The sequence below is a fragment of the Anas platyrhynchos genome, chromosome 3 (genome assembly GCF_047663525.1).
Source record: "Anas platyrhynchos isolate ZD024472 breed Pekin duck chromosome 3, IASCAAS_PekinDuck_T2T, whole genome shotgun sequence".
Classification (NCBI taxonomy): domain Eukaryota; kingdom Metazoa; phylum Chordata; class Aves; order Anseriformes; family Anatidae; genus Anas; species Anas platyrhynchos.
Window position 1 is genome coordinate 113,911,291 of NC_092589.1, and position 144,179 is coordinate 114,055,469.

At 38.3% G+C, this 144,179-nt stretch overlaps 2 long non-coding RNA genes across 2 annotated transcripts; both read left to right on the forward strand.

Moving 5' to 3' along the window:
- The first annotated feature begins 3,256 nt into the window (after nucleotides 1-3,256).
- Nucleotides 3,257-80,591, forward strand: LOC140002042 (uncharacterized). Its single transcript, XR_011807898.1, has 3 exons — nucleotides 3,257-3,424; nucleotides 76,305-76,433; nucleotides 79,645-80,591. It is a non-coding gene; the product is annotated as an uncharacterized lncRNA (long non-coding RNA).
- LOC106014990 (uncharacterized) lies at nucleotides 20,707-28,674 on the forward strand. The gene is made up of 3 exons (XR_001186726.5): nucleotides 20,707-20,781; nucleotides 25,927-26,100; nucleotides 26,200-28,674. It is a non-coding gene; the product is annotated as an uncharacterized lncRNA (long non-coding RNA).
- Nucleotides 80,592-144,179: the final 63,588 nt, after the last annotated feature.

A 144,179-nucleotide genomic window follows, 5' to 3' on the forward strand; every position in this document is an offset into this window, starting at 1 on the left:
TGGAATAAAATCCCTGTCTATCATGATAAGATCCACTGCAGGAGAATTTGTAACTAGCTTTAGACAAACTTAGAGTTTTGATCTTAGCTGAATTTCAATATCTGTTTAGAAATAAAGACAGAGCTTTGAAATGTCTGTTTTACTATTTCCTTTCAAATTCACTCAAAAAAAGAAAGACAAATTAATTGTTGATTCTTTATTTAAAAACCCCTAAATTTTCAGTTCCAATACTCAGAGTGTAATATTCTTAACTGACACTATTTGAACAAATATATGTTAAAGCTCCTATTAATGCCAATGTCTTCTGGTTTATTATTTTTTGAAACAAATTCTTCATTCTTTTTGCCTGCTGACTTTTAAGGGACCAGTGGGCACTATGATGACATTTTAAAAATGCTTTCCACACATTTCAGGACCTTAGATGTTTTTCTGAAGAAAAAGAAATGTGCAAGTGTTCCTTCAAATTCTTGCCTTTTTCTTTGAAAATGTATTTTTTTCCTTTTTTTTTTTTTTTTGTGTTTCTTTTCTGTTTTCTCTCTCTCTCTCTCTTTTTTTTTCTTTTTTTTTTTTTTTTTTTTTTCCTTTTTCTTTTTCTGATGTTGACTCTTTTCAGATAATAATTTTTAGAAGGTTGAATTAGATTGGATGGTCACTCATACTGGAGATCAGAAACAAAATAAAGCCAACTCATAAGCAGTCACCATTAACCAGGTTCAAAGGAGCTGGCAGTAACTCAGCTCCCAAACTTTAATTACCGTCCCTTTACTGAATCCCCCTTGGAGTCTGAAGCACAGCATTCCCCAGCCCTGTTCATAATCACCCTTCCACACCATGGCCTAGTGGGAATTCATTAAGTGATGTGCTTAATTATGTAAATAGTGTGTCTTCTGCCTGCCCTCTCTTTGCACTTGCAAGTGTGCTTGCTTATTGATGGCTAGCTGAATTCAGCTCAGTGCAGGCTGTCTTTGCAAATGCATTGGAAAACAAGCTGTGTGGTGCAAGCCCAGAAATAAGCAAACACTCACTGTTACAGGTCAGTAGGTAACAAAGCAAGCAGACATGTCCTAGTCAGAAATATTCCTTCAGGTGAAGGCAGGCCATGAAGAGAAACTACAGAGTGAGACATGGGGTTGGTGCAGGCACTTTATTTGGAATAGCAGCTGTCATGGACAGTTAAGTGCACAGTTTCAGGTCCACCGTCTCCTGTCATTTAGATGACACACAAACTGCCCAAGTAGGTAGGTAGAATCTGAGAACTTGGTGGGCAGGAGCTTGTGCACGTGCACAGGAGGATGGATGAACCACAACTACAACCACCAGCAGCTGCCCTGCTTCTGCTTATTCCTGGCCATGGTGTCAGATCTGTGCTAACCTCCCACCAGGCTCATTGCCAACACTGCAAACAAGAATTCTGTGGGGCATGAGTATACGTAATGCTTTCCAACCATGTTATTGCAGAGGTATGGATACAGAGGTCACCAGAGGGGTCTGCCTCCAGACTGTGCAGATAGAGACTAGGTGCACACCTAGGTACAGATAGGTGTAAGGGGAGTTGGCCTGGCTGGAGGTGGCCAAAAATATTTTAACCACTAGACATTCTAGCACAATGTAAGCTAGAAGGGGATTTGAAGAACACTGTTTAAGGAACTTTAATCATATTTATGGGGAAATTGTCTTCTACACTGATAGTAGCAGGGAAAAAAAAAAAAAACAACAACATATAAAATAACAAACTTGGGTGAAAGCTGTAGTGCATTAGAGAAAACCACTGGACAATTTACAGGTCTGAGCCTGGCGTACAACCCATCCGCACTGTGTTCTGGTCAGGGAATGGTGCCCGAGTAAAAGGTCTATAGACAAACTGCAACATATTACAGTGTGAGGAGTCCCCTTAAAAGAATAATTCAACATTAGAATTGGGTATCTGTCCTTTCACATATAGTATCCAGATATGACAACTGAAAACAGATCAGAGGTAGGTCCCCCCAGATGCTGCTTTGTCCTTGCAGTCTGGGTTTTGGGTGCTACAGACACGTTACTTATAGCTGGAGGAATGTGATCCTTCTTCCACTGGTGCCTGTATCCCATGCACGCTCATTCTCAGCTCCTGCTTCTCCATTGCCATTTTGCACATAGGACCTCTTCTCAGCCATTCAGAAGGACAATAATTTTTCAGAGTACCTTGATCCCAGCCCAGAATGCTGCAGGTTTACCAAGGATGACTGTGATAAACTCCTATTTTGCGAAGGGTTATGAATATCTGAAAGGCAGAAAGAGAATGAATTTGAGGACTATGGAATTTAAATTCATGGACATCCATTAGCTGAGTCACCATGACTAATTTCTGTCTCAGGTCACTTTTATAAATGGAGGATTAAAGATACGTGTACACAGATTTTAAAGATTTTCTTTTTCTCATAAGGCATTTATGCACATGTTTATCTGCTCCACTGGTCCTACAGGAAGAGAAGACACAAAGAATACCCCCATGGCTTGGAGTGAAAGCTTGTTTTAGACAGCTGGATGGCAAAAGACTTTGAGGTTCCGAATTTTAGCTTAATGACCCGTCCCTCCCTCCCCCCCCAAAAATAATAAAATAAATAATTAAAGGTGCTGCTCCATTTACTTTGGTTTGATAGGAAGGGAAAAGAATACACTGGTGCACTGTTTGGTGTTTTGTTCTACAAACCTGCAAGAATCCAGCCAAGTTTGCAGAGTTACATGGCTGTGTTTGTCAGTTAAATAACAGAATTTTGACTCACACTGGAAGCTAAGCAAAAACTATAAGTGCAGTTTTGGAATGTGTACATTCAAACCCTTTGCCTTGGCCTTATCCCTCAGGTGTGTAATCCTTCACGTTTTAGAAACACAACCAAAAAGGCACAGATGCATCTTCCTGCACCAGTTTCTACCAGAAGCACATGAATTTTATGATGAGTATAGAGCATCATTTATAATCATTTATGATATTTATAGAACAAATATTACAAATATTTGCATTCAAATTGCAATGAAAGGGAAGCAGAAAAAAAGCAAGGAGATGCCTCAAAGGAAAAATAGAAAAATAAAAATACACCCACTCTCTCTGTAGTTTCAAACTAGAGCAGGACAACAGAGATGAAAGGTTCTGCTTTTCTTTTAATCTCACAGCACAGCTGTCTTCTCTATTGTTTGCAATGTGTCGGTGTCACAGATGCAAGTTTCACCTTTCTCCAAAAGCTACATCCTTTTGACAGCAGTGATAAACAGTAGACAGACAGTCAGACTTGCAGGATCTTTGAAAATGCCAACTCCCTGGACCCAACACTCATTTTTTCAGGACAGCTCTAAATCACGCTCCAACTTTTCTGGCTCCCAGGAACCCCAGGGAAACAGAGGAAAGCAAAACAGCCTGCTCTTCCTGGTCCTTCCAGCTGGATCTTTTGTGAGTATCACAGTCTCTAGCTGTGATGGTTTTAGCTTGCTTATTTTGGTATAACAAATGCATTAACTGAAACAGTTTATCCAGGAGGGATGCAGATGTCCTCTCTTTGCTTATGCCTGCAAGGGGAATGCAGGTCCCTCTGGAGTATGACCAATGGCTCTCTTACCCCATTTTTTAAAATCATTATTATTATTATTATTATTTATTTATTTATTTTGAGAAAAATGCATCAGAAAAAAATTCTCCCTTATCATGTGCTGTGGCCACATTCCCAGTGTGATCTGATATATCAGTGGGTTAGGAACAACAATAGAAAGTTAGTGAAAAATCACTTCCTCATAGCCTGGATAAACTGCACCAAGTGCATATTTAAAGACCATAACAAAAGCTTAGTTGTGTCAGAGTAAAAATAAAAGGTTTCCTTTTCTTTGAGTTTATGATGGAAAAACAAAAAACAGTTTATTGAAACTTTTTTCTATTTATGACTAGGGCAAAATTAGTACCTGGAGGATACAGTAAATTTATTTAGCCCTGAGGGTGACATATTTGATGAAAAGTAAATGAAGCCCACAAATCTTTGGTGATAAACTGGTTAATAATGTATTGATCTCTGAATTGAGGGACACATTAAAAGCACCAATATATCTTTTTGGTGCACACAACTCCATTTTCAGGCATTTTGTTTATTTAGCCCAGACACATAAATCTGCATCACTGGGAAGAAAGTCAGCTACACGGTAATAGTGGCTGCTGATCCAAAATTTGTTAGAGAGTGACTTAATCATGTAACTGGCACCAGTACATGCAGGAAAAACAAACCACAATATTTTTATGAGTCATATAAAAAATAACAGTTAGGTACCAATAAGGTCTAAATCAGTCCTTGCTTGTGCAAACATTGATTTCCACATATATAAATATAGATGTAAAGATTAATTATAATTAGAAAGCTTAATTACCATAAGCAAGAATTAAGTTTTCCTTTCCAAAGCACTGCGTTGGTGAGCTAACTGGGATGTGAACCTCTTTCCAGTGAAATTATGGACAAAAATGTAATTGAAAGGCAAAAATCAGTCTCCTAAGTTTCACCTGAGTTACTTTATAGCTTAAGATGTATGATTGATTTTGTAGTTGCTCCTGGTTTGCCAACATTTTACTAACCTTTCCAGATCATGCAAAATCTGCACTGTCTACAATTGAGATATAGTTGCTCATGCTGCCTTTTTTTATCTCGTTAATTATGATGTTACACCACAACAAACTCTATCAGGCACCTTCAAAGATAGTGCCAGCTGTAATCACAGAAAGCAACACTCCAGAGGCTTACATGGACTCAGTGACAGCTGCACAGGTTGGTTTGCTTTGGATCTGTTGAGTCAGTGCTAGACATTAGATTTTGGACAGGCCGCAGATTAGGAAAATATGTAGTGTACTGGCAGAGCATTAACTATTCAGGATAAAACAGCAAAGGAAGGCCCTGCTGTTCAACTTCATTTTATTTAAATAATTTAGTAATATAGACTTTGGGAGTTAAAAAAAAAAGAAAAAAAAAAAGCTTGAAACAAGGGAAAGAGAGAATGGTCTGCACAGGGAAAACTTGAAAATAACTACAAGAAGATAGTTCCTGTGTTGCAAGAATAAATACTACCTGGAGTAGTAGCACTCCTAATCTTCACATCGATAAAGGATTCTTTACTTGACAGTTGTGCAATCCTCTCATGTAATCAATCACCTAGTACATGGAGAGGAAATAGCAATAATAAAATGTACTTTTCTGTTCCGATGCCAGCACCATGGCAGGAAGCATTGGGAGTGCAGGTCACACCAAGACCTTGGCTGCTGCTCCCAGGCTACATTGTCAAAAGACACTGGTAGACTGTTGTCTACTCTCAGGCCAGTCTGGCCACATCCACACTATTTAAATCTTTATCTTCTAAACTAGGAATGGGCTGTGTATGTAGAATAGTCGTTTTCCCAAATTAACCCTCAGGCTAGCCTTTGGAAATTTACTGAGTTACATTAAGTCTACATTAGCAACAAAACAGAGAAAAATTCTGACTGCAGGCTTTGGCGTGTGTTTGTCCATGCAACTTGTTGGCTTTAGCATTTTCACAATGTCTAGACGTGATTTGAAAGATATCATATTCCTTACAGATAATATGGATGAGGCCTTCCTTTATGGTAGAAGAAGAGAACCCAGCAGCATGCAGTTGTGCTGTTCTGTACTCCTCATACCTTGGGGCAAGGAAAGAAACCTGACCAGGGTAATTTCCTCGTAGAGATGTAGCATTTGTGTCTGGCTTTACCGAAAACACTGCAAAGGCTGAATAAATGCATTTCTGTGGTTAGCAACATATTTATAAAAAGCCCCACAAAAACAGCATGGACTTTAAGAGCTGCTTGTAAAAAATGGAAACAATTATTCTCTCCATGTTTGCAAAGTAGTTTCTATAAAGGGGAACATTTATATTATCAGAAGTGTGTGTGGACTCTTTTTCTGTTTCTTGTTACTACTGCAGAGATTTCTGTATTACAGAAGAAGAATTTTTCTAATTCCATGCCTGTTTACTTGATCACAATATGAAATAATAAACATAATTTGGACATCACTGCTTTTTGCCATAAATACGGCAGGGATGATGTCTACTATTATCACTTGCAGTATTCTATCTGTTCTTTAGTGCTAGGCATTTCTCTTTCCTACCTCTTCCTACATAGTCCAATTAATTTTAAGCCTTTACAGCAGAGGTTTTAACTCTACCTGGATACTTGTGCCACCTTGTAAAAACTGGTTTCATGTTTGGTTTCATTTTTGCTTCCTGGATAATTAAAATAAATGATTAATGAATCAATTCATTGTTAGGAGACGAGGTAGTGTTTTCCTATACCAAAAGGGCAATTCTGAGGTAGGTTGGTGGAATTGTCCCTCAAATTAAAAATGTATTGTGGTAGCAAATAAGCAAAATGTCCTGTGATCCTCAAACTCACCTGCTGCCAAAAACTCTCAAAACTGGTTGCAGAAAGCCATACTCTACTTCTCTCATATATACGTTAAGTAGCATAGAGAGCTTTATTTTGGTCTGGGATCTGATTAGTTAATTCTACTGTGAAAGGAAAACTTGCACTATGATTGAACAAGCTTTGGCTGAGATATAGAAAGCTCTTCCAGAAAAAAAAAAAAAAGAAAGAAAAAGAAAAAATAAATAAAATAAATAAATAAAAAAAAAAAAGGAGAGAGAGAGAGAGAAAATCGTCTTTAAAATCATGCTGAGCCTTTGATGTTACATTTGTCCATGAGTCTGCCACTCTCTGCTGGTATATTACTTTAGTCAGTCACCTGACACAAGAAGGCTATGAGTGTGTGGAGTATGTTTGGTTCAATGTGAAAGACAGCTGAATTTTTATAAAACTGGTACTCATATTCTGACTGCTGCACATTCATGGAGTAGCAATAAGGGTCACACTGACTTCAAAGGGAATTCTCTGACTGTTGACTCCTCTGGCTCTTAACCTAGAAGTCCCATACTTCTGCCTCTCTTGAACTTAGCACCAAAACTGTCATTTACATTCAAAGATCCCAATAGCTTTTTCCTGACTTGAAACATTTATCCACTTCCCCACATTTTTTTTTTCTGTTGACAGCACATTTTTCTAATGTTGTAAAAAAAAAAAACGATAGGGTGAAACTCATGCAAAAAAAATGTCATCAGTCTTCAGCAGGATGTTTTATTGATTTCAGATTAGCAAACATCGTTTTAGAAAGGCTAAACCTAGTCTGGCCTTAAGAAAACCGAACTGGGAAAAATGGGAGCAAGAATCATGCAAAACAATTTGCTCAAGCTGGTGAAACAGAGCAGCTAATTGAATACCTCAGGTGTCTCTCTTTTATGAACATTGCATAGGATTCCTCTGTTTATCTACATAATTTGTCAGCTTGAGGGATGTGCCGCACACAAAGGAGGCGCATTCTTAGGTTTAAATGTTCACTTAAATGGGAGGAGAACAGAGATTTCTCCTTCAGAGGATGTACTGAACAGATCTGGTTGCCCTCCAGAGAGATGATCCTCGTCCAGGGTGCTAGCTGGCAAAACATTTAGGTATGACATATTCAGTAGGTCTTAAGTCTGTGGGCAAGTAAAATACAGTTGTGATTTGAAAAGGGAGACACCACCTGGCCCACAGGTATATGGAGAGTGCAACAGAGAGTTCGTAGAGAACAGAGAAGTTCCCCAATAAAAAAGGACATGGTCATTTTGGTTACCAAAGGTTCCTATTTATTACAAATCACTACAAATCACCACTAGCAAGAATACTATGATTAATAAGACAAATATATATATATATATATATATATATATATATATATAAATAGATAAAAACTATTACAGGTACTACCAAGAAACAAGATATATGAGTATATATGTAAAAGATTATATGTTAAAGAGATATTAAATAACACCACTTAATAGCAGCAGCAATTAGAGATAGTAGAAAAGCAATTTGATGTAGGAAAATCAGTAATATAGCAGCAGATAGGGTTTGAGGATAATTACAGGTCAGAAAACTTACCAATAATACCATGACAGTGAATGGACTTACTACAACTAACAAACAATAATATAACATTAAATGTGCTTGCCACAGATACTCTTATTAAGACTACATTTATCACAACTCTATTTATGAAGGGCAAGAATATACTTATCACAACTATATGTATTAAGACTGTATTTATCTTTTTATCTACATATATATATTCATAAAATCAGTGGCACCAAACACATCAAACTGATCCCAGAAGAGAGGACCAATGTCATATGACCTCAGAGGGGTCTAATGAAGAAACCAGCCTCAGGCAAAGACCAACCTCAAAGGGTCTAAAACCAATCTCAGAAAGAGATTGACCAAAGTGATGGACAGTCTCACTTCAGAGTTGATCCTCATCATGGGGTGTGGAGTGTCACAGAAGTTAGGAGTCAGTGTTGCAGTGTCATGAAGACAATGTTCCAGTGAAGTTTCAACCTGTGTGAGGAAAAGAAAAATGAAAAAGAAAAGGAAAAGGACAACATGCAGCACAAGTAGTTTTTCAGAGAGGAGCTCTGTCTTGGGTAAAAACAGGCCCTTTTTCTTTCCTTGAGACATAAGAAGGTATATGTCCCATGCAGACACGACCACTTAGGGAAATCAATGGATGGTGTTCATTTTTGTCTTCTTCCTGAGACAGAGAAGACACAAACGCCCTGGATGTGTTCAAGGCCAGGATGAATGGGGCCTTGACCAACCTGATCTAATGGGTGGCATCCCTGTCAATGGCAGGGGGGTTGGAGTTAGATGATCTTTAAGGTCCCTTCAAACTCAAGACATTCTATAATTCCATAATGTTCCTTGCTTTCCTTTATTTTCTTTAAACAAGAATTGTATTTCTCGTGTCAATTCCCAGTTTCTCAGGTGATATGTTGTCCCTCAGTTTCTTGTTTCATTTCCATCAATGATACTTTCAGGATGCCTATGGTACGAGTTATCCACCCACACATCAAAGATATTTTTCCTCCTAGGCCAAAGGCCAAGGAGCCAGGCCTGGTTCCCAGGCTGAGTTTTCAGGCTGACAGACCTTTTCTCCTGTGTTTAGCAGTCTGTGTTTAGCAGTCATTTTATGTCAGAACTTGTCACATTACAGCCAGGTTACCTCTGTAACTGCTCCCATCAAGTACCTCGTTGATTTGCTGAAGAGTGGGAATTGCTGTGCCGGGCTCTTAACTGTGAGAGCATTACACTGTAAAGACAGCTCTTTTTTAATGTATACATTCTGTGCACATTTGGGATTATATTTTCATTCAGCATCCTCATGATGTTTAAAATAGCACCAGGTGAGGCTAGACAGAGTGGTGCATTTGAACAGGGGCACTCTGATGCCTTTATCTATAGATTTACTTAATCTCGTGTGTGTACTCCCACAGCTGATTCTGTGTATTCATCTATTTTTCACGACATATTCCCATTATATGACATCTTCCCAGTGTCACTGTGTGCCTCTCAGCACAGATTAATTTGTTCTGAGGAATAAAAGAGATATAAGAACAGTCACCATCACCTTTTATGACCTACCTCTTAATAACCATAAATAAAATTGATTAAGACTGTTTTGCATTACTAAGGCCCTGAGGTTTTCTCTGACTATTTTAAAAGATGGTTTTGAAACATTCAAGGGGAGAGCACTATTTTCTTACGAACTCATGATTTTGTGATGAGAACCTTAGGTTTCCTTCAGATAGAGAAACTGCTTTGGAGATCTTCCCAGGCCTTCTCTATTGCAGTAAGAGAAATTGTGGATTGTAATGCAGTGAGGAAGAAGAGACTGAACTGCAGTGCTGCCTGAAAGAGTGCAATACACAGATCAGCCCTGGGTCATCCCCATCAACAAAAGAGAATACTGAGGCACTTTATTGAAGTCACCTAAGAACAGACACAAGTGCTTGTGCATGCCACAACTCATCTCACCTGTCTCCTCTCAGCATTGCCATATAAATTTTGAATATCCTCAGCCACTCTGTTGAACAGAAAAAAAATTGGACAAAGACAAATAAAAAATGTGTCTGGAGCAACTCTTCTACCTCCTTCTCCCCTCCTTAATATTTGAAGAGAAGAAAGAAAATGAATGAGCAACTGTGTTACTTGTCATGAAATATGTATTCAGTCCAGGTGACAGGTTCACCTGCCCTGCAGTGGATGTGATCCTTTCAATGCACACCTATGTTACTCATGGGGAGGGTCTGGAGGTCTCCAGCTTTGTCCAGAGTTGAACTGACTAGTTGTGCAACTACTGTTTCTGATAAGCCTGTGATGATACTGAAATTTTAAACTATTGAATGTGTCAATGCCATTTATGCTTTCCTGCAAAGTGGACAGCATTTCACATCCCATCTGATCGCTACTATCTGTTCTACTATTTCCAGGCAGGATCACAAGAAAAAAATAAAATCCCATAGCACATGTCTGTAGCTAACATAGCCATAGCAAATCACACCATTCTGTTGTACCAAATGAGATGTCTAAGAATCTTCTTGTCTAACTGTGTGGATTCTCAGACACACTTAAACTAAGACTTCCTAGCAATCATGTTGCATTCAAGTGAATATGGTTGCACATTTATTCTAATGGGTGATCAATGATAACACCCTAATCAGTACAGCATTAGTGAAGCATCTAGAAAATGAAAATGACCAATTAAAACTCATTGCTTTTCTAGTATGTAGAAAATGAGCTAATAATAATAATAATAATAATAATCTAGCTTCCAAACACTGCACACTCACCTTGCAAACTCAAGCCTGGAAATAAAATGTGAACAGCTTGATGCACTTGCAATTAGTTGAAGAAATTTCAGCAAGTGATCAAGACTTCAAAAATGTCACAATTAAGAATGTCCATGACGTTTTAATTTGCCTCTTGTGTGTCCATGTGTGGAAATGGTCTATAATTCTATCGACACATTTTATTTGTTTACATGGGGCATGACTTGCTTGGTTTACAACCTAAGCATTACTTTCAAGAGATTTGGACTGTGAAGAAAGGTTAATATGATGCTTTCCTTTGCTTTCTTTACTTATTGCAGAAGACGAAAAAAAAAATGTAGTCATAGAGGCAGAGCAATATTCTGCTTCATTATTAGGTTAAAAGCAAATCAGCATAATTCCTTTGAAGTCAAAGTAGCTGAATGTGTTTTTACTTTATGACAACAGGATATGGTCCATAGGAAATATACATTTTCTAAATCATCTCATAAGGGGTTCTCGAATCTCCATTATTTCAGTGGCTGATGTTAGGCTTGGGAGTTTGAACTTCTGCCTGCCTTTCTCCAATACCCTCAACAACTTATTGTCCAGCTTATGTCTCTCTGCAACAATTCTTTCTCTTTTCCCATGTCAGCAGAAGGGTCAGGTAATACCCAGAAGATGTGTCTTGGTGCAAATCAACAAGTAGGGATCAGAGGGATTCAGAGGGATCTGGATAGGCTGGACTGATTGACCAAGGCCAACTCTACGAAATTCAGCTAGGCCAAGTGCTGGGTTCTGCACTTGGGACACAACAACCCCATGCAGATCTGAAGCCCTGTTCTACCATCCCTGTCCCCCTGCCTTCCTGCCCTCCACATGGACATGAGGAACATCTGCAATGTGAGGACAGAAAGAGGAGAAGACATTGCATGGACAACCTGTGTGGTAATAGGGGTCCACCTGCTCACCTTTCCCTCCTTCCATGCTTCCTAAGGAGGAAGATCCTTTTACTCTCCACCTCAAAAACTACTTGGAGATCCAGCCCATCACCTCCCTCTACCATATCCCTTCTCTCAGCATGGCCACAAAAGCCATTCTGGTACCACTACATGAAGTCAGTGGCTAGGAGGAGCTGAGGAGTGCAAGAAAAGACAAACTGCTTCAAAACGTTGCCTGGCAGGCTACTTCAGGAGGTGGAACCTTGTCTGGAGCAATGTGTCTGCAGGATGTTCTACCTGGAAGCATGTGGAAACAGGGAGGTGGGATGGAAAGTGGTGTAGGGAGATTCTGTTGCAGCACCTTTGATGTTTCTTTCACATCCCTTACATTTCACTGAGTCCATCAGTGCTGAACTAAAAAGTACCTTGTCCAGTCTGGTACAAATTACTATGTGGTATTGAATGTCATTTTTACCATGTGTGATTACACACCATGCCTTTCTGCCAACCCAAGTAGACTACTATCCATTTACCAATTTTCTGGAAACATTTCTGGGTTGTGTATGGGCCCTGAACTGGCATGTTATGTGTATATGGCATGCCTGGCCCTGAGAATGCTTCTGACAGACCATATCCTGAGTTTGCCAAGCTGCAGATCAGGCTTAACTTCTCTCTTCTGCCCTGGTTTCCATGGACTTCATTATGTAGATTACAGACAGCAGCTAAGCCACAGTATTTTTAAAGTTGTTCTCTGGATAATTTAAGGACTAGTATTGTATGTGGCATTGTGGAAAATGTCTTCTTGATGCTGTAGGTATTGCTCCTGTTAACATCTTCAGGCTCTCAAACATCACTGTCCTGCTGGCAGTAAGAACCTCAGAATCAAGGTTCTGTTACTCTGTGCTTCTCTGGTCATGCTCATGGCAGGTGAATTGGATAAACAATTTATGTGTTGGACTCTTAGGACTCTTATGTGCTCTTGTAAAGCACATGCAACCTCAAGAATTTGGATTTTTTAAATATTTAGTAAAACGGTGGGTACTTTTCAAAGGAATGGTTAAAATTGCATGTGTGACACTAAACTGATTTTTCTGATGAAGCAAAAGATGAATGAGCTTCCCTAACAAAGTTTTAGGTATACAGACACATGTATAAGTACACGTGCATGCACAAACAGAATGTGACAGATGACCCACACACCAACTTTACTTTAGGGGGAAAAACAAGAAAACATATTTTGTTTTTCTGAAATTTTTCATTAAAAGTATTTTTGAATAAATAAATAAATAAATAAATCCTTCCTTTGTGGGCACTAACTTTTTCCTTTTCGCATTCAGGCTGAAAAAAATGCAGAACATTTGTAATTTTTCAGTACAAGTTTCTTCAGAAGCATGATTTTCATTCAAAGCAGGAGTCTTAGAGGGCTGAATGACCAGGGATCACTGTTTAATTTTACACTCTGGATGGGTATTGCTATAAGCCATATCAAATATAGATGGCAATAAATTAGAATAGCTTCTCTTCTATTTCCACATTCCCTAAGGAAGGATATATATATATTTTTTAGCTTGTGAACCCAATTAGAAATAGACACTGTGAGTGTGTAAATGTGATGTCTTTTTCTGGATTCTATTCAAAATCTTATGAGTTTGGGGGTTTAAATTATGAATTTTCCTGATGTCCATAGTTATAATTTCTTTATGAAAAGGAAAAAGAATAAATCAGAAGAAGTGCCAGGAAGATGCATTGCATACTAGAAAATTAACAACATCTCAAAAATTTTTCTTATGAAGAAATGAATTATTCAAAAGTAATTTTCTTGAGTTCAGGCTATATTGGGCTGTACTCTCTCAATTCAGATTAGAAACCTCTGAGTTGTAATGCAATGATGTAAACCACTGCCTCATCCCCTGCACATATCTTGCATCCATTATGATGAGAGGATTGCCTAACAGCTTTATGAGCTATTATTGACATTTCATAGAGGGGTAGGGGAGTAAGGAACTGATATTTCCTAAGTGCAAATAAAGAAATGCCCAAATTAGGGGTATTTCTTCTGGGCATGATGACCATACAGTCATCATAGTCTTACTCTGTGTAGAATAATAGACATTCAAAGTGATAATCAGAACCTCTCTCTTCACAGATGGTAAAGGGAATTCAAAGTGGTTGGGGAAATGATGTCCTTAACTTGATGATCTAAAGTTATGTGGGTCTTACTGACCTTCCAAAAGTCATACAGTCTACCTCTGTGGTAGTACATGAAACAATACCAGGCCTTGGACAATTTATTACTAGAGTTGGACACTGTAAGAGGAGGAGTGGACCTCACATAGGAGTCTCTTTAGTTAGCAGAGAACTCATGTAGCAGAAACACACTTTATTCTGGTGTGAATTTTACCTGTAGTTCAACAATTAATTTCCTTACAGAGTGAGTTCATGGTTAGTAAGAGTGAAGTTCACTACCCTCAAAATGGATTTTTTCATATTGTAGTGAATAAATGCAATGATAGGCTTGTGTTTTCTTTCTGTCTGTGGATGCTTTTGTACTGCTGCTGATCACCCAACTTATGCAGCCTGTTGAACAGCACCAGATACACATTATTAATGCACAAGTGACATCATTATTAATGCTATCTTTTTCTTTGCTTGTTTGTTTTTGTTTTTGTTATCATGGGTCAGAATAATTCAAACTAGAAGGGAATGATAAATCCTATCATTTCAAAAGGATTTAGTTCCTCTATAGTCAGTCCTTTTCAAAAGATGGCTGCCATGAGGAAATTGTTGTTTGACTGGACAACATACAACTCAAAAATGCCAGGACACGCTTCTTAATGAAGAGTAAGACAAAGGGGAAGGCAAAGGGTTATCTAATAACAGTCTACAACTAACTGAATGTCATCTAACAATATGATGAAGCTAAACTCCTCTTCTTTTGATGGGTATCCATCTATCTTTTCTTGGGACAGGCAGATGTTTTCACATGACATGGAGGTTACAGTTAATGGCTTGAGGTGTTCAAATTGCCCATTAGGAAAAAAGACTTTCCCCCAAAAGATGGAGTAAGACAGGAACAGATTTCTCAGACAGGTATTGACATCCCCATCTTTGAATGTTTTCAGGACCTGCTCTGACAAAGCCATATCTGATCTAATTAGATAGCAGAATAAGGGGACTTTTCTGACACTGAGAACAAGACTTTAGTAGGTGACAAGTGCTAACATTTGAATTAAGAAATAATTTTAAATTAAAAAATTCCTGGCATGTTTCCTTGCATCTTAACTCTCAGATTTGTTTTCTAGCAAAGGGATTATAGCCAACTTTTAAGAGTAATGTGCATTTTTATAATTTTCCATATTTAAGAAGGAAATAGTCTTGTTTTCATCAAGAAAAGATGAAATAAATTATTTCCTGCAGTTTTACAGTATTTAATGTGTTATAAATCCAAAGAATGTATTCTTTTGTCACTTACATTGCTGCACTTTGCATATTTTGCCAATACAGTGTTGAGCATGATGATTTAGGAGGCTTCCCACTAATTTGCAATGGAAGAAATGTTTTTGAAATAATTCCCAACTTCTTGCCTTGACTTATATTTTGACTGGTGTTTCCCACTGTGTTACATATGCCTGAAACTTGTGTTGAAATACACTTTTGAGATGATTTCCCCTGCTTGTGTATTGGGATGGAGTTGGTTCTTTATATCACGGACATAGAAAATCAAATCCATCAGGATTTAAGCAGCCATGGGTGAAGTAACACCTTTTGCTCAGTATGGAGCTGTGCCACGGTGGAGGGAGTTTTGAGGAAGCTTTGACTGACCCAGAGGGATGCTTCTTCACTGATAAAAGAAAATGCAAAATCTGAGTACATCAGACTTTCTATCCATGCACAGCTACCTTCTGTAGCTGCTGAGGTTGACTGAAGCAAAGCTGGAAACATCTCTCTTGCTGTCCACTTATCACACAGGTGTGCAGGAGGCAGTGCAGCCAGGCACCCATTGTTCTTTTTCTCCCACATTATTAATGGCTACAGTCCTATAAGCCTAAGATGAGGTGTTTGATTCTTCTGAATGTATGTGTAGGAAGAAATCAGTCTTATATCTATTAAATATTATAATCAGTACTACCATAAAAAATATAATACAAAGAAAACTCTTGATACAAGCTTTTCAATTCTCTTAATAAAAATAATCATAATAGCTCAGATTTTTTTTTTGTTTGTTTGTTTTTTTCCTGTAAGAAAGCATTTTTTCTGTACTTTTCTGGTTCCTTAAATTCTGCCCAAGGCACCTAATAAGTGAAAGGTAAGTCTGGGTTTGCAAAGAGGATTATGAATTCTATATAATTCTATATTCTATATATATTCTATATATAATTTCACACAGCTTGTGTGAAAACTTTTTTTTTTTTTTTTTCTATCTTGTTTTAAACCAGATAACAAAGTTGATGCCCCTCATGGTAGAACATTTACTTCCAGTTAATGTTCTACTGCCTTCTGTTTCCAAAAACCACCCAGTCCTAGGACAGTGAAATCTGCTATTCACAGATTCCCAAGTTTGGACACAACAAATTGAGGGTGAGAGCCCCATCACATTTTTTGTCTTCTCCTCTAAGTGCTCATAGACCACTCTGTTTTCCCTAGAAGCCTAGACAAGTGTAAAAATTCCTTTTTTTTTGCAAATCCCACAGGCATAGGGATTGCCATGTTTGCCTCCAGGCAAACATGGAGGGCATGATCCTGAAAGGCGTTAGGAGGTTCAGCAGTCCTTGAAGTTAAAGCTTTACAAGTAAATGCAGGATGTTTCCATCTTCAGCTCTTTCATGACATCTGTACCTTTGCTGATTCCTTTTTCTAGAACGAAAACATCCATTTAGTTTATCAGGATGCCTCTGGCTTTGTCTTGCTGCTAGCTTCTTCAAAATCATCAGTAACTTTTAATTCCAATTAAAAGTGAAAATTCAAAAATTATCAGTTATTTTTGCCTATAGATTTGTGCTGTGCTTGAAATGCCCTATTTTTTATTTTATTTTTTAATTGTTGGTATATTTACATCAGCATCATCTTACTCCTACTTCACTCCTAGTTAAAAAACAGTGTGATTTCAGTAAAAAGAAAACTCTGGTTACGCTTATTTGATCCAGGATCATTGATGCTGTTAACTTCCAACTCCAGGATTTCATTCCTCTTGGAATTCTTTTATGCCCTCCTGCTGTAACCAACATTTTGTCTAAGGTTCCCATGTTCCCTGAGGGATATTGCTCTATCACGTCACTTTGTACTGCCCACGTTGCCTTCAGGCCTTCACTGATTTCCACATGTAGAAGGACATACTCAGAGCATAAGCAGTTACTCTGTCAGTGACTTGCTAGTATGGCATCTGTGCTGTGACAGATTTAGTACTTTTCTATGAACTTTGAGGACATTAGTGTAACAAATTCTGTAATTTCAGGTTGTCTTAGGAAAAAAAGCTCTGGAAGAATTACTTGCATTCTTTCTCAGTATATATTATTTCTTTGTATATACATAACTTTTTGGAGAGCCAAAACTCTAGAAATGATTACACTTGCGAAGTTATGAGAGGCTGGCTATGTTAGGGAGGGGTGAGATTTTTATCAACCCACTGATAACAAATCTCAGCAGTCTCTGCTGGGAAGGCAGTTGTGCTAGGAGAAAAGTAACCTGGAGAGGCATAGAGGAATTAATATTTCACTTTTAATGTCCAAGATTGCCAAGGTGACAAAGGTTTCTATTTTTCATAAGCTGGAATAAAGGTTGTGTCTCCCTCAGTCAGTGCTGGTCTGTTCTTGCTTCTTCTGAACTGGTTCCGTCTGCCACACACCACACTTCTCTGGTAGCTCCTGTTGTTTGTCTCCAGAATCAAGAGTTAATTCCAAGAAAGGCTGAATTAAATGACCCACTTGCTTTGGAACACACAACCATGTGCTCAGTTCTGGAGTGATATTTTTCATTTGTCTGTTTGTCTGTTTTGCTTTTTGAAAACATTTACCAAACTAAAAATATAATTTCCTTCTTCTGCAAGTTTTTGTTGCTTCACTATCCTTGCTGTATATGCAGCAAGACGTGTAAGCTGCTCTGCTGACTTCAGCGGTGTTAACGATATATTAATACCGGGCAAAAATATGTGTTTCAGAAAAAGTCTTCAAAAAATCTTAGCTGGTGTAAACAAAGGTAGCATATTGCTCTTTATGCCTCATGGCTCCTACTGCTTCAGTAGCTCATTGATGCAACAGCAGATTTATCAAATTACACCTGAGCCTGTAAGAAATCAATTTCCAAAACAACTATGAAAGAAAAAATGTTTCTTATTTGTTGGGAAGTGCCTGTGTGCTTCTTCACATTGTGAAACTCTTTGGCAGTTATAAAATAAAAGCTGCAGCTTTGTAATTAATTTCAAATTGGCAGAAACATACTTTTACTTGACAGTTTTGTTACACTCAATTTTTTAAAAGTCCAATCTTTTCTGTTTATAAATATTTCTGATCAATATTATCTCATTATTTTATTTTAGAGTCCTCAGTTTTGATAGTTTCCAATGTCTGACTTGCCTAATCAATCAGATCTAACCACTGAAAAGAAAAAAAATGCAACAGAAATGAGATCATCTCCTTCAAAAAGAATGATAGAAAATAGAAAACCTAGCAAGGAAATAAAAGTTCAGAAGATACTGTAAGAACAACGGAGTTCTAATAAGAAACAGTCCTTGTGAATATTTCAAAATATTCAGAATTAAGTCCAAGCCAAAATCAGGAATGTCTGTTACTGAAGTGGGAGAAAAGTTTTGCTGAATTGAAGGCAACATCTGACCTGGGAATCTTTATGCCTTGTTTAATCCGCAGAAGCTGCTGGCCAGTGTGGTAGCAAGAAATACTTGCTAGCAATAATTGTTGTAGCAATGTGAAGGGGGATATGGCACTCAAAAAAGGATACTTTAGATATTTGCAAGCCAGCAGAGCTGGTCAGAACAGATAGCAAGTGCCAGGTGATGATCCTGAGCTGGAAATGCTATGGATGGTGTTGGAATGTCAAACAAGTCTGCTTGCAAAACAGGGTAAGACAGATGAGGAAGATGCTTGCAGTGGTTCCATAAACTGATGGAGAAGGTGATGGTAAGAATGGAAGGGAGGTGGTGGGAGGTGTGAGATAACACAAAGATGTGTTAATACAATTTTTGCTTCTTCTTGAAGAAAGGGCCCAGATGTGGATATCCAGGGAAGACTTCCTAGCTGGTGACTTGATTTAGTCTTAAGAAATTGTGTTAACCATCATGCTTCTACCTGGGGCTTCACTCTTGACCCTTTCCTTTCCTCCAACATGCTGCAGTAGCACGGGAGCACAGTGTGGGGCTTTGTATGACCTACATGCTACCAACTTCTCTTTGAGCTCAGCCCAAAACCTGAACTGTGAACAAAGAAGGAGGCAGTACTTAAAAACATCTCTTAGCAGAAGCAGCAGAAAATAGCATAAAATGTGGGCAATCTTACTCATTCTGGAACTTCCAGATCCATTTTAGGAAAGTCACTGTGCAGTCATGTGGATCCAAAGCACACCACTCATCCTGCCTGGGGCTTTCTGACCGATCTGACATTGTCCAGATCGACACAGTTGTGCCAGCTGAAATTGGTTTATTACAGTATTACTTTCCATAGGTTATATCACACTTTCTTCTGGGTGAAACAAAATTAATTGGATTTTTTTATTATTATTATTATTTTAACTGAACTTTAAAAAAAAATTACACGAGTTAGTCAAAAGTCTGTAATTGCTTTTGTTCAAGTACTTATGGATCTGCTGTGCTTGCTGTGGGTGGGCATTCTTTCCCAGCAAAGCTCAACCAAGACCTATTACTGTGAGTTGATGTGCTATTCTAGGTTTTATTATTTATTTATTATCCAGTGTCTTTTACTGGATCACTTAACAGAAGATACTGTAGACAGCAAAAAGCCTGTGAGTTTAAAAATTGAGCAAACAAACAAAAGAAAACAATTGTTCTGAAAGACTTGAAATAAAACAAATAACCTTTGGTTTAGGAATGAGCAAAGGGGTAGGTGCTGGGCGAGCATACCAGGGATTAAAATACGCCAAATTGCTTGCACTGTCCTTGGGCAACCTGATTTGCATGGCTTGTAGTGTTTCTTAAGATTAATATGCTTATATTTCATTCCTTTAAAAAAGTGCCACAAGAGGGTTGCAGTTGTATCTGGACTTCGCTGCCCTTCATGGTACAGGAGTGATTGGTCTTAGGTTGAGCAAGCATGAAGAGCTCTTCATGTTGAAGCTGTGGGACACAAGCAGCATCCTCTGAGTTTTTCTGCTTCTTTATGACCTTGATTTAATGTTAAATGCACCTCTCTGATTCAGGGTTTTCATTAAGTTCTGGGTCATAGAAGAGAATAACAAATAAGTTCACAGAATAATTCAGGCTGGAAGGGACCTCTGCAGGTCTCCAGTTTGACCTCCTGCTCAGAACAGATCTGACTTCAAAGTTAGATCAGATTGCTCAAGGATTTTCTTGCTTTCAAGTTCTGAATATCTCCAAGGACTCAGATTTCACGAACTCTCTAGGCACTTGTCCTAGTATTTTAGCACTTGAGATTTATTTTCCTTGTATGAAATCAGAAATTTCATTGCTGTAACTTGTGTCTATTGCTTCTTGCCCTTATACTGTACACTTATAAGAACAGCCACGTTTCAACTTCTCTATTTGTACCCTTTCCATAGTGAAAGAAAACACCAAGAGCTCTTCTCTAGGCTTAAACACACCCAGTTCACTCCAGTCCATCCCAGCAGTGGTTTTGGCATCTCATTAAAAGACAAAGTGTCCCCAGATGGGGTGAGCCAGCTCAGTCCTGCTCACAGGCAACATTCAGCTTGATCACAGTGCCTGGAGGCAGAAGGTACAGCACAAGAGAAACATGCTGAAATATTAAACTGCAAAGGCAAACAGGGATGCTATGATCTAGCATCCTGTGATTCAATGTCTGTGATTGCATCTGGTGATATAATTCAGCTGTGAACTGAAAGGAAGGAAGGTAGATAAAGAGTGGAGGATGCCTTAGATGGTTTCTACAGATTGGGTGAGGCAGAAAGTGACTTCTCATTATTGAGCTGTATCAGCTGTATGGTGTGTATGAATATTTTCAGTACTGCTAAATGCTGTAGAAATGGAAATAGCATCATGTAACAATCTTGCAGGAAAATCAACCATTGGTTACAGCAAATAGAGCTTAATAGGATCTTTTTCTGTTTTTCCTCCCTTCTCCACCCCCCCCCCCCCAACACCAAGAGCTTAAGTATTGAAAAGATTCCATAAATTGAAACCTATAATGAAATTTAGTAAGTGATGTGCTGAAATGTATGCACCTTAACAAAACTTCCACCAGGAAAATTTTCTCCTAAATAGGATGCAGCTTTTGCTAGGAAGAGAGAAATCATATTTCGTAGTTTTCATGGGAGCTTAACATGTTGAGGGAAACCTCATCCGCAGTCCATGCTAAGGACCAGGTAGTGTTGCAATGAGTATGGGGTCTCTGAATTTGGGGTGCCTAGATTACTGAACTGGTAAATCTGAAAGATCAGATCTCTTTCTTTTTCTTCATGACATAAAGGGCTTTCATGCAAAAGGTCTCTCTTGTCTGTTGCAAGATGAATCCAAATAATGAAAGATAAATAGTTCATGCAAAACAGAATAATTCTTCATTGACTGGCTCTGATACTACGTAATCCCAGGCTTCCAGTATCTACAAGATCTGGTGTCAAAAAGTAAATAATTTCCAGACACATATCAACAGTGTCCCCTTATTATTTACCTTATTTATTTATTTATTTACAGTTATTTTTAATATATTTATATATTTTACAAACAATAGAAAAACACTTTACTTTTTTGTTGTTTATTATTGGCATCTGTCTTATTACTTGCATCTGCTTTATTGTTGGTGTCCGTTTTATTATTTATTATTAAAGTGTCTGTTTTATTCCCTCAGAATTGGATGAAGCTGTTTTTATAAGGATGATAGAGAAGCTATATGTCCTCTAGCAAATAGAACTTAGGAGATGATTTTTTATTACAGTAGCTATGTTAAATAAAGGTTTTATCAACAATGTATGAAAGTTTCATAGTCACATTTCGTTTTCCCAGATGTACATTACCTGCAGATCAGGAGAATACTCAAGTTTCCAGTGCTAAAGATATAGAATCTTTCCTAATTACTTAACTTCATTTGCTTCTGCAGAGAAATAGGAAACATCCAAACCATGCTGCTATATTTTTGGTCTGGTAGCAGCATTTAGCAAAATTTCAGATCCAAGAATGACAAGAAACACCAAATTACAGTGGGCTTATGTTTATCTATACCTCCTGCTACAGTATTTCTGATTGTTCTTAGCTTTGGAAAAATGTAAGAATTGATCTTCAGCTATAATTAAATGTGAATTTTATAGAGAAGAGTGATTTCAGTTGTAGGTCTTGCATTTCTGAAATCTGTTTTCCTTAGTGTGAGGGGGAAAAAACAAACAAACAAACAAAAAACACAGAAAGAGCAGTTTTAAGAATTGTTCAATAAAGCAGGATAGAAAACTATGTTTGAAATTGGCATGCCTTGATCTGATGATCTAGAGGTGACATCTTAATGAGCTAGGCTGTACTGGGAAGCAGGAAGAGACCCCAGTTAAATGAAATCTTGCATTATGGAAACCCTTTGTGGGTAACTTTCCAGTGCAGTTCCTGTTCTTATTTACCACATTGCTTTTAAAATATGACCTTTCCACCAGAAAATATATATTTTTTATTACTTATTAAATGTGGGACATTGGGGTGTATTCTGCAGTATTTTGAATCAAAACTGACAGACTACTGTGTGCATGCTACCATCCCCTATATCTGCTTTCTTATTTTTCAGAGAAGATTCAGAAATGTTGAGAAAGCTGAGGATGTTGAAAGCTGTTTAAAGAAAACATTTTTACTCCTATTTTTTTTCCTGAAACTGGGTCACATATAAGAATTCAGCTGCTACTAATTAATTTTTCTGTTAGTCTGCTGTCACGTCTAGCTTATCACAAGATGGACCTTCACTGTCAGCACACATAGCACTTCTTTCTCCATTGTGGAGCTCAGCAAATTTGTCCCCAAGGTCAGGCATCTTTATTAGCAGCTTTCCTTTACTGTATGTACAGTAAGCTGGCTCATCTGCTCTGATGTTATCAGATAAAACCTGATTGCAACGACTGCCTCAAAGGTGACCTGACATAAGATGTGATGCATCATTCAGCCATGCAGGAGGCAATTTTGCTTGAGCTGTTTAAAAAAAAAATCCAAAAGAAAATACTCCTAAACCAATAGGTCTGTGTGCTGCCTGAAAAACTTGTGTAGAATTTGCATTGTTTTTGCTGTTTGCTTAGAGTAAAGGGACATATAGACATATGCCTTTACTGGTAACACACTTCCTTTCATGTAGCTGCTATCTGCCTCACTGCGGGTCAAATCTGATGACAGGATGAGGGACCTAGCATAAAGAAGAATATTTATGGTCATTTTTAACTTTTACGTAGCACCTAATGTGATCACACATACATGTCTTTGTTGTTGTTAGAGAAGTCTTGTACTGTCTCCTGCCCCGACTGCAAGTCCAGGGTGTGAATTTTCTGAATCTGGCAGTGCAACAGAAATGCTCACTGGTAACATCCAGTGAACATTGCAGTGAGCAATGGTAACACCTAACCACAGACCTTGTGGGGCAGAGAAAGTTCTCACCTGATTTATAGAAAGGCTCTATGAGATTTTCTGCAAGATGTAATAACAATTTCACTCTACTTCATGGTGCAAAATGGAGATAGAAATACGTTTTAAATCAAAGGATCTCGGAGAATAGCACAGCCTTTGATTTGTTAGTTACTGCCATGCTGGTAAAGTGTTTTTTTTGTAATGGTAATTGTAGTAGAATAATTGTAGAACACCTGTAGTGGAGAAATTACACTTTATTTGTTTGAATAACAAAGGCTCTGGGCAATGTATTAGATCACCTGTTGAGGTATTATCCAGCTTATTTTTCTAAGCTTCTGTGACTCCATTGGGATGACAAAGGCTAAGGACAAAGATTTGTCTTCTCAGAGTTTACAGTAATTGCAAAGCAATTGCTGAATGTGATCCTTATAGATTAATTTTACAGCATTGGGGCAATAGACTGCTCTAGTCAACAACTTTTTCCATTCACTTGGTGCTGTTCCTTGCTCCTGATAAAGTGCTCTCTTGGTGGTGCACGTTATCATCTTTCATAAGCAACAATTGGAGAAGCATTAAATATGTAATAGAAAAGGCCTGATCTTGTTCCCAGCCTGGTGTGGGTGAACTTTATGGTTGACTTATGAGCAGAATATAGCCCCAGGGACAAGCTGCCTCTGAGCAGAGACCCGCAAACTCTTGTTTAGTCATTCAGACTTGTACCACACAGTGTTCTTCAGCTGCTCCTGGGACAGCATGTACATGTATGTGCTGATCCTACCCGTGGGGTGCCAGCCACTAACTCAGCACAGCATTGAGAGGAAGAGTCACCAAGGTGCTGACATTGACCTGACAATGTGGAAATGTTATTTGCTTGCCTTGGGACTGTCCATTTCTTCCTTCCTTTCTTCATTCGTCAGACAGCTCACTAGTTATAGACAGGTCTGTAAGGTGCAGCCCCTTGTCGTGGAATCAGGGCTCGAGATACTCCTGTTAAGTAACTGCTGAAAGTGTCAGGTTGGTTCCTTTAATTTATCAACCCCATATCTGTCAAGATTAGGCTTAGTTTTCCTGTAACTGTAGCTGTGAGACATTGTGAGAAATTTTCTAGGTATATTTTCTGTACACACAGATCTACGCCTAAGCCAAAGTAAATACTTAGGAGATGCGATCTAAAATTAACTTATGAGTTTCCAGAAATCAATTTCATTTCAAAATAACTTTGTCACAGAGAATTTGGAGATGATCCCACGTATCTGTCATTCCCTCATATGCATTGACATGAAAACATCCCCCTCTTCTAGGGACAATGCAAGCATGGGTGTTATGAATTTTCTTACGTGGATTTCCCCACTTGATTCCTAGAGATCAGGTCTACAAATCAGCCAGAAAACCTCCAGCAAATTGAGGCAGTCAAGTTGAACCTAAATTTTAGGCTAATAGTGAAACAGTTCTGCTGGAAGTAAATATCTTCATTTCTTACATAGCCAATGTCTCGCAGGAGCTACCTTTGAAGGCTTTAAGGGAAGATCCTATCAGACATTCTTTGGCACCTCTGCTTAGGGGGTTGCAACTTTGTGCTGGAGATCCTTCAGAAAGTTTGGCTCACTGGGCACCAGAGAGCAATTCATCTTGTATGCACAGAAATCTTTTATCTATGGATAGAAAAATAATCTTCTACTGATCTATTTTCATTAACAACAGCAGGACCTAAATCCACGATCTAGACAACTAACCTCTAGATACCCAAATGAGGTCAGAGGAATCCATGTCTCCCAAAGCCTGGGCTCATCTGCCAAGGCAAACATTGATGCAAAATTTTACTGACAGGCAAGTTCATAAACATCCTTTAGTAAGAGACAGCTTTAATACATTCCCTCCTTTTCTATCCTGGCACAGTGAAAAGAGGGTGCTCAGTCATCAGCCAGTTCAGGAAACTCACCTAGAATTGCAGGTCTCCTGCAGGCTTTTTTTTTTTTTTTTTTTTTTTCCCTGAGCTGTCCAAACTCACATAAAAAATGTCATTAAATAAAAAGCTGAACAGGAAGGGGATGGACGCATATCACACATTTTTTCATGTGTTAGATACTTTGTATGGTCTCCTCTGCGTATATTGATGTTTTATCTAACTTCAGGCAAAATATCGACACTGGGAGGATCACGTTTGTTATCTCGTAGTAAAGTTTGGGGAACTAAAGGCCCATAGATCATGAGACCACGGACTAATGAAATAATCTACTATGAAATTCTGCTGGGGAAAAACTTAGATTAAATCATTTTCTCTCTTCCTGTCCTTGTCTCTCTGTCTCTGTCTTTCTCTCCCACGCAAAGCCACTTGCATATTGTATATATATTGTGAAGCTTCTTGCACTGCACTTTGGAAGCTGTGTCTCTGCTCTTTATTTTAAACCATAAAATACAAAAACAAAAACATTTTTTTTTCTGTCAAAACTGAATACTTGTTTTATTCTGAAAAAAATCTTGTCATTCCTTAACAATCAGTAAATTTTTAATTTTTTATTTTGTATTGTTTATTTTTTTTTTGAACAGACTGTCACCTACTGGGGATTGTGATTTAAAAAATGAAAGATGTGATTCAATTCTTTTGCAAGTTATTTGTGGCTATCATGCTTCAGGTAGCTTGAGCAATAGACTTCTCTATATCTTCCCTTGGACTTTCACTCCTTGAAGATCTTCAGGGGAACATTACTGCAGAAATAAAAAGTGAGTTGGAAGTGCATTGACGTTTACCTTTAAAAATTGTGTGTGTGATGAAATAATAAGACTGCACATTTTTTCAACCTAATCTGTTATTTGTCATAGTCATCAGCTTCTGTACCTGGAGGAAGAGAAGACAGGTGTGTAAACCAGATGGACAGATGGAACAAAATGTCACTGAATTGTGCAGGCATGGAAATAGAAAGACCTAGGACAAATGGCATTTTGGATGGAAGGTGACCCAGTCAGTCACTTGTAGTCAATTCTTATTAAAACTGAAATAGACTTTAGAAAACAAGTTGGAAGGTAGACGGAATGATGCTGAATGTTTGTTAGTCCGTTTCATGCGTGCATGTGTGCTGGAAAGAGGAGGACACACCCAAGACAGGTCTAAAACTAGAAGCTTAATATACAAGAAACTTATTGGATGGCTTCCTTGGAGGAAGAGGATGCTATGTATTTATTCCAATGACCCACCTTGCATTAACTGGGACATCACTTACTGTCACTGAGACCTTTTGGGAACATCCTTCATTTCAGAAGAGCTCTGCCTGGGAATATCAAGCATATTTCTGCTCTCCTTTGAATTCTAACTTCTTTGGAGCCAGTTTTCCATTTTTCCCCACCTTGGTTTCAGCAGCCCTAATCCATATGCTGTTTCCCAGCTTCTTATTCTGAGCCATGATCTGGATATTTGTGAGTTCATCCTTCACCAATATCAGATAAACTGCCATGTAAGAATTTATACTAAGGACCCTTCTATTATTGCTATTGTATGCAAGATTTTATAGTAAAGGTTTTTTTCTGTTACTATTGCTGTATAATGATTATAGTGATAGCCTGAAAATAACAACTGTACTGAGATTCCCATCTTGACTGGACAGCAGCATGGAACATAACATTTTGGCACTCAAGTTGTTGTTACTGTGGGGCCACAAACCCCCTACAATTGTCTATTTTTCATTATAATTGTAAAATCTATTTTTTATAGGCCTAATCCTGGAAAAATCACATAAGCTATAAAAGTAACCTTAAATTTTTTTCATGTCGAGCACAAAAACTAATTTTCTGGGGCTCATAATTAAAATAAATAAATAAATAAACAAGAAAATACATAATCAAATATTAATGGCTTGGTATTGACAAGAAAAAGAATAAAAGAAAAAGTGTTAGTTTTGGTCTTTTTGTAAAGTGACCAGCTGCCCAATGTGGCATAATTAAACAGACACACAGAGTAATGAGCATGATAACAATCCTCCATTTTCAGTTCATAGCCATAAATGTACTGCTGAAGAAGTGCAGAATCGTATCCACCTGTGAGTGGACTGCAACGAACTAGAAATAAAAAGGAAACTTTCCTATAGCTTGAAATTCAGAGCAAATGGGACAGAAAACACAAACGTGGTTCAGCACATATACAGGTTTCATCTTCAGAAAATCTGATTCATTTTGCACTTAAAAAGCAATTTATATTCATACATCTGGTTTTATTTATTTATTTATTAGAACTGCATTTCTTGATGCAAGTTTATTAGCTGAAAGAAGGACTTTTATTCTCTATCTACCAGAGCATTTACAATGAGAAGATTTATAAATTTGTATGGGAGAAATGTTGATCAGGCTATACAGGTTTTTATGTGAGCTATTAAACAAAAAATGTTTTCTTTCCTCTTTAGGAACATGCAATGGGTATTCATCAGTACTAACTACTGTAGATGGTTTTTACTCACTTCATCCCATTTAATAACCCTTAATGTGTTCAGCATGACCTTCATGTTCAAAATAGTAGTCCAATAGGACAGCATAGTTACCTTATAGTCATTTGCCTGTGAAGAGAGTGGATTACATTTTTTTGTGACAGTTTTTGAGGGCTGCAACACTCTGTATGATTAAACTCTCAGATACTCATTCATATTTGTTCTTCTTCCTGAAGCTTTTCACCCTCCCCATTGGTGTCCAATGTCATATGAAACTATGCAAGTCTGCTCTAATTACAGGAGATGGGACACAGGCAAAAACAGCTTTGGTGGCAGGGAGAAGATGGTCATTGCTTTTTTATTTAAGAAAAAATGTCAAATGCATTTCTTGGACAAGATTAAAAATCCTAGTTTGTAATAAACTGTTTCCAATCCTGACTCAGTCTTCATGTGGACCTGCAAGCTAGCACTGATGGCCACCATGACTCTCTACATTCATCTATTATGGACTTCAGATTACAAATTCCACAAAAATATTAAAAAAATTCGCTTTCTTTTATTTTAGCACAAAGTAGACTTCTCTGTTGTGAACATCTCAAGCTGGGCATTTCCTGACACTTTTCCCTTGAAGAACAACCTGAACTTAGTGTCATTGTATTATCTGGTTGTTTTCTTTCCCCCGTGACATGAGGTCAGTCTTGAGGTGGAAGTTGCATCTACTTTGGATGATTATAAAGAAAAAAATATTTTTAGTTTGGATAAAATTCCCTTCTACAGCACCAAATTCTTCTCCAATCAACCCCACTGCCTGCAAGAATGGTCCAATTTTTGAAACAGCCAATGTTAATGGTGATATAGTTATTAACAGAGACCATCTTCTATATACTGAAATAGCCGAGTTCCTTTGGGAAGAAGAATCTAGACTTTCATGCTTTAATTCAGAGCTCATTTGGGATCACCTTGTCTGTTTGAGTAGGGATGTTCAACATAATTAACATTAGAATTAAAAAAATATACATGTAGATACTCAAGCAAAGAGGAGCCACCTGGGATGAAAAAAGGGAAAACAGCAGGGGATTCCAGTAAACTTTTTAAATCTCTTGTTATTTGTATGCATATTTTCAAATTTTCCCTGCCCTTGAAGCACTGATCTAATGGACCCCAATAAATTAATTAACACTGAGATGGCTGCCACACTCCCCTAAGAGTATCTTAGCAGGCCTGGAGAGTGGAGAACAGGGAGAAGAGGCTGAAGGATGTTGAGAGAGACAGAGGAACCTTGGTACAGGTGGACTAAGAGTGCCCATGTTTCCCTGTACAAGGGCTGCCCTGCCCCTCCTAAGAAGAGAGGAGAAAAGGGCAGCTTGTCTCCATACAAAGCAAGAAATGTATCTAGATCTTACCACCCTGGAGATGTTTCTAAGTTTTGTAAATTCTTTCTTTCAGGGACCTAAACTGATCCCAGGTTTCATTTATCACACCTGAGAGGAAGAGATTTATTCCCAAGAGAAACCTGGACTGGGCAAAGAAGCAGAGCAAGGAAGAAGGTGACCTTGGGTAGACCATCAAGTGTCATAGCAATAGGATCTCCTTGATCCAGGGTGAGAAAACACAGCTCAGTCAACCACCTTAGGAGGGTTAAGGACTCAGATTTTATCTGTGCATATTCAGGTACAGGGAAACTTCTTGCTTTCATAAACTCATTTATGACTTGTTAAGCCTCTTTCTCATTCCTCATTCACTCTTTTCTGTTCCCAATAAATCTTCATGCCTCTCTTCTATCTTGTAGCTTTATCTGTGGGGAGGGGGGAGATAGTTCCTTAGGTGCAAGTTGTTAAGATTTATGTTCTTGTCTTTGATGATACAAGCTTGTCACTCCTTGCCAGACAGTGCTATTAGTTCCGAATTTCTTCAAAGGCAGCAGCAGCCTCTCTTTGAAACAAAGAGGAAACATTATGTGAAGGTACTGAGAAACTCAGATGCTGGGAAAAATATCCCAATTCTTCCAAAATAGTGGAGGAAGAGAGGGAAAACATTTGAATTACAACAGAGTGGGGAAAGCTGGGTTTGCTCTGATTTGACCGGGAAAGCATTTACTCTTGTATCTCTACTAGAAAACTGTCCAGTGCCAGGAGCTGTTGTGGAGCCCTGAAGCCAGCTGGAAAACCAGGCTGTCATTCAATTCCTTCCATAATCCAGGGCTTGGTGGGAAGTTCCTTGCTCTGATCTGGCTCCCAAACCATGCTGGGGAACCAACCATCTGGGAAACTGTTAGTTGGTCCGGGCCAAAAGCAGCTAAGGGCTCCTTTAGCTTTTTAACAGCAGGGATAATGAATTCCTGCACCTGTGCTCTTGTCCTGGTGTTGTTCAATTTACTGGTACAAAAATGGACGGTGGGAAATGAAGGAAGAATATTACGCTCCAGTGGGAGTCTAATCTCATGATATTATAGGAGTGCAGAAGCAAACCCACAAATACTCCTATTTTCTCTCAAGACAGAGGTTAGTATTTAATATCAAGTGCTCAGCACCTCAGTAAAGATCTCTTTCTTCAAAGCCTGCTTGACTTGTGCATAACCCAGTAATAAAGAGCATTGGTATAAGGGATGTTTATTCCTTTTGACATACTAAGACCTCCCAAATAAATAGCCTGACTGGCAGCTCCTGCTTCCTGGGTTTTGTGATCTGTTCTTGTTTCAGAACTGGGAGAGATGGAAGAGATTTTCTTTCTGTCTGTTTTTTTTTTTTTTTTTCTTTTTTTTTTTCTCTCTCTCTCTTTTTTTTTTTTTGTTTTTCCTTATAAATCCAAACAATTAAATAAATACAGTGTTGCTCTGTGTTTCCAAGGTGGCACAGATGGAACCAAACAGTGGCCTTTCTTCCTGTATTGACTTCTAGAAATACTGAAAATAAAATAAAAAGCAAAGATCCTCACAGTGCACTGGAATTCACTGAACTAACTAAGCACTGCAACCCAGGCTGCCCATTTATTTTTGACCACCTACCCATCATCTCAAGCTAGGGACACAGAATTTGAAGCACTAGAAAGTTGTGCTAGAGTGCCTTGCTGTCCCTTGCAGCTCTGAAGCAGTGAAATGAAAACATGACAAGTCTTTTCTTACAAGGGTTGTATGCATTTGATATATTTTATCAGCAGGCAAAAGAAAATGCTGCTTTGTGCTTTATTGACATTGCAGTGTTATTCATGACTGACGTCAAATGGAGATCCAGGTGCTTTGATTTTTATGGCTTCTATTTGCACTGTTTTCTCTCCACAAAATCAAAAACAAAACAATTGAAATGCCAGTAGAGCATACTGCTGAATAACTGATTACTTTCTGTGATGAGGTGACAAGGGAAGAGCAGTGGGTGTTGTTTGTCACCATAGTAAGGCTTTTGGAACAATCTCCCATGGTAAACTCACAGTCAAATGTAGGAAATAAGGTCTGCAGGAGTGGATGATAAAGCTTGTGAAAAAATGTCTGGACCACAGGGTGATGTTCAGTGACACAAAGTCCAACTGGTAGTTGTGTATTAATGGACACCCTTGGGGTTTGGTACTGGGGAAAAAATATTGCTTAATACCTTCATTAAAAATCTGGATGATGGGGCAGTGCACTTTCAGCACTTTTCATATTGGTGGGGTTGTTGATAAATTGAAAGCATAGCTGCTATATGGAGGGACATAGACAGGTGAGAAAAAGGAGCTGACAGGAAACTTGGAAGAGAGAGAGAGAAAGAAAGAAAGAGAGGAAGAGAAAACTGCCTTTACAATCTGGTAATTGATGGACCGAGACCCATACATGTCACATTACAGTGTGAAATAAAAGCCATCTTTAAAACATCAAATTTAGAGTGAAAATGGTTGTACTATGGGTATCTCTAAAAAAAATTATGGCTGTTGAGACTGATTCAGTAAGATAAGAGAACAAATTTCATGGTTCCCAGCACAGAATAAGCATCTGCAGGGGAAGAGATCTCCTTTTTATTTATAACACAGCACTGCTGGTTTCCACACTTGCAAATGTTAGTTTTGTTTTTGTTTATTATTATTATTATTATTATTATTATTAAGCAGTGAAGCTAGTATTATTTTCATGAAGGAAAATGCTATTGTCAGTTTATTGTTCCTGTAAATGATTCATTAATTATAAAGAGGCCTAAAATCATTAAAAATCATTAGGTTGTGGGCAACTAGATCCAAACTAGTAAATATGGATATTTACTTTTTAGATGTCAGCAAAGGAAACAAAACTGAAATGTCTAAGTCCAAGATTCATCATCAAGGAGAACAGATACAGTCAGTAGGAGATTCATTCAGCATCTTTCAAGATGCTTGAATCTCATTTGGAGATGCCAGTTTCTTTCCTGAATTGAATATAATTGAAATGCATTGGAGTTTCCTGCTCTGAATTACTTGTGTAAGGTGACATCTTCTTCCCATTAATTGTAGAAGGAGACAAATTTTTTTTTCTTGACACCTGCCTTTATAGAAGGGTAGATGGGAGGGTAACAGGGATTCAATCTATAGATCTGGGTTTATTTATCACACATAAACCTAAATACATCCAGCTGGTTTGGGATGCAAAGTTTTGCTGTTCCACTGATGTCTCTTACTCCTTTGTGTCCTTGTGTGTTTAATGGTGTGTCTCCACTTGCCAGGGGAAGAAAGACAGTTGTGACTTTTCTCTGTGCAGTGTATCTTTCTATGGTAGGCATTCCTCCCCCTCATCTTTTTGTGCCTCCACAGGAGAACACCTCCGCTATCATCTGCTCTAGTGGAGGGAGGATGAATGATAACTGCATTCCCATTAGGTGTCTTATTTTCTTCATGATGTTTTTGAGTCTGCTTTGTTCCCAAAATGTTCTATTTTCTGTAGCATTAGTAACTGCTGATGCAATATCTGCCAAAGCATGCACTTGTGGAAAGTGAACTTTTCAGTTTTTTTCTTAAATTCAGATGGTGAAAGCCCCGAAATCTGTAGGTGTGCATGACCATTGTCTCTCATAGCAGAAGCAGGAGCTGACCTCTTCCTCTCAGTGTAAAAAGCTTTGCTTTGTGAGCAAAGACCTGTCCCATGTGCCAAACTTTACTAAACTCTGTTTCCAGAGTGTCTTCAGATTGGAGCAGGATCTGATGTGTTTCAGCTGGGCTGATAATTATCCATTTTATGGCAAGTATCATTCTTTGGCAATTTTTCAGCCTCAAGATGTAGGCTATAAAATACGCACCGCTCTATTACAACAAATAACTACACACACACAAAAATACCAAACACATTTACATACTTCTATGGAAGAAAAAATCCATATAGAACTATACAAATAAATTGATGTCTGGCATAGGAAGTCCCTGAGTTGTAAATTACAGAAAAAGAGGATAGAATCATAGAATATCCTGAGTTGGAAGGGACCCACAAGGATCATGAAGTCCAGCTCCTGGCTCCACACAGGACCACCCAAAACTGGACCCTTGTCTGAGAGCACTGTCCCAACATTTCTTGAAGTCCAGCAGCTCGGTGCCATGACCACTGCCCTGGGGAGCCTGTTCCAGTGCCCGACCACCTTTTTTTTTTTACTGCAGTAATGGTTAGATGTGAAGTCAGATCACTAACCAGATCTTTACCCTTTCTGCAGTAAAAATAAAACGATTTCCACTGTGCATCATGTTAGCCTGCTTGTAAGAGGAAAACAAAAGCACAGCTTTTGAGTCTTTTAGGAAGAAAACCCATTGTGTACAAAAGAACACAATAAATGTTTGTGTGCAGCCTCTATCAAGGTGATACATATCTGTACCCCAAGGTTTCTCATCAATTACCAGGCAAAATAAACAAGTCTCAAGGGATTTGTTTTCTCCATATCTATTTGCAAAATTGCTGTGCTTAAAGGGTGTGAAAAGGAAGCTGGCAAGCTTCTGCTTTCCGTAGTTAAGTCTAGCATTGAATTTAATTTGATCAAAGATGTTATTGTTAAAAACAAAGAAAGCATAATGGGTGTAATGCAATGGCTTGCCTTACTTTGTATATACCTGAATTTTCTCTGTATATACCTGAATTTCTAACTCATAGGTAACTACATTCTGCTTGAGGCACATTATTAAATGAGCTACAAGTTTTTTACAAAGAATTGTTGCAGTACCATTTTTTAGTAGCGGAGGGGTAGGGATGCAGCTACTACACTGCAGTGCTATTAAACTGCAATTTATGTACCCTATGAGATCTAACAAAGGGTCAGTGGAAATAAGGGTCTAAGCCACCATTAAATATGAGGAGATATTTTACTGGTGTCATGGAAAAGCAACACTGCTGGTTTTCACAAGGAGTAGGTTCACGTGTTTTAAACCCAAATCATGTTCAAAGCTATAAATTGATAATGACATGTAATTAACTGGAAATCACTGAACAGTACGTTCAGGTTTGATATCGATTCATAGAACAGATAAACCTCAATAATAGAGTTGGGGCAATACTAAGGATGCAGGTCCCCTGCTTGCACTCCCATCCCATGGTAAATGAGAGTGCTCCAGATGTACATGTGCTTGTGTCACACACTTGGGCATGAAACATTGTGCAGGGGCACATAGAGCACCCTGGGGTTTCCACTCATTGCCCCCAGCTCTCCCTCACTGACTGGGTGCCATGTCCCTGTAGTGTCCCAGGGGATGATGCTCAGCCCAGCCTGGGCAGGATGGTGATGCTGCAGGGTGACTTCTGGCAGCACCAAACCACATTCTGCTCTTCTCACTCTGATGTCTTTCCCCATTACACAGGTCCAGGATTTTTCTATATATCTTTTCAAGGTGACTCCTTTCATATTGCCAGAGTCTCTCAGCAATTTCCTTCTTACTATTTGGTTACACTGCTGGTCATCTTTCTCTTCACCATGATGAGTTTTGGGCAAACACTCTCAAGACAGTGCTGTGTATTTTCAACATACGCACTGTGTGCTCTCACATTTTTGTACTAAAAAGGGTTGGTTGTTGTCCAAAAAAAAAGGGTTGGTCGTTGGTTTGTTAAGGAGGGGACCATGAAAGCTCTCCTGTGCTTGCATAGTGCTTGGATCTTTTAAAATGGATAGGATCTTGTTGTGAAGGGTGTTGTTGGGAAAGCATGGAATTCCAGAGTCCTAGTAGTGGGAACCTAAGTGAACTAATCACAACAGCAATATAGCTGCTTTCAGTTAACACCAGGAGAAGGATGTGAAGAACAGAGTATGTATTTCACAGTGAAGATGAGACTCGTGCCTTTTGCTTTGCAATTTCAACTCTTCCAGTCTCTTTAAGTTAGAGGTAATTTGTTTACTGGTAATTGGACAGATTAACCTTCTAACTGGTTATCTTTGAAAAAAAGTCTCACAACTCAACTTGACATTTATTTACATTTCATCCATTGTCTCTAATGATAATTACTTTAGGTCAAACAATAACTTCTGTAGCTCTTTGAACTGTTTTGTTTCCTGGAATAATCTGTGCAATTTCCTAGTCACCAAATAGTGTTCTTTACTAAACCTTTGAATGACTTTGGGGACTGTAGATGAAGGTAAGCAATGGGAAAAACAGCCAACCCTTGGAGGCCAAAGGATCTCTTGTCTTTCTTCAGGCATAGGAGCAGGTGCTCTCCCTGGACAGGCTGTGGTAGAGGGATAGCAGCATGGGGCAGGATTAAATATTTCCTGGTGGCAGCTGCTATGTGAGAGCTTTTCCACCTTTTCAGGGTGAGAGGAGGATTGCATACATCACATACATCAAGACCATTGTTTGAGTCAGAACTGATATTTTTCACTGCAGACCTTCTGTTTGCTTATTTATGTGAAAATAAAAGCAAACAGGCTGGCATATCCAGAGACCTCCAGAGGCCTCCAAAAAACTGCACTCTAAACAAATACATTACGCTGTGTATTTGTTCCTAGTTCCTTACAATTGTTCTAAAATCACCTCTTTTCTGAATGCAGTCTTTGTCTTGCCTCGGATAGCTGCAAAGTGCATCTGTGCCTAAATGCCTCTTTTTGTCAGCCAAATTGTTAGCTAGCTACCTCTGCTGCACTCACATGGAGAATGTTGCCAGTATGGCTGGCACAGAAGTGAGAAATAGTCAAGATTTATAACAAGTTATCAAAGAAGTTTATAATAAATGAAGGTAATCACATCTGAAGAGAGAAATTCATTCCTGTAGTAACTCCACCAAATTACACCTGGGATGAATTTGGACCATTATTTATCGAGTAAGTGTTAGCAGCCCAGCACAGTAGCTAAGATAGCATGTCGGGGGATCCAAATGAAAAAGATCCATGTGGCTGTTTTCTCCCCTGAGTATTTCTTGTTTTGCTCACAGATGGATGTTTCTGCTAAGAAATTAACAGTGAAGCTGATGACTTTGTTTTTCTTGAACTGACTGAAAAAGTCAAACAACTTGTTTTCCTTTCTCAGAAGGTTTATTTTGGCTCGTCTTGAGACTGAGAATTAAAACTGACATTTGTTTTCAGTACTAATAACTAAAATCACAAAGGAAACCATCCCAAAATCATGAAATAGAGTCTGAAGTTATGAAGATTTTATAGAAGAAAAAGGTCCTTTAAGAATTCTGAACATTGTGGGTCCTTTTATATTAAGGAATATAAAATATTTGTTTCATATGGAATATCTTCTGTCAGGGAAATAAAAAACATGAAAAACAGAAGTTGTTTGATATTTCCAGACCATCACCATTTTGGTAGCTGGAGTTTTAAAATTGATGTGAAATAGAGAAAGAGTTTCAAAAAGCTTGTCAAGGTAGGTAGCACAGCTTGAATAACAAGTGACTCAAAGGCAGCGATCTCTTTCTTTTTCTCTTAAACAATAATCCTAAACAAGCAATACCCTGTAGAGAATGCCATGCTTTGCCAAGTGAATGTCTCTTTCCATTTTGTGGGGTTATAAGTGGCATCACAGTTCTGGAGTCAATGCATTTCCTGGAAGTTAGGAGGTTAATTACTACAAGATCCAGAAACGCCAATAAGCACAGACACAATGATTTCTGTTCATAGGCACAATGACTTTTGTTTTTATTGAAGGAATATGACACTTGTCTCTTATAAGGGTGTTCCTGATTCAGGGGGTTGATTGGTGCAATGCAGGTACTCACAGCAATGCAGCAATGCAGTACTTTCCCGTTATTTTTTGTTTCCTTGTTTGTTTTGTTTTGTTTTTCAGACTTGCATTAGAGTAATCAATTTGGGAAAGCTGTAGTAATCTGCAGTAAAATCAGGTTTCCTTGCTCAGACAAGCTCTCATGTTTCTTGTGTGTTTTGACTACGGTTACTGACCAAATACAACCAGTCCTAAGCTCTCTTTGCTGGATATTTCTGGTTTTGCTGTTCTATCCCCACTGAATGCCAGTCAGAGGAACTATCTGTTCAGAGTTTGGTCTGTTTTGGTTATTATATTTTTTTGCTGTGGAAGAATTTTGGCCTATTTTTCTTTCTTTTTCCTTATAGGCTAATCATAGAAAAGAATAGTTTCATTTATCAAAGTCATCCACATACTTCACTTCATCTCAGAGGAGCTACTGTGCTGTCATCTTTGAACTTGAGCTCAAAAAAAAAAAAAAAAATCAAAGGAGCAAAGGAGGGAAGGCTCAAAATAGTCCTATCACAGTCTGAATGTACCACTTATCTCATTTTTTAAGTGTCTTCCTTTCAGACAGGTTTTCAATGGGGTTATTTAAGTAGCTGCTTTAAAAAAAAAATTGGGGTTTCTGCTCTTATACCTAGGAAAGCACTGAAAAATGAGAGGAAGCCTGGGAGAGGGCCAGTTTGTGTCTATGCTGCCCTTTAGATGCTCATGAGAAATGAGGGAAGAGGAAAAGGAGAGCAAGAGAGAACAAAGATGTGAAAGTTTTTGCAAAACAGCAAGGATAAAAGGAGGACAACCTCTGCTCTGTCTACCCAAGCCTCTAAAGAGCCATGCATGACATCCGACTGATAGGAGAGGCAGCCCTGCTGAGGATATTCAAGCAGCAAGTTTAATCATTTCTAAAATCCTTCCAGTTTAGCTGTGCACATGGCACCAAGTGATAGTGTTATTTGTGATGGTTTTGGAGTCATATCCTGTCTGAAGAAGGAGGCTAAGAGGAAACAGATGACTCGCCAGGAGCAGGGGACACTTTAGGACACCAGGAGAAGTGGTAAACACATAAATAACCTTTCCCACCTCTCATGACATGTCTGTGTGCCCTGCCTCAGGCGGTTAAGAAGATAGGCAGAGAACAGTAAATCATTCTGCCCTTGCTCCTCCCAGAGGAGAAACACCTGAATGTGTCCGGTGATGGGCTTGTCGGGAACATTTTCTTCACCTTGACAAAGTGAGTGATTCCGCCAGGATTGTGGGAGCTAACACCTGCGAGGAAATCATTTCCAATATTACTGAACACCATCAACATCACTCTGAGGCACAGCCTGTCCCTTCACCTAATCTCACAGCACCATTGCCCAATCTATTTTAAAATGCAACCATTGACACAGCACATCTGTAGCCTCGGCGTGTGTCACAGCACAGAGCTGGCCACTCCTCATGGCAGGGTTGGCAATCCTGCACCCAGGGGACACCTGCAGTCAGTGACAAAGTTATCTGAAATCACCTTTAATACTTTCTATTAATCTGTGTAAGACAGTCTCTAAAGCATGCTACTCATGTCTGCAATGTGTTTTAATATCTATAGTGTCTTATACCCATGAATCAATAAGGGACACCTCAACTGCAGTAATGACAACTCTTGACTATGAAACACCACAGGTCTAGACTTGGCTGGTGTGGTGGGATTAAAATCAGTTCACAATACTCTGGGAAAGTGATAACAGTGATCTTGAGAAGACAGGGGACATCTTCACTGAATGGTTATGAATATGGCATAAGGAGATTGCATAATACTGCTGCTGAAGGCCAGTAATATGCAGTGACATAAAGAAGTGAATAGTAATAAAGATGTAGGAGATACTTGCGGCTGTTTTCATTGCCACATATAAATCAATGCTGCATCTCAACTTTGATTACTAGCTTTTTATACTACATCATGAAAGGACACCATAGAAGTCAAAATAGTTCAAAGATCAAAATGGGATAAAGAGGTAGAAGATTTTCCTTTGAGATCAGGCCTCTAGGGTACCTTAGACTGGCCACACAGAAAACATGTTCTACTCAAAAACAAGGAATGGGGTTCTGTACAGGGAGTAACTAAAGTGGTCTCACTAATGTTTGTTAGATGGCCAAACCTAGGACCTTATTAATCTACTAATGTTTTAATGTTGCCATTGGCAAATTGCCATTTACAATTCCATTATTCCTTCCAAAAAAATCCCAACAACCTTAAACTCAAATCATCCCACCGGGGATGATGTTGTCCTCAGATGGAATGGTCACTGGGCAACTAAATTCCTGATTTGGTTGCTCCTACGCCTGCCAGTACTGCAACCTGTGGGGAGTAAGGACCAAGGAGCGAGCCTTTGCTACTTTTGTTATGTCTCTCTATTTACTTCTAGCCCTTTTTACCTTAGAGAGATGGATAGCACTATCTTTCCAAAACTAGACTGGAAATATTTTTGTACCTCTCTCTTCCTAAAATAGCTTTTTTAGACCCTAATTCTTGTTGGTTAAAGTTGTCACTTCTTTGATGTCTGTGGAAAGGTGCTCATTTATACTACTCAATTTTACTCAGTATTGCTTAAATGGGTTGCTTACTGATGCTTATGATGTACTTGCTCTTTTTTGATCATCTACTTTCAACATTCTTGTTTAAAGGCTTGTTTGGACTTCATTATATATTATAGCATTCAGAAAGGAAGAAGCCTTGCCTAAACATACTTGAAGAACTTTTTTTTTCCTTGAAAAACTTAAATAGAAGTCATCAAAGTTCATGTTCAAAAATGCAGTCACTCCTGAGCATTATCATATGCTGCCCTTTTATCTGTCTGTTATTAATGTGTTAGCTTAAGCACTGTGGACTTGTGTATTTTTCATCCTTGACTTCAGTCATTAACCTGTAGCTAGCTCCATCTTCCTCTAATTGTGTTGGTCCCAAATCTTTCCTATGTCCATCTAAAACATGATTCACATGTAGATTGCTGACAAATGAAGCCAGACCTCCTGCAGTTTTCTATTCATATGAGAACAACAGGAATTTGTGCACTGTATCACCTGTACTATGAGAAACGCTCTCTCCCCATCCATCCACTGATGCTCCAGAGACGTAAAAAATAGTATGCCAGAGAAAAACAGTGGAAGAGAGGAAGAAAAAAATTAATGAGAAAAGGCAGGGAAAAAAATATCTTCTGAGTGCAGATGTTTAATGAGATGTAGAGGTGATGTATTGATGGGATACATGCAGTATGCTGGAAGGAAAAGGAAATACGGGGAGGGGAAAATCTTTTTATAACAGCTGCCTATTCTATAAGAGATGGGAGAGTACTGCATTGAACTTGCTTTCAGTAATATTGCTTAAATGGAATGCTTCTGATAAACATATGATAGAAATCTCTACCAAAGTGTATTAGTATTGTCTCAGGAAACATGAAAAACAAATCAGTTTAAATAGTAGACCTACAGTTCAATTACATTGTCTCACAAATAGCCTTTAATTCCAGATCCTCAGTAATGTTAAAAGAGGATCTGTGCTGAGATGTTGATTGTAGTTGTAAGACAGATAATAACCTGAATTGCACAAGCCAGTGTGTAAGTTCAAAAGGAAACCTCCGTTTGCTGGTTATATTTTATATATCTAAGGATGGCTTTGATGCTACATAAAGGAGAGTACATTTATGGTCATTTACCAGCAGAACAGTTCTCTACAGCAGCATGCCTTGCTTTCCACTAGTACAGGGTATTTCTGTGGCACAGAGGAGGAATTTGGTTTATATTTGAGCTTGAGGATGTACATGTGGTGACGAATAAACGAGCTGCAGTAGTAAAGTAGGTGTCTGCACATTGTCTGCAACAAACGATAATTTTATCAAATGGATTTGTCAGTAAAAGTTAATGACCAAAACTCTTTGCACAGGTTTCATTCACTCTCTGGTTTGTGATTTATGCTGTGATTCCTTTGGCTATAAAAATAGGGCTTTTTTATGATTATTATTACTTTTTTTTTTTATTATTATTTTTATTTTTGTAAGGTATCAATAAAGGTTCATGAACCCAAAGGGAAATCAAGCAAGCTCATTCCAAGATTTCTGGAAACATGATTGTGTTATGCAAGATCTTTATGTGCTAATTTCTCATTGATGGTTATTACCACGTTTTTGTGTTAGTTCCAGAATCAAAATGCAAACCACAGTCTGCCCTACAGTCAGGGCAAAAATGTCCCTGCATAGACCTAAATGCCTTCCTGGTGGACATGTTGGACATTACATGTGCTGGCAGGCCTGGGTCTCCCACCTAGGTGAAATAACCAAAATGCACGAAGCTGTGTTTCATGGCTGTCAAGTTTAAAGGGACTCCAGTGTCAGCACAGGGCATCCACTACCTGTGCTAAAGAGGATGACAAGGAGTCTTATATTAATGCTATAGTTAAGCTATGTGGATCACTGTGTAGGATATAGGACTGTTTTTTCCTCTGTGATTCCACACTTGACTTTGCATGTTAATGATCCTCAAGATAGTGAGAGTATAAACATTTGGAGTCACCCAGACTTCTGGCTTATTCAGCTGTAAAACTGGAGTATTTGTGCTGATCCATGTTCTAAAGCTACTTCAAGAGGCTAATGACAGTCTCTGTTAAAGTGTAAAATGTTCCTATTTTCAGCTTCTTTAACAAAACTCAGATTAAATGCTTTGTATTGCTGGACATCAAATATGCACCTAAGAGTTATGACTGACATTAACTGCTAATGTTAACACTCAGTAACTCAGCAACAGATTAATCTGTAAAAATGAATATTTTTCTTCATTTGAAATCTGTTTCCATAACATGATTTACTGGTAGGAGGACTCAATATCAATGCTTTGGTGACTTGGAGTCAGAGGGCCAAAGAAGATGCTCTAGTACTATTCTAGTTCTAGTACTAGTTCTAGTTCTAGTACTGTTCTAGTTCTGCTCCTTACACTGCAGAACCCTACTGCCTCCAACACCTGCAGCTTTAGCCTACATCTTTCCAAGAGGTGGTCACAAATGGAGATGACACACACCTGCCTGTTTTGTTGGCAGGTACCTCATGACAAGAACATCAGAATCTATTTTGACCAGAATTGAATTCGATTTGAGTCCGGTTTGCCATGAAAATCTGGTTCAATCAGACTTTTTTTTCTAAAAGAGAAATCAAGGGAAGGGGATCAGAGAAATTCCGAAGAACACACAATTTCCTTTCCTTCCACCTGTACCATATATTTCTTATTCATAGCTTTCTTTTTAATGTTGTGCAAGGTTTTTGACTTTTTCCCTTGAAAAATCACCAGGTTATTGATTAAAAAAAAATCAAAGCCATCAAGTGCATTTCCCCAAGAAGAGATAAAGACCACAAAATTACCATCATCCAGGAAAACTTCTATTTGCCAACAATTTGGAAAGATCTTTGAAGGATGAAAACACCATCACCTCCTTATGTCTTTTCAGAATGATTTATTTCCATTGTCCTTTAACATCTAACAGTGATCATAATTCAAATTGAAAAATCATCTATCATCATTCACTTTGTAGTTGTGTGTTAAAGGACAAAGAAAATACATATAGTAGAAAAAAAAAAAGAGAACTGATTCTTCACTGTTTTTGAGTTAGTTGTTAGCTTATTTATTTAGTACTTGTTGGAAAGCTGAGCAAGAAAATTGGTCATGTACTTCAGTGGGTCAGGAACGCCAACTCGAAGTCTGCCCTCCATTTCATCTATAAGTCAGTGTATGATCTTTATGAATAACTTATTTCAAATCTATCTGAGGAGGAAGAAACTGTACTCCTGCCTACACTTGATATAGATGGACCTACCCATGTGAGGAAGGGATGAGTCTCCTGAACACTACTAGTTCAGAGGTTATGGCAGACAAAACAGAAGATTGAGCATCACATTTCAGGATTGGTATATGCAGGCAGTGGTGACTCTTTTGGAGGGAAGACTAGGACTTTGGGAGAGTACTGTTTTTTATACAGCACTCGGACTCAGACCTAACTTGGGCTGTCTGCTCCACTGCACGAGATAGATAAACACTTGTTGCATTATGTTTCTTGGGATGCCTTTTCTTCATTCCAGAGCTGTTAGTCATGATGTCCTTCAGGTTTTACCACTTCAGCAAACCGTTGTCTGAAGGAACCTCTTATTTTCACCCAGAATTACATCATCTTTACTCCCAGTTCTCATTAACAACTCACATAAGAGTGGCAGCAATATAAAGCGAGGGCTTGAACCAAGGAGTTGTACACATTGTGGACTCAGTTCCTCCTGTTTTACCAGACATCATGCATAAGGACTCTGATGTTCCTCTGCCAGAGCTTGTCCATCTTGAAAAGGCCAAACAGAAGCATACATATTATGAGAGGGTAATACCTCTCTGTAGAGAATATTTCCATTTTAAAAAAAGGTTGTGTATTTGCTTTGCTTGCTCTTGCAGTCACATGCTTAGACATTCTCTGCTCCAGTCCATCTGGCAGCTGCCCATAGAAGCAAAGCCCACATGTCAAGCACTGCTGTCTCCATCCTAATTAGCAGGGGAAACATTCTGCTCCAACATATCTGACACAAAGGTAAAAATGGGAAACAAACATTGTCTGACAATCTGGCATATAGTAGATTAAAATCTGCTTGTTTCATAATCACAGGCAAACTGGGCTATAGGCAGCTAGCTCAAAGGATCCTTGCCACATAACATGAGTTGCAAACTTTTGGGAGACTGTTAGCAAACCAAAGACAAAAAGAGTACAGTTGCATTGATCCTTTTCTTTTAAACTGAGTTTAAGAACCAAAGTGCAAAGTTCCACTTGACGACTCCAGAAACTTCAGTGTCATGGCAAAGGGCATTGCTGTTAATGTAGGTGCTGGCAACAGTAGAGGAGTTATGAATTGAAAATATCTCTGTGATGAAGAAAATAGGGGTATGTGCTCTGTTGCAAAGGAAGAAAAAACATTTTCAATTGTTTGAAATTTGCCTTTGCTCAAGAGACCTCATCTAAAGGGACAAACTTTGTGCCTTGACCTGCCAGCAGATAATAAAATGTTACTGGTATATTTAATTGCATCAGTGATCATTTTTTTTATTTTTTAATGAGGGTTTGCTGTGCATGGAAAAAAAAACATATTTCCTTGTGTTTCCTTTCCCATAATTTTCTGCACTGAATTTTTATCGAAGGTAAGTTTCTGTCTCCCTCTACAGTTTTCTCTACCAAGCATGTTTTTTTTTTTTTTTTTTTTTTTAGGCTTAAACAATAATGATTTATATGTGTTAATCTCAAGCTCAAGGTTACACTCTTTGTTACTGATGGCTCACCCAAGCATGTTGTGTGATGTGAGCACTGATGAAGAATGCTAAATGTCCCTTCCAGCAATATTTGTAGGAGTGGGAAGGATGGACCCACCCCAGCAGCCTGCTTTGCAAGACCTGAGTAATTTATCTATTCTTGATAGCATACAACAGTATAAAATGCTATCAGTGCTGTGGAAAGAAAAATACAAGAAAGAAAATCACGCCAGGAAAATTATGATTTAAATTCAGTCAATGAATTCTGCTTTAATTTTATCTCTCTCTATTTTATTATTATTTAGGCTTATCCTTTGGATAACATGTTCTGATCCTTTGTTACCCAGTGATTACAATTAACTACCACGTTATTGCACCTGTTCGCTTGATTGTCCCTAGTTCTACTTATTCTCTGAATAACTGTACTCCAGTAATTTTAGGATTCCCCAGATCAGACCTTTTGCACATCCCAGAGCTGTTTCGTATCTATAGAGTTCTCTTCAAATATGTAATCTGTTTGACAGACTAAAATGGTATTACTCTTTTTCTCTTGCCATTGATTTTAAAATACCATACAAACCTTTTAAAATAAAAGGTATTAACAGGGAAATGGAGCATAAAATTTGGTTCTTGCTCTTATTTACAAGGAGCGGTTATATCCTAGAGATTGTTTTCAAAGGCATTTTCACAGAGCCCTTGGATTTTAATAAGAAAACAAATTGAGTAGTCAGGCATTGGGGAAATGAAGGACAAACTTGTAAATATCATTTGGTCAATACTTGGCAGCACATTCATTAATTATAATTGTTATTATTGCTTCCAAAGCCACCTTCTAAGACTTAACCCAAATAAAGTTTATATCTTTAATAATTTATTTATTTATTTTCTCACTTCAGTTATATACTACCCAACTGTAGTCATTATTACATCTAAGTTGTTCTAACAGAGGAATTAGTCACTCAGGAGACCTTTCCTATTAATGCAAACAGTTCTGGGTAAACCACCATTTAAATGGAAAAATCATCTGGGAAGTGTTCAAGGTGAAAGAAGTCAGGAGAGTGGAAAAGGAAGGAACTTATGTGTTGTAGACACATGAGCTGGTATTGGGTAGAAAACATACTGCAAGCATGAACATTAGGCCTTTAATTTGGTTTCACGTCTTCTTTTGTAATCATCCCTCTGTCCCATCTGCAGGGAGAATTGAGGAGCTGAGACACATTTCCTTACATGAAAATATTCTTGAGTTATGTGGGAGATTAGTGGGTCTTTCTTAAATGAAAAACTTGGTCTTGTGCTTGTTCTGCAAATATAGTATGGGAAGAGCATGGAAATAAAGCCTTCATGCCCAGCTCAGCTGTGGGAGACTGTTCAATTTGATAGAGAGTTTAGTAGTTAATAGGTGCTCTTAATAGAGAAGAGAATATAAAAGTGTTTCTGTACTGGGAAGGTGTTAGGAAACTTCCCAATCTCCTCTGAAAAATGAGGGGTGGGGTATTTGTGTATCTGAGAATGAAAACTAGCCTTTGGCCATGTTGGGATGGGGGCAAATGGGGTCCAGTTTTCAGCTGTATTACTGCCATAAAAATTCCACTGTTGATATCAAAAAAATATTTGTTCTTTGGGGACACTTTCACCAGTAAATTTCTTTTATAAATAAATCAGTGTTTTCTTAAAAAAAGTAGTCATGAGAAAATTCCTAACTAATTCAACTGTTCCATTTGTTATTAAATTTCATTTTGATGATACTTCTGAGAGATTTCAAAATGTCTCAGGCATGAATCACTAAACAAATAAGTCATCACTAACCCCCTTGAAATGTTGATGTAGAATTGCCACAAGCAGAGGGAACTGACCTGACACCATGGTCTTAGGGAGCTGAAACATCGTCAGTAGAAGAGATTATGTTAACTAAAAATCTAATTCATTCTGACTGTTATTTATATCTCTCTTGACCTTGCATGTAGTTATAAGAAAAAGTACCTTCAGATGTTGTGGAATAGCTGTGGAAGGAGCACATCTTATCAGTAAATTTCTTAGCTCTGTTTTTCCAATCATGATGTACCATGCTCCTAATTTCTCCCTTCAGAGAACATATGTGGCTTTGTAGGAAGAGGGCTGAAGAAGGATGTGCTGTGTGTGCTAAACAGACCTGAAGAAACAGCCTGATGACTGCAAAAGGATGGAGGGGGAATGCTTTGCTGAAGAATGCACTGTTCACCTTTTCAGGTGGAGAAAGTGCTGATGCATATTTATTTATTTATTTATTTATTTATTATTTTTTTATTTAGCATTTAGCTTCCATATTCTTCTTAGAACTTACTCACAGTGGGAAATGCATTCACTTCCAAGGAACTGCTTTCTCTGCCCAGATGGCTGCAGGTTGCAAAATACATTGGGTAGGCAAGAGAACAGACTATCAATCTCCTGTGTTTGTGTGAAGGCCAAAGGGTTCTGTTCTAGCAAGCTCTGCATTGAAAAGAGCATTAGAGAGCTCCCTGCAGCAGCTGCTCACAAATGCCAGGAAGGAAAATCCAGAAGTAAAACAGTCTGTCTCAGAGCAGTACGTTAAATGGATCTTGTCTGACTCTTTGGAAGATGAAAATGCTACAGATTGGCAAGGGTAGGAAAGGTAATGCGTTTTCTATTGTCAGCTTAGCGTAAAATCACAGCTTCCCTGCACTGAATAGGAGAAACTTGTGTCTAACATTGGTGGTATGTTTGTCACTCAAAGCATTGAGGTGGTGACCATGCTGTAGGTTGGGTTTCAAACGAAAGCAGGTTTGTGGCACAACTGTTCTGTGTTGCACTGTGCACACTGGTTTGTGCCATAAAATCCAGTGTGGTGATGAGCAGGTCTCAAGTTGCCAAATTGCCTGGGATTTATGATCACTACCCAGAAGTTTGATTTTCTCTCCTCTCCCCAAATAAATTTAGAACAGTCATGAAAAAGCATTTCCAGGCAGAATGTCTGTTAGTGTACAGTGTGTGTGAGAGAAAGGGTGTGAAGATGGAGAAATGATGTTTAGACCCTTCTATACCACATGGCACCTGTGATTTGTCATGTCTTCTGCACTCCAGTTCATGGATCGGGTTGGAGGCCTGGATGGGTGGTGGTTTACATGGGGTAGCCAGGAGAACTTCTGAGCTTCTTCATTACAGCAAGGCTGGTAGCACTGCCTATATGTTTAAGGGGATGAGATGCAACCCTTCCTGATTCAAATTATCTCCTGTCTTTTGCTGTGGACCTGTTCCGTGGAGACATAAAGATTTACTGACCATCACCTGGCATCTCTTCTGCTATATTTCTTCCAACTACTTCTAATTATTTCCTTAGGAAACACGTTCCAGCTCTTCTGGCTTATAGATGATGATGTAACCATTTCTCTATATAAGGGATGCATTCATGGGATGAATGGAACAAATCATGGGGGGTTTAGATGATTTATGAAATTTGTCCTCCCTTTTAACATTTCAGTGGAGTTCTAGGGTATAAAAAGAGTAGTTTCAGTTCAGTCAAAATAGGTCACTTTCTATTTCTGTTAGAGTATAATACATTTCAAAACTACAAAATGAAAAATCATTTCTATGAAGTAAAACTGTAAGTTTTTCTTCTAACAATGATGAATCTGCACATTTAAATATTGTAAGAGCTATTCTGATTAATCCTTTATGCCCCCTTGAATCTCCTTCTGATGTGATTCCATGAAGTGTTTGCTTCACTGTTGTACAGGACTTCCTGTTCTGATACTTCTCTGGACATCTTTATCGATTGTTCTATAGGAGCACAGAAAACAATAAGAAAGTGTACAGAGATTTTTTCAGCCTGTTCAGTCTCAACCCATCTCAATATCTCTGGCCAATGCTTTACTTTCTCAGTAGGACCAGAGCTTAATCAATGCTTATTTCTTGGTCACACGTGAGCAGGCTAGCTACAAGTTGTGTATTCATAAATAATCAAACTTTCCCAGTCTCCCTTGGCTTCTTTCCCACTGGTTTCCACCAGGGATGAGCTGTAGGATTTAGCCATCTGAGTTAGCACATGGACTTGTTTGGCTTATTAGCTCCACTAACAACAGAATGGCTGGATTTCCTCAAGCCTTTAAATCTCAAAAGCCACAGCTCTTCCAGCTAAATTAACAGTAATGGGAGGTGAGAGAGTGGCAAATCTAATGGAAGATTCTGAACTGCTTTTCTCTTTGGGAATGGAGCAGAATGTCATGCATTTATATGTCTGCAAATGAGCAGAGGTACATATCCTTCATGAGCAAATGATCCTTGGTGGTAACCAGCGGGCAGCTGGGCTGCAATTAATGGATTAATCTCATACCAATAAGTGTGCAGGGTAAATAGAGCAACTGAGAACAAAAAAGTAAAGTAGAGCTGGCAAAACAACAGTCTTTTTAATTATTTTATTTTAAATAGGCATTGAATATATTATGATTGCTGAAAAAAGGGTGGGGTGTAGGGAAGAAAAACCTCAGGTTGTGCATATCTGTGCTGATAATAACAGCTTGATTTTTACTTTTTCCTGTTCATCTTCTAGTTGTCTATGGGTGTAAAACACTTTGAAATTCTCTACCAGAATAAAAAATAAATAAATTGTAAGACAATCTCCCTGAGTGCCCCCTCCATGCATTATGGGTAACTATTGGGGATGGATGAATATGCACAAACTTAGTATTTCTTCTAGTGTGTTCAAAGATGTAAAGAGCTGAAAATTGAGAAAAGAGCCTCACTTCTCATCTGACTTGCTTCACTGGATATATGTGAAAATGCTTTGAGCAAACAGATATGCAAAATATTGTTTTCTGCTAAATTCTTAAATAACATAAACCCAGAAAAAAAAATATTGTAAAATAAACAAGAAACCTATGGCCAGGCAAGAAAAGGTTAATCCAGTGAAGCAGAAAAACTGGGCAGTGAAAAATCAAATTGTGTACTTAACTAACCTGGGCTATGAGAGGTCTAGAGCCAAGTCCATTTACTCTAGGCAGTGATTGTAGACTATTTCCTTCATATCTCCATGTGTCAAACTTTCTCCTTAGCCCCTGTAAATTGATTTACATTCCTAGCAAGAATTTTGAAGCATTCATATGTAGGATTTTTATAATAACCAGAGACACAGATTTTAAAGAGTCCACTTTGGTAGGCTTGGCTGTTTCTTCACCAGCTAATTAAATGTCCAGAGAACAGTCTTGGGTACCTAAAGCCAACTGGCACTGAATGGCCTGCATTTAAGCTATTAAACAGTCTTAGCCTTCAAAACGGTGATTGCATCCAAAGTGATTATTAGGAATAGTTCCTGGCTTATGTTAACTTCTGAACCATATCCAGGAGTTTGGGGGAACTGCTCTTGGCCAGGGACCATTCTAACAATTTGACAGTAAATAGATAGCCAGCTTTTAGCACCCAAATGTGTTCACTGACACTTCTTAATTTTCTTGAAAGAGATTAGCATTTAGGATGCTAATAACCTTCTTAAATGCTCTAGCTAATTTTACAAATGCAAAATATCCCTTTCCACTGGCAAATGTAAAGTTGGAGCATGCACTGTAGGATAGTACTAACCAAATTCTATCTTCTGCCTACACTATCCATTAAAATTGTGATGGTAGCCCAGCTTCTGACTCTTTCCATGGCTGCTCGCTTAGCTATTTGAAGGTCTCTCTAGTGTTACAACAAGAAGCTCAAATGCTGTTCTCTGGTTAGTCTCTCAGAGAATTGTGGAGACGTTCAGGACTCTCAACAGAGCAGTCTTAATCAACAGATGCTTAGTTTGTGACTCTTGACTTCTGCCTCTCTATGATGAAGAACTCTCAAGCATTCATTATCTGGTGCAAATGCGTGAGAATGATTGCATATAGAAATGAATGTGCCTGCAAACACTCAGCTGAGGAGAATTTGGGCAAAGAGTTAAAAAATGTATTTGTCAGAATCAAAACTGTAATTTGAAAAGATAGAGACAGTATTTCCTACAGGTGATAGAATGGAAAGAAACTCTGAGAACTTCGTTAAAAGCAGGTCATTCAATTATTTATGACAAGTCTACTTTTGGGTAGTAGTGACTTTTAACATGTTCAAACAACATGTGACAAATATAGTTGCAGCTAAAAGGCAAACTTTAAAGATTTTGTGTTGTTGAGGGAGCTAGTCTCCTCCACGGTCAGGATGTCCAGCCCAAGGGACATGTTGAATTTCTGCCCATTCTTTACTTACTGTTTTGTGAAAATATTTGAAAATCTCTTCTATTATATGTGAAAGCAAAAGAAAATTTTAAAGTCCTGTCAGTGCATAGAGTAGGACTTTTTTATTAACTAGAGGTATTCTTTAGATCTCAGGCTGGGGAATGGTCTTTAATTATTAACATCATTTGCTTTCTGGACTCAAATGTCTATGAAACTTGCACTTTTTCCATGGCAGGAGGGGAGGCTGGTCCCAACCCATATTGCTGCTTTACTTTGAGGCTCATTGGTGACCAGGACAAGCCTTTTGCAGGAGACAGATCAGCTGAGGCTGGTTTGTTCAGTCTGACAAAACATCTAGGAGGACATAGATCACAGGAAAACCAGACAAGGAGAAGAAAGCAGTGGGGTGTGAACACCAAGGAACTTAGGACTAAAATTTAACAACACAGATGCAACAAATTTCTCTAAGCTATCCATTTGGCTTGCAAACAGGAGGATAGCTGGAAACTTCTGTAGTGGTGGAATGTTTAGTACAGTTTCTTAAGATAAAGCAGCTGTGGAGGTAAAAAAAAAAAAAAAAAGCAAGCAAACAAACAAAAAAACAGTACAGCCTGTGGTGGACACCATTCCAAAAAAAACTGGTGAGGAACCAGTCAAGTGAGGTCATACAGGAGAATGATTTCCAGTGCTTGGGCCTGGCAATGCTTAATTTGCTGATACAGACATAGCGTTAGTGTTCCTTTTCCTGTGTTCCTAATTGTCCTGGAGTTCCTGGGAACTGAGCATGACACATTTGATGGGGATTCTAACATTAAATTTATATTCACATATTTCCTCATATTTTCAAATATGCACATAACAATCCTTGCATTTCACCCTCTTTCTCCCTGCTTAAGTGTGATGTTCATGGGGCAGTAATTGAAAAACAAGGGAGAACAACAACAGCTCTTCATGCTGCAGGAGTTACATCTGCTATTTGACTAATTAGTGACACATAATGACCTGTATGGCCTTGGCAATAGGAAAAGCTTCCCTGATTTTGGCCAGTATTCATGAAAATGCCCCAATCTCACATTCCCATTTGTAAAACTGGAAAGTTATGTGTTAAGGTTGGGAAACAATATTTTTGAGGAATGATAAAATTTGAGGAAGAAGGGGAGTAAAATTGCTTTGAATGGATAGGCAGAGTCAAAACTTGCCCAATTTTGTTTACAACCAGAAGGAGGAGGTTTAGCCTCGTATTCTTATTTTAGTCCAGTGGACTGGGCATGTGCTCAGGGAGAAGTGAAGAGGAGGCAGGAGGGCTCTGTTATCTGGGACACTGCAGAACTGGATGGACTTGGGATCCCTGATCCTTTTGTCCTTGTTTGCTTTGGTAGAGCTTTGCTTTTTGGTAAAATATATTTACCCAGCACATTTCATTTAGATAGTTCCTGACGTTATCTGGTACTAGAAAAAAAAATAAAATCCACATGATCACAGAAGAAACTGGCAGTTGTGAGTTAATATTTTCTCTTACATGTATTGATTGCAATGTCAAAGATTCAAAATCAATTCCTTTAAATGTCCCTTTAGAAAATAATATAATAACCTGCCAGCCCAATGGAATAATGCCAAACTAGATGGAAAAACAAAACTGACACCACCACCCCTTCTCAAACCCTGAATGCATGGATGCATCTGATATCAATAAAAGAATAATGCCTTGATATCAACAATAAAAATAAGCAAGATTAAAAAAAAAAAAAAAGATTAACAAAGTATCCTTTTTTTTTTTTTAATTAAAGCATAAAATGTGAGAGGTGGATAGAGACGAATTCAGAAACCATCTGAAATCCTATTAACATTCTTTTCTGACTGCTTCCACAACTTCTCCAGCTCTGTTCTTGCACCCTTTTTTCCCTGTTGCAGCTCTATAAGCTTACTGTCCCTCTGTTATCTTTCTCAGTTCCTTCCTTCCATGGGGTACAGAGCCAGCAGCATCTCCATGGGACTTTAGTGACAATACCAGCTGACATTGCCCCAGTAAAGACTAAACCAAGATTTGCATTTGCTGAAGCTGCAGGAGCGTTCTGGGCCCTGACTTGAAGGGTACCTCAGAGACCAAATGACCATTCTTTCCTTCCTCTCCTTTAAACCAGTAAGTGAGCAGGAAAATCTATCAAAGCACTAAAACCAGAGCCAGGCAATTTGCTCTTCACTTAAGTTATAGGAATCAGTAACATTTTTCCTTTTCAGCTGCTCACGCTGGATTATTGATGTCCTGAGCAACCAAAGGTCTGTTCCATTCTCCTGGAACCAGCAAATGCTCCATGTACTTTGTCTTCATGCCTTTAATCATTGCAGATAGATGGTGCCGGGGCAAAAGACAGATAGAACATTGCTTACCAAATAGCTTTCCACTGTTTCAGGTTTGGATTTTGTGTAGGTTGGATGTGAATTGTTGTTCAGCTTGGTTCCTCTTTTCAATCAGCTAGTTTCATTCAACTTCAAACTGACCAATAGGTATAAATTAAATCGTGGGATTTTTATAGATTGTGGCTGTATCTCCTGCACCTTTTCTTATGGAAGACAAAGCCCAATCTGTTAAACTGAAATCTACAGTGTTGTGAAATTACATCTCCTAATTTAGTGAAGATGTTCAGACTAACTAAGCAAGTCTATCTAGCTTTATCTTCAGATGTTATTTTTTCTGGTGTTATGGTTTCTGATGTTCTCTCCTCTTTGTCAAGGCCAGTCATGATTGTATTTCCCCAGCATTCAGCCCAGTGAGAGCATTAACAGAGAGCAGGTTTTCTGGAGATCTCTGTGAACTGGATAATAGCAATTAAATAAAAATGCTTCCTTCTGCTTTGCCTCCTCCCAAAAAACAAAACCTCAAACTGTAGTAAAACAATGTGTTTTGAACTAGACAAAGCATTACATTCAAATCAAAGTAGTTATATTTAAGTGTTAAAATTAAAGTTCAGAACTACAACAATTTTATTTTCATTTTTTAACATTGAAATGCTTCATAAATAAAATAGGGGTATGAAATACTTAATCTTTTTTTTCTGTCAAAAAAAGCAACAGAATAAAATCAAGATATATTTGCCAGCCCTGATTTCCATATCTGGATTAGAAATGGCTTGACTAAGACTTGTTGCCTGACTCCAGGCTGGACAAGGCCTCCTTAGTGATGATGCAAAGGGCTTTTTTTCCTTCCCCAAAGGCATTATGGTCTTGGATGTTGCCAGGTGGTGAGAAGGAAACAGTTGCAGGGGTTGGGAACTCTGTCCTCCAGCCCTGTACCCTTGCTACATGCAGGAGGTACAACTGGTACTGGTGGGACATGAACCTGTTCTGGATTGAGCCTGGTGAGTGCTTGGCTATAATCTGTGATCTCCTGTTTTTATTTTTGCTTTTTGGCAAAATTACAGCCACAAATGTGTTGAAGCAGGCTGAACAGACTCTTATGCAAGCTGGCTGGCAGAAGGATGTTTGTAGCTTGCTACAGAGTCCTTCCCTCCTGCCCTTGGTGATGGCATCTGGAAAAGCTTTTATGCCTTCCATGAAGGTGTGTGTTAGAAGACCTCTTCCAGTGGTACCTCTGGGTTCCTTCACCCTGCATTAAGCACTGCAAAGGAGCTGTGGTGCCTGCACCTCCATCTCCCAGGGAATTTCCCAGCTGTTTGAAGCTGGGCCAGGAAAGTGAGTCAGAACTGCAGCAGAGGAGGCTGCTCCTAGCTCCTGCCCACCTTCAGAGCTGCAAGCAGTGTGCCAGCCAGCAAGGAATAGATCAATAGATGTGACAAGGCACTAGGGATGTTTCAGATTCCCTCACTGTAGGCAAAGTGACAGCTATGGAAACAGGTTGTTTTTAGCAGTGGGGCAGAGAATCCTGACTTGATTTTTTCTTTTTTTCCCGAAGAGAGTAAGCAGGCAAGTTCCGTGTATGTGTATTGAATTTCCTTGAAAAAGGTTGCAGGGGAAATGAAGCTTTTTTTTTTTTTTTTTTTTTTTTTTTTTTTTTTTCTTGTGAAATTGTATCAAATAGTTTTGCCAAGAAGTGGGAGAAGTGGCTTAAATGTCAAGCATTTGACTTGAATGAAAGCATGGATTTTTTTCTTTCATGGATAATTTTCTTTTGGCTGAAATAGATCTTCTATCTCTAATAGATTTCTATTTCTGAAATAGATCCTCTCCTCTCCTCTCCTCTCCTCTCCTCTCCTCTCCTCTCCTCTCCTCTCCTCTCCTCTCCTCTCCTCTCCTCTCCTCTCCTCTCCTCTCCTCTCCTCTCCTCTCCTCTCCTCTCCTCTCCTCTCCTCTCCTCTCCTCTCCTCTCCTCTCCTCTCCTCTCCTCTCCTCTCCTCTCCTCTCCTCTCCTCTCCTCTCCTCTCCTTTTGTGGAATAACCACTGAAATAAAAGGTTATTCATCCAGCTTTCCAAATGGAACACGAGGATATCCCTGCTCTGGAAAGGCAGTAAATGATGTATTTACAATTTTTTTTAATTATTATTATTTTTTTTTACTCTAGCTCTATAGTACTATTAATATTTTTCCTGATGTGCTGAGGAATGGACCAGGGCCCAACTCACAGCCTGATGACAGGTTTGTAAGAGATGGGCATTGACCTATACCTTGTCACACCAAAAGATCAGCTATTGACTCTGTGCACCTTTCCTTAGCAAGGCTACCTAATCCAGACTGTCCCCATTGCACATCACATCTATCACAAGTTCAAAACTGCTTATTGGGTCAGATCACGTGGAGGAAGGGAGAAGGCTGAAAAACTTCGTATTGCTTATGAGTCCACAGTCTTTTTGACTGAAAGCTGTCTGTGATGACAATGAGGTCAGAAATTGTTAGTAACAAGTAAAAGATCATGGCCTGCACACAATTTATTCTAAGCAATGATGAAAAGTCTTGGATCAATCATTAGGGACAACTGTTATATTTTTCAGTATCATTCTCTGAACCACCATCATGAGGGAAGTGGTTGGCTACTTGATGACCAAAGAGCTATCAACCTAATTATACTGTGATGAATTCCTTTCAACTCTCTAGAGCATCAAATGCATTCTTAAATTAAGCCATCCGTAATTAGAAGCTTTCCAAAACACTCCAAGTACAAGGCATTGGAGTCCAAGAGAAGCTGATTGATTGCTAATGAGGTTCCTTCTCTTACTAGACAGATTGGAAGAATCAAGGAAGCAAAACTAGAGACGGAAGCTGGCATCACTCCGCAGATTCAATGAAACTTTTCTGTTTGCTAAAGCAAACTTCTGTTATATAGATTCTTGTTGTCCAAGCCCCATGATACAGCCATTTTTAAACCATTAGAGAAGAGATTTTTATATTTCCCATAATCCCAGTAACAGATGAAACAAAATTGTCCCAACCTGACCGGTGTTTTTAGATTATGGAGTCTTTATGAAAATTGTAGGATAAGGTTTTAGTCACCTCACTGCTAAATTCACACTCAGCTGAGGAAAAACAGTGGTGTTTTGTAAAGTGTGCATACATATACTCATTATCTGTACACATTGTAAGTGTGATGCTTCCTGCAAATATCTGACTTGCTGTGCACATATGTCAAGCTGATGACACTGACATCAAAACAGACAATAATGCCTCTTTAGAAGGGGAAGGTAAGAACTCTAGGTGGGTACACCTGGGGAAAGCACCTACAAGAGAATATGCTGCTTCAGAGTAAGAAGCTGGAGGTATTGTCCTGGATACTGGTTTTACTATACAATTTTGATTTCTGAATTTTTTTTTTCCATTTATGTCTCCTTTTATGTTTCTCAAAATAAATAAACTCTAAGTCCCTCCATTCATTCTGATTATCTGAAAGCCAAACTACTCCTTGTTATTCTGCATTTTTATACATTTTTGTATTCTCTACTTAGGTAGACTGCCATGGTGCCATTTCATTTCACAGAAAATGAATCTTGGAGCTTGGGAAATTTAAAGATGTCTACAAAAATATATATTTTATAATTCTAAAAGTATTATGAATTTCAGGCTATATAGCTGAACATTTCCCAAAGCCAGAAAAAAATGCTGTGTGCCCTCTTATTTTTTCTTGGAATGTTCTTTTGATGCAGTAAATAGATACTTGGAGCATGACATTTGAGGAAAGCTCCTGAAAGGAGACTTTGAATCCCGAATATGATTAACATATAAACTTCAGAGCGTGGGGGGAAACAGGCTTAAAGAGCATGTTCCTAATTTTTTGCTTGAATTCTGAGGTTTCTAAATGACTGGAAGTCATAGACTCAATCAGAGTTTGAAATAAATCCAATAAAGCTATATACTTGATTTTTATTTTTTTAAATTCATTTATTTATTTATTTACTTATTTATTTTGCTTCTGGAAAAGGTTCTTGGTAACTGCACTTCTAATTATTCTTTTAAATGAGTGGAAATTGTATTTTGGAATAATTCATTAAAGAAAATAAACAAAGGGAAATCTTTATTATTCCCAAATCTTCCAATACATTGATGCAATCTGAAATTTGTAGCCTGTCTTTTCAAACAGCACAGATAATGCTGAGCAAAACTATTCCAACATAGGGAGATGCCTCCTGCAATTTTATTTTGAGGAGCTGTAACTGGAACCGAGTGAAGATAGTGGCTTTTGTAACTGCATTGTGAAAGATTGACCAAAGACTACATGACCACCCTACTGAATGCATTAAGAGCTTGGCTCTTTCTGTAACCAAAGATATACTATGGAAAATTACACAGCTTGTCAACTTTGACTTGCTAGCAAAAAAGACTAGGGAAAGAATTATGCAGCAGGACTGCCCAGCACTGCAACCTCTGAACAACTAGATCAACTTGGTTTTGATGGTCACCAAGATGTTCTGCAGTCTCAGGGAGCTGTTTCTCTAGGATGTCGGAACTGTGAGTTGAAACTTTCTTCAGGGTAGAATGGACTGGCAGTTTTTCCACTTCTTTGCCAAGAAGTGTACCTCTCTGAGGTGGTAACTGTCTTCTGAGTAATTAAGCTCATCTCACTTAAGGTCTTTCTAGCACTTGGCACATGGATGTCCATTTGACAAATTGCAGCATATTGGGGCACAGCGCAGGGAATGACCATGGTATAGGCAGGAATACAGTGTCAGAGTAAGCAAGGTGAGAGCTGAAAGAAAATGCAAAGCTGCTGAACATCCCAGCAGTTGTGTGATGATATAAAAATGAGCGTGGAACGTAGTCTACAAGTATGAATCCACTCAAGGTCTACAACAACAGAATACTTCATTACCAAAACACCTTTCAAGCAGAACAAGATGGACTGTGATTTTCCATGGTTTTGTCTGGAATAGAGTTAATTTTCTTTGTAGAGGTTCACACAATGTTGTGCTTAGGATGTGTGATGAAAACAGTGGTGATAACATACCGGTGTTTTAGTTGTTGCAGAGTAGTGCTTGCACACAGCCAAGAACTTTTCATCTCCTCATGCTGCCCTGACAGCAGGGAAGCTGGGGGTGCCCCAGGAGCCGGGAGGGGACACAGGGGTCCTGGATTTGGGGAAGTAGAGCAGTTGAGAGCAATTTGTGCAATTTCCTGTATTTTTGGCAAGATGTGTAGATTTGCTTATGGCAAATTTGAACAAATTCGTGTAGTACTGAAATGCTTTCATCAGGAAGGGAAAAAGGTTATTTGGTTTCTGAGGAACATGGTAAGATATAAGGATATTTGCACTGTGCTTGTTAACATTAATTGGCTTAGGAAGGTGAAAAACTGGAAAGCCTAGAATATTGTGTTTTATGTTCCCCAAAGGAGAAGTTCTGTGAAGTTTTATTTGGTGTAAGCATGACATATGTAGATCTATCTTGCTCAAACTTGTATTAGTTTTATTCAGATAAAGGTGAGGATCCAAGACTAATTGGAACATGACCTGTTAGATACTATTCTAAAACTATTCATCCTGTTTTTCTTTGCTTCCCTTGTGATCTCTATAAACTTAGTTATATGTGCACTCTGGAAGCCTGTTTAAAACTTTAAAAAATGTTATTAAAATAAATAGCTTCTAATAAAAGTATTTTATATTTAAAAGGCATAAAGACTCTTATATTTCAAAGGTCTGTTGACTTTATTAGTTTCTACAATACCTAGTCCAGCAGATTTAACTCTTTCTGTGTTTGAGGGTTGAGGTGCCATTGAAATAAATATATCCATAGCTTTCTGCAGTATTTATATTATCATCTTGAATTGTTACACAAGTGGTATTAGAGATGACTTGTGACAGAATATTTAGATTGCCTTTTTTATGTATATGTAATCAAAGTACATACAAAGAGAGTTCAACGTTTGGAGAGGATTCAGTATATTTCAGTCTTAACTAAAATATCTACAAATAGAATACTATACATGAGGAATTAACTACAAAAAGAATAAAACCCCAGCTCAAGAGTGCACACATGCCATTCATAGCTGGCCATGTTGTATTGACATTTTAGTTGTTCACTGGCTGACTCTATGCTGTACATTCTATTGCACCAATTACACTTTGAGAAGTTCCTGATCGCTTTACAGCATTAGTGAGATCAAATCTTGTAGAATGACAATAGCCAATTATATAAACAGAAGGCCGGGTAGACACACTCCAGCAAGGCTGAAGCTGCAATCTATCTTTACCAGTGGTGATTTTATAGCACATACTCGCATACTTAGCCCCATTCACATCGATCTGGAGGGCTCTATTGCTGCACAGCTATGCCAGCAGCCCAATTAAGGGTAGGATTTAACATCAGAGAAACTTTATGAATCAGAACTTATTTAAAAGCATTCTGATTTAACTTTAAAGTTTAATCAGAATGCTAAAGTTTCCTTGGGTAAGAAAGGCATTTGGAAACTTTTCCAAGAGCAAGAAATATAATTTTCCAAATGATTTTCTACCCAATGATAAAAATGCCTTTTGTAAGATCCAGCTACATGCTCTTTTAGGAAGCATAGCTTTAAACAGTGAATCACTGCCTTTTTAAAGACTGAAGAGGAGTTAAGTGTAGATGTTCTTAAAATTAAAATAGTTATTGCAGTCACAAGGAATGTCAGAGTAAGTGCTCTAATCAGGAAAAAAATATGCCTTGAGCTTTAGGAGTTTCATGCATGCACAAAATTCAAGGATAGTGTATTATTTTGTGTAACTGTCTCTGACACTCAGCCATAGGAAAAAGTGGATTAAAGTAATCCCTAGGGTAACTTTTCCCCCTCCCTGAAGCATAAATTTACTACAGTGTTTTTGTTTCTTACTGTTAACAAATATATATATAAATATATTTAAGGAGGGGAAATGGTCCTAATCAAGGAACTATTCAGCTATCTTTTCAGAGCTACCCTGGATATGTAGGTTCTGCTATAGTAGAAGCAAGAAAGTTAACATATGTTGTCTGGATGGAGCTGTAACTTCACAGAGCCTGAGGCAAGGTAGGCAACCAAGCAGCGAAAGATGTCAATTTAATTTTAGTTAATGCAGCAGGGCTTGCTTACGTGAGTTTGTCCAAGGCCTTATTTTTTTCTCAGTAAGAAATGCATTCTTCACCCACCTTGTAAAGATAGGAACTTATTGGTAGCTTTTGTCCAACTTATTGAATTACAAAGCATCTTTGGGAAAACAAAGTTTGGGAACCCTTGGAAAAAGAGGAATGTCAATTAAAGTTAGGGAGATATTAATTGAATAAGTGTGTGAGGAAGAGAGAGATCAAGATTTACGTGAGTACCTGAAACACAGCCCAGATTGATTACTTGCTGCTGTCAGCATCATCCGTGCAATGTAAGAGAGATTGAATGTGTGCTATAAAATGCACCGTTTAACAAAGATCAAGCTATTAAGTAATTACAATATAATATGTGAACATGCTGAATATGCTTATTTAAATGTAAACAGTTATTCACTGTTTATTTTTAGTACAGGAAAATTATCCAGCTTGTTTTGTTGTCCTTGCTGTTTCATATACTAGTGATCTACTGCGTGCCTTATGCCAGCACAGAGGTTGTAGCTGTTCTTTTATCAGTGGCATCCAGGGACTCTTGAAAGGTGCAAAGTGCATGAGATGCAAAGGAAACAAAGGCAAGGTTGGTAATAAATATTCTTTGCTCCAATGGACTGAGGGAATAGCGACATTACATTTCCACTCAGAGAGAGACCGCTAATTTGCCCATTAGTCAGTGATGTTAAGGGACAAAGCTTGAATGCCTAATCAACTATTATTACTCAATGGGAAGGATTAGCCATAGGAATAAATGGGTTTACTTATAAAACAGGGAAATAGTTCATTTAAGTGAGAAAAAAGGAAGTTATGTTGGTTGTGTGCTAGCGTTTAGCTCTCCTGGTTCTGTCTCTGGCAAATTGAATGGTTTAAAGCAGATCATTTCACCTGCCTTTTTGGAGGCATGGCCAAAGAGTTTTCAGCTATAGACATCAAAGCAGTAACCACTGTAATTTCCCAAATGAAGACTACAGTTTGGCTCTCATTAATGTCTTCCAGAACAATCACAAAAAGTGAAGCACATACGTCTGCAAGGTCTTTCCAACACTAACACATTCTGATCCAGCAGCTGGCAGCATTAAGCAGAACTTTGCTCTTGATTTGGTTAGCTCTGGTGTTAGTACTTGTCCCAGCACCTTCAAATCAGAGCTGACTGGCATCCAACCATCATAGAGAAGAGGCAAAGAAAATGCTCATTTGCCTGAAAAAGGCTGCGAAGATACTGTTTTCGAGTAATGCAGACAAGCAAATCTGGGCACAAACTATTTGGGAGGTCATATTTAAAACCATATAGCGAGGGACCAAATTTAGATCTAAGGCCTTTATTTAAAATTTCTGTTATCATTAGTTTTTTGTGACTGCAAGTCAAGGAGATATGGGGCAAGGAGGTATGGGGCAAACCTCCATTAGGAGAAAGGACACTGAAGCTCCCACTCTCCTACAGACTTCCTGTGTGACTGGCTGCTTGGCCTCAGGGGCAGAAAACAGGCTAGCAGAGATGTAACCTCTGAGTCTTGGCTTCCATCAGTAATTTGAATGCAATTTTGAGAGCTCAGATCCCATCATGGCTGGTGGGTAGGTGGCTGCCACAAGGAAGAAGTTCCTGTAAGCATGTATGCAGAATGTATACCAAAAAAATGAGTAGTGTTTTGGAGGATGAAGAAGTAAAATCCATTTAACTGCCTTGATATTTGTTATTACTATTATAAATAACATAATGTAAACATGGCAAGAAAGGAAAAAAAAAAATCAAAACCCACCTCTGTTAGGACTTGGCAGGATTCATGCCTTCTTCCCTCAGGAATATATGACAGCTGTTGAGGAACCTGGGGATGAAGATATTATTATTTCCCCAGGAATTAATATCTGTTAATAAAATACAGTCTTAGCCATTCCAGAGATTAAGGCAGATAGAAAACTAAACAATCCCTCTGTAGATCTTTATGTTATTTTTAAGCCCTTCCTACAAGGTAGCTCTGTGTGGGAGTACTTAATAAAATTCAGAAAGATGAAGAGTTTTATCAGCTGGAGAAGTTGCTTTTTCCTCTGCAGTGCTATCTGGAATACATAGGCCATGGGAAAGGAAGGGAAAGGAAGGACAAGCAGTGTGGGACCAGTTCTTATGTAAAGACCAGCACAGAATCTATGTACAGATTCAGTGATGTGTTGGGCCTGATACGTTTAATCTGTGCAAGAGTAATTACATCTATGGCAAACAGATAGCTTGAGTTGGGAAGTGCAGTTCTCTTATACTGTCATCAATATTCTGCACATAATCTAGAATAATCTATCTAGAATAATCTATCATTACTGATACAAAGGTGTGGGTCTCATAAAAAGATAACAGTTGATGCAGCAGGTGAGGATGATGGGGATACTGATGAAAGACAGTTACTATGCTATTGTTTCAGACAGCATTAAAAATATAGATTTTTTAATAACAGAAATATATTTTTTTAATAACAGAAAATTTCCATCTGACCTTACAGTGTGTCACTCAACTGAGCACACATCTCACTCCAATGAGCACTGACTACACAATAAATAAACACGCTATTATCAGATGCTTGCCACATACCTTAAGAAAGTAAGTGTAAAAGAAACTTAGAAGTGAGACGCATATGAAACAGTTTGGGGAAATGCATTTCACTATGCAGTTGCTTTGAGCTGAGAGACCTACCTGGTCCTTTATGGGTACACCGATAACGGATTGCAACTCATCTTTGATCACTTCTGATGGGTCCTATGTTGGAGGTATCTTTAGTGCCTTGTACAATTTCATGCTTGGCATCTCAGGTGCTTTGGCCATTGCTGTACGCCTGACAGTTTTTGAGCAGAAATGCTCCAATTATATGAAGTGTACTGAATAGAAGATAGCTGTGGTAGTTGCATTAAATGAATCTTGCTGCATAGAGAGAACACTTTTGGTAAAAATCAGGTGGAGAAGAGCCAGAAAAAATAGATGTTTCCTGCACTTCTGTAAATGTTGTTTCTTAATAAAAGATGACATTCTGAAGTGACTCTGTAGGGCAAAATCTTTGGCAGTGGAAGATGACAAGAAACTGATTACTTGTTCTGCAGCACTAAGAAAAAGAGATCTTTTCCCTCTCAATTTTGATAAAAAATAGGCTTTTTTTTTTTTTTTTAAATATATATATATATATATATATATATTTGCTTCTATTTTTGTAAATATACATAGAGGATACATTTTATAAAAATGGTATACAAATAGCTAGGACTTTCCCATGATTTCCTCCTTAAATATATATATGTTTTATAGACTTTTTATTTGAAGACTATCATTTACCTGTGCTAGACCTTGCCTGAGCTATAAATGTGCTTTGTAGCTGTGGCGTAGTCTGAAGGTCTTTCCCTTTGGCCTTGTCCAGGAATTGCCCTGTCACCATGTCTTCCCCCTCTTTAGGACACAAAGACCAAACCACCTTTAACTTGCACCATCTGACTTTATTTACATCTTTGAGTACTGGATATGAAATGTCTCTGCAAAAGGAATTAAACAAACAAACAAACAAAAAAACCCACAACATAATATTAACAACAAATACTCTTCTTTTTTAAATAAATATGACGCAAATGATCATCATAACTCTACTGCATCACCTCTCAAAGGAAAATCCCATATTTGGCTTGTAATCACTCCCAGTTACATCGAAGACTCAAAGCTGAGGGATTTTTCTTGAGAGAACAAGATTGGAGATTTTAAAGGGAAAGATCAGAGGTACCTGCACCAAGTTCTTTTAAAAATTCCACTTTTTAACCTCTAAATAGTGGAAGGTTAGTGAAATTGTTCTGTTGTAACACAGAGGAACCTCAGGAAACAATTAACAACCCATTTGTGCCTTCCCCCCAAAGTTCATCCCTCAGGATATATGGATTATGGACACTGAGAGGCAACAGATATATATTAATGAGCAAGACAAGGTAACCTTCAGGCTCCAAAATGTCCCTTATATATACAGAAAAAAATAAAAGAAGAAAAGAAAATGTAAAAAGAAAGAAAATCACAACTACACAGAAAACAAACAAACCAAAAAGGCAAAAAAGCAAAAGAAACCCCCCAAATTATAGATGTCGGTGAATTTTCTTTCTGACTGTTGTCAAAGCACTTTAGGGCTTTTAGCACTTTAGGCTGGGGAGAAGAGAAGTAATGGAATGTTGATGGGATGTTGATTACATCCAAAGAAAATTTGTTGGAAGAGTTCAGCAACAGTGTGATGTGAGTACTGAATAGTACAGTTACTGTTACTGTTTTTTATTTTTATTTTTTATTTTTATTATTATTTATTTTTTTTTTCCAGTGAATTAGCAGAGAAAGAGGAAGGGAAGCTGAAGGTGACGGACATCCATCTTCAAGGTTAGGGTAACCAGAAGGTGTCTGTGGGTGGAAGGATGTGGACGTGCAGACTGGGAGGGAACTCTGTTTTGGAGAAGGAAAACAATTGAGGGAGCCTGTCATTGACAACAGAAAGTGTGTTGTAGGGCTGGTCTGAAGGGTGCAATGGAGTGGATCTTGGCCATTAACAAGGAAACAAACCTACAAAATGCTCTGCAAGGGACAATCAGGCACCGGGAGCTTAATGGCCTTTTCTTTTTAAATTCCTTCAAAGTGTTTGCAGGCTTTTTTTTTTTTTTTTCTCTCTCACTCTCTCTCTTTTTTTTTTTTTTTTTTCTCTTTTTTCTTTTTATTTTTATGATGCATTGGCATTCAAAGCTTAAATGTGTAGGACTACAAAGTTATAGCTTGTTCCCAAAGGAAGTACCAGGCAGTGACTGCTCTATGGGCTGTGTGTATGTCAGCAAGCAGGAAAATACAGCTGAAATAGCTTTCTTAATGGCAGAAGAGTCCCTTTAGACAGCTTACAGGCTTCCACCCAAAGTAATTGCATACAGTCAGCTCCTAACATACTGCACTTTTAAATCAGAATCTTTTTTTTTTTTTTTTTTTTAATTCCTTTTGTGTTTCAAACTTGCCCAAAGGTACTTCATTAGTGAAGTTTATTCCAACTGTTTAATATCTAGCAACCTGATGATTTAAAATTGCAAAAAAACCTGTGGAATAATGAATGTAAAGTACATTTTAGAAAGACATACTTCTTCTGGGATGGAAGAAACATTCGGATGCTGGGATTTTTTGACATACAGAATTATAAATGTGGACTGAACATGAGACATTGAAATAAATAATTTTATAATTTTCTAAAATTACGGTTTTTGAAAAAAAGGTTTTTGAAGATTTTTAGTCAGTTTAAATTCAGCGAGACTTTTCTCCCAAATCAACAACCCATCCATAATTACGTTTTTCTTTTTTTCAGTGGCACAGGTTTTTTATACCTATTGCCAAACCTGGTATTTCTGACACTGTTACCTACTGATATTACACATTTGGTATTACTGATAGGTTCCCCAGCTCTTATGGCCTTTCAAGGTACTGCTCTCCAACAAGTCGCCAGTACTCCCCTTCAATCACCTGTGAAACTTGGCCATTTCTTACAAACTTTCCCTAGGATGGTAAAGGAAAGGTGTGTGACACAGCAACACTACCATCCCTTGCGGTACTATCTGGGGCTTTTGTCAGCTTCACACATTGCTCTCATTGCACAAAGCAATTTTCTGTGTTGTGTCCAACAGTTTCCCAAGTCCTGTTCAGACAATGTAACCTCAGGTCAGGGCTTAAAGAATGATCCCTGCTTGATAAATCGGTCATGCAGGGCCAGAGAAAGTACTTACCTGTGCCTGACAGTCAAGGTCTGACCTTGTTCTTTCTTCTCTCAAAAGTCAGAGATTAGTAATAAGGCGTTCTGCTTGTCTAATAATGTGAAAATCACATAATTTAAAGCATATGACTTATTTCTCCTTTGAATATTTTCATTTCTGGAAGTGTTACTGAATCTTTTGTGAGCATATATGATCTCCCAGGTGCTGTGTGAAATGATTAAATCTGTGATTTGGAGAAGCTTTAATGGCATCGTCTTGCTGAACTATCCTATGCAGTACTGGGAGGGAAGACCTTGAACAGGACAGATTCTCCACTGCATGGAAGTAACTCAGAAGAGCAAGTATAAGTGGCTCCAATTCTCATCTGTTTAAGAGCTCTTGGTGCAAGTGAGGAGGAAACCAGAGGCTGCATGGTCTGATGTTCAAACATGTATGGATTGAAGGCAGACACCAGACTCCAAATCCTGTTCACCATCATAAACATCCATAAACTCGTGTTTTTGCAATGCATGTAATGCTTGCTCTTTAAATTAAATGAAATTTAATTGGTTTAAAATAAACAAATTTAAAAGAAAACATATATGTCAGCATTGAACCAATCTCTGCTTCCTTTTATTTTTCCTTTTCCGTTTTTTTTTTCTTTCTTTTTTTTTTTTTTTTTTTTTTTTCCTTCTCATATCTCCTGGAAGTTGTATGAAATTCATTTAGTTTTAGAGAGACCCCTGCTGTACTCTGATTTCCTCAGGTATACTTTCTATCTTGTTTGAATCCTGTAATTTTTTCTCCTTCTAATTCCTTGTTGATCTCTATGAATTTTATTATACATAGAGAAATTCCCCAGCTCTTTTTCCATGACTTGTTTTGATCCAGAATTACTGCTCATTAAAAACAGATGTGAGGGTTGGACTTTTAGGATATAGACTTTCAGCCATATGCTGTTAGGAAAGGAAGATAAAATGTATCTGTGAAGGCAAAAGAAGATGAGGAGCAGCTCTTAAATTCTGCCAGTGAATCCAACAGCTTTTGTTTTCTACTTCTGTCAAAGAGAGAGCAGGGACAAGGACGAGTCATTTACAGGCACAATAAAACAGACTATTAGCTATACATGGATAGTCACTAAAGTGGGCATTTTAAAATTTTACATTGGAAATCAAAATATTTTCTTCTGCCTAGTATAGCAGAAAAAAAAATTAAAAATAGATGGGGAAGTTGCCAACAGGTTTATTGTGTATTAACAAATGTTATTTTTGGATCAGGATGCAACCAGTCAAGAAACAGTTCTTCAATATAGCATCTCAGTGAGCAAGTGTTTTATTTTTTAATATTCTGATGGCAATAATCTGCCTGATGCTGGGTGTCACTTCTGCTGATGATCAACTTGATGGATAAATTATTAAGCAGCAGTGATGGACAATTTTTCAGGGTAATTACTTTAACAGTAATAAAAATGAGTATATAAAGTACACATGCTGACACCTTTGTAATGGCAAATGTTGCTTTTGGAAGCTTTCTCTGTAGCTGTGTCATGCTATATTAACACAGTTGCTAAAATAATAGTACTCTAACAGCCATGGAGGACAAGAGGAGAACCTGGGTGAAACGAATTTGGATGTTCTTTAATATTTTCATAGAGCAAATGTCTCCTTAAGGAAAATATTATCACTCTTGGCAATCTTGTCATTATCCTTGAAAAACAATACCAAGAGTAGGACTGGAGACTGAGCCTGGGAAATACTAATCCATAAATACCAGGCCAGAATTCTGTTGTAGCCTAGAAAAGCAGATATTGTCATCCTCTTCTGCTTACCTATTTAATAGGTGTAAACAGCTGGGCCCATGTATCCAGAGAGAAACTCTGTTCTGTGTATATATATTTCCAGGATGTGCTTATCACTATTAGGAGAGCATGTCCAAGGATTATCTTAAAAACATTTGCTTTCAGCCATTACCAGTGATAGGAGTCATTTCTTTCATGAGGAAGACATTTGTGCAAGTAGTTCTTGATTTTAGGTTTCTTGGAGGTTCTCCATGCCATCTACCAATGCAGACACTTTGATCTGTAGGCTCATTTTGACCTCAGCTGTTTCCGGTCTGTGACCCATCGTTTTAATTCCCGAGGATGAAATTTTTGCATGACTAGGACATTTAGTATGGATGATAGGGAGCCTGGGAGATGCTTAGCAGCAAACAGCAAGTCCGACTGGTTGGCCCACTGGTCTCTTTGGACCTCAGTTGCTATAAAACCTGTAAAACTTCCTGCACTTACACTGGGATGTTGTGAAGACAGTCACTTTGCACTTGGAAGGAGTCTTAGGATAGACTCCTTTGTGCCCCTCCTCCAGAGTTATGCTGCTCTTCCACAAAGTTGACTTTTATTTATCACAAAAGAATGGGATCCATCAACTTCAGTTACAGTCCAGAGCTTCTTGGTGGTGTCAGGTAACATGTTTTCTCTCAGTTAGAAGAGTGAAGGTGGCCATTTACCTTGATGAAGCTGACAAGCTGTAAGTCGTTAAACTGCAGAAACTCTATTTCTGTCACTCATATGTCAGAAGTGATAGATTCACTGGGCACAGACCTCCAAGCACTTTGAAACTGAGGGCTTGGCTGAGCCCAAATGCTGTATCACGTTAGCTATCCCTGCTAGTGTGAACATATTTGCTCCTTTAAGTGCTTCTATACCAAAGTATTCACTTTCCTCCCAGGTACTGGGTCATCCTGGTGAATACCACCTTATTATCACCTGATTGTGGTTTAACTGCATAAATGAGTAAGGTACTGGCAAAGCCTATGTTGACAATAAGAAAAATATAAAAAAATAAGAAACTGAAGACATAGAGTTACAAACAAACAAACAAGCAAACAAAAAAACACCAAGGATCATTGAGTCCAACTCCTGGCCCCAAAATACCAAACCGTATGTCTAAAGGTTGAATATTTATTAACTAGAAGTATTTATTATTTGTTAATTTAATTCTTTCAGTACTTCTCTGGAGGAAGATCGACCCATACCTGACAAATCCTGAGCAAACTAACCTTTTTGACTTGATATTCCTTGAAATCTAATACAATCAAATTCATAGAATCATGGAATATCCTGAGTTGGAAGGGACCTACAAGGGTCATTGGGTCCAACTCCTGGCTCCACACAGGACCACCCAAAAATCAGACCCCATGTATGACATCATTGTCCAAACACTTGAACTCTGGCAGCCCGGTGCTGTGACCACTGCCTTGGGGAGCCTGTCCCAGTGCCCGACAACTCTCTTGGTGAAGAGCATTTTCCTAATATTCAGTTAGGAAAATCTGGTCTATCCAATTCTGATAGACCAGAAGAATATAGAAAGAGGAAGATCCTGTAACTCTGCTATAAAAATATCTGTGTGTTCATGGATTCTGAGTGTTCCTTGTTTCTCTGTCCCAGAGACACTGGGAGACTCCTCCATTCACACAGGCTTCATTTTCCTACTTGTTTTCCACAACAAAAAAATGCAAGGGTGTCACCCAGAAAGGGATTTCAGTGGATTTTAACCATGGCGCCAGCAGGACAATAGGGAGGATGAGGTTGTGGGGACTGAAGGGAGGATACCTGACTATCATCACCTGCAGGCATGCTAGAAGCACACACTAGAGAAGGGTCCTCTCTTATGTAGGATTAGCTAGCATTTGAGGGGAGAAGGTAGCTGTTTAGCTCAAAATCTCCTCTTCAGATATGCTCAAAAGATTTTTCTGATCTTTGTTGGCTTGTTTAGGGAACTCCTGTTTGTTTTGTTGTTGTTGTTTGTTTACTGGTTTGTTTGTTTTCTTTGACTGTATGAGTTAGTTTCTACACGTCCTTGCTTCTATCTCTAGAGAAGATTTTATTTAGCATACATCCAAACTGCCGCTGCTGTGGAGACTGTGGGAATTACACTGCATTTTCCTCTCTAGTTTTTAAAAGAACTCTAGTCTGCATATTACTGATTCATCTTTTACATTAGGCAATTCAAGAGCAAGAGGTGTTGAGAAGAGTGGATTAGATATGCTCTCAAACAGGCCTTGGGGAATTTTGAAAGAAAAAGGGAACTAAAATTGGTTAGGTTGTGGTTCTCATCACAGATAGCCCTCATGGATGGAAGAGGGACAGCTTTCATTATTGGTTTGTATATGCTTTACAACCATGGATACTTGGTTGAACCCCTTCTGCAAAGTGATTATTCTGTGTCTCCCTCAATAATAAAATAATAATAATAATAATAATAAAGTGAAAGAAATAAGACATTTTACACTGCTAGATGGTGAGTCTGAAGCAGCATCCAGAATAGGTGACCCTGCAGTAAGAAGGAAATAAGGCCACATTTTCTCTTTTTGTTTTACCTACAAGTCCTGTTAAATCTGTGCTATGCTTGCAATGCATTTCTTCCTCTGCCAGGAAGACAAAAACTGGCTCATTCACACTAGTGTCAGTGAAATAGTGCAACTAATGTGAAACTTCAGTTTTTCACTAACTTCTCTATTCAGCCATGGTTCCTTTTGTACCAGTGACACCAGCTATTCTAACCCTTGCCTGTCTAGACAGAAGAACTTGCATGCAAACCTTGCTGAGGATTTAGTCACTAAAGATGCTTTTTGTGGGTGTATATCATCTTGCTTATTCCATAGTATTAAGAATGGAAAATAAAGGGTAATAACATGGTAGTACAAGAACTGGAGAAACTGGTGCAATCATGTTTTTGTTCATAGTGCCCTAAGCCTACACTGAGGTTAAGTGAATATTTGAGGTGGCTTCTTGACTTGAATGGATTAGTAAGATTTGTTCCATTCTTAGTGACTAGTGTGGCCCTTAGGGCTTATATACCAAGGAAATGAGTTTCCAGTATGCTTGGGTTTACAGCTATCAGTGTGGGCTGTCTTACTTTTATTTGACACTCATGTATGATCTTGAAGTGAATAAGCTGTTAAAGGTCCAAATCTGTGGACAATAAAAATTATATTCATTATCTTTGTGAAATGTTTTATTACAGCGGGGACCTCTATAAGGACCTGACAAAAATGGGTCAGAAAGGTGGCAGATGAGCTCCGCTATGAATAAATGTGCAGTCGTTCATCCGGAGAAAAAAAAATCTAAACCATGCCTCCATGATACTGACAGTCACAGTCATTTCAGAAAGGAGATCCTGGCATCACTGTTGGCAGGTCTTGAAATCAGTGTTTTAATGTGCAGTGACAGCCAAAAAGCCAACAGAAAGTGAGGCATTATCAGGGAGAGTACTGAGGAAGAGATCCTTTGCTGCTGTTCAAAACTTTGGTTGCACATACACTATGAGCACTTCTGGTCTCCACATCTCAGGAAGGATGGGATGGGGTTATAGAAAACAGAGAAAAGGGCAATGACGAATTAAAGCTAATAAAATCATGAAGAACAAACTAAATACAGAACTCTTATTCACAAAAATGCACAAACAATATTCACAAACAATAAAGCATTCATTGAAATTTGTAGGACATCAATTTAGACCATTTTATTACATTTGTTTTTCTTTTTACACAGTGAGTAGTGAAATTCAGAAATTTGTTTCCAGTAGAGTGAGGATGTCTGTGGTCTGCTCCTAGCAGACAAAAGAATTTCACAAGCAGTACAAAAGAAGGCTTTCCATCAGCTGTAGACAGTTTGTAGCTATGGGATGCAGCGACATTGTACCTTTCAGCATATAGTATATTTTGTAGCCAAACAGCAGTTGTTTTGCTTAATTTAGCCAATCTATACCAGTAAATCAAACAGTGCTTGGTGGTTTCCTGGGTTCCAAAACTCAACCATCTGTTAGCATGGGTCTTGACACATCTTTAGTGTGGTCCAATTAGCAGACTCCAAAATATTTTTGGTTGTATTTTGGGAGTTAGCATGCACCAGGGACCATTTACAATGGCATTTTGGATACAGTCACCTTGGTGTGTGATAGGAGAGTCTAACTATATGGATATGACCAGATAGCTCCACTTAGTCTCGCAGTAACTCAAGGAGCAAGCACTGGCCCTGTATAATTTACTGGAATAGGTATAACCAGAGTGTTGAAGATCAATGGTTTAAATATTATTTCTGCCATTTGACTATGGGTATTATGGGTCTGTTATAAATGGCTCAGGATTCAAATTAGGATTAAATAAAAAAATAGGATTTATTAGAAGAATATAAAGGAATAGAGGTAAGCAAACAGCGCTGGGTGCACCGGGAGTCTCTGCTCCACCAGGACGCACACTAGTTACATCAAGCAGCTGATTTTTATGCACCTAGACTAATACATATTCATTACTACTTCTAAAAAAATAGATTATTATAATTAGCTTCCGGGGTCCAGTCCCTCCTACTGGAGCATGCGCACCAGTCTCCTCTGGGGGTCTCTAGGGGTCTTTCATGCTGAAGGTTCGTAGTCTTCCTCTCACCCTTTGTACTTACTCGGCACTATTCCAAGTTTATCTAACACTCTCTGTACACTCTCCACAGGTCTTGTCTCCCAACCGTCCTTCAGCTTCTTTTTTTCTTCCTCTTAATCTCTTGGCCCCCCTGGCCAGATACCAAGGATCTCATAACAGTCACTAGTTGTTATCAGTTGTTCTGAAACTCCCAGACATCAAACACAAACAGCTTTCTTATTTGACGCTTCACGAGTAATTAAAACATTCTTCCCCAGCCATTCACAGACACATCTATAGCAGTGTTGAGTTAATCTCGAAGAAGACAGGAAAAAAGGCTGTAACTGTTAGAAATAGAAGTCCGGAATAACAAAAGCAAACAGGTTCACAAATTTAAGGAGTGTTTTCTGAAGACGTGATAAATTGACTAGAATGAGGGGGAGACTGGGACACACTGCATCTGTGGTTCAAGAACTAAATTGCCAGTGCAGGGCCCAGAGGCAGACAGGATTCAAACAGAATTATTCTTTATGGACACGAATTTATGGACACGAATTGGAATTGTTAAAACATTCCTCACAGGTCTAAGAACAAGAATCATGATAGAGCTGTACCAAGTGTACATACTCTGCTGAAGCTGTCATACAATGTATGTGTAGCAAGTCGGGGTAGTGAGGCTGAAGTGAGAATGAGCTGCTTATTTCATGTAATGGCATTGATTTTTGAACTCTGCCCTTGGTTTTAATACTGAAGGACTTGGGAACAAATGCTGTTGCTGGCCGAAGCCATGTTTGCCCATTGTGTAACCTCATCCATGCATATCACTTGCATAACTAATTTTTGCATCAACACCTTGCCAAGCCAGCTGTCCCATTTTTCATCTGTATTTACTCACTGAGGGTAGTTTTGGACAGCATTGGCTCAGTGATCTTGTAGAGTAATCAGTTACTAGGCTCATGGATTTTCATTGTACTGCTTCTGGGAAGTGCCCAAAGATTTCTTTGTAGAGTCCTATACACCCATCTCTGATTCCTTCTGTAGCCATGAGTGAACAGCTGCTTCCAAGTCTGTGTAACCTACAGAGCATGACTGTACCATTTGTGCAGGATGACAATTTAAGTGAGGAAACCTCTTTGATGGGTCAGCAGGGGGAAAGCAATATTTGAATAAAGCTATAAATGACTGTCTGAGACAAAGGCACTGTAAGAAATTCTGGAAGTGTTTCAAACAAGGAAATAAAAAGATTTTGAATTTTAAATTTGTCTCCTGATGGTTGTTTGCAAGGTGAATGCACATCCAATAATGAAGGAGCCATCCACTGTGAAATCTGGTGTACATAAGTTGGGTGCTGACATCCTTTGTTTATCTCCACTAAAATTACTTATATAAATCAATTTACAGAGATTATATTGTGATGGGTGGAACCTAACAGAGTTTTCAGATGTCAGGCTAAATCTTAGCCTATCAGAGGGACTAGAGCACCATGTGTACAGCAGAAGATGATGAGCAATTATTCAGAGCAGAGCTTTCACCTTTAAGTATCTTTGAAACATATGTGTTACTTTTCCCTTTTGGGTAACTCAAGAAATATCATGAAGGATTTTAGTCTTGGATCTGATCCACACTTAGAATTGCTGCACCGAGTCAGATCCGAGGATTATTTGGATTGGTTTCCAGTTGCTGTCCATGGGCAGCATTAAATCCTGCAAAGGGATGCCAAACAACCTCACTCTTTCCAGCAGTCAGACATGGAATAATCTCCATCCATATTCAACAAACAGTGATAAATTTAAGACCTGGAAAACCTTTCCAAAATGCTCGGTGTCACCCAGGAATGATTCAAGATAGCCTTACAGTAAAAAATGTCATGTCTTTTTTTATGTCTGTTGAATTCCCTCCTTCAAGAAATATTCTTGCCTTCAGAAACCAACATGAAATTTATAGGTATGTTGCAATCAGTTCTAACAGTGTAGGTGGGGATGCACTGAAGCATGTCACAAACACACATGAAATGACATCTCTTAACTACAGTGTGAACAGATCTGACTGTATAACAGGACCCACAACCCTCCCATTCACCAGGTTTATTACCAATCCTGGTGTGTTATCGCATTGTTTTTGTCACTTCCCAATTAACAGCAGTTTCTAGGGCTGCAGAACACATTGCTCTGACCATTAAGAATCACAAATTCTCTGAAGATGCATTTATATATTTAGTTATTTTGCAGTGGACTAAACACAATTTTGAATTTTCCAGGTCACAAAATGGATTATATCAGTAATTCTATTGCTTGAAAATATGAATATAGAAATTATTTCTGATATCGTTCCATATATTGTGCATGCTACTCCCATGGGAAAGCCTAACAATGCACATATACAACCATTATTTTCTCACACAGCAGACAAGCACCCTTGTGATTTAAAGTCGTTCTTTCTACCAAGAGAAATGACATTGCTGTAAGTGTGGCGATACGTATTTCCATGAATTTTGGACGATGGCACTTCTGGTAATTCCTGAACCAGCTTGGAAGATACCTAAATACATGAAATCAATTCATGTATAAGGAATTAGGTCTTTTACATGATTAACCTACACAGTTTCACAACAAGCTTTCAGGTCAGCACCTCCTACAGATCTAATTCAATAGATCTCAGGATTGGCAGAGCTGCACTCTGTCCTGGTTATCCCCGTGGGAGCTCAACAAACTGAATTATGCTAGATGCTGGAGACTGAGCCTTCTGCTGCAGAAATATCTGCACTGAAAGATTCTATGCTAATGCACAGCAGATTGGATACATCCAGGCTGAAATTTTGGGTTAGGGCAGAGGCATGTAACTGCAAGCAGTTGTGTTGTTGCATCTTAATTAGTTACTGCTCCCCAGGTGAACCACAGTAAATGGGAAGGTGCTCTCTGCTGCTCCTTTCCATTCCAGCAGAAAATGCATTGGCATTAGTTACCAAAACACCAAGAAGTTTTGCCTCATAACTGCAGCAGACTAACAACATAGGTCTTGAAAATGTTAACTTGATTGCTCTCAGCCTGTATTCCTCTTAAAACTTCAATCTAATTGAAAATCTGAATGAAAAGCTGGCAAAGACTGAGTCTCTGTGCACCACCTTGGCTGTTTTCTCAAAACAATGGTCTATAAAGCGTGTTTTTTTTTTTTTTGTGTGTGTGTGTATTTTTTTATTTTATTTTATTTTTGACTAAACCAGACTTTACAGTAATTTTTACTGTTCTGTGAAGGTAAAATAAAAAGCACTAAAAAGATGTATGCCTCCCATATCTGACCTCTGCTAGAATTCAACTGGGCATTTTTCTGAAGCATTTACTAGCATTTCCTTAGATGACTTCAAAGAAAAACTTAAGATAGCCTAGAAATAACAGGAGTGTGAAAATGCTGTCCTTTGAAAAGGGTAGCTTTACAAATTCAGAAAAAATTACCTTTGATTCCCATAAAGCTAGGTTTCAAAATGCTGCAAAACTTTGGTTGTGCCTGCCATACAGCTAACTGTTCTCTTATTTGAACTCTGAAACAAAACACAGATCCTGGATAATTAAGCTGTGTATGAGTGGAACCACATCATACTGAAGTGCAGTCTGATGGGTCTGAACATTATTCCATATCTTTTTCACCTGCAACCAAATTGGTTGTCTTAGCTTTCAAGGAATATCAAGGCAAAATGTTTAGTTTACTCAGGATTTGTCAGGTGTGGGCTGATCTTCCAGAGGAGTACTGAAAGACTTGCATTAAACAGTAATAAATACTTCCACATAATAATTATCTCTGTTGTTGTCCTGGATTTTTCTTATGTGTCTTTTTGGTGTGGTCTGAGTAAGATCCACAAGGCTCTAGGTCTACTCCAAACAGGGATGCTGTAAATGGTGTTCTTTACTCCCTGTAACAGTATGTACACAATCTGTTTTTTTTTTTTGTTTGTTTGTTTGTTTGTTTGGTGTTTTTTTTTTTTTTTTTTTTTTTTTAAGTCCGAATATTCTTCACTTACTGATTTGAGTAGAAATTCCTATGTATTTGCTAAATTTCCAAGTATGAACCATTTCTGTACTTGAAGAGAGAATTCTAAGATGCTGTAAGTAAATTGTGGATTTTATACTTAAACCATTAATTTACCTCATATCCATAAGTATTAAGCAAGAGTTCGCTTCTGAGGCTGTTCTAGATGTATGTAACTCTTTTTATTATTTTTATTTTTTTCCCAAGTATAAGCTATTTAAGGCCAAATATTACCTACTTCTTTTTATGCATTGAAAAGACAGAAATAACTGCTCTGTCTATCCTTGCTTGCAGTTTGAGGAGACGCAGGAAGACAGCCTTTGCTTCACTACCTGCAACTCTGCTGGTGCAGCGGTGTTCAGCAGCCCTGGGGAGCTGCAAAGGGAAAAGTCATTCATCTAGTTCTGATCACAGGAGAAGCAGGTAAGAAAAACGAACAAGTAACAACAAACCAACCTAACCCAAAACTTCTAAACTCCAGGGAGTTTCATAACAAAACCTGCCTTGAGCTCATTTTCACTTTCATTTCAGGAATTTGACCCCAAGCTGGATGGCAAGAAAGGCTTTTTTTTTGCTGTGGCAGGATGCTTGGTGATGTGAAATCTCAGCTGACTAGCTTACTTGGGTCAAAATGGTTTGGGCATTGAAAATGAGCATTTAAAGCTCTCATGATCTGGGGAAAGTAGACCCTTGGGTTTCAGATCAAAGAGCCCTACAGAGAAGGAGATGTACCAGGAGGTCAAAGCTGGATAGGGGTTCCTCTGTGCCATGAATTCACAACACTTTCAGTAACTGCAAACTTTACGGAATTGAATATCCTTGAAATCCTCGGTGTTCCTCAGCCTTCTCCTTCTCTCCCCTTTCCCCACATCTCTCTGTGTTCACAGTCCTATGTTTACCCCTGCCCCATTTGTCTATTTTTCTCTTCTCCCTTATGCCCTCACTGTGAGGTGTAGCTGCTGCTCTCTGAACCATGGCTGTCTGCAGCGAAGGGATGAGCATTCACCTTTGTCTGTCTCTCCTGCCAAAAAAGTCTCTGTTTCCTCTGTAGTGAAGGTTTAAAATTCATATGCATAGGCAGGAACTGAGGGCAGTTTTTAAGAAAAAGATAAAGCAGTCCTTGATTGTGTGTTTTCTTAGGAAGAAATGCCAACAGGTCTTGGACAAAGCGTGAAATCTGACATTAAAGAAGGCCTGGCTGGATCTCTGAAATGATCTGCTGCTAAACACCGCTCAGAAATCCAAGGGATATCTGTGGTGGAGGAGGATGTGGATGAGGTAGTGCATCTCTCTCAGGAAGCCATCCAAACCACTATAAAAGACTTTGTAGTGTCTGAGATTCTAGCACACTCCTCAGTAATTTCTTTCATTGCTTAATTGAGCTTGCCGTTCAAAACAAAAAACAAACAAACAAAACAAAAAAAGCAGTGTGTTCTCAGGCTGAATTGTCTAACTTAATGGAATCCAAGCATAGCTGAAGTGGCAGGGAACCATGGGTGCCCCTGTCCCTCCCCTGCCCCAGCAGGGTGCCCAGCCCCACGGCCCTGGGCTCGGGGATCTCTCCCAGGAGCAGTCCCCAGCCCCTCTTAGGGCAGCCTGTGCCAGGGCTCCAGCACCCCTGGGCCCAGCAGTGCTGCCTGAGGGGCAGGGGGAGCCGCCGGGGCTCCAGGCTGGGCCCGGGACCTCTGGGCCTGGCCCTGGGCACCGCTGAGCAGAGCCCAGCTCCAACCTCTCCACACATTCCTGTGGGTACTGACTGCCATGGGGGAGCTCCCCCGGAGCCTCCTCTGCTTCAGGATGAGCAGCCCCAGTTCTCGCAGCCTTTCTTCACAGAAGAGCTCCCATCCTTTCAACATCCTCTTGGCCCTTTGTTGGACCTTCTCCATTATGTCCATGTCTCTCATACCGTGGGTCCCACGTATGGCCTCACCAGTGCTGTAAACAAAACTTCTGTTGAAACATTTAATACCACTAAGGTCGCCTTACTGATAAAAATGCCATCTCCATCTAAGTGTGTACAGCAATGAAAGTGTTCTCTTAACTTGGTTCATCTGGTGAAGTTTCTTCAGTGCCTCAATAAGTAACTGCAAGACTTTGTGTAGAGTAAAGATATACATAGGCTGAAAAATAATTAGAAGAATTATTGTGGAAAAAAATGTCTGCAAAATGGACAATAAATGTGTTTAGCAATAGCATTTAGCACTGACAGTCCCTAAACTGCAGCTTGCTAGAAACTGCAAGTCTATATCAGGGGAAGGACTATTCTATTCTCCCTTGCTTTCTTGTTCCCTTTTCTGGTGCTCATGCAAAAAGTCTTGATAGAAACATTGCTAAATGAAGGAGCAGTTTGCTTTGACATGGTGTGACCATGCTTGGGTGTCTTTGTGATGTACTGTTGATGTGCTGCTATTGTCTATGTACGATTGATGTGATTCCTAGGACTATGGCTATTTTCAGTGTCCTCCATCTCAAAAAAAATCTATGCTTCAAAGGGAGAAGACGAGTGAGGGTGTAGAAATAAGGCAATTACACAAGAAATAACAACAGTGAAGAAAATTAAAAATAACTAGGACTATTTTAAGGGCATGTATACCACAGGGTAGGATGTTATTGTGATGGGCAAATCAAACTGAGAGGAGCAGGGGGAAGGGAACAGTATAAGCAGCAGTGTTTTTCTCTTCTTAAGGACAATGTGTTGTATCTGAAGGTGAAATGCAGGATACCAATATTAAGTATTAAGGATAAATTTGTTTTGAAGAAACACCAGATGCTTATTAAGTTTCAGTGGAGAGAATGTACATAAGATAAAAGAACATTACTAGCGACGACAATAAAGAAACAGAAGTAGGATGTAAAAATGCAAATAAAAAACTCTTTTTGCAGAGTATATGGTTTATTACAAATAGAGAATCAACCCATATCTGAGTGAATTGTTAGCAAAGGATGCCTTGCAATAACATCCTACAGATCTAAATTAATGAGACCACTATTAGAAACAGTAGTAGAGAAATGTTAATGTTGCAATGAACATTTAAGCTAAGAATATTTTTTTCTTCAAGCTGTACTTTGTCTGAAATGTGTCCCTCCCTTCCTCTCTAAGTTTAAGGAACATGTTATAAACCAAAGAGTCTATTTTATGTCTACACATCTAAAATGTAAAACACCATACCTAACACTGACTTATAGCTCACTTTTCTACTATTCAAAGAAAACATAGTCAAGCAGCAATAATGAGGTAAAATGGCATCTCCATTTCAAGTGAGATGTACTCTTCCTGGGCTGTTAACAGGGAAGACACCCCCGACCCTGTGAAAGGCTGAAATCAAGAAGACCTTTAGCTGAATGTGCTGCTTCTTTCATAATAGTGCCTGAATTGTAGCTAAAGTCTGCAGCCGTTAAAACTTCCCCTTGTTTGATCACCTTGCTGGTATGTGTTAATGCACTCATTATTTTTTTCACCTTGGTAAAAATGCAAAAAATTCTTGAACTGGAAACTTCTCCTGACTGAAAGCTAAGCAGCACATTCAGGTATCTTTGACTAGCACTGCATTAATATTATGGTGTCCAGCAATAATGCAAAAACATACTTAAGATTTTTTACAGCTGTACTGATTTGATGCTTTCTCCTGCTCAGGATGTTCTTGTGTGACCAAGAGGTATAGCAGGTCATGGAGACCCACTCACACAGGAAATGTGTTCAAGAATTTGCTAACTTCAGATCTGCTTTGATGTCAGCTGGACTGGTAACTAAAAGAACAGTATATATCTGCTGCATGTAGTGCTTCATGATGCTCTAAAAGCACAGGAATAGCTGCCCTGCTGTGTTTCTCCCTTGGCCTTAGTCAAATGGTTGTTTTGAGCTTCTACTTCCCTGCATTTTTCAAGCCCCTATAAGTGTCTTTCAGCCTTTGAAGTATTTTGAAGTCCTTGAATGCTCTCACATCAAGTGCTACAGAAATGCAAAGCATTGCTAGCATATGGTAGCATGCTCTTGATTCTTGAAGGATGCAAAAGTCTGCACAGCAGAGAAGGAAGAGCTGGGAGGAGAGGAGTTACAGAGGGTATAAAAAGCAGCCTCCTAAAAATGAATTCTGATGAACTATGTCCATGTACTATTCTTGACTGTGCCTACACTTGAGGCTTTATACCTCACACTTTCAAGTACAGTGCTTCCGGAAAGGGGGACCCACAGTTCTGTGAGACTGATCTCGTGACTGAATCAAGCAGCATGCCCTTTCCTACTGCATCTCAGATTGCAGTCCCTGCTTGCACTGCAAGGAGTTGTGATCTCTAACAAGACCTGCAGTCAGAAGCACCAGAGTTGTGCATCATCTTGTTTCAAGGTAGACTGGGGTTTATTTCAGGGGAGAAGCAGAACCAGAAGAGACAAACAAAATGTTCCAACTTTGGAGAAAGTAGATTGCTTAAACACTTCTAGAATTAGGGCAGCTCTATAGAAGAAAACATGTGCACAAGCAAATTATTTTTTTTTTCAATCCAAAATATTTGATCAAATATTCCATTTCTTGTGTTTTGTTGTTGTTGTTGTTGTTGTTTGTTTGTTTCTTTTTTGTAACCAGAGCTGTGCTGAAAGAGGTTCGTTGCTTATAGATATGGCTGAATAAACAGCTAAAACTGTTGCCTGCAGTTGTTACTTCTGCTCTCTCTCTCTGCCTTCTTGAAGTGAGCAAAAAGGAGCATGTGCACGGCATCCTGAACTCTTCACATATGCTGTGCTGACAGTATTATTCTCTTTACATATTAATGTAGTGTGTCTATAACTGAGAATGCAGGGAGCATATATAGCATATATCAAATATCCTCTAGCTGCGCATGAATTATATGGCTAACATTTACCACGCTTTCTCTTGTCTTTCCTCTATGAGGAGGACTGTGTGAGCAGTGTTGTATTTAGGTTTGGAGATTCATTGCAATGCAATTCTTGCATTGTCCCTAAGGAACCTTTCCTGTGCAGAAGAGCTTACGCATCTATTAGAAATCATTCCGCTGCTCTTAAGTAGTGTCCACTGAGCAGGAGAATTTTGTTTCATGTTGAGCTCGGGACAACTAAACAACCTGATAAGAAGAGGAAGAGTTCCAGCAAAGGCAAGTCTCCATGGCAGTAAAAGGTTAATGTGTTTTTAGTTCTCTCCAGGAAATTCCTGAAAGGCAGGACACTGTCCTGGCCTTTATGGACGTCCACAGCTGAGCTCACACGGGGAAACCAAACCGTGCTTCCCTTTGCTGATCTGCAGATACAACAATATCAATTTGCCTGCTCACTGAACTATCAAGGGCTCCTTTGTTTGGAGGGCGCTTCTGCAAAACGAATCATATCTTTCCTTTTGCTTAATGAAGTGATGTTAAGGTATTCAGATGGATCCACTGGAAAAAAAAAGCCACATGAAGGCTCTTTGTCATTAATACAAAATTCCTAATTTTCACTTAAAAAAAAAAAAAAAGTACAGAACAAACTAAGATAGCTTATCAACAAACTGGATAGTCACACCTCTTCTTTCTTCCAGTTACTTGTTAATTCATTTTGGAAACAACACAGAAATTATGTAGAATCTACCACAAAGGTGAATTGATTCCTGAATTTTGGATGCTAGCATAGATCACTAATCAAAACTGAAATCTCTTCAAAAAGGATGAAGATTTCTTAATGTTTTTAACAATTTCTGTTTTGAAAAAGCCTTTAGCTGTCCTCACTAGCACAGGCAGATAGGAAGCTGTGGAAGTCTAACTGTCCTCAGCCTATGGTCTGAGAGCAGGGACTGGAGGTCCTTAAGTCATTGTCAGAACAGGGAATTAAACCTGAGTTTTCTCCATCTGAAGACATCTATCTTATTGCACAATCCAATCCTTGCTTGTAAAGCATAAAGGACTATATTGCTATCTCCCACTATCTCCAATAGACTGGCACCCAGAATGAGCATTGAGATATTATCAGTTTCTTTTTTTTTTTTTTTAAAAAAAAGCGTGTTTTACAGTTTAGCTCCTCTTAGAACATTTATATTTCCTATTTGTCTTTATAGTGCTAGAATTAAGCTGGAAAAAAATAGTTTGAGACCCTTCAAACTCCAGATAACAGCTCTGATGTGAGCCCAGCAAAGAGCTGTTTTTTCTTGGTGACAGTGGCAGATTCAGACCTTCATTTTGAAAAGGTCAAAATGAAGGCTTCTCTTCTTGCCTTTGGTGTACTAACATATAATTTCTCCTTGGTATTTCTCCTCTGATTCAAAGCAGCAAACTCTTTCTCCTTTTCCTGGCTTCAAGAGGTGATCAAAAATCAGAAATAATGTCTATTTCCATGGGAAAGGGTGCGCCATATGGGACTCCATCAGGTTTTACAGTTACATCCCTGGCAGATCAGTACACTTCATTAAATCAGATTAATTTCTCCTTTCACAGGGCTGACAAGGTAAAAAATTCATTTTTTATGAAGAACAGAGTCTCTGCTAGTGTGGGTAATTTTTTCCTCCAGCAGGGATGTGAGTAACACAGGCTTAGGGACTACAGCTGCACTGGGGTCTGCAAGTCAGGTGCAATGGGCTACAAAAATCAGCCTTGCTGATCATAGCTGGCTGTTGAATCGAACTTGCTAAGAATCATTGTTATCTCCAGAGCAAGAATGCATCCTTCCTGCAATGCTACAACAACACAGAGTTGTACAGTATGAACATTGTGAAGAAAGATTGAATGAAAGGAAGGGCTGTTTGGGACCAACATAGTGGTCCCAAACCACTATGGTGGTTTTCACCGCATAGTGGTGAACCACTATGTTCACCACATAGGTCAACATAGTTCCTCTGACTCTACTACATTTGGTGACTTTCAGACCATGGAGTCTAGAGATAATTATGCTTTTGTTCATCAAATTCATCTTTAAAGGGAGGGGCAATGCACTTTTCAGGCATTACTGTTAGGTGGTAAAAAGGCACCCTACTTGTAAGGTGTACAGTAAGTCACTGTGGGCTCCTATACAAACATGACAGTTATCTGCTACCTGCTGATATTTCTTTGTAACTGTAGCTCTCACCCTGCTCCTTAGGCAAAGATATATTGCTGTCTCTGCTTACCTGTTTGCAAAGCCCTGGGAAACAAAAAGCTTCCTCTTCACAATGTGCTAATGGCTCACTAACTCTCAAATCACTGCAGTTCCTTAACAAAGAATAGCACAATCCAGCAATAAAGGAAAGTAAGTTTATAGACAAAGTGTAATTAGAACTGGCAAAGCTGCTCTTTGCTATTCAGCAGCATACTTGACTCTGTTTTCTCGTTGTTTACTTGTAGTCTTTATTTGTCTGGAAGAATAAATCTGAAAGGGAAGAGGCACAGCATTTTATTCAGAAAAAAATGACCCCATGTTGACATGTAGAAATAAAAAGAACAGAAATTGTTGAACACTGGAGATCTGGACTGGGGTAAGATAATGCAACCCCTTGGCTTTATCATTATTTTACTGATCGATACTCACAAGATAGACTCCCAGGTATACCCAAGCTTTGTGTTGATGCCCCCCCCACAACTTTTTTTTTTTTTTTTTTTTTTTTTTTTGCCAGGCTTGGTGATAGCTTGTCCTCCAGGGTGTGAGACACTGGTGTCCATGTGTCCCCAGCAGCTGTGTCTTGCAGATGAGCAGAGACTACTAGGTGGGAGTGTGCTGTTGCCTTCCAGCCATGGAGCCACCCCCTGGACAGCTGACCCGAGTAAGGTTGCTAAGGCTAGCTACTGCTTGTGAAGTTGGTTGCAGACAGACTTGTGGATCCTGACCATAATATATGTTGTTTGGGTCAGGGGAACAGAGATGGAGGGGGAGAAAAAGAGGAGATTGTAAAGCAGAATTCTAAGTCCTTCTCAGGTCCACTACAGTTTATATACAATGTTTGCTCTGATAATTTTGAGATCCACATTTCCCTTTGAAGCAATACTAAAACCTTTTCATTATTCCTGCCTCATCCTTGGTTTCTAATCTTCTCCATTCTAGTTCAAGAGTAACAAACCCTTTCACTGGTTTGCCCATTTGCCTCCTCCAGCTTCTTTGCTGCATTTCTGTGCCTGTCATTTGCAGCTTTAAATTTTCTGCCTCTTGTGAATTGTGTTATTTCATCTTAGCTAATTTGTTTTTCAGGCATTTGGTGTATCATTTTTCTTAAACCAATGATTATGTAGCTTTTTCTCCCTCCCTCCTTCAGTCTCTGCTTCCCTCCTATAATCCCCATCTTCCTGGGATAAAGGCTATTTTAGTCTGAACGCCAGCTGAAACCAATCCTTTCACCTACCACCAGCAGATGCATCTGCTATCTTATGTGCTCTTTCAATCTCTTCTTCAAACTCTATTGGTATCTAAAACTGGGAACACTTTTCATTTGCAAATGGCTTCAGTTCTCATGTTTTTTATTTGAATCAACGGCTTGCTTTCTATAATTTACCATAGCATTCTGATAGAGATGTGGCTACAGAACACTTCCATTGACTCACCAGAGGAAGCCTCTGAATTTTAAGCTCTTTGAGGCAAAGGGAATGATTTTATGTCCTAGTTCTGCAAAGCGCCATATGTAGTGAAATGCACAAGATGGAGAAAAATACTCTTGGAAAATGAGTGAGAAAGTATTTGAGTGGAAATAGCATAGTGGATGTTTAAGACCACCTGGGAAATCAGTGACCACTTAGCTTGACTCCAGTAGGCTAGAATGAGTAACAGGGAATTGTAAGAATAAGTATTTTTGGGGAAATGAACTTGCTGAGCAGTAAGCACCATGAATTTGAGACATTAATCATGTCTGACAAAAACAGTGGGTTCTTTTTATATTACAGGGTGGGTGGGTGAAATGCATGTGGTGGATATTATCCATCTTTTTTGAATAAAGTGTTGCATACACTGCAATCTAAAACATTCTATGGAAAGATGATTGTGTGATTAACATTACTTAACAGGAAAATTACAAGAGGTAGCAGTATCTGGATCACAACCAGAAGTCATCTATGACACAGTCTCAAGAATAAATATGGGATCAAGATTTTTTCAGGTTATTTCTTCTCAGAATTCAACTCTGATTAACATTGCAAATCGTACCATGGTGGGAAGTGTTACAAATGGCAGCCAGAAAGAAGATCAAAATAGCTACTAAATACCCAAGTGAGAGCAGAAAGGAGGAACTCCTAAGTGACATGAAATTCTAAAATAGAAACAAGGAATGTGATATATATAAATGCTCTAGAAAGATGACAACTAAGTTTTTTTTATTTTTTTTTTCTAAAAATCTTTAGAAAATACTGAATTACAGACATTATTTGAAATAGTGTTCTTTTAAGAAAATTAAGTACTCTGCAATCACAAGAAGATTGCTTCAGAGCAGGAAGTGACCTAGTTATAGTTTTGTTTCTGAAAGTCAGAGATCCTTCAGCTGATTAATATTTCAGCATTAAATAATGTTCATGCTGCAACATTTAATGTTCTTGTATCTCTGAGGCTGTTTTCAGAATTCTTTGGTTTGCAAGTACACTTGGGGAAAAAATCAACATGAAAAAAAGTTTTAAAAAATGAGTTGTTTAGAAGTCATTAATTTACCTTAATTTAAGGTTTTTACACATAAAAGAACTGAAAAAAATGTACAAGCCTAATTTAGCTGGGATTCCTCTTAATATAGGACATGTGAATTTGGTCATCAAAATCTGAACTAGATACTCAGTTCTCATTACAGTCTCTGGAGATGAACAGATATCATTGATGTCTACAAATTACTCCATATATCTGAGGTAGGTATCTGAAAAGAATTATCATTGGATGAGATGATTTAGGTTTAATAACTGCTGTTCTTCAACAGGATGGTGGAAGTAGGCTGCTTGATTTCAAATCTGTGGGATGAAACGCTTTCCTTTAGTGCCTTATCACTCTATGTTTTCTTAAATTTATCAGAAACATTAGTTCACTATCTTCATAGCTAATCATGATCTATCTTTTCTCACGGCATTTTTAAGTGTTGTTGTTGATTTTGGTTTCGGTTTATGATGAAATAAAAGTAACTGGTGACATCCTGGACATTTTGCGGAATCCAAGTGTGATGTTAAGCGTTTCAAGTCAAGATCAGCAATATCTTGAGCCCTTAAAATAGCAATCTAAAGACAAGCATCCAGATTTGCACACTTACATTTAGATCTCTTGAAAGTGTGTATGTACATGTGTGCTAGGTGTCTAATGTCCCATAACAGTCAGTAGAAATGAGATGCCTGAGGAGATAAATCTGTTTTTACACCTCCCACAGTGTCATTACTTTCAGCTACAGCTGGATCAGGGAGCTATTAATGACCTGTGAAACCATCAGAATCTAAGTTTAATTTGGAAAGGTACTGTCCAAGGGCTTGATGCCCTAGTTGAACAACTGGATTTGAGGAGGGAGTTTAGATATCTATCATTTGTAATGAGCAGATCCTTCCCATATGTTAGCAAGCTGGGTATTATGGGTACCCAGATCATCCAGAAGAGCTGTACAAATGCATTCATAAGGATGTAAAGTGGGCATCAAGCACTTTCCTTGGAAGTTGCTCTTCTTCCTGGTGTATAACAACAAAAAACAAACAAACAAACAAACAAACAAACAAAAACCACAATATAAAAATCATCACCCAGAACCACCTGCTTACAGAAGAGAGTGGAAGACACGGATTATTTTGCACACTGAGAACTGCTTCATATTCTGGGTTGGAAGGTGGTATAAAAATCTTTCAAGGAAAAGGTTTAGCTAGACTAGATTTAATTACAGTTGAAAGGCAGTAGGGAGGGAATTCATAATTAAGAAAATATAGTGTTTCCATATAGTGTGCAACTAAAACCAAAAATGTAACAAATTAAAAAACGAACTAGTGTTACAGGGATAACAAGAATACTTCTCAAATTGCATTAAAGAACTAGAAAATGATAGCAAACATCATGCTGCAGCATTATTAACATCTAGCAATAACTAGCTCAGAAGCCTTATTTGAAGGGTACAGTGGCTCATCTCAGTCTGAGGGATTCTGTACTCATGTCCTTTTCAGTCCCTGGCTCTGACTGTTGTCAGAGATGGCATTTGGGATAAGGTGTGCCTTATCTTGATGCAGAATAGCGATTTCTGTTTTCTTAGATCATGCAGGAACCAAGGTCATTTTCACATCCTTCTTGAATGTTGTTTAGATACCGAGAATAATTCTTGCATGGGGAGAATGTTTTGACTGCAGATTAGGTGTAGAAATGGTAGATGTTCTGTCAAATTGGCAGTAGATGAGAACTGAATAAAGCGTTGCAGAAGGTGAAGAAAAACTGAGTGCTAAACTGATGAGGAAGGGTTTGTTTGGCCAAGCAGATATTTTCATTTCTCTTGTAACTTTTGCACATTTCCCTCACCTTGTCTTGTTCTTTAGCATTAAAAGAAAGAACATTTTTCCTATTTTACATGCAGCCATCATAGTTTTAGTGCTCCCTCCCCCCCCCCAAAAAAAAAAAAGGGCAGACTGATTAAACCCTTCTGAGGTGACATTCTGAGTTGTGTGAGATACAATTTCATCAGTTCTCATTGTATCTGTGCTGTATTCCTGCTCTTTATTGTTTTAGCATTTTCTTTGCACTGAGGTTATTCACTGCATGGTAATAAATTAATCTTTCCCTGGTTTGTACAGTCACTGTCATGAAAAGTAAAGTCCTGTGCTGTTGCATTGTACCAGCTTCATTTCATCAGGCCAGCTCAGTCACTGGGTATTTTCTTCTGTGCACCCTGGTGTGGGTCGTAGCTGTGGCAATGGCAGTGATGATGCCATCGATGATGCCAGTGTGGCAATCATAACTCAAACTTCCATGGTATTCATGTATCAGTCATAACTAAAACATCATGTCATATAGAAAAGGGGCAAGCTTACGTAGATCAGAGCTGAAGGAACTTCTTTCATTAACGATAGGTGTTTTAAGCAACAGCTTCCCAGGACCTTATGAACTGTGATATATTTTATTGGATAAATACACTTTTTTTTTTTTGTAAGGTTCTTGTTGTTTTCTGATCTCTGGCACTACTGGTTTGAGTTGCACTGTATTCTATAACTTTGAGATTAGTAAGAAAGTTTTTCTGTTTTTAAAAATGGCTATTTCCCCACAAGGGCAGGGAAGAACATTTCAGGGTTGAAAAAGAGCAGAAATATATTCTTCAGCAATCTGTGCAACTCAATGGTTAACAAAAACTCTCTTGCAACTAGTTTTAAATTTATAAGGTGCTCTGGATAAGGTAAAAGTAGAGAATATACAATTGTTCTTCCAGTGCTGTAAGCCTATGGGAAAAATACTGTGCTCTGATGACCTACAACTCACAAACTTGGGTAGATTCAATAAGGGAAGAAATATATGAGTTTTCTCTTTTTGGTGTTGTTTTGCAGCAGAAAAAAAATAACATAAATGTTTGTATTTCTTTGACAGGTTTAGTCAAAAGCCCAAGGGACAAGCTTTCAACTGGCATAGTGTTATAAAAGATAAAAAAGCAGACATATTTTCTATGGAAAAACAAACTCATCTACAGACAACAACAGGAGACCTAGCCTTCTTATTTCCCCAAAATCTGTTTAGCGCAGAAGCATGTGAAGCAGTTTATAGACATCTCATAAAGGACAGATATACTGAGAGAGAAAGCTCCTCTGTTTACATTTCTGGCTTGAAGGGTATTACTGCCAATGCTACTTAGTGCTATCTCCAGATACTGTCAATATCCTGTATCTATCTGAGAGCCTTTTGATCATAAAGACAGAGGCAACAGACAGGACATGGGCTTTATGATAGAGTGTGAAACTTGATGCTACGTGGAAGTAGAGACCACCCAAACTTCAGTTCAGAGAGTTAGGCAGTAATTACCCACCACCTTTAGAAACCAGGAACTGGTGGTTTTAAAAATAACAACAAAAACAGAACAGAACAAAACAAAAACCAACCAAAAAATTACCAACCAACAAAAAATTTACCAACCAACATCTCAGTCAACCAATTCAGGAAAGTTATACAGGTGACATTAATGAGCCACTGAAGGTGGCGTGCCCACTTGTTTGATTTTGACCTAGGAGGAGTTTGCACTGTTCATATCATCCCCTGCAGTTTGCAGGCACCTCTCAGTTTTCCATCACCTCTCCTGCCTGGGGTACAGTGACCATGGCACGGGAGGCCCTTGGTGGTTCCAGGGTAAAGAAAGACAGGCAAGGGTGGGTTGCAGATGAAAAAAAAACGTTTGATTTCCACTGTGATTGATGAGAAGCCTTCACATCACCAATTGTATTTATCTGAAACACTTCAAGCACTTACTCCTTTCTCAACTGGGAGTTGTCCAAACAACAACAACAACGACAAAATGAAAAACAACAAAAGAAAACATGAGTAATGAATAAAACCACATGGGTGGGCTTAGCACATTAGCAGACAGGCCATGGAGCTGTGGGGATCAAGAACTCAGTCCCTCAGCTCATATTCTAAGTCAGTTCTACTCTGGCTATCCTCTGTGTCCTTGGGGATTTGGTGTAGTCTTCTGTATAAATTCCTCATCTGTAAAATAAGTACATTAACAAGGCTGTTATCTACATATATTGTAACTACTTTGAGGCAAACATTGTCTCTTGCTATTTGAATATACAATGCTTTGCATAATGGAGCTTAATCTAAGTTCCTTTAACGTATCTCTGCTGAATAATAATGATTAATAAAATTGAGTAAATAATATTTAGAAAAGATAAAATGAGTGCACTGATTTACCTTTTTCTTCATAGGAAATGAAGTGAAGAAATAATTGGAACTGAATAGCAGCACCTATTTAAAAGTGATTAGGGAAACCTGTTATATACTACAACATTAAACTTCAGATTTTCTTATCAAAAGCTTTTAATAGGGTTTGTATTTCAGCTAAATAAAAGAAATTATTCTCAATGGAAATTATTTTTTTCTTTTTTTTTTTTTTTTCCCTAAATGCATACCAATATTCTGAATGCTCACCCTGTAAATGAATTCTCATCACAAAGACATACATAGGATTACTCATAAATATGTGCAACGCAACCCTTTTATCTGTCTTCTCACAAGATGTCCTCTCACAGAAAGAAGGTTGAATAGTGCATTAATAACAATATACATGGGCAATTTTGAAGGAATAAGGAAAGGTGAGTGATTCAGATCCTACAGATGTGTTTGGATGACAACATAGTCACTGTGGGGTAGGATTCATCTTTGGTCTAAGCAGTCATCTGGGCACCCTCAGTACCCAGTGGCACCCCCACAGTAAGATTCCATTTCTTTTTGGCAACCCACCTGTTTTAGTGTGCTCTCCTTCTCATTGGACTAGGACAACATGTCTGTAATAGTTAAAGTATACAAGAAGCAATTTTTCAAAGCTGTCACTAAGGGAATTTTCTGTCTTCATATGGCATAGACAGAAGAGAACCTTACACTGTGTAGTTCAGGTATTTCTGTGGTGGCACAGAGTTAGACATGTATTGATCTGGCTTGTGGGGTGTCCTTGGTATTTATGTGCACATGTAGCAGCAGCTATATCATTGTCTTTCCTTGATAAGGCTGCTTTAAAACTAACACATGCCTACATATCATGTGCTCACACAGCTTTTGGTAGCATGGTCATATGCTTTGGATTTCTGAGAAAACCCTCTCAGCAGTTCTGAAGTTGTCCTCCCAGCATGATTTTTCAACAGCAAGCACTGCTTTGCTTTTTTACAGAAAGCTGAAAAATGAAGTATCCGATCCTGCTTTGTCATCTTCTGCCATACCAAAAAAGCACCCAAGTAACAAAAAGTAGGAATTCCCTTCATTTGCATTCTCTCTCCGTTATATATGCATTTTTGCCTTTATATTCCCTTGCATAACTAGGAAAAAAGATCAGTATGGGAACAAATTCAGCAATTCATTTGCAGGTTTGTGACATTATGGTTGAACACAGCCTATAAAAATGGCAGAAGGTGTGCTGAACCATTCAGAGACACCTGCTGTCCCGACTGCTAAAAACAGCCCTAAAGAGCCAAAGACTATTATGGTTCTTGAGTAGGAAAAATGCTCCTGACTTGGCCTCCTGCTGCCTAGCCACATCTGTTCTCTTCTAAATGCTGGAAGCAAAAGAAAAGTCAATGTGATACAGGAGGATTTTGAGTTCTGTGTATGAGATGGAAACATGTCAGTGAGATGACACCTTCACCTTCCTCTTGTTTAGAGTACAAAATTTGTAGATGCAGGGACTGTTTCTAATTACGTTTGTACACTGTTGAGGAAAATGGGGTCTTGTGCTGGTCTGAATGTAGCTCATCATGAAAATGAGGGATGACAACTATTGGGGATTTGGTTTTAGCAGTTGAACTTTCGTATTGGATCGAATGCACAGATCTTGAATAGTGGAGGCTACAGAAAAGCTCTCTGCAGGAAGAGAGGGGAAACAATAAAGAGTTTCATGAGAGGCAATGCTGAAGGTCACTGGAGCAGCAAAAGAAAGGTTTCCTTGTTCAGGTGAGTAAGGGAGAGCCAGAGGCTGGGCCAGGTGCACACTCTGAGTTCAGTTTTGACTCCAAAAAGTGCTAAAATCTATTCAACTTTCATTGCTCTCATTTCAGACATTCTGTAAGTGCAGAAAAGGACAAAATCAGGGTTATAAAGTAGATTGAAAATTTAATCTCCTAGTTCTAATGAATGAGGGGCTGATGTTCAGATGACATGAATCAACTGAATTACTCATTTGCATCAACTGCTTTAGAGATCAGATCTGACCCTTACACATTTTGCTTAGAAATGAGGCATGATACAACTTGAGTTTACAACTGTTTTTATTTAAAAAATGTTGGTTTGAGTTCAAAAATTCTGTAAATACGTAAGTATACTTAATACCACAGCTGTAAATATGATGAAAACCACGGTATTCTTAAATTACAGGGGTGGCTATGAAAGTTCACGTGGGAGGGTTTGAAATTCCCACTTTAGCCAACTATAGGCCGTGGACAGGCAGCAAAGGATTCTTGAAGTTGTGTTCACAGTGGTCTTTTAATGCACAGTTTTTTTGCCTTCCTGAATGCATCATTAGTGCATTTTGAGTCTAAAAGCATCAAAGAATGCTCTTGATTCATTGGCATTACAGCTAGATGCAAGCAGTGTCACAGCCTCATGCTAGACGTATCTGAGCTGTGTTTATACATAGTCCTTTATCATGGGTATCCATTTATGTTTGTGCAGAATGCAAGACAAATTGGAACCATAGCGCTTAAGAGTCATTTCTCAAAATGACTGCCCCAGGTATGCTAAAGGGGAGAATTGTTCCTCTCCTTTGTTTCTTATGAACCTGCAAGTGCACATAAAATTTTCTGGGCTGTGATCTTCTGGGAGTGATCACAATAGCAGCAAATTTATGGGGTATGGAAAGACCCTGTTCAAGGAGTTTCCTTTTGGGACAGTCAGTGCAGCAAAAGCAGGACTGAGAGGCTGAAATGATAGCTCACTTTCCACCTAGGTGTTGTTAAGCATGACCCTTAGGTCCAAGTGTGTTTCCCCATATCTATTTTTAAGGATGATTAGCAAAACCAAGAAGGGACATGGGGGAATTGGATGATTTACTTTCGAGGAAATTAGTCAGATGGGAAAAAACATCTGTTCTGAAATGGGAGTGAAATATCACTACAGCAAAACCGCCTAGATTCCTCATCTCAAGATTGAAACTTGGAAAAAGGTAAATTTAAGACATTTACAATTGTATTGTTTTAATAATGCTGAAATTTTTTATTCTGATTTTAGGCTTTAACAAACATCCATTATGAATTATGACATCCAAAAAATTAAAAAGTTGTTTGAAAATGGAAGGTCAGAAACTCTCAAAATGTACTATATCTTTATTTAATCAAAAAGACTTTTTATTATTATTTTTTATTATTATTTTTTTAACGATGAAATACTTTATTTGGAAAGAAAAAATGCTCTGCTGAAAAATATTGGTATGGCTCCAAAAATAATGTGCACTTTCAGGGTTTTCTTAGAATGGCTAACCTTAGAGCTACACAGTTCTTCAATGCTGTTAATAATTGTACTGATAACTGTGCTGATGGAGTGTTTGCAGACGGGCACACACAGAGCTTTAGCTCTGGACAGATGTAAATAAGGGGAAATGAAGCTGGGTGAGGCTGAGGTCCAACTCTAGCTGTGATTCTCAAGGTAGGAGGAGATTCCATCCATTCTGTTCTTCTGGCACTGGGTGAAGCTTGCAGGCCATTAATTTTAGAAAGACTATGACCACCATTTCCAGCCCACCACAGTTTGTGCAATGTAGCATCTGTATCTGCTTTCATTTACATATGCATATGAATTTCATCCCTGACTCCTTCAATTAGACCAGTACTGTGATTTTCAAATTCAAGGCTTCACTCAGGAGGTGCAGATCATAAAAGTGATTTTTTTCCCCCTGCTCCTTTTGTTATATTCATTTCAGTCACTGTATTACACTTTAGCTTTTGGCTAGTGGCATGTAACAGTTTGCTCTTAAAGATGCTTTCTCCCCACAGCTTTGTTACCTGGGAAGGCAAGTTTAGTCCTGTGATAAACAACTCATAAATTTTCAAGAGCAAAGATCATCATTTGTTTTCAGTCTTAAATTCCCAAAATGTAGAACCAAGATGAGACTTATAATCATTATGCCACAGAATAGTTCTTCTTTGGCCTGTGACTGTAAATCCTGATTAAGGGTAATATGAATCTAGATGCTGTAATTACAAAGAGTCTATGCCACTCCATTGCATGTTATCCAAGAAACTGCAAGGAAAATAAATCAATCTTACTTTTCTCTGCATAAAGTTCATTTATTTATTTTTTTTTCCTTCTTGTTATGTCAGAAAGTGAGATGTTTGCTATAGAAAGGGATATGAAAGGGAGATATCTGTGCTAACTTTAGTTTCCCAGGCCTCTCATTGATGGCTAGAGAAGTATTGAGGTGTTTATGCCATCTTTGCTACACAAAAAATAGGTGTCGTGGATGAAATGAACAACTATTTGGACCACTGAACCACTGCAGTTTATAGCCTGGCAAAACTATATCAGTCCTGGGTTTTGGTTTCTGAGAATTTTAGTTTATTTTTCAATGTTAGAAAACACCTTAGAATTTAGGTGTTTCATTGGCTGCTGTTCTACTTTCTGAAATAAATTGGTAGTTCTCAGAAATATCAGGATAAAAACACCAAACCATTTTGCAAGGCATTCATCAATGGAGAATCATAGCCAAATAGGAGTGTTTCTCATGGGGAACAACACTCTACTATTATTCCTAATGATCTCCATATACCTATAAAATTCTGGTAGATAGCAACTGAGGCTGACTTACACACTCTGAGGCAGCTGCAATTACTATGATGAAAAGTGATGTATGGTACCCTATATCAGCTTCTTACACTATGCCAACTCAGACAGCATGTGTTTTAATACGGTGAGACAAAATTAAACTTCTTTGGAACAGTGCAGTGACGCTGCATACAGCATACAGAAGACTGCATCTGAGGATCAACTGCTTGAAATTAAAGTTGGAGTAATGCAAATTATAAATCAACACTGTATATGAAGTGAGACTGATTGACCACTAGAATGGGTTACTAAAACAAGTAGAGGATTCTTCATAAAGTCATTGACTGAATGTGAACAACTTTGTAGTATGTGCTCTGCAGGCAATCAAAAGTCTTCAAGGATACATGCAAGGTAAACTGGATCGCCTACAGTTTTTTTTTCTATGGGTCAGACCTATGAGCCTCTAAAGTTTTTCCTAACATGACAGCCTTTTCAGCTGAAACACTGGAATAAATTGTTGAAATCTGTGCTATGCATATTTGCATTGTTTGATTTTGGAACAGTTTTATCTTTTCCCTTTTCTTTTCTTTTCTTTTCTTTTCTTTTCTTTTCTTTTCTTTTCTTTTCTTTTCTTTTCTTTTCTTTTCTTTTCTTTTCTTTTCTTTTCTTTTCTTTTCTTTTCTTTTCTTTTCTTTTCTTTTCTTTTCTTTTCTTTTCTTTTCTTTTCTTTTCTTTTCTTTTTCTGGTTATATAAAAATAAAAGTAAATAAAATATTAAAATTCCAAACCAACACAAACACATCAATTATTTATTATTTATTATTATTTTACATCTATGTGAAGAGCAGATACTAAGCGAATGATTTTATATAGAGATGCTTGAAGTTAATATAAGAATAACTTTAGTATTCGTTTTACTGAGATTCTTTACAGGAGACATCACAGTTTGCTGAATTATTAAAGATACAAAGAATTGTCAACACAACACAAATTATGCTTGAGCTGTCTGATTCCTCAAGAACTGGAAGAAGTATTCAGCTCCAGATTAGACATTTTAATGTAGGTGTCTACATGTCTAAGCTCTCATTAAAGCCACTGAAGAACTAACTTTTATAGTCAATTGTAACTGCTATAAACAAATGATCAGAGAGATGGATTATATGCTTCTTGAAGCTGGTATTTACCTTTGGTCAGATAAATCACATTTTATATGTAATTAACTGTACTGATTAAGAAGTGATTCACTTGCTGAAGGAGACTGCTAGAAGCATTTGAGAAACTGTCAAATCTTCTCTTGCCACTCCAGAAGAGCATGCATCCCTGAGAGGTCCTGTATTTGCCCCTCTTCTGTAGATGCCTGGGAACCCCTTGGGTACCTGAAATCACTGTAGATACCTAAGTTTGGGTAGTTGACTAGAGAACTATTTTGTAGACACAACTACATCTAAGTGATTGAGACTGGAGCTGCACCCAGATGTAGTAAGGGCTAGATCCAGGTTAAGTGAAGTGAGTGGGTTTTACTTTTCAGTACAAAGGGTATTTGTACATTAGTAGCTCTTTGTGTCTCACCTTAAAATAACACTTTCCCAGTTTCCCAGCACACAAACAACAGCACGCACATCACCTATGCTTAGAGATGGCCATGGCCATGAGTGAATTGAAAAGTGGAGGCTTACAAACTTGGATGGGCTTTTCACCTATGTCTTTCCTGGTGGCATCTGCAGATCTGAAAATGAGAAGAGTTCATTATGGCCACTCAGCTTAGTCTCCTGAATATCACAGGATATTAACTTTTGACCATAAACTTTAACTTTTGACCAAGGGGAGGTAGGCTGCTAGACTAAATGAATTAGTTTTTGCTTTTGTCATTCTATTTAGCCTCTTAAAAGACAGTGATACAGTGAATTACAGTTACCTGAAGTTGGCTTTAGGTAGTTTTTCTGCCCCTTTTCCCACAGAGAGGTTAATTGTCCCATTTTACTCTAGTTTTTCATCTTTTACTCATTGTTGCCGTATGTACCGTCTAAAGCAAATCTGTGTACACTTCAGAAAGTGTCTAGCTTCTTTTTTAACTACTCTGATGATGTCCTTCATTATTATCATACTCCCAGGAATTCAGTGTGTAAAGACCTGACCAGAAAGCAAGTACAATTCATAGGCATCTAAGCTACAGTTTTATTTATTTATTTATTTATTTATTTATTTATTTCATTTAAAGACAGAATTCAATTTATTTATGTATTCATTCAACAAATTATTCACTACCTGAGAAAATTCAGATACATAAAGAGTATTTAAAAAAATGTGTATCATATATATCTGTAAAACTTCAGTGAGATTTTTCTTGCAGATCATTCTGAAGTTGCTATTTATATATATATATATATTTAAATCTGTTTATTACTAACCCCTATTAAACAGAAACTGTTGCCACAACTGGGTACAGAACCTGATGTAATGATACATCAGTTTTATTGTCTGTACCAACAGTTTTATTATCTGTACCAACAATATCAAATGATTTTTTTTCATAACTCCATTGGGCACATGTTTGTTTTTAATCTACTTTTGTTCATGTTCAAGTCTTTAAACTATGTTTTGTTTGCTGTAGTATTTCCACCGAGGAAGTAGGATAGATTTCTTTACCATGACCTTGGAAGTTAGTCATTTTAATTGTTCAGCATAGAAATACATAGTCTGAGAAAATGGTAATGATTCAAAAAGATTGGCAATGTTAATGGATTTTCAAGAGGAAGCCACAAGCAGCAATGTGGCAGGGTCATTTTGACCTCATCTCTGTCTGTTATCAGGATATGTTATCAGCGAGGTCAGTAATGAAGGGAATTGCACTACCTCTCTGTTGTACACAATGTAAATTAATCAAGGAGAACTTCCACTTTTGATAGCTGGCAAGCACTCTGAAAAATGCAACCTCATTTCCTTTAGGGCAACAAGCAAGGAGGATTGCTATTCCTCATTGCCTATATTCCTTGTCATCTTTATTAACTTGCAGCTCAGCCCCCAGAGGCCCTATCCAAAATGGGAACCTTGTCATTAAAAATAACATCTGAATATATTCAGATAAGAACACATCCTGCCTTGCAGTGATTGCAATCCAAATACATAAAGCAGAAAAAAATAGGGGGAAAATATAGGAAAGCCCCCTGAAAATTCCAAGTGCAGTAACAATACGATGAGTACCAAGAAGGAAGAAAACCTATTTAAGCAGAAAAACAACATGGAACATAAATATTAAATGAGATGAGGCTGGAATATAACAAATGAATGAGTTATCAAAGGAATAAGGTCCTGGAAGATATTTTCAAAGATATAGTGGAGCAGAAACAATAGAATTGTAACACAGCATTTGCCTGTTATATCAATATGACATGAATGCCTTTGGTTAGGAAGAATGGAATTCAGATTCAGTCCTAAGTTCTGAAACTCATATCTCGAGTAAATATGCTTTCTCTTCCTCTCACAACAGCCTTCAGAGATGCTATCAGAGTTGTACAGGGCAGCCAAACTGCAATATTGCCAAAAAAAGAAAAAACAAAACAAAACAAACAAAAAAAAACCAAACACCTTAAATGTAAAAAAGTATATGTCATCACATGAGGTATATGATTATGCTTCACTGAGCACCCAAACTGGTGCTCCTGCAAGATATCTTTCCCTTACTCCCCCCCACATCTTTCTTAACTATCTTCTAAAACCTCCAGATCACAGATTGTCTGGTTGACAAAATACATGTCAGATTGTTACAGCAACAAATCTTCAACTCTCAGGACAGGAAAACTCATTGGAACTGAAGTAGCAGGAGCACCAGAATGGCTACAAGCACTCTGAGATTAGGAAGGACAATATTAGCAATCGTTTTTTAAAAATGAGGTAATCCGAACCATGTAGAAATCTAGTATCGCAAAGAGGTGGTGGAATATTCCAGATCAAGTTCTGTTCATACTTCCAGATGCTCTTTATTTGTTAACTTTGCTGAAAAGGACAACAAAACCCCACAATTTTCTGCTGAGGTCTAGCACAGTAAAAGCACTGGTTAGCAAAAGTTGAACTTTCTCCTTGGGGAAAATCCCTGCTAGCTCAATATAAATATACTGCTTGAATTTTAGGGATTGCTTCCACCTAATACATTGCAATTGCATGTGCACATACTCCCACACACATGAATGCAGCAAGTCCAATTGAATACATAGTTCTAAAATCTATAGACAACAAAAACAAACAAATCTTTCTTTTCTTATATTTTTATTTATTCAAAGCTGTGTCCCATACTAGGTTCTTTCCCATAGGCCAGAAAAAGTTGTCCCCAGCAATCTCTTGAGCTGTTCTGACCAGGGAAGGTAATACCTGTTCATAGCGTGCACAGGAAGATGGATTAGAAACTGCTGAATCTGCACTGCATAAAGTAGCAGTACCTAAACTGGAGTCTTGCAGGCTCTTGCATGGCATATGGATGTTTCCTCATTTTCAGGTAAGTCTCTGTGTTCTCTGAACTGAGAGCTCCTTGGAGTGCTGTTTATGCCTTTGGATTAGCAAGAGTAGGATAGGATCCCTTATGCAAGATAGCCCTGGGTTTGCTTCTCATATAACAACTCAATGAGGGCACTTTTGGAAAATAATTTCTCTTTAAATTAGATGGAGTGCTCCAACTTAGATACATGAAATGATGCTTTAATTGCTCAAATAACTCTGGTCTCATCTGATTACCTTTTACCTTCTGGAAATAATGTGAGATGCTTTGAGGCTCAAGTCTCTTACATACCCTCCTAACTTGCAGTTAATTGGTGGGCTGTGTCATAATTGCTCTTGAATTAAAATACCTTTTAAAAGAACATTTCAGTTCCAATGTCACCCGTTCCAGTATGGTTACACAGCAACAGCAGTAAGTATAGCAATGTAGTTATTTTCTAATGAGTTTTTACAGTCATAGAATTGAACAGCTTTAGGTGTATGCTTAATTTCATACTTTTTATTTATTTATTTGTTTCTGTCTGATTTTACATGAGGATTCTAGTTGTTAAAAAAAAAAAGAAAAAGCTGGCAAAGTTCTTAGCACTGAATATATGCAGATGGCAGTTTCAATTTTCCTCATGCTTCTTTACTCATCTATTTGTTGTAATAGACCTTGCTTTTGCATTATTGACTTAGAATGCAATTTTAGAAGTATATATGAAAACTAATAACATCATTATATTTTCAGCTGCCATTGAAGAAATTTCATGCCTCCTCTTTGGAGCAATATTAAGACTGAAAATACAGCACAATTACTATGACTCTGAAGGGCACAATGGTAGAAAGATTCATAAATTGTAAGAAATTCAAAGAAAAAAGAAAATTACTGTATGATCTTGGTACTGCCGGCTACTGAAGGGTTTAAAGACCTCCGGGGAAATGGGAATTTCATTTGTTTTTACTTGTGTACAAGCCATGTGGGTAAAAAGAGAGAAAAATAACTAAATATCTGAAAGGTGCAAGTTTAAAGGAGGAAAAAGCTCTAAAGCCTTTATTAAACAACATGAAAGAATAACTCTTTCTTTGTGCAGTGAATCCACCCCAGGAGCTGTTTTCCTTTGCATATGTCCTGCTGTTGTGAATGGTTAGGTGCCAGCCAACGTACAGATCGGCAGTGGAAAATTAGTGTAAAATGCAGTTTGAGGGGATATCTGCAAAACATAAGTTGGCTCAGAACAGTGTGCGCTTACCAGGACTCCTGTCTGCCTCTTCATCAGCTACATTTGGTTTAAGGCACACCAGGGTATGAGGTGAGATAAAAGCTATATGGTCAACTCTCCTTCACATTCACATTGAGTCAATATGATTCTAAAAATAAATATATAAATAAATAAATAAATAAATACAAAGAAATTATTAAAAAAGACTAGGTTGCCTGCTAGAATAGGTCTGTTGCTTTCCTTTTCACTCTTTTCTAGAGTTGTGTATCTTTTTTCTCCCAACAGTGTGGAAAAAGTCACAGCCCTAATGATAATGGTAATGATGGGGTTACATCAGGCTGGTGGCCAGTCGCTAGTGGGGTTCTGCAGGGCTCCATTTTAGGGATAGTTCACTTTGATGTTTTCATCATTTGCTATTCGTCACTCTGACTTGGAGGCAGAACTTGAAGGTAGATTAAATAAGTCTGTGGATTAAAAACAAAACAAAGCACAATAAATACTGCTGAATCAGCAGTGTGCCCTGGTAGCCAAAAGGGCCAGCTGTACCCTGGGGTGCATCAGGCATGGCATTGCTGGTTGGTCGAGGGAAGGGATTGTCCTGCTCTGCTCTGCGCTGGTGCAGCCTCACCTCAAGTGTTGCGTGCAGTTTTGGGCACCACAGTATTAAAAAGATGTAAAACTATTAGAGAGTGTTCAAACTCTCTAATAGAATGATGTTATGAATAGTGAAGGGTCTGGAGGGCAAGATGTATGAGGAGCTGTTTGGTCTGTTGGTATGAGGAGCTTTGGTCTGTTCAGCCCAGAGCAGAGCAGGCCGAGCGGAGGCCTCATGGCGGCCTGCAGCTCCCTCATGAGGGGAGCGGAGGGGCAGGCGCTGAGCTCTGCTCTCTGGGGACAGCGACAGGACCCGAGGGGACGGCATGGAGCTGGGACAGGGGAGGGTCAGGCTGGGGGTTAGGGAAAGGTTCTGCACCCAGAAGTGGTCGGGCACTGGGACAGGCTCCCCAGGGCAGTGGTCACAGCACTGAGCCTTCTGGAGTTCAAGAAGTGTCAGGACAGTGCTCTCAGACATAAGGTCTGGTTTTGGGTGGTCCTGTGGTGGAGCTGGGAGTTGGACTCCATGATCCTAGTGGGTCCTTTCCAACTCAGGATATTCTATGATTCTATGATTTTATGAAAAACCATGAGAAAAAAAAATCCAAAACAAAGAAAAAAAGCAAAAGGTACAAACACGAAATAAATAGTGAGCATAGTATAGAACAATTTTATTTTGCTTCATGATAGATAGTCAAATTAATATTCAGGTTTACATTAGAAAACAAAACAAGGCAAAACAATTCGGGAGAAAATGTCTCTGTTGGGATTTCTACAGCAATTGTCATTATTTTATGTGCTTATTAGCAAACATTTTATTGCAACATCATGAGAAGGAGAAACAAGTATTAATATATTTAGAATTTTTTTCTAAAAGTTTAGATTTAAGATGCTCCCATAGTATCACATCTTCCCAAATCAGATTGCTTTAAAACCACATTTTAGAGTACAACTTACTGTTTTATGTTCATAGCTCAGTAAAACCTTGTACCGGGTCTGGCTGGAATGTTAACTTTCCCTGCAGCAGCCCATACAGTGCCGTACTCTGTACTTGTAGCTGGAACAGCAGTGCTATCACACCAGTGTTGTGCATACTGCTGAGCAGTGCTGGCACAGCATCGGGCCTCTCTCTAACCCTCCTAGGGGGTGGGCAAAAAGTGAGAAGAGAAACATCACCAGGGCAGCTGGCCTAAACCAACCAAAGGGATATTCCATACCATGTGATGTCACACTCAGCAATAAAAGGTGGAAACAGGAAAAGAGGGGAGGGGTGGGCTCTTGTTGTGAAAACCTCGGTCCTCCTCCTGAACACCGGCTATGTGCATTGAGGCCCTGCTTCAAAGACGTGGTCAATCATCGCTCATTTGTGGGAAGCAGAGAGTAATTTCTTTCCTCTGCACTTCCACATAGCCTTCATTTATTTTATTTGTTTGTTTTCCTCCCTTCTTTTTATTTTCCCTCTCCCTCTCCCTTTTCCCCTTTCCCTTTTTATTTCCCTTTAGTTAAATTGTTTAGTTCATAATAATCTTTCTTTAATTATTATTATTATTTCCCTTTAATTAAATTATCCTTATCTCAACCTGTGAGTTGTTCTTTGCTTTACTTCTCCCCCTCCTCATCTAAAAAGAGGGGGAATGAGAGAGCGGTTGTGGGGTTTAGCTGCCCAGCACGGTAAAAACACCACAAACCTAGAATATGAACTTACAAAAGCATAGTGTTTGCTTTTTAAATTAGAAGCAAAAATCCTCAAAACTAAATACAAATTGGGAACAATTGTTCAGAGAGTAATTAGATCAATAAATCACTTATATTATTTGAGAACAAAAGTACCTGGTATGCAGAAAGTTATTTGTGGTAGAGTGATTGCTTTAAAAGGAAAGAGAAGGAATACTTTTCAAGTGCAAAATAAAGAGAGTCTACCAGGGAATTATGTTATATCAAAACAAATATTTTTAATTAGTATGTGCAATGCTGCAAAGCTGTAGGTTTTGGTCTTAAGGTTGTAATTTAAAGGGTTTTGTACCTCTCCTTGAAGGATGAGGACTGAGAGGACAGAGACTTCATGACTGCCTTGCAAGAAATGTTCCTTTTCCCAGCTCTTTCTATTATTTATCTGTTCTCAGAGTGAGCTCATTCTAGTACAAGTAGTCTTTTTGCTTCACCTATGTGTCTTCCATAAAAACATTTGATGCACCTTGGAGGTATGATTGCAAGACCTGTTGGTTCTCTGATGGTCTGTATTCTAGTGAATGAGTTTTGTAGATGAGCTGGTCAGTTTTACATTTTTTACCCATGTAGTGTCAGCTTGTTCAATATACATGTAGATATAGTTCTACAGGTAGCTGGCTTCTGTTGGTTAGTTTATTGCTACCAGAATGCTGATTAAAAGCTTGGAGGGAAAATTCTGAGAAATATTATTTCAGGACAGGATCTTATTCATTGAAGGTATATTTACATAGTGATTCCTGCCCTTAGCATGGTGATATGACCATCAGTGGGAACTTCCAGCACTTACATGATATTGGATGATTGTTTTGGTTTTATAATACATTTCATTACAGTGAAAGGTAACATTCTTCTTGAGGTGATTGAGGTGGGTGTCCTGTATTCTGGCAGGAAAATGTAGTGGTGTCTAAAGGTCTGCCTGTATGCCAGAAATGTCTGAGCACTGACTTTGCAGAGCATTTACATGTATGTTGGTCTGACTGCTTAGACTTGGCCTCAGAATAACCCAGTATATAATACCTTCCCTTTAACTGGGCACCCAACTTATAGTCCCCTTGAATATTTGACACCTGGAAGATTAGGCAATCACTCTGCTACCAGTGGAGAGGGGTAGGTACTCTGGAAGATCTGCAGCGTAACTTATTTTTTCTCTGCCTCTTAAATTAGTAATGCAGAGACCCAATGGTACATGTTAGGTACCTGAATCTATTGAGCTTCACATATTTATAAAGGCAGTTGCCTGCTTGGCCAAAGCAAACATAGCTTCTACTGCTAAGGAAGCAAGAATTTTAAGTTCTACTCATCTAGAAAGGATTAAACTCATATCTAGATACCTCAGGGTATCCTGCATAAATATCTCTTTCCTTCTTCTCTTGAAATTAGACCCCTTGTATGTCCAGGAATAGGGCCAGAAGAACAGCAAATAGGAGGTGCCTACCTCTCCTGTGGTTGGTAGGTCACTTTCTGGTGAGAGGACACGTTTGGGGTTTAGTACTCAGCTCCTGGTTTTACCCAGTACATACACGTATCACCAAGTAAGACTAGACTGTCCTCTCAAATTTTGTCCCCTCTGCAGGGTTCCTTAACAAACAGGCTAAGATCAGACTACTTCCAGCTTGGACTTTTTCTGATCATTCTTTTTCTGATGTTTCTGCTCTTGTCTCAGCACCAAATTGCATTGGAGAATATGTTCATATTTATCATACTACATTCTACTTCTTCATCCTCTCCTCCAGACTTTAGTAGTCAATTCACCATCAGGGCAAGGCCTTCCATGTTATGCCTGAGTGCACAAAAAGGTAGGTGACTGTGCAGAAGAATTACAAGATGCTAGCAGAAGTTGTGAGACTAACACTTCTGATATTTAGCACCTGCAGATTCTCTGAGGAATTCAGGCAAAGTCCTGCTTCCTGGTGGTCTAGGTTGGATGTTTCTGGATCTCTGGGACAAACGCAGAACCCAACATAAACACAAACATACCCAAGGGCCTGTAGATGTAGCTATTATGTGCCCTGGGAAGTTTCAATCTGAGCAGGAGGATGCTCACCATTTTTAGGTGTCTCCAACTAGATTCAGCAGCTTTGAAAAATAGTTGGGATTAAATCCCGCTCTGCAAATCAGATGGGACTGAGATATTTTCGTCCTGGCTTATGTGGAATTTAGGTGGCTTCCTTTCTATTTTTTCTGACATAGACTTGTGTGTGTGTGAATACACAGATGAGGTATGTCATGAGAGGTCTAGTGGCTTCTGCTGCAGAAAACAAAAATGCTGCTGAACAGTACAAATCCTAAAAAGGGATATTATCCAGTCAAAATAAAATACAGAAGTGGATGAATAGTCAGTGATGAAAATTGATAACAGCATAAGTATTTCCAATCTGTTTTTTTTTTTTTTTCAAATGCCATTAAAATGTTTGAAATGGTTAACTAGTAATATTTCATAGTTATAATTTTTAAATTGACACATTTTTCTGCTCTAGAAAGCCCATGATTTCTACCCTCAATTTACCACTAAAATGTAGCCTTAATCAACAGTTTCATAACTGTAGCAATTCTGGGGAAAAAAAAATAAAAATCTCTCTATCACACTACAGATATTTTACTTCCTGGCTTTGGATGAAGACTACAAATATGGATTTCATGTCAGTTGTACAGACATTGTCAGCACTATGTTTTGAACTTGCCTGCTTGCTCATCACATTTTAATTAATGAGGGCATGAGCCGAAACAGGTGTTGGTAACAGAATAGGCAGCAGCTGGCAAACAATTTTTAGATCTGCAATTAACTCATTTATACTATTGTTCCAGAACATAGAGTTCATATAATTTTACAGAGGAGATTATTACAGGACCTAGCTGTGAAGGCACATTAATTTTTCTTTCCTTTTTTTTTTTTTTTTTTTTTTTAATAACATTTTCCCAGGCTTGTTCTCATGTTAAAACTGATTGAAAAGTTTAGGCTATTCTTTTTCCAGCAGTAGGCAATTTATATTACTAAAACAATCTAATCAAGGAACTAAATGGCCTTTGAATAGAGAACACTGAATTCACTTCATTATCATCTCTGTTTCTAGAGTGAAAGCGGCATAAATTGCTTTGGAACTAGAGCTCAGCAAAACCCGTCTCCAAATCTGTATCTCTATAAATTGCCTCAAAACGAAAGTTGTACAAGTTCAGCAAAACCTACAGTACATTAAGAATCTAGTTAAACTTTAAACTTGCTGATTGAAGTGTCCCAGGATCTTTAAAGAGTATAACTGATTTTACATGCCCTTGTTGCTACCCATTCCAAGACATTTCAAATACAGCTTTTCTATTATTTTTGGTAAAAAAAAAATTACATTTAAAATGTGAACCTTTGGCATTATATGGAGTGCTTGCTATTCCTCACTGGCTTAGAGACAGCTGTCTAAAATTAACCAGCAAAATCTCCATTATTCCATTAAATTATAAAGGGTAATAACTTGGTATTACTTTGCTGTCTGTACGTGATGTGTGTATCATGAAACCAAAATCCATGAAGACACCTGAGAGAGACAAAAGTCTGAGGCACACCAAAGTTCAAGCCGTGTTGGGGTGGAGTCAACTTTATTCATAGCTGCCCACATGATGCTTTGTTTTGCATCTGAGGCTAGAAGCTTGATGTGTCGTCATCATTATTTTAGCTATGGCTGAGCACTGCTTGCACAGCATCAACAGCATCAAGGCTTTCTCTTCTCACACTTCAGTGAATAGGCAGGGAGTGTACAAGAAACTGGCCAAATGGATATTCCATGCCATGTACATCATGGTCAGCAATAAAAACTGGTGGTGGAAAGTGTTATATCTCTGCAGGGTAGCCATTCCTTAGAGACTGGCTGGGTCAGTCTTAGAGACAGTCTGCTTGTGGGAGCTGGCAACTGATTACCTTGGCATCACCTGCATTTTATGTTTTTTTTTTTTTTTTTGTTTTTTGTTTTTTTTTTTTTTCTTCCTTTTGCATTTCCTACACAGTCACCCATCCTACCTTGTCTCAATCCTATTGGATTCAACAATAGAATTAAACTGCATGCTCCAAGGCTTTTCAACTTATACGTAAAACTTCTCAACTTGTACATAAAGTCGAGTACTTGACTTATATATAAAAATACTGTAAGCATAACTACTTCTGCCCTCAGGACAATTAAAACATCAACTACATCAGCACCACAAAATCATTGTCAGCTGTTGCCTGGTAATTCTGTGAGAGCTGTGTGGGCTTCCCCTTCCTTATGAGCCCTGGAGAGGCAAAAACAAACCTTGGCATCCTTCAGGCTGGTCAGCTTGCTTGTCAGAGAAGTAAAACATCTTGATGTTGGTATTGATGATTGCTATAAGGCAACCATGGGAATTAGGAATTTGTGGAGCGCTGAGACATTGCTCTTTGCCTGCAGGTAGTTTCCTTATTACTTTGTTTTGCTACCAGCCAAGATCCAGCCTCAGTGGTGTTGCAGCTAAGATCAGCCAGCGAATGAACCAATGTCAGAACACAGTCTCAGGCACCAACTTCCAAATATCCGCATTGTTTAATCATTAGCACAGTTCCTGGCATGCTTTCTATGAGTGCTAATTAGCAGAACCCTGGACAGTAGCCTGGCATTGTTTGGGGATCACATTTCTCAGAAATTATTTCTGCTGATAATTTGAATTTAGATACTTTGTTTCAGGAAAAAGAGAGTTTAGATATGTGAACATCAGTAAAACCTTGTCATTTGACCTCGGAAAAATATCCCTAATCATTTTACTTAATGGTACAGGCAGCATAGCTTGGAGGATCAATGAAAAGTGAAAGCATCATGTGAAATTGAAGGTTAAAGCTGTGAGTTATTGTACGAACACCACAGCATAGTGTAGCACAATTTTTAAACATGAAGAATTTATATGCTGAATGACCCAAGAGGCCAAACAAGTATTAGCTGTTGTAAGTAAAATTATTCTGTGCACACAATCTGACTGGAATAATTAACAGAGTAATGGATTTATGTTGTCATAACACGTTTCCATTTCCAATTTTAATTTTAATACATTCACATATCTTTGAAATTATGATAGCAGCTGTAAAATTAGTGCATTTCTTTATTAAAAATGCCTAGATAATGTAGTTCAAAGAAGAGTCAAGGACAAGATTTGTTGGGTAGTTAGATGTGTAAAGAAACACATAGTCATTGACTGGCATTTCCAGTATGCTTTGGAAAGCTCTCCAGGTACCATCAGTCATTCAGGATTACAAAAAACTTGAAAAATCTGCACTTAAAGTTATAACAATACTGTTCTCCCAAGTGCTTAAAAAAGAAGAGGCGTATGCCTAAAAAGAGAAAGGGAGGAGTCCATGTTCAGGTAAGTGAACCCAGGGTTTAATCCCACTGTCCTCCCATAGGTTGCCACACACATACCTACAAATGGAGACCTTAATGCATAAGCAGGGTCACTGAGTTTGCCTGGGGTGACTCCCATCCCTTAAGTTTACTGCAACAGTCTGTAACTCTAAATGTTTTAAACTGTTAAACCCCAAACCCTGTATTATGCTGATATATAAAATTATTAATTTGTCTTTGGAAGAGAGCAATGACATGTTTTCATCCACTGCAATACTGATGGATTTTTTTTTTCCTTTTAGTATCTTTCAGTGAATATTATCTTCTAATGTTAAAACATTACCAAAGCTATTAGTTTGTACTACTCATAGTTACATTTGTAAGTGAGGAAAGATTTGAATAAATCATCTGTGTAATATTTTAGACATTTGAAGAGATTCTAAATGCTAAAAGACTTTAAATAAGTTAGAATATTCACAAGAAATTCTGAGCCCTGAGTTTAATATAACAACAACAACAACAAAAAATTAATAGTTCACTTAAAATTCTAGAAACAAAATTTAGAAATTAAAAATATAATTGACAATAGTAAATTGATAATTGTCAACATGATATCAAAGAACACCTCGTAAGAGTTGTAAAGAGTTGGACTTGAAGAGTTGTTAAGAGTTGGACTTGATGATCCTTAAAGGTCCCTTCCAACTCAGGATATTCTATGATTCTAAATTTCTGTAAGATCTCTGGCTGAATATGAGGGGGCTCTTTATTGTGAGGATGAAAGCACTGGAACAGGTTGTCCAGAGATGTTGTGGAGTCTCCTTCTCTGGAGATATTGAAAACCTGCCTGGATGCCATCCTGCACAATGTGCTCTAGGTGATCCAGCTCAGCAGGGGGGTTGGACTAGGTGGTTTTAGGGGTCCCTTCCAACCTCGACCATTCTGTGATACTGTGAAAAAATATATGTTTTTTCTACTGGGATTATAGCTATAACTGATAAAAGAAACAAGATGGAAATAAACTTCCTCTAACTAGAGAAGCCCTAGTTTTACTGTTTTGGTAGAAAATCTTTTCGTTAATTATTCAGGTATTAAATACACTAAAAACTGGCTCAATGATATATCTCAAACTGGTTTTATTTATTAACTATTATCTGTATGACAGCTTAGATAATTGTTAAACTGCAAATAATAGTTTTATTAATAATTTAAAAAATATGGCAGATTCCTTACTAAAAGGCTTACTGCAATCTGACAGAACAGTAAATGTTGAAAGTAAGTTATTTATACTGAATTATTTGAATGGCTTGGTCTCAAACCTGGAGAATTCAGCTTTCCCCACAGCAAATCTACATTTGATTAACTGAATAACTTTCTTGACTTGAATGACTGTATTGACTGGATCTCCATTGTTTACAGTGGAAGCGTTGACATTTAACATTTCAGTGCAGATAAACAGAAGTAATGCAACAGGGAAAGATAAAGACAGGCTTTGTCTTGGCATGTGGATGCTGGCTGAGATCATGAGGAGTCGAGGGAGATTTTGGTGTCCATTGAGTTCACCACAGCAAGCAGGTTGTCATGCATAAGAAAGTGATCTTTCCTGTGGATTTCATAAGACTATTGCAAGCTGTTTCTAGTTACGGGCCCCCTGTATTAACATAGATATGGAGGTAATATTAAAGAGAATTTAGGGGAGGATCCAAGGGTTGGAAATCAGCCTTACAGTATAAGCTTTGTGGAGCTTATCTAATTCACATTATATCAAGGAGGTGAATTAATCTCTATGTACAGTTTTTTATAGAGATGCATGGAAGTAGTTGGCTTCCAAGCTTATGGACAAGAGCTTAACAGTAACCATGGGCTGCAAACCAAAGTTAAAGAAAATTGATTTCAGATAATCCACTCTTGTACTTTGTGTAGTGAGGACGGATAAACACAGGGGAAGCTTATTGGGGGATGTAACTGAAGGTACTGAAATTGGAAAGACTTTAAATAAGACTGGGATCTTTTGAGAGAAATTATTTACTCCCTGAGCACAGTAATCAGGTGAGAGGTTTGTGCTGGTTCACTGGATTTTATCAAGTCTTTCTGGGATGTAAATACTTCTAATACTTGAAATACTTCAGATAATGTATGCAATTACTTAGCATACATCAGGGCTTTCAATAGTCAAGAGAAGCAGAGCTGAATTAATGCTTGAAAACATAAGCAGTTCAAGTGACAGCACAATGTACTCTATTTCTGTGAAGTATATTATGGTAGCCATTAATTTGTGACACAAGAGTGGTATAAAGCAAATATTCTGAAAAGTCGCATTTTTTAAAGTTGAATTTGAAACAGATGCCTTGGAACTCAGCAACAGTTTTTGTTTTGAATTGATGCCTTGATGTGTTATTATTTAGTCTTTCTAAGAGCTGAAATGAGGAGGCATATTATGCTGACAAGGAAGAAAACTTTCACTTGCTATTGATGTGTGATTTTTAAAGCACAAACATAATTCTGGTACAAATTTATGGAAAAGCATTTTGAATAGCAATAATGGAAAAAAAAATAGTTCTTTCTCTACTACCATATATTTTCATTGTGGAAAATTTAAGATACAGAAAATGCCAACATGCTTTGATGTAAAACCTCCTATGAAATGTAATGAATATCCTGATGAACCTCTGGTCTACACCACTATATGCAACATCTCCTAACGCTATAATAGCAATTACTTAACAAATAGTTAAAACCACTACTGCAGTTGGAATATAGTGACCTTGTTGCATATATCAAGTGTGGGCTCTAGCAGTAGTTTAGTGTCCTTGAGTTAATTTTGCTCATTTGTTACATGGTTTAGTGCAAGGTGGGGGTTGGTTTTTAATTGTGTTAAAACCCTATTCTATCACTATCACTAATTCTGCTGGCACACATTTATTTTCACTTTATTCAGGTTCAGTTGTTCTGACAAACCCACTTTGTCAAGTTGTTTTACAGCTTTGCCAGCAATGTAAAGTAATGCCTGCTTATGTCAGCAACAGTGGGGCTGCCTTGTTTGGGGTAATGTGGTAGCACAATGAAAAGGTAATCTTCTTTCCTTTTGCCAGTTGCTGAGTTCCTAAATTACAGTACGTAGTTACAGCTCTCTTTCAGAAGCATTTTCCTCTGGATGCCACACATCCCCTTGGCACAATGAGAGCTATTCTGGACAAAGCACTGCAAACTCCTGAGAGCAATCTGCAGTGCCTAGGAGCCCTAATAGGTCTCTTGAATCTACATTTTCTGTAATTAGTTTCTTTTAGTACTAATAACCTGAAATGTTTCCTAGAGAGCTTTCATCCAAACATCTGGGGGTACTACAGGAAATCAGCATGGGGTACGAGAGTTCCTGACTGGCTGTGTCTGCTTATCAGTGTCTATGTCCCCTCCAGCTTGGGTACAGCAAACTGGTTCCTCTTGCAAGAAATTAGACTGTGGAGGTGAACAGATGCTCAGAATGTGCTTGTGAAGTTTAAGTTGTTATCAGTAACAAAATGATAAAAGGATTTGCTAGACTGTGTTTTCTGTGTTTGCCCCATTGTTGTGAATGGTAATTCCCTCATTAAGAAGCTTTAGTAACTAGAGGTAATGTGGCACTTACCAGTATAACAGAAACCACGGTCAATGAGACAAATATAACACAGTGGGACTCTTAATTGGTTAGTGGGTAAGAAGAAATAGGAAGAAAGAAGAGATTCTATTTATTTCCTTCACTCTTGTGTATCCATCCCCTGCTTTCATTTCCATAATCTGGAATAAAAAAAAAAAAAAAAAAAAAAAAGGCAGCACAAATGTGTTTCTATAATGGGACCATAAGGGAAGAGAAATTATGGTCCCATTATATATATAAGGTATGTATATAAAATATAAGGTACAAAGTTGTAGTGGGTTTACGTGGCAAGGTTTTGGTAGCAGGGGGCTATAGGGGTGGTTTCTGTGAGAAGGATCTAGAAGCTGCCCCGTGTTTGGTAAGGGCCCCACTGCTGACCAGAGCTGAGCCAATAAGCGATGTTGTTTTGCATCTCTGTGAGATCATATTTAAGACAGGGAAAAAAACACTGCGCCACACAGCAGCTGGGAGAGTGAAGGGAGTGAGGAACGGCACCAAGGTCTGTGTAGAAGGAGGGGGAGAGGTGCTCCAGGCGCCGGAGCAGAAGTCCCCTGCGGCCTGTGGTGAGGACCATGGTGAAGCAGGATGTCCCCCTGCAGCCCATGCAGTACCACAGTGGAGCAGGGTTCCACGCTGCAGCCCGTGGAGGAGACCACGGTGGAGCAGGTGACCTGGCAGGAGCTGCTGCCCGTAGGGGAGCCAGGTTGGAGCAGTTTTCTCCTGAGGGATGGACCCTGTGGTATGGGCCCATATCTGGAGCAGCTCTGGAAGAGCTGCTGCCTGTGGGAAGCCCACGCCGGATCAGTTCATCAAGGACTGCATCCCGTGGGTGGGACCCCACAGCACAGGGGACGAGAGTGACCGAGAAGGAGCGGCAGAGAAGAAGTGCTGTAGACTGACCATAACCCCCATTCCCCTGTTCCCCTGCGCCGCTCGGGGGGAGGAGGTGGAAGAGGGTGGATGGGGGGTGAAGGTGCTTTTGGTTTCTTTCCTTTGTTTCTCACTTCTCTAGCTTGTTAGTAATAAGCAATAAATCTTACTGTCTCCTTATGCCGAGTCTGTTTTGCCCGTTACAATAATTACTGCGTGATTTTCTCATCCTTATCTCAACCTTTGAGCCCTTTTCACATATTTTCTCCCCATTCCTCTTTGAGGAGGGGGAGTGAGAGAGCGGCTGTGGTGGAGCTCGGCTGCCCACTCGAGCAGAACCACGACACAAGTTAGTCCTCTGTCTTCTCTGTATTGGGCCTGACATGTAGATCCACAAGCTAGCAGTGATGGTGATTTTTCCAAATAGATTTTCTATTATTCAACTCCCTCCTCCAAAAAAAAAAAAAAAATAAAAATCAATTGGCCATTGTTTGTTTGTTTGTTTGTTTTCATTTCTCTGGTGGTTCTGCTGTTTTGGTAAACTAATAAATACCCCAGAAAGTAATAATTGCTTCTGTGCAAGAAAATTCATGTCAAAACCTCCTCTTTCTAATCTCTTGTCCCACCCTTAGGTGGGCTGCCTCTTTCTTCTCCACAATAACATGTACAAGCTGACTCTCTTTGAGAGTCATTCTGCTTCTCATAATTTGTCTGTCTACAACAGCTTCTTATTTACTACCAGCTCCTCCACTTCTGGACTGTGCCATTTCAGTTGCCAAGTGCTCAAATGTTCTCTATAACTCTGTTAACATAATAAAATCTTCCAGAGAAGCTCTCCCACGTCCAGGTGGTGGTCTGCTTTTAATGTCCAAAGTAAATGAGCTCACTGCAGGCTGCTCTGTGGCACACCGAGGCGCTGACTCAAACATGAGATTTGTCTATCCCAGGTGTCATACAGCTACGATGTGGGAACTGTTTGCTGTCCCCTACAGCAGATGGCCAACATAAGTCAGAGCAATTGCAAGGATACAAGTGCCTAATTCACCAAGAGGGGAGGCAGTTTGAGATGAAGGGATCAGTTCAAGGTCCTTTAACTGTAGTATTCAAGAACTGTTTAATGCAGCCTTGGGTGTTCTTCACACCAGGGAATTTCTTGACCCATCCTCTGGCTATGAACTCTCAGGCATAGTCTGATGTGTCTATATTATTGAACTGTCAAGGCTCTCAAGACACGCCAGTAAATATAATAGCAATGTTACTGTGGAAGCTGAGTTAGCTCCACTTCTCTTCCACTGGTCACTTCTCTTTTTTTCTCTCATTCTTTTCTGTTCTCCTTCATAAATCTGTCCCTGAATAAATCCCAGCAAATAAGATTACTACTCAGATGGCTTCACCCATTTATTTTATTGACATATATCTCCACAATTAAAGTACTTTCTACAAGAAGAAAAGCAAAGGGGAACCCAAGGCCTGTATGTATCTAGACCATGTTCCATTTGAGTTTCCCCAGTCCTTGTGTGGGCTCTGGTGCAGGGCTGAGGCTGGTATTGTCCCATCCAGGCGAAAACCATGCTCTCATTTAGAAAGTTCTGAACAGACCTGAAAGCAATGCAAAATATACGCACTCTGCTGTAGCTATAGTATTTTAATTGCAGGCATCTGCCATCAGAGTAGTGCAGATATGGGTTGAAATGTTTACTTCATTACCCCCTCACAAGATCTTAATTAAGCTAACTGGAGATTTGAACAAAAGGGGATAAAAAGGCATCAATTATGTGTATTACGGCACTGAATAGGGCTCTGAAACTCAGACCCGAACTTCCGTCAAAAGGGGCTGTTCAGGAGCGCTTATCCAAAGCTGGTGATTGCAACCAGTCATTTTCCACACTCTGGGGTAGTACTGCATTCTTCTTGCAGCAATAACAGCCTTTCATTTTCGTAATTGTGGGCTGTTTATGCAGCGTGAATGTCAGTGGGGAGATGTCGTATGATCTGACAACATCATCCCACAGTGAATGACAGCAAAGATGTCATTCAGACCCAGTAATCAAGCTTAGGGAGCACCAAATTCAAAGTCAGGTGTGGTGCATAAATATTAGCTTTCATTCAAAAGCCCACATAAATTTAAAATTCTGAAGACATGGACGTATTTATTGATAAATATGTACAGCAATAATGTGAAGCAAACTGAAGTACTTCTGAAGGAAAATTGGGTATACCTGAGGTATAATAATTCCTTGCTGCCTTATTCTGCCCAAATCTCAATCAAAACCTGTTACAGCAAGTTAAATGGGTCTAGTATGAGAAGTTCTTTGAACAGCCCAGCCAACCTGTATTATACATTCATGCTTGGCAAGACAACTACTTTATTAAATAAAAAATATTATTATGATGTTATTTTTTAAACATTCATTCCTTGAAAAGGTTCCGAATTTGTATTTTTCAGCCCAATTTGGGTTCAAAATAATTTGGAAATAAAGCAGTCTTATGTTTCCTTCATGTGGGCTTTTATCAGATTTTAGATATGCTTTTTAAAATCAATATTATGTTAGATCTTACTGTGTATAACAGTATGTTAGTTCTAACATAATAGTATGTTAGATCATAGCAAAATGATAGGCAACACAATTCCATTTAATTATAAAATTCTAAATAGAATATTCTTTTAGCACACACAGACCAAAAAAAAAAAAAAAAAAGTGGAGCTACTGAAAGCTTTCAGCAGTACATTGGTTTTGAAAAATGAGATTTCATCTGAATCAGGTAAAGAAACAAAATTGTATTTGCAACAGACAGTTTTGATTATTTTTTTTTTATCAGATTTGACAGTGAAAAAATACTGTTAAAAAGGTACATAGTTCATTTGGATTCTTCCATCAAAACACATTGGTTTCAAGACTTTTTGTAAAAATGAAGGGTTAGGTTAAGGGTATAGCAGACAGACCATTAATTGGCCTGTAAGAGAGTTAAACCACCTGTTTCACAGTGACATTATGCCTGGTCCAGTTTCATCTGCCATTGCGACAATCACACAGTAATTAAAACTAGATGAGATGCTACTAACATAAACCATCTGAACATAAACTTATGGTGTGGCTTATATTAAATGGGATTCTATTTCCATTCGTTGCATGATACATTTTCCAGATGGGTGGTTGAATTGAAACCAGTTTAAAACATTTCAACTGCAGTGTTTTTATTTAATGTTTGACTCATTCTTTCCTATTTAAATACAGTATTAATACTAGTTGCAGTTAGGAGTACCAACCAATATGAAGCTTACACTGTGCCATGTGTTGCATAAGATTTTCTTTTTGTGTTGTACTTTGCAATGATTTTTACCGTTGACACTGATAAGGACAAAAAGAAACCAACAGAGGTGGCTGCACAAGCAACAACCAGTAAAGATAAAGCTCTTGTGTGCGTTGAGATTTTTACTAGGACGAGCAGCATTGTAAACAACCCATAAAGAAGAGGGAGCATTGATTTGAGGATGTAGTCCCCATTGTTATACATGTATTCATCTTAGCTAGTTTCATTTAAGAAGGTGGATTTTTCCTGTATTCTGAAGCATGAGATGGACTTTTTACGCAGACTTTAGATGAGTCATAAACCGATGATATTGTTCAAATGCTAAAGTTTTGATTTATTCAATTGCTCTCTTGAATAACATTGTACTGCAAACATTGACAGCAAAGTGGACCAGTTGATGTAGTCTCTTTCCAGTAGCTCTCTAGCCCTGAATCTTTCCTCCTTTAAGGGGAGCCTGAGGTACATAAAAACTTGAAGAAATCTCAGGAGAACTAAATTGTATTTAAAAAACTGAAATCATGAAATCTATCTGATTTCTGTTGGATTCACTTATTAAAAAAAGGCATGGTGACATTGTATCATGATTCCCTGTGCTAGCATTTTCAGAATGACAAAATGTTTATAACTTCTTTTGAAATGATTAATTCAATCTTTTCACTGGTATCACACAAAAGTCAAACTCAAATGAAATATTTCAAATGGTTTACAAAAGATGTTTTATTTCCCTTCACAAACTGTCTCAGTACTTATGCATCCTTTGCAGTTTTGCAGTGGTTTGAAAAAAAACTAGTTTTCAGTCATCTGAAATTAATCTGCTGCTTTCTGTTGTTGGGTAAAAATCTCTAATAGGATGGAATTAACAGTTTGGTTGGTAAATTTTAATATTCATTTATTTATTTATTTGTAACAGGGGCTGAAGATCACATGACTGTAGACACAATTATCTTCTCTAGGTGGAAGGTAATGAACAATTTGGGTTAATGACCCTCACAAATTCCTAGATTTAGCCAATCTTGAGACTTCTCCTAGACATATACACTATGGAGATTTGGCCTACAGTAAAAATGCAGTTTATATTCTGATCTCAAAATGATTAGAATACATTAGCCATGCAGAATGACTACCCAAATTCCATCGTCAATCAAGTTTTCAAACAACAGACAGATGTCAAAGTTAGGAGGACTGGATAAGAAGTTAGTTCATGCATTTTTGAAGACCGTTCAGGATTTTGCTTTAATGTGATGTAAAACATAAAATGAAGAACACCATAAATCTTTGTGTAAAAGTACTGATTGTACAAAGTTTTTGTTTATGAGGTACAGAATTTCCTTTCTCTCTGACACTTATGCTTGTTTTGAATTAAAAAAAAAAATAGAGCAACATCATATGAATTAAAACACCCCCCACATACACACAAAAAAAAAAAAAAATTTTTTTTTCACTGCATGTTTTTCATTCTTTTCTGCTCACAGATGGTATTCTGACATTTTTAATATATGCTGGGTCTGAATTATAGTTTCTCAGAACATATTGATGAGAAACACCAAAAACTTATTTAATCAGAGAAAGAGATCTGATGTCAGATTGAAAAAGATCTGCCAGCTTTTACTAAAAAGAAAAAAAAAAGTACCTGTAAATAATGAAAAGAGAGCCTTATATTCCTTTTTCCTCTTCTCAGGAGTTTACAGTTTTTGAAAAAAAAAAAAAAAAAGCTATACAACAAGTGAAACCTCTGAGATATGTCAGGTTTTATAATGGTCTGTTTCTATTCTCCCCTCTCTGGAAATTGTGGGTGCTTTTTGCTGCTAATATTTTTCTTTTCTGCAGGCACTTTGTATCAGAATCAATTCTAGCAAGGTGGGAACAAGTCAGGCCTTTATTATATAACACATTGTTTTCTCTCTGACTCCACCAACTTCAAGAGAACTTAGACTTTTAAAATTGTTTTAATGGGGAAAATATAGATACAACGGTCTTTTTTCCACTGTGGATACTCAGGTGTTTGTCAAGCTTAATTTTACTCGTGTAGGTAGTCAAATTAATTTGGACTATTTAAGTGACATTAATTCTGCTGAATTTTGGATGTCTAAAAATTAGCTGTGTACTCCAGACTGGTCTTCTTCATTTCCTCCATAGGTAACGTGCATTGAAGTTACCTCCAGAGGATAATTCAGCCTCCTTGTCTGAGATGCATATGGGGAGGAATGGAGTGGTGTGCACTCCATTCACTTACCAGTAACTCCATGCACTTACCAGTCTTTTTGTGCTATCTCTTCTGGCAACATGGAGAACTAACCCTGGTTGGATGCATGCTAGTTAGTTAAAGAAACATGAACTCTTGCTTCTTGGAAACAGAATTGTCACACAAGGTTTTGCAAGATTGCTCTTTTTAGCAAAGATCAGCAAAAATTAAATTATTTCAGAATTTTCATTTCGTATTGGATTCAGTAACCTCATTTTTCTCAGCAATTTCTAAATATTTTGAAGATCAAAAATATTTAGAATTCAGAACATTTATGTCATGAAATCTAGACTTTCAGCACCTATTCATTATCATCTGAGGGAGTGTTTTCAGACTCAATAAAACAGAAATGTGAATTTATTTTGAAAGTGGGGCAGCAGGTATTACAATTTATAATTTTTTATCTTGGATTTTAGCATAGAATCAGGTCTCGTACCTTTATCAGAACTAGCATTTTCCAATAGTTCTGGGTGCCCTTCTACACTGAAATACAAGATTTCAGTTAGCAGACTTGATTTTCTTTTAACACTGCATAGAAACACATTACATAGAATCACACTGAACACAGGCAGCCTTTGACAGCCCCAACCAAGCTTTCAGAGCAAGACCTTGAAGTTTTATTGACCTTGTCCTGGAGGCAATGCCAATATCATTCTAATGATTTTAAGAACTGGAGATGAACAACTTGAGGACAAGGCTTGTGAGAAATCGATTTGGTACTTAGAGAGGTGATAGGAAAAAGGTTCAACTTCCAGAATTTCTGGCAGCACCAAGCAACATTCATGTGAATCATGGCATACTTCCAAAAGACAGCACATTTCTATTCCTTCTACTTTATTCCTTATCCTAAGAGATGCTATTCAATATTTAGGAGTGATGACAAAGCACAGAGAGTGGATATGAATAGTAAGTATATAGTAGCATGATGATTACAGGCAAATTTAGTGCTAAGTAAAGAGCTGTGCAGCATACTACAGAGAAAAGACAACTGCAGGAAGCACTGTTATCTACAAAGTAACCCACCAGATCTTAACAGCAGGTAGCAAGATTTGTTTTTTATGGGAATGCTGCACATTTTTGTAGACTGTTATTTCTTCCAAGACACTTAATATAATTGTACTTATTCATTGATATTTTCTCGAAACTTTGGTCTTGCTTCCAATATTTTCCACAAAGCAACATTGATCCTTATGGAATTATGTTGCAGAAGTAAAGTGGAAGAAAAATCTTCGAAGCATCAGCAGATAACATTTTAGAGGTTTTGAAAATTAAACTTTTTTGTTTTGTTTTCAATGAGACCTTTTCATTAGAAATTGACCTTTTTAAACATCAGTAAAAAGGACGGGGAAAGAGGTTCAAACAACATTCAAAAGTGCTTCTGAGTATATGAAAGTCTGTGGATTTTTTGTTTGTTTGTTTGTTTGTGTTTTTGTTGTTGGTTTTTCCCCAAATTATAACTTGTTTATTTTGCCAGCTCTCAACAGCATATATTGTTTCTCCACTGGCATTGAATTTATCTAATAAGTACACATAAAAATATATATATATATAGTCAACTCTACAAAGAAATCAGTTCCAGATAAAATATTAATTAAAATGGAGCTTATTTTAGGGTGGAAAGGACTTGTTGTTGAGAAATCACTTTTTACAGACTAGGATACAGGAGAGAGAAAAGACAGTTTTCCAGGTGCCATCAATCTACATAGTGTCCATGGACTTTGCTGCTCTCTACAGAATTATACAGCTGATTAATATGTGTGATACGTGCTTCCTTTCCATCCGAGAGGTGATCTTAAGGTATTATTCCCCTCTGGAACGTCTGGAAATTAGCAAAGTGAACTGAGGAAAAGTGAATGGATCTCTACCAGAGAGATATAATAATCTGGCATTTGGCTTTCTCCCTTCTCTATCCATAGACCTGCCAAGCTTGTGCTGAGCATGAGCGAGGATTTGGCCCTCATTTCAAACTCTTCTCCCCTTCATTATTTTGCACCCATCTCTCACTGACCTTGTGTATTTTATGCCTTTAGAACTGAGTGGTTCTCTCCTGGTGTTTGACTGCATGTTGCAGCTGCATGTGGTCATCTTGCACTGCGCTGGGACTCCAAAACAGTTCAGCAGCAGATATGCCTTGCAGCTAGGGCAATGCTATGCCAGAGGACTGATCTTTGAAAGTTGTGAAGAGCCATGCACTCCATGCTGTAAGACTGCTGGTAGGACATCCATGATGTGCTAGAGAAGGAGTGTATTTCATAAGACTCAGTTGCCTGTTCTGTGTCCATTATTATATGATACAAACCAGGACCCTGTATGATGGAATTTCTGTATCCTGAGAGACCTCATTTATCCTGATGTACTGAGGATCAGTGGTGGATTAATGGAGACAAAGACTGAGGGAGGGGAAGACTGTGGAGAAATGGAGTGAAGAAACTCAGCCTGACCACTGGGCTAATATTGCAAATTTATTCAGGTAGAGGACGCCTATATTGATGCCAGTAGAGGTTACACTGAAGTACTGCTGGAGAGCCATTGCTGGTAGCTGGAAGACCATGTGGGGAAATTATCATTTAATTTGCTATGCCTTATACTCTTATCCAATATGCATTTGCTTACAGTCACTGCTAGTGTCAGGACACTGCTAAAAATGGACTTTTCATCTTGCCTAGAGTAGGTATTCTTATGCTCACATGTGGATACTTTGCAAATTTTTACAGCAAGATCATCCATCTGTGATTTTCTGAAGACTTACTGGGGCCTTCAATGTTTCCAATTCATCTCTGAGATAGTTGCTTCGAGATATGAAATGCTGCAATTTCAAATCCTTCCAAGGAAAAAGCTATTAAGGAAATCTGTCTGGTGAACAAACTATTTTGTAATAAATTTTGACTGCTTTTCAACTGTCCTCAGCCTTGAAAGTCCAAAATGTTTCAGAAACAACAGAAGTATGTTTACAATCACAGATTATGCAATTAATAGCTAGTGACATTCAGGGAATAACAGTGTGTCTAGTTTCCAAAGATAAATATTTATAATGTAAACATTTAATGGCTTAAATATCTTATTTAACTGCCCTTCACTTCCATTGCCTTGTCTAAACATTGCACAGAACGCTGATGGCACTAATTTCTGAAGTAATAAATTGATAACTGTGTTGTGTGCCACATTACTTCCAGCTGATTTAAAAATCCTCAGTGATTAATAGGAAAATGGCATTCACTGGTGTGGTGGTAAAGAAAGTAGATAAACTCTTTTTTTTTTTTTTTTTCTTTTTTTCTTTTTTTTTCTTGGTGGTCCATTGCAGGCTGTGAAAAGTGGGCACAAAAATCTACCTTTACTGCCCAACACTGAGGTTGGTGAACTCCATTTACATATTGACTAGAAAAAAATTCTTCCTCCATAAAGATGGACATGAACTTTCTGAAATTCAGACATGGATGATGACAGTCTTCAGTATTTGCTGAGATTGGTCTGCTTGAAATAGCCTTGATTTCCATAAGGGTACAGACACATGTTTTTATTATCTTCAGTTTAATTCAACAATTAAGTATATACAGAAGATAGCCTCAATGGTATACTGAGAGAAGGACCACAGCTTAATGTCTTTTTTTCAGCCTTCAATATGGCATAGTCCAGCATGACTTGACTCCTGTTACTAGTGCACTTCTCATGCATCTTAGCAGCAATGCTGATGTGCATGATGATGAGCTGTCACCCTACATCTGTTTGCAGATCTCTTCCGTAGGGGGGCCCCAAACTCTCCATAGCACTGGGGAATTTACAGTCACTTTAGTTAGGCAGAAAGGCTAATCCTGTAAACAATAAAGCAATCAAGGGTGTTGGTGTTAAAACAAACATACAAAGAAATTGTTGAAAGAATTTGTTACTTTTGATTCATGAGATCAGATCTAAGAAAGGACTAAGGTACACTTATTTATGCATTTTGCATAATGGTATTCCTGGATATAAAATCCAAAATCACCTAGAAGAGTAACTACAACAGTGCAGACAGGTTCCTTGCCCTTCTGGCCTCTCTCTATGTTTATGTTCTTCACTGTAACTTTGTACAGCCCATGTGGGTGACCATCTGTGTTCCCTGTCCATCACGTCCACAACCTGTAGTCCAGGTAAAGGCACAATTCACACAAATTCTTCGCTCACTGGCCAGACACTTATGAAACATGTAAGGGTGCCATATCAGCAAAAATTTAAAAAGAGTGTATCTATTTAAAAAACAAGCAAACAAAACTAACAACACAAGTGCTATTGATTTGACTCTGATATAGTACATTTTTAACCATTCTGTGTACAGGCAATATTTTTACTCTCATGTTCAAAAAATCTATTTTTATTTCTGTCTGCGTGCATGTACATACAGCACATGCACTAATATTTGAAATGCTAATTAAAAATCTATTTTTATTTCTGTCTGCGTGCATGTACATACAGCACATGCACTAATATTTGAAATGCTAATGTACAGACAGCCAGTCTGAGAGACTGAGGTCACACCACCAACTTTTAGTAATCCTTTGTCTTCATTTTCCAGGAAAGTGCATTACAAAACCAAAAGAAAATGAAACAGGGTCATTAAGGATGGGAGTGGATTTGAGGAAGGCATTTGATCCAAAGAAAAACAGACACAGCCTAAATAGTTCAAGGAAGGAATTGTCTGAAATTAACAGTACATGAAACAGTGACTGCATTTCTCTACCTGGATATGCTCCTAGAAGAAATCTAAGAAACGTGGCAATAAACAGAAGTGTCAGATAGAGCTCTGAGGAGGGAGAGTAGGGAAAAGTTTTAAGACACAAGACAGACAGGGAAGTAGCATTTGGGACCTGTACTGGAGTTCACCTAAAAGGAGTTCATACAGTTCATCCACAATGTAATGTGGATGATATTACTTCATTCGTCCTTGAAAAAATCCTGTAATTGCATGTTACATTTCAAAGGGCATGCCATTACGTCTTAATTTAGTGACAGAGAATACCAAAAGGAAGGGAAAGAAGATACAGGACAATGTAAAGTTTGTTAAAACGAAACCCTCAGCTGAGATTTGCAAAATATCTGGATGCTGTTTTCAGATTTCTGGCATTGGTCCAGACAAGCATTAGGAGGACAGATATAATGGGAATGGCAAGTTGTCACAGAATCACAGAATCGTGTCAAACGTGATCAAGTGACGGTGGCTTAATAAGAGACCTGCTACTAGTAGCACTGCACATGGGTGCTCTTAAGCTGCTCTTGGACCAAAAGCAGACTTGTTGGCACCACAGTTTCATACTGAGCTTATAATTAGGTTGTAATTTGGATCACAGCCAAAAGTTTTAAGGTGGTGGAGAGAATTGCGTACCCTCCAGTTAGAGCCTACATACTGTACATAATTCATAGATGTGCTTAACTTTATGGATTGCCAGTATTCCCCCTGATGTCTTGTTTAGGAATGTGCCCGAATGTTTTCTAAGAAAGCACTCTGGTGTCAGCCCTCTCTGTCCCGATAGGAACATGTTCTTATGGTTATACAATTACTCAGTGGGGTGTATATCTCTTACTTGTGGTCACCTTATACCACTGTAATAGAGGTAGTAATAAGAAATGGAAAACAAACAAACAAACAAATGAACAAAAAACCCCACACAGACTAAAAAAACAAAACAAACAAACAAACAAACACAAAAAAACACAATACTGCTTTGTATCTACAGAAGTGCTCAAAGATCCTGACCCTGACTGCACATACATCCAATATATTTTCTTACTAAAGGCAAACTTCAAAGGAATTCAGGCATCAAAATGGAGAATCACAGCAGATTTTTTTTAGCTTACTTAAACTCAGTTTAGTTATAGTAGGTTAACAATAGATATTAGAATAACAATAACATATTTGTCTTCAAAATTTTATCATCATAAATAAAAAATTAAGCAACTCAAGGTTGAATCAAGAGCAGAAAACACAGAAAAGAGAATCTAACATAAACATCATTAATGTTGGTATTCTTCTTCAGTCCAGACCTTGCCACTAATTATTATGAACATATTTTTGATATTTTATTCCCCTGTATCATGCTACTATCACAAAATTTACTCGTTATTTTTCTTTTTATTTATTTACATTTTTATTTATTTTTTAATTATTTTTAAATTCATAACAGAAATAAAACAACTAGAAAATATAAAATGTTAAACAACATGTGATTGGAAATGTTAAGTCCAGCCATCCCCAATCTCTCAATAGAGCCCATATTTGTTTCGAAATATAACTTACAAAACAGTGTCTTTAAAGTGGCTTGTGTATCCAACCTGACTTACCGCACAAGCATCCAGGATCTTCTTATATGCAGAAGCACCTGCACATACTGGGATTTAAGTACTGTTACTAATGCTAAATATCAGATGAAGGTCTGGATGTGTTAGCTTCTGTGGCAATACAAAACATTAAGGACCAGACTTAATTCCCTTTAGATTGTGTAGATGGTAGATTAATTATTTTTATGTAATTTCCTTTAGGTTAAGAACACATAAATGGACAGTTATATTGTCAATTGATATGTGTTAATAAGGTAAAATGTGTCAGTTATATTCTGAGCTAAAATGCTAATACAGCTTTATATGCATATATTAAACATAACGTTAACTGATTGCGGCACTACAACCCAGCCTTCTCTACTTTTAATACTCCTTTTTTTTTTAATATTCCTTTTTTTTTTTTTTTTTTGTTTTTTCATTCCTGATACAGCTAGCATGTTCCCAGGCAATTTCTGAGGCATAGTTTGAAACTCAACATTAACTTTAAACTATATATCTTGTTTTGGAGGTTAAGAGTGTTTAATAATTGGGACAAAGCATGTACATTCCATTTCATCTCATATCCAGAAAACAATTCATGGCATTGCTTGTTTAGATTGCAAGTAGAAAAGTAGCCAGGGTCTTCTAAACTATATGCATCAGCTTGTAATCTGTCAATTGGAACAATAAAGCTTTTCTCTCCCTATAACATATCAAATTGCTCTTGCCTTGGTCACCATCTCTTTTATTGGGAATAAACATAACCTCACATGGCACTATTCTGATCTTTTTGGAGTTCTAGACAACACAGAAATATAAATAATTAACAGAAATAGTAATTACAAGGGGCCATCTGTCCTTTTGCAACTGTTTTACATGCTACAGAATGTTAATACCGAAATACATTTATCCACTTTAATAGACATCTGGAGCACAATCATCCAGCAATCACTTGTATAAAAGTTTCAGTATAAAATAATTACCAGTGAAATATGGTAAATAAAAACTGTCTTTGAAAACATTGAAACTGAAACCGGATTCTTCGAGCTTTAAGAATTAACAAGGAGAGGACTATGCAGCTGCCAGGTTTTCCTGTAGTATAGTGTTTGGTGTCTCTTTTTCAGACAATATAATTAATCTGTATATAAAACCCACTGGCATGAGCAAAGACTTCAAAAGTTGGGATAGAATTATAGTGTCACTTAGGTTGGAAAAGACCTCCAAGTTCATCAAGTCCAACCATTAACCTAACACTGCCAAGACTACCACTTAACCATGTCCCTAGGTACCACATCTACACATCTTTTGAAAACCTCTGGGGATGGTGACTCAACCACTTCCCTGGGATCACATTTTCAGTGAATGATTTTTTCCTAATAACTAACCTAAAGCTCCCCTCGTGTAACTTGAGGCCATGTCCTCTATTCCTATAGCTTGTTGCTTGGGAGAAGAGACTGGCCCCCACGCCATTACAGCTTCCTTTGAGGTAGTTGGAGAGCACAATAAGGTCTCCCTTGGAGCCTTCTTTTCTCTAGGTTAAACAACCTCAGTTCCCTGAGGTGCTCCTCATAAGACTTGCTCTCCAGATGCTTCACCAGATTTGTTGTCTTTCTTTGGACACACTCCAGGTACCTCGATGTCCTTCTTGCAGTGAGGGGCCCCAAACTGAACACAGTATTCAGGGAATAGTCTCATCAGGGCCTCATACAAGAGATACTCAATCTTGATATACTTGGTCCAGTTTCTTTATCCTGTCCTTCTTTCTTTTTCACGTAGTTTGTAATTTTAAGAATACGAATTACATTTCAAAGGTCGTCTTCTGGCTCTTTACTAAGCAGATCCAATGATGCTGACTCCATTCTTTCCTCTCAGTACTGCTTAACATTCTGGGGTTTGCAAATAGCTCATGGGACACAGTAACATCCAAGAGAACAAAAACTGTGACAAGAAGATGAAGGGCACCTGAATTGTAATGAGATATCAGACCTGCTTTTAGATCAATGGTGTCATTAACTATTGAGCAAAATTTGCCTACCTTCTGTCTGGAAGCAGAAAATATAGCAGTGCTGAGACTTTATTTCTGCATAACGGTGTTGCCAGGAATGTTGATATAGAATTGGTTGTTCTGTGATATATATTTTTAAACATTGGCACAAAAGGGCAGTAGCCAGTAGCAGTCAGGCTAGTCAGCAGGCTACTGAAGTCAGTATGTCATGTCCATATGTATTTCAGAGCTCTAGCTCAGTCTCTTAAAACTGTGAAAAGCAAGTAAACTTTCATCTCTTTGTCATGCAGAAGTTACTGGGTTATTTTCTCCTGCCTCCAGGCAATGAATAATTTGCACATGCAGTACTGTCCAATTTGTGATCAACAGAGGCAATTAAATAGAATTATTATTTTTTTCCAGATCCATTCTCACACATTTACTGTTGAAAGTTAATTTAGTCTTTAACCCCAATTATTTAAACCCCAATTATTTCAGAAGGCCTTTACTCAACTGCACACTGATTAGTTACAGAGAATGTGCTGTTGTTGACAATAAAATGAGCAGGAGGAGAACAGAACAAAGCAAAATAGGTTGTCTTGATTACATAGCAAAGATCACCTCCTTCTGAGATTTTTTGATTAATGACAAGGATACCATACTTATTAGCATCTCTTACTGGCCAATGGCACTTTCTGTTTTAGGAAGTTTTCTGTTTGTCATTAAGCACTGATTGATGAAGATTCTCTTTCCAATAAGAAAAGTCTCAATTTGCATTCAGTATGGACAAACCCCTCAAAGTGTGGAAGGGAAACTGGTAGCTTTGGTAGCTGTGTGGTTGTCTGCATTCAAGTTTTAGACCTTGTGTAGCCAGCCCTCTGTTTAGGAATTGAGCTAGTTGACATAGATGCAATAAGTCCTCACATATTCTGTGTTGATAGTAAATGTTTTGAAGATTTCTCTTAACTAAGAAATTAAAGGGGGAAAGGGGCTTTAGATTATATAGTCACTGCCTCCTTTTAAAAGACAATTAATTAAATCCAATAAAATGCCTCTATAGTCCATTAAAAATGGATTCACTGCATAATTTCTGCCTTTACAATTCTTTCTAAGAGTTGTTGGTTGCTTTGAAAAACTTCAGCAGTCTTGTGTATTAAACTAGGTGACTTCTCTCAAGAACAGCCAAGGTATTGAGAATGCAAGGTAGACTAAGGAAGCCCACTATCATCAAGAGCAAAAAAAAAGTCATTCAGAATGGCCTCCAACTGAGTCATAGTGATGCCTGTGACATCCTAGTCATAAGATCCATGCACAATTCAGCAGAGAATAAGCACAGGATGAAAATAGCTATACCTCCCAGAATAGCAACGAGGTGACTGACAGAACGAGGTTTTGCTTTCCTTTGTTATGAACCAATGATTAGGTAAAAGTCATTTGTATGGAGAAGAAGAAAACAACAGCAAAATGGACTATCTTCTGAGTGAAGCTACTGTAGATATTTGTATAATCTGTGGAATTATGGCATCTGGGAACCTGATAAGTAGGTAATTCTGCACAGAGTACTGAGAATGACTTATTCCAATTAACACTCTAGGAGTGTGGGCTCAGTCCCAAGAGGTGTTTATTCAGAGCTGCTTCTTTCAGGATTCCCGTACTCTTAAACATGCACTTCTCTCTACTCATGGTAATAAGATTTTGGTGTGTCTTGAGACTGATTTCTTATGAAATGCTTCTGTTATCTCCCTGACTTGGCCAGCAAATCAGAAGAGCAGGATTAGGGAAGTAGGAAATTAACTTCAGATTCCAGAAGTTCAGCTCTGCTTTTTGGCTTGAGAATTATAAGAAGAATTCTGTGTTTTTAATTGTGTGTTTGGAAAGATGTAGACATCTTTAGTGACCTACATTTTCTATTTGCTTCCCCTCCTGAGTAATTCCTTTTTCCCTTTCTTTTTGTTGTTGTTGTTGTTGTTAACATCCACTGACTAAAGCAGAGGGTCTTAACTGTCATAACGAGGTTCACCGCAGAAAGAAAGATAAGAAGTGTTTTTCCTTTACTTCTCGTTACATTTTCCTTTAAAATAGAAAATCTTTAATAAAAATATTAGAGGGGTTTAAAGCAGATTCTAAAATAATGGGGATTTAAAAGTCTGTGTGCACATGCATAATCCTCTTTAAAATCAAGGTGAGGATTTGACTGTACCCTGCCAAGCTTAGGGACATTTGGAAAGCCCAAAATATCAATGAGATTTAAAAATGAGAGGGGGAGAAAACTGGATATATTAGAGAAAAAAAAAAGTTAATTAGATTGCTAATTAAATGCTATACAGGATGCAGTGATTAAATATTTATAGGAAATTTTCTAAAGATGTTCTCTTTCAGAATTCAGTGAGCCAACCTGGATGTCATTTTTTGGAGCCATTTAAAGTGCTAGTTCCTTAAAAATGTCCTCCTGCTTTCAGCAGGTATTGCGCTTGCAGGACTTAGGGCAAGGACTTAGTGGCAGGACTTAGTGGTGTGACAGTCATTGCAGAGATTTCCAGCCCATTCTCCCTCTCTTCTCCCAAAGGATCTCTTTAGTTACTACTACTTTAGCAACTGGATCCTGCCGATTTAATTATGTACTGCCCAAGTGCTGGGTGTGCAGCATGGTTCCACTGTAAGGCCTCATAGGTGCATCAGTGGTACCATTACAAGGTCTGCAGGAGTTTCTCTCCAGGTACAGTAAATGAGTTCTTGCATGACTGCTATAAATAATTTGCAGTGCAGCCTGCCTCAGCGCACCCCATAAAATGGGAATGATGCCATTCAGAGGTCATCAGTGAGACTTGCTATTAAAATACTGGGATATCTACGTGACAGTCCCCTTCAAGTGTGAATCATTATTGCTGATAACACATCCCATTTTTGGTAAAGTTCTATTCATAGTTATTTGGGACATTAGTGAGACAGCATCACCTTCTCCACTGTGCATCAGTGTAGAATTTGCTCTTCAGCGCACTGAAAGACTTTGCAAGCATTTTTTTAGTGTTTCAGTAGAATATTATTATGAAATGTTTTTGAAGTGTCAGTAATACCTCTACAATCCTGGAGATAATGGGATAAGTTAGACAGACATTTGTTACAATCATATTCTTAAAACAGCTTCAACTGCATTTCCTAACATGCACGTAGGATACATGTATGACAGCATCTATTTTGGCTGATATAATAGTAGCCAAACCAGGGATCCGAGAGCTAAAATGTAGAAGCTATTACTTTTTGAAGTTGAGATTGCTTTTGTCTTGTCCTATCTGGGTTAGAGCACAAAATGATTCTGTGATACGTATTCTTCAGAGCAATATCTTGTACAACTATAAAGCTGTTTTCTATATGCTGTACTCAACATTTTGAATAATTGAAAAAAGAAGCTGATAACTCCTGCTTGCAGAAACACACATACAATGAAGACAGCTTTTCTTGAATCAAAATATTATTTATAAAACAAAAAAATAAAATGACATTAAGTTTGAGGCAGAACCTTACAAGGAATGCAAAATAACTACCACAAAAGGACTATCTGTAACCTGAGTCACAGGAAACATCAATATAACACATAGTTCCCACATATGAAGTTTTCTGAATCATCTCTGTTAATTTTGTTTTGCAGAAACGTAGATTTCATGATATTGCATAGAGTTTTCAAAATTTCCAATTCCATAAAACAACAATAATAAAATAATTCAAAAATATTCACTTCAACAACGATTTTTTAAAAGAGATCTTAATTTTAATATTTCTTTATTTTTCAAATTTCATTTTCAAGAATAAATGTCTGAAATTGAAATAATTGTAGAATTCAAAATATTTTTGTTTCTGTATTTTACTGCTCAATTCAGTAAAATGTATCTGAAGGGTTTTGTCTCAGTTCAACCAATCTTTTTTCATGAGCTTGTACTTTCCAGAGCTATCAACAAACCACAATAAATAAATCAGTCTTCTACACTGATCTACCCCAGTGCAATTTCCGACACCTGCAAAATCGAAATACAATTGGTCTTCTTTGTTCCATTTTAAAACCAGCATGTGACTCATTTTCAGCTCTGATTGCCAGGATATCATTACCACTGTCATTTTCAGTCACCACTATTTAGTCACACTAAATTGCAAGCATCTGTATATTCTTATATGCTTTTGATGACATAAGCATCTTCAGACCGGATGGTGCTGAAGAACTGAGCAGAAGTCACCAAGAGTAGAATTGCCTCTTGTCTCATGTATGCTCACAGTATCTGCTGGGAAACAGGCTAGAAAAAGCATGAAGGAGGGCAATTCAGGAGCAGGCAGGAGCCTTGAACTGGGTTTTCTTATGCTATATTGCTCTCCTCATTCATAGCTTTGCCTTCATTGATCCCTCTCTCTTGTGAATTTTATACATGATATCTTCAAAAATCAGGCCACTCACAACAAAAAATACATATTTTAAGCTAAGGACCTACTCTTGTTTAATTTGATTATATTGGTCAATGTATATTGTCATAAAATCTATGTGGCACCAAGAAGAATTGAATGCTTATACTGTATCTGTCTTTGCTTGGATACAATCAATAGGTACTCACTAATCTGTTCTCATAAACTTCATCCAACCTGCAAGACAGCCCATCTAACTATCCCACGTGGACTTTGAAGTGACAGTCAGACTAAAAGAATGGATTAAGTTTGTACTTCATCAATTCCCATTGCTCTGATTTTTTTCCAGAGTGCTGGATTACTTTCATGGCACCTTCTATATTGTTTGAATTCTTATCAGATGAATATGGTACTGGAATATTAATGACATTGAAACTACATTTTTGGTCAAAAGCAGCAAATGTTGAGAGTAAAGCTAAACAGTCAGTGAGATATGAATACTAGATAGATGATTCTGTGATGCTTGCCTGAATAGAACTGATGTTCACCTGTGCCCTGGGGAGATCAGAAAATATTTTATGGATTTTGTTGCCTTACTGGTCAGGCTACAATACAGGAATTGCATAGATTTCTCCTAAATATGAGCACAAGCTGCAAAAACAGGCATCCAAAATATTGGCACTACCATTTCCTGGTCATATCCTGGCCAAAGAATCTGGTACTACCAATATTCAAATGTGCATGAATTCAACCATATAATTTTCATCATTGCTCTGCAGCTGCTCATGTGCTGAGCTATTTTCAGGAATGGATTTCAAGTTATTGCTGTCATGTAATAGCCTTGGGAATTCTCACATACTCCTTCAGGCCATGACCTTCCTCTGTGCCCAACAGCAGTGATATTACCCTTTGCTATCATCTGATATTGCACCAACAGAGGTGGTGAAGCTTGTCACTGATTTCACTTAACTATTAACTGAAAAGAAAGTACATACTTCCTAAAGCACAAGCTGTTATTTTATTTATTTATTTTTTTCTTCCCCAGAAACCAGTAAAATCCCCCTCCCATATTTAAACAAAAAATGTTTTATTGAATACCAGGCAAAGTATTTGGTTGCAGTTTCAGGAGGCCATATCAACACCCAAATTACTTCTCTACAAGGAGTAAGAGAAGCAGCCTTTTTCTTCATTCAGATCTCTCATCTGAAGTGATGGACAACAGGCTGAACTGGGTTAAGTTTCCCTTCCTCTCAAAGATGTTTAAACACACAGTTTGTGCTGCATGGCTCATGACAGGCAGCACCGTTGATCTCTGCAGCTGATGCAGCTGATGCCTTTTTGCATTCAAGGCTTAGGTGGACTTTCCATAGAGTCCAGATCCCCTTGAAAAACCCTTGTGCTGTTAAAGCTTGTGCTTTTAGCTGAGCATTTAGAAAAGGCAGTGTATCTAACCTGTCCTCTTTGCTTTGGTTCTTTGGTGAGGTACAAGTCAAGCTCCTTTCCCCGCCTGATCATTTCAAAGAATATTTTGTAGTACAGATACCATTCCACTCTTATCTAGGGCAGCCTGATCTTGAAAAAACACTATGAAGGGATTTAATGTTCAGATGTAGAGAACACGACCTTCCATTTTTAAGTTCCCATTTAAACACCATGTATAATTAACCGAATGCACAGGGCTTCATGTACTTTGGAAGGCTGAGGTTACACTGGTGGTGCAAGCCTGGGGAGACAAGTTTGTTTTCCTGATATGTGTAGACCATTGAGCTGCTTTACAAGCCACAACTGTAAATGAGTTTTAGCTACCCTTGTAAAGTTTTGATATGTGCAATGTGATAATCGATTGTTTGACTTGAATGATTGATGCTACTCTGAATTTTCAAATAGACCATCAGCTTCAGCATGTTTGTGATTCTTATTTGCTTTTATCCTTTCACATAGAAATGGTAAGCAAACACTTGAATACAGTGTTACCAAACAGAAATTTCCAACAAGCTCCTACTATTATCTTTTTATTTAGAAATTATAAACAGACAAGGAAAGCTTAAGCCAGTGAAAGCTCAATATCGGATGATTCATACGTACTCACTTTGATAGTCTTCCCTGGATTCGGAGACAAATCTTGCACTTTTAAATGACACCTTTCTCCTGAGGATCAGCTTTAATTTCTGGAAATGAAAACAACAGCATTGCAGTTTTCCCTGCTAGGAGTTTTTTGAGTACAAGGATCTGAATACTCCTCTGCCTCTGCCTCCTGGACCAAGGAGAAGAGATAACTCCAATGACAGTTGCAATTGAATTGGTCAATTGCAGCAATTTTCCAACCTGATTACTTGTGTCAGGTGACCATCTGTGAGCTCTCATGTGTAGTTTTAATTGGGAGCAGTCCTTGCAAGGCTAGTGCATTGCATAGCAGGAATGTAGTCGCTTTTGTCATTTTAGTATTTTTTAGAACCATTAAGTAATTCTTTAAATATTACTGAATGTGTATGCATCATAAATTTTTGAATTCAAACTATGGCTCCAGTGAGATTAATAACAGAGTCCCCACTGAAGTCAGCAGACAAGAAAATTTATCTTGATCAGTTAGAGGAGAAGGAAGAACTCAAACATAAGCAAGACTTGTCAAAAAATAAAAATAAAATTGTTGATTCGTCATAAATTTAGTGAGGTTCTATGAAAAAAAGAGAAATATGTGGAGGAAAAGCTTATTTTTGCATTTTCATAATGACTTATAAAGATACATATATATATAAAATTCTGTTTGCATCAGCTTAACATTTGGGGTGGATTAGTTAAGCAGTTGTTACACAAGATGCACAGCAATCTAGAGGATGGAGAATTGACTGAAGAAGCAAAGATTTTGACTCTTTGCTCTGGTATTGACTTATCTCATCCTACAAAATGCTTTAATCTGGGGGGTTTGATTTTGGGGAGCCCGATCTGAGAGCTCTTCTTCCTGCATGTGAGGATGAATACACTGATACAGAAATTCCTTGCTGTGCAGAGGACAGCTCCTGCAGGGGACTATTGCTAAGAGATTGTCTGCGGGCAGTCATTTCCCCAGAGCTGGCACAATTTGCAAGAGGCATTCAGTAGATCCTTCTCTCCATTCCCTGTCAAAAGAAAGCACTTTCTTCGCTTCATTTGGCAAGGAGCCGTTTCAAGTCTTCTCAGCACTGCAGGCAGGAATGAGATCAACTCCCTTAGGATGATGTCCAAAGGATGACAAAACCCACTTCTGCAGTGGCAGCAGACTTGGTTCAGGAGGACAAGAAGGGCTTACTGTGAATTTGGGGAAAGGACTGAGGGGCGTTAGTGAGATTCCAGCTAGCTTAGAGTGGGTTTTGTGGTCTTTGAAGGTTTAGCAGGGGAGAAAACTTAAACCCTCACTCCTGGGTGGTTGCAGGTGAGAGGTGCTTTGGGTGGACAAGATCTGTCCTGTGGTGGAAACAGCCAGGGAAGTTAACAGCAAAATATCTCAGAACTTAAAAGCTACAATTTCCTTTGTCTGTCCCATGTCCTGGTATAACCATTCTTAAACAGTTTTTCCATGGGGGCTCTTAGTTCAGGGAAAGAAACTCCAGAGGACTGGTGGTGAATACAACTCCACCATCTTTCCATGGGTGTGGGGACATTTCTGTGGCTGCACAGCCAGCTCCAGCTGCATGCCCTGTTCTGGCAGCAGTGTTTCTTTAATGACATCAACATTCTTTTTTTTTTTTTTTTCTTTTTTTTTTTTTTTTTGTGTGTGTGTGTATTCCAGTTTTCAATTTCTTCTGTCATGCTTGGATATCTGTTCACCTAATTCAGTGTGTGCAGTATATAATCTACACACTCTGCATACAATATAAGACCTTTTTAGAGTAACAAACTGTGACTGTATTTTTGAAAAATGCAAGAGAGAGGATAATAGAATTGGCCAAGTGCAGGATTCAGTGCAATTTAATATTCGGCATAACAGAAATTCATTCAATCTAACGAGAAGCTGAGAGGGAATGAGAGCAGGTGCCAATGGGTAACTCCAGCACTTCTCTCGTCAAACCACGCTGTTGCACAGAGATGCCAAGAACTGCACATCAAGGGGATGGCAAAACCTAGTGGACATATTTCTGGGGAGATGAAAAAAAAAATACCCCAAATCACATTGAAAACAGCATCACCAAAAAATGGAAACAGCCCTGTGAGATTCCCTGAGGAATCACAGGAGGCTGGAGAAGAGCTGGATGTCTTGTCTAGCAAAAAAAGAAATTACAGTTTATAAAGCAAATGTTTCATCCTGGAGTTCGGATTGTTACCATGATTGTTTTATGGTATTTTGTTCTTTGGAAGGCTGGTATTTAATTTATTGACTCTCCTAGGAAGACCCTTTGCTAGGAAGTTTATCCAATTCCAGTCCTTTCCCTATTCAGGCACTTCCATTCAGGTTCAGATTCCTACATCCCCCTTTATCTAGAACTGGCTTCTAGGGGACTGTGAAATCTGAAACAACGTGGGGCGTAAAGACCATTGCAATCATTTTGGCTTAGGTGCCCCAATTCTGTTATGTAGAGGGTGCTGTCTGTAGCAGAACAGAGTGTGGTTCCCTGCCCTGGGAGTATCCAGTAGGAGAGAAGAATCAATAAATTGCTTCCCCAAACAATTGCATTTTGGTCTGTAAAGTGAGGCTGCTGTGCTAGCAGAGCTTAACAGTTGCCTAATTATTTGCAGGTACAATAGATATTTCACAAAGTATGAAAACAAACAATGAGGCTGGCTCCTAGGTACTTACAGGGATGCTCAGCACAACAGGCTGAGCTAGAAGTGTCTGAGAACTTAATGTGCTACTGATGTCAAGAGCAGCCCTGATGCACTTGTGTTACAGTGAAAGAAAGTGTCCTGACAGGCCTGGGATAAACTGCAAAGGTCTGATACTTGATGGACTACAGAGCGGGAACCAAAAGAGAATCTCAAAAAGGAGAATATTGTCATGGTGACAAGAACATTTCTCAAGCTGTGGGTCTCCATCTCTGAGGCAGGCATTAAAATGGGACAGCAAGCATTAAGAGAGATCACTCGCATAAATCCTGGTGCTGCTCAGGCACCAAGGCAGTGACTGTGCTCCTCCAAGCCACAGAGTGAGAAATGGCTGCAGTAAGGGGGAAGAAGAAATGAACTTCAGACTTAAACCTGGAGGGAAGGTAGCTCTGGAGATAGAATGGCAGAAAGATGAACCTGCTGCCCATGGGTCTGGGAAATACTGGTCTCAATACAAGTCAGGGTGAGTAAGAGGGAAACAACAGGGGATTTGTTCGGAAGGTGCACAGGAATCAAGATGCAAGATAATAAGGACCTGACTGAGTTCTGTGCTTCAGCCAGAAAAGAAAGAGACTGTATAAAGAAATAGTCTGAGATATTTTACTTATTCTAATTATCCATACAGAGAGTTATGTTAGTTTAACTGCAAAGTCATCCACCAGTGATTAATCTGACATTTGATTTGGGAAACTGTTTCAATGAGTTTCCCTGTTAATATATATATATATATATATATAAATATACATATAGTTCCTGGCCATTATTATACATTATTATTATTATATATATATATTCTGGTTACTGTAATGCTCTAAAGCTCTAGGCATGGAATAAGGTTCTTGTGCATTTGATGCCATACCAATACAGGAGACTCTCTGTCTGGAGACTGCAAAATTAAGACAAGAGTCAGGAGGTGGAAAGCTCTATTACGGAGCTATGCTGCATACTACAGAATAACCAAAGAGCATTCCAGGATAGTAATAAAAAAATAAAAATAGTGAAGAGAAGCACAATGAACACAGGATTCAGAAAAAAAAAAAAAAAAAAAAAGAAACAAAGAATGGGGAAAGGTACAGAAAAAAAAAAAGGAGAAAATCAAAATAAGAATGGTTAAAAGATGGAAAAACATTCAGAAAAATCATGCAAACAATAATTGGTTTTAATTGGAGTTCTGCACAGCGCAGAGAGTTGGCAGCACCTGTGTGTTGCACCATTGGCAGCTGTGCAAAAGGAACAGCAAGGGCAGCTCGTCTGTTCTTCTCTTATTCCTCTAATGAAGAGAGGCATGCTGCCTGCTGGAGACTGACAGGGGAGCTTTGTTTTTTCATTGTTAGGTTTATTTTGCTGCCTGCTTTCAGTTTTGCTTTGAAACTTTTCCAGGAGAATTTTTTTTGTATTGTCACTAAAGCTTTCACCACTTTGCATTTTCCTATGTATTTCTTAAATTATGATTATATATATACATATAATTATATATAAATAATATTTTATATATATACATAATTTTAAACCCATTTTTTTTTTTTTTATTTTTAGCTTTTATATACTCCTTTACTTCTTGGTGAAAGATAGAAAATAATACATTTAAAATTGTGATATAGAGTGGGAGGAGAAATCTTCCCTGTTCTGAATCTATTGACTTAATTCTATACAAGTTATAGCTAAGAGAAAAGATATTTCTGAGCTCCCTCAGGAAAGTAATTACACGTTTAATTCCCTGGTACATGTTTTGTGTGGTGCTGCAGCAGTTGCCCAGTGTCATTCTGGCCAGCATCTGGCTGCTCTCTGTCATCTTGGAAAGGCTGTGGAAACTGGGCATCCCTTGCTGACAGAAAACAGAACAAAACAAAACAACAAACAAGCAATCAAACAAAAACTATTGTTCCTCTCATCTGTAAACAAACAAACAAAGAAAAAAACTGCCACCACCAAACAAATGAACAAACAGGAACAAATGGCTGGTAAATCTTGCCTTCTGCCCGGGAAATTCCTGGAGGAACTCTCCATGGAAGCCATTTCCATGTGTATGAAGGACATGAAGACGACTGGAAACAGCTAGATTGGATTTACCGAGGTCACATCAAGCTATATCGACCTGCTTGCTTTCTGGGATGAGAGAAGGGGCTCTAAGGACAAGGGGAGATAACTGGGTGCTTTCTATCTGGACTTTAGCATTTCATTTCACACGGACTCCCATGGTATCTTTGTAGCCAAAATGAGGAGTTGTGGGCTGAATGGTTGAATAAGTTGCAGATAAACTAGGTGGGCTTGAAGGCTAAAAGGGCAGCAGTCAATAGTTTGGAGTCTGATTCAGCTGGCTGTGAGAGGTATTGCTCAGGGATCAGTGCTGGTTGATACCTTCATTAGCAAACTGATAAGTGGGATGGAGAACACAATTTGCAGGTTTGTGAATGTTAATAAAATGGGATAGTGACTGGCTGGCTAGAAAGCAGCCTTGCAGGAAAGGACCACTGGGTTCCAGGGGGAAGCAAATTGAAGAGGGGTCAGTGCTGCTGCAGTGATGGAGCTGAACCGAAGCTGGAGCACATGACTTACAGAGGGAGGCTGTAGGATTTATTGCTGTTATTATTAAAATATTTTTTTTTTCCAAGTAGGAATCAGAATGCTAAGGAGGGATTTGGTTGCATTCTTCTGTGTCCTAATAGATGGCTGAGAGCAGAAACAGACACACTTCACAGGTGCACACAGCAAGAGACACAGTGGGAACAAGTTGCAACAAGAGAAATTTCAATTACACATTGGGAAAAAAAGTTCTTCAAAATGAGTGGTTAAGCACTGGAACAGCTTGGCAAGACAATCTGTTGAATGTCCATCATGGACATTTCACAAAAGCTGGACATTCTTAATCAACTTCATCTTACCCTGAAGATAGTTCTTCTTTGAGTAGAAGCATGGATTAGATGGCTCCTAACATTTTTTTATTTTTTTTTTTGTAGTTCTATTGTGTGAAGGAGCAGACTTCTATGACATATTAACTTCAAAATAAAAGTCTGCCAACAATCAACATTGCCTAATCCAGCCACTAGAGAGAGGTGGGAAAATGAATCAGTCCCTCTTAGCATTTGACATATCTATGCAGTAAATACACTTATGTAGAACAAATCATACAAATGTTGGCTAGAAGAGTGCTTGGGAATGACCTAATCCAATATCCAACCTTTGCAGAGATGTTTCTGACAGCATATCATGTAAACCATAGCTTTGCTTAGCTGAATTTTGAAAACCTCTGACTGGAGATTCAACAGTCTCCCTTGGCAAACTATTTCAGGACTGTACTACCCTCCCGTGAAAATGGTTTCACTGATGTTCAGCCTGAATCTCCTAAGCTGCACTTTATTGACATTGTCATATGTTTTGCCGCCTACCATTACTAAGCTGAATTTGGCTCTGTTGCCTTTAAAACCCACCTTCAAATAGATTGTAATTAGATCTTCTTTGGATTTCTTTTTCCAGATTAAACAAACTCAACCCCCTTCTTGAAGTTTGTATGCTGTAAGATCCCAACAATTTTCCAGTTTTTACATACACTTTGTCAACTTGGGGACCCAAAATAGGCACACTATTGCAGGTGTGACTTTCCTATCAGCAAGCAGAAGAAGGCTACAACATCTACCCTGCTGGCCATGTTCTTAATATTGAAGCCAAATATGCAGTTTGACAATCCCAAGCACAGAATTTTCTGCTGTTTCCTTTCTGAACATTATAAGATTTCTGCTGCCCCAGACTCAAGTTTATCAAGCTCCTTGTGACTTAAGTTTTACTGTCATTTGGCATATTTCCATCCACCCCATCTCACCTGCAAATTTGCTGAAAATGCATTCTGCCAGCTCATCCGGGTCATTTATAAAGATATGGAATAATATCATCCCAGAATCAACCCCTATTGAATTCCACTTGTTACTGGTTGCCAGCTGGATGCTGAACTATTCATTACTGCCCTTTGAGCCTGGTAATCCAACTAATATTCAGCCCATTGAAACCCATTCATCCAGCCTGCACTTTCCTCAATCACAGAAAATGCTTTGCAATCAGATGTCAAAAGCTTTTCTCAAGATATTTTACAACTGCTGCTTTTCCCAAGAGTCCTTGCTCTGGATGCTGAGAGTCAGCCTGAAGCAGGAGGCAAGGCTTAGGCAATGAAGAAGGAATTATTGATATCACCCCTTATGAAAAAATGGAGGAGGTTTTCTAAGGGAAGCTGAAGTCTCACTACTTAACCACATACCATATTGCCCCAGTCAATGTGATGCAAACTGTCTTGACCTACTTTTTTTTGTGTACATGACTGTCCCAACTAGCTTTGGTCTGAGATGTTTGGTTTCAAAGCCAGTGCTGGAACTCACAACTACGGTATGTGGGCAGAGGAACTGCATCACTTTCTGCACTTGACTGCTGAAATGCTGCTCTGAAAATCCCAGTGTGTGCTGAGAATGGGGATCTCATCTGGAATCTCATCTGGGGTTTAGGACACCGAACAATAACTCTTTTAAAATTAGCTTATTAGCTTGACTTTGTTGTCCAGCCATATTTGAATAGAGAGAAAGAGAACCTCCCTCCAAGGATGCAATTCATCAGAAATCATTTTTGGCATTCCTTTTTTTGTAATCTATATGTTTCACAGAGACGCTTGAATTTTTACTTTTTTTTTTTTTTTTTTTTTTTTTTTTTTTTGAAGGGGGAGGGGTGTGTGGTGTCTTTTTTCTCTAGATAAAGAAAACTCACACAAAATAGTGCATTCCAAGGTACAACCAAGGACAGGCCCATGTCACACACACTTTGCTGTACTGAATGCTGCTTTTTCTTGTCTTGATCAGGTACTCGTGCTTTCAGCTTGAACATAGTATTCAATGTCCTTGAGAGAAGAAAAAAAAAAAGAGTTTAAACAATTGCCTTACTTATGTAGCTTGAGCACAGCTGAAAAGTCATGTGGAACTTACTTTCTGGACTGCTTTTCAGCACTATCAACTAAACAAGATAAGATACTTTTCCTCTTGTTGTTTTAAGGACTGGGATGAGGATGGAGGATAGAACACAATTACAACTCCTATGTAGCATTGTCCCTTCTTCATTTGCAGTCACCACATACAACCAGATTCAAAGAGGTTTCCTGTTAAATCAGATGCATCTGTGTTACTTTATTACTTTTTGTGAGGAGTCTGCATCCTCAGCTGGTGAAAACTATTGATCCAATTCACCTCAAAGGCTGGCCCAAGGTTGTTACAAGCACATCTCAAACCCTTTGTAGCATACTTTTACTAGTACTACTCTACACACAGAAACCATGAATATGTCCATCACACAGACATGGTTATCCAACTCATTATGCAGAAGAAATCTCTGCTTCCTTTAGGTAATGTATAAATAATGTGTCCTGAGCTACTTGTGTATAAAATTGAAACTTGATGAAGTTGGATGATGCTCATTTGAAAGCCAGATTTCCTAGAACCAACATACTATGCTGAAAGGATGTGTAACTAATCCTACTCCTGCACTTGTATGTAGAAAGTACAGCAAGGTCACTGCTTCTCTGCCCTCTTAATTAAAAAGCAGAGCAGACCTCATGATAGGCAATTTGTCCCTCAGGCCCAGAGATTTGCTTATCTCTTGCAAGCTCAGTAGCCAATACAGCTTTTATCCAGAAGTAGGATGAGAAGAATTGAAGAGCTAGACCTCCCACCTCTGATAAGCCATGTAATATGCCTTACAAAAATGAAAAGACATCTGGAAGATGATTTCTAACATAATATAGGATGAACAACAGTGTGAGGCATCTTAACAGCACTGAAGCATAAGATCATAAGTTGCCTGAGCTCCAAGTGAGCCCAGGGCCTCCCGTCACCTTTTCAATTTGTTAATGCTTGCAGAAATAATAAGTAAGCAGCAGGTGGAGTCGGCTGAGCCTAGGAACTAATAAACTTATCTAAACAAGTGCAGGATTTAGCAGGTCTCTGTGTATTTTACTGCCAGCTACACCATGCTTCAGCTATATGAACCATAATACATTCCACTGGGATCAATGAAATTGTGTTAGCACATCAATAAAATACTTGAGGATCCAACACTTATAAATAGTTCCCATGGTACTACAACTCCTTGCTTGCCCTGCCAAAAGATAGATCTCAGTAATGCAGAAGAAATCTGATCCCAATAAAGAAGTCTGAGAAAAACAAGTGGAGACTTTCTACTACCCTTCTACCCTTTATTCTAATGTAGCTGCCATACTTCAGTCACTTCAGTCAATAGTGGCTCTTTTTTTTTTTTGTAACATAATCTTTTTGTTTGTCTTTGTGTACAGAGAATGTTAATATAGTAATGTTGGTCTGTATTTATTTCTGTAATAATGGACATTCATATCCATTGTGAACATGCATACTGAAATTATGAGGGTAGGCAGATACCTGTCTCTGCAAGTAGCACAGGGAACTGTTTAATCAGTTATATAGCAGGGAAGGAGCAAAGAATAAAAAAGTGATAAAATTGTATGGGGATTGGGCCAATTAATCCACAGCTCTCACTAACAAGAAATAATGCCTATCCAAAGATAGGAACTTCTGGAATTTCTTCCTCTGAACTAAATGTAAAATGGCTGCCAGATTCTTCAGTTATAACTGTGAGAGATAGGCTTCAGCCTATAGAAAATGAATGGAAGAAACAGCTACATCTAAAGACAATTTGAAAAATTCTTTAAATTGTAAACAATTTTAAATTGTGAAGTCATGCAGAAAGGAAGACATTCTTTGCAAGAACTAAACTTCAAAGGAAAGACCATTGGGAACTACAGTTAGAAACTGTGAGAACAAATGGCCTCTTTCAACTATAAGAATCACAACTTTAATATTGTGATCCAAGGTCAGAGATGTAGTTTAAGGTTATAAGGTAGCTTATACCCTTTCTGGGAGGACTCACACAACTCATTTGACAAATGACCTGGACAACAGCCCCTGATAATTAAGAACATGAACACAGAATGTGTGGATAATGCACAGAAAAATGTCTGGAGCATATTTGCTCCGGTCTTATGTTAAGGAGAAAGTCAGCCATCAGCAAATGATGAATTAGAAGGGGATTTCTGAAATGGAGAGCTAACCTAAAAACAAACAAACAAACAAACAAAACAACAAACAAAACATGAACATTTATTGGGGGGGGGGGGGAGGGGGCGGGTGGAGAGAGAGACCTTGGAGTGAGAAGAGCAGTGGTCTGAACCTGGTTTAGCACTGTCAGAAGCCAACTTGTGGAATCACTGCCCTGCCCAGACTGGGCTGAATATCCTCCCTTGGGATGCCATGGGGACCTGGCACCCAGCTAGAGGGCATAGCACATTTAGAAATTTGTAGGTGCTTTTTAGCATTTGTAAGCATTTAGTATGGCAATTTCCTGTTGTACTACTGATCCTGATGATACCTCTCACCATTTGTCAGTTAATAACATTTTGATAAAAAACAAATAAGCTGCTTTCATTCTGGTTTGTCTTAAACTACCTAAGTAGTTTTTCCCCTTCAATACTCTCTTACACCATCTCTGCCTGTTATTATGTACATGTAGTAGTACCTTAGTACAAACCCAGATCATCTATCTCCTATCCAGGTTTAGGTGCTGTGTTCTAGGAGATAAATAATGGAGACTCCACATTTCTGGAGCTAAATTGGCCTCCTATGGAGAAACCCATTTGCATATAGCATGTATTTACAGACTGACTTTGTTATGCTTTCCATACTCTTACTTCTGCAGTCTCTGCACTGCCCAGACTAAACTTCTACAAACTCTCCTGAAGGCACAACTCCCATCAGGATGATACTTAGGGATAAAGAATGAGAGCAGCTAAACCTCTTGTCCCTACTGTCCCACAAATGACTTTGTTTTGATGTTCTTCCTCCTCCTGGGATATGTTATTTCAACTTATAAGTAGATCTAGCACTGAGCAAGGTTCTTACACGTGGGTTGAACTTGAACCTGTCAAGGTCCTTTCTCATTGAGCATATTTGTTCTTAAGGAGTGGGGCTCTTTCTCTCTTTTTTTTTTTCTTTTTTTTTTTTTTTTTTCTGTTGGTGACCTTGGCAAGCTTGAATGTAGCAGTGTTAAAACCAATGCCCTATTGCAATAAATATTGCACTGTAATTTTGGAACAGCCATAGCATTGATTTACACTCATAATCAAATGCCACAAACAGACCTGCACTGGCTGAAGAAAAATGGCCAACAGAAACTCTTCCTTTCTCTGTTTTCTTTCCTCTTATTTTTATGATTCAAACTATGCATATTTAGAGTGCATACAGTTCTAGTTCCTTGGATCAATGTCACTCAACAATGTTCAGGACAAGCTGTGTCCTTTGTTCAAATGTTAACAGGTACGATTCTTTCTTGACTAGATTTTGTTAAAATTGGGAAAATTAACACTGGCAAGTTGAGAAATATTGATTACACTTTTCCCAGCAAATGTACTGGGGAGAAATCTTTCTGTACCTATGTATTCTCAGAAATTCTGCTTTCTAGCCTTTGATTGTAACTGTGCCATAATCCCATTGCACTCCTTTTCCCCACGTTTTCAACATTATTCTGTTAAACGTGGCAATTCTGTGGAGGGTAGATGTCCTGTATAAAGTTTAACATAAGAAAGTAAAACACTTTGACCCCAACACTTCGTAAATGTTAATTAACACTGTGATTAACACTGGAGGGTAGTTGGAGTGTTTTCCCTACAAAACATATGCTGTGTAAAGATATTGGAGCTAACTGGAAACTGGCTTGGAGACTGGATGAATTCTACCTATCAGAAAGACTGGTGTATCCTTGACTTCCCTGTTACAGTGGTTTACTTAAAGCCAGCTTGGGTTATTTATATCCTATAACTGTTATAGACACAGCCTTACAGTCAGCAAAGGCTCAGAAAGCAGAAAGAACCACAGTATCTTATTTTCTTGTTGCTTTCAACAGAAAAATTGGAGTCTATTTCATTACATATATATCTCAAGGCAAAATGGCCAGGTACAAG